This window comes from Paramisgurnus dabryanus, chromosome 7 (assembly GCF_030506205.2).
Source record: "Paramisgurnus dabryanus chromosome 7, PD_genome_1.1, whole genome shotgun sequence".
Classification (NCBI taxonomy): Eukaryota; Metazoa; Chordata; class Actinopteri; order Cypriniformes; family Cobitidae; genus Paramisgurnus; species Paramisgurnus dabryanus.
The window spans coordinates 6,165,648-6,309,826 of NC_133343.1; the positions used below are offsets into that span (position 1 = coordinate 6,165,648).

Genomic DNA, 144,179 nt, shown 5'->3' on the forward strand with positions numbered 1-144,179 from the left:
CCAATCAAAACCAAGCATTCTATAGATCTGTTGAATAGTTTTAATAATAAAGACCTACGTCCAACCTACCTTCTGACATTGTTGTCCAGACTGGGGTCCTTGTCGTCTCTACATAGACAAACGCACAAAGTTAATATTGAGAACATTTGAACAACGGAAATCTTGTAAAAGTAGTTTAGACATGGATTAGGATGATTTAAAGGATTATTACTATAACTATTTCAGGTCATGTTTTGCACACATAGAAACCAACACAAAGGTCACAAGACGTTACGCACTTTCAAAGCCTATTATCTTTATTTATGCTTCAACAGACCACAAAGGAGAGTCCTCTCCAGGTACAACAAAAGCAGCGGTGACGTGGGACTAGTCAAGTGTAACCTGTTCTGCAAAAAGATGTTCGCTGAACTGTTTGGTGTGACTGCCATACATATAAAAGGTGTCTTGGAAACGCTAAGAAAATCTGGTATTCAGTTGAGGTCATATCATCTCCAAGCATTTAAAAAATGTGCCAATTATCATATTTCAGTAAATATTTGAACTATATCTGTTACTGCAGCTAGTAGATACAGTACTCAGATGCAAAACCCTCTAAGTGCATCTGACATGTTTTCTTGTAAATTAGCATTTTTTATCCGACTCTTAATGGATTATGCCAACAAACCGGCATTTCCGGATGGCCTGAGGATGTGGATTTGAAGCGAAAGTTTTAATGAATGTATAATTCGTGTATATAATATCATCATCTCATTTTTGATGGAGGTGGCGTTAAGCTGCTTTTGCATCTGAGCTCTTCATATATATATGTGATATCCTTCAATTCTTATAAAACAGAACTTTAACATCGGTCTGTTTTTTATACAAATATTTAGATTATCTGTTATCTACATCAAACATAAATTGCATCCTTTTAGAAGGGAACATTTTCGTTTATACTAAACATTATGATCTTAGTCTAATGTCTATGAGTGCTCACCTTTGAAACAGGAGCTCTATGAGAGCATCTGTGGATGTAAAGGCTCTGTACGTGGAAAGAAAGATGTGTATGTAGTCTGGGTCGGGGCACTCTGGGTTCACCAGTTCTGTCACCAGTCGTTCCAGAGCGCCCGCTTTAAGCCTGCGGACTTTGAGCGTGCGGTACTGCATAAATCCACTGGCACAGTCAATCTCGGTCGCGTCCGGCACAGGCTGAATGGGTTCTCTGTGAAGAGTGATCCCATAAACGGCCCCATCCTCTACCTCCTCTCCCCACTCCTGGACCGGGTCCTGGGAAAATAGTTAAACAGACAGAAAATCACTCTCGGGCACCTTTACTTTGGCTGTTGCCCACTTGGGGGGAAGGATCTAGCTATCTCAACCCAAGCATCTTTATTATCAACACTTGACTAATAATAGCAATACTAGGAATTCCTACCTTATATTTATTTATATATACTAAAAAACAAACAAAATAAATGCTATATACACTATGCTAGACTTCACTTATATTCTCATTTGTAAAGCACTCATTATAGTTCTGCGTAGGTCCTACGGCCATCGTCCGCGTCGATGTGCAATTACACATGCAGGGCACTAGCAGGCAGTATCCACGTGTAACCCACAGCAGCAGTGCAACAGCCAAAGAAGCAGCAGCTTGACCAGTAAACCCACAAAAGAAGCAGCTTGTTGTGTATGATTTAAGAAGACCTATGGCCATAGCCTATGGCATAGCCTAGGGCAGTGGTTCTCAAACTTTTTCAGCATGCGGCCCCCCTTGTGTACTGTGCATTCTTTCGCGGTCCCCCAAAATAAAATGTATGACAAAAAACAGTTCTAAAACTTAACATTTTAATTAAACAAAACATTAAATTATACAAAGTAGTGCTTTTGGTTAGTAGCCTTATTTTTTAGGTTTAATTACACAGAATTCATGGTAAATTACTAATGTATTTTATAAAATGTCATAAAACTGGGGCCCCCCTGGCACCATCTCGCGGCCCCCCCGGGGGCCCCATTTGTCATCCTTTTAGTCATGAAAATTCATTTTTCCAGTTCAACAAAAATGCTGATACTGCAGTGCACTAGATTCAGTCAAATGCACTGAAATGACAATGTTCCCTGACTGACCAACATAGCACCCGCGCAGGCCGAGATATACAAAACAGGTATCTTTGGGAAAATGCAGGCAAATGGTTAACCAAATTGCAACGCAGTAAGCACGCTTTATTTTTACAGGCTTGGGAAGACTGAGATTTTACATTAGCATTTTTGGACTTATACAAAGTGTACAAACCATGTAATGGACAAATATAGCTTAAAATTTTTTCATAATAATATTTGCCAGTTTAAGGAAGTGGAAAAGGCTTTATTTTACAGTAAAAGATTTAGTTTGAGATTTGACACTAAAAAAAGACTCGGCAACTTCCTTCTAAAAATCTCCCTCTTTTTTGTGATAAAATAAGACCTGGATTATTTGTATAGGAAATAACGCATCCCTCGGGGAATACCAGTTGTGGTGAATAAAAACCTGACGAGTTAAACAAAGACAAAGACAGACTGTGACACTTTGATGTAAATAATGTTCAGTGTTTTGTCTCACAAAGCAAACAAGTGTTGTTTTTCAGCTGGTTGACTGATTTAAATGTGACCAGCATTAGATGACCTCATACCAGCTGGCGTGAGAACGATACTGGGCTAGCACATCGGTGCCATCTCTCACTGATACTTGTCAATACTAACGAATACAAACATATCAACTTGTCATAAAGAACTAGGATTACCAACCTTTGTTTTTACACAAATGTATATTTATTTTTAAATATGCATGTGCATATTGAAAACAATTGTAAAACAAATGTATCCCTATTGCTTTGAAAACAAATTTGTACCCAAAGAGTTTATACAGTACTAGTATCTCAAGGTACATAATGTAACAGATGTATCCATATTTGTATTAAATGGTGCACACTTATCCTAAATAATTACATAATATAAAATAAATGTAAAAAATATTTACACAGCTTAATTATTCATTTCTGTATCTAAACTACATAATAAAAGCATACAAGATGTAAGTGCATGCTTTATAGAAACTCCAGAAAACTTGATCAAAATGATAAAATGAAAAATAAGAGAAAAAAAAAAAAATCACACACACAAAACATGATGGGGGAGCGCGAGAGGTGATACTATAATGGGTCACATGTGAAACAGGACACATAAAGCTGTATGTAAATGGCTTTTATCTACAGGTGGGTTTGCCAACAAAATCAAGACTGTGACTCCCAAGGGAACCCTGTACTGAACACCCACTTAATTTAGTTTACAGAAAGCCAACATCAAATCCAATCCCAATGGAAAAAATACTGTTATACTTATAAGTATACTAAGTATATTAAAAAGTACATTTACTATAGTAAACTGTAGTAACATTCTTAGATACTATAGTTTTTTCCCAAAGTAAATATGAGAGTATACTCTATTTAGTACAGTTTATCAGTTCACTATTGTTAGTACTATAGAATAATATAGTATACATTAACAAAGAGTAGTAATTACTATAATATACTAACAGTATACTACAGTTTACTAAACTAGACAACAGTAAATTAATTTATATGGGACAGTTTTTGTAAATGACACAATACAATGTGACATCATAGCAATACTTTGAGACCTGGAAATTGGGTCACCCATAAACCAAAGGATATTTTGCATTTCCATGGCACGAGAACCAGTGTTAACACAGTGCGCCTGCGCGAAACTTGCTAACAATACAAACATTATCAAGCCATTACATGTAATATCGTCAATATAAAAACTATAGCCTAACGTTACTATACTTCAGAAAGTGACTTACCATTGTGAACTCCCATTTGCCCATTTTGCCGCTTTCTCCTCAGCCGTATTCAATCCGTTTAAAAGTTCAATCTTTCCATTAGCGCAACAAAAATTTTGTCAATCAAAATCCTCCGTCGGTTGGTGTCAAGCCGGACTGTCATTCCAAGACACGAGCTGGAAATGAATGACTTGGCGAAGCGCTATTTATTCAGGATTTTTTTTTAAAACTATTTTTATTTTGTATTATTTATTATTTTTGATGGTTTAGCAGGATGTTTTCTCGGTCTTCGAGTTGTCTACACTGCAGCCAAAGCACCTGTCAAACAGCTTTAAACGGCCGGTGGGCGGGTCTTCCTACGTTTCTAAAACGAGGACGTGCCTCATGAATATTAATTACATTACGTAATGTTGGTTAAATCATAGCCTGACTCATTAATAAACATCTGTAGGTCTGCATAAATATTCATCACCTAAGCTGCACGGTTGTAAGACAAAAAAATCCTGCCAAACATTAGTCTGAGCCTAAATTGAAAAAATATAATTATTTAAAAATGAATTGAAATGATTATAAGGTAAAAATATTATTGTGATGGCTACTATTAATCTAGATTAATCTCATACAAAATAAAAGTAATTTTTTGCATAATATATGAGTTTGTGCTGTGTGTAAACATTATGTATATTTAAACACACACACATACATATATATACACATTTAAGAAATGTTTTATTTATATATCGTTTTTTAATTTATATATAATATAGAATATATAAAAATCTAAATAAATATATATACACATGTAAATGTTTCTTAAATACATATATGAATGTGTGTGTGTGTATTTATATATACATAATAATTACACACAGCACAAACTCATATGTTATGCAAAAAAATATATTTTATTTTGTATGAGATTAATCTAGATTAATCTATGCCCAGCACTAATTAATGTATATGTAACAAATATTTTTTTCAGTATGTTTATTCCCTGGGTTTGAACCATGACCTTTTGCACTTATAAATTTGAACTAAATGAACATAGTGCTGCTGATACACTAGTCTATTCACAAATGCAGCTGCAGCCCATTATATCCATGCAAAGTTTCATGCAAGGTACAAATGAGTCAGAAGCAGTTATACTGAACTGTGAATAAACAAAGATGATAACTAAACACAAAAATATAACAAACAGCAGATTGTTGGTTTCTGCATATTAAGTGAGTTCATTAAAAGCTCTCTGTTTTCTCTGACGTAGATCTGCAAATGTGCAATGGGATCCAAGAAACCCATCCCACGCTCATGAAGCCACAAAAAGCAACAATGGGTGCTGCACATAACCGAACTGTCTATTGACAGACCACAGTCATTATCATGAATTTACGCACATTCGCTAACAATACCACTTATTTCTGACAGAGGTCACATGCTGGCTGATGTGTCCGCACACGCAAACACTCACACTCCATTCAGCTGGGACTAAGTCACAACATTGTCACTTAATAAATAATGAATAAGAAATAATAAAAAATGTTTGCTGGTGTTTCACCACCAGTACTCACTTCACAATATTCCTCAAGATCCAGCAGATGGAAGCTCATGAGCCAAACACCGGGCTCCTCATCTGTCTGCACATCCACATGATGCCCAGCGTGGCATAACTGATGCCTCATCCTTCCCAGTCGTGCCCGCAGACCTCTCTCTCCTCCAGATAGCACCAAAGTGGATCTCATCTTACACATGTATCGGCAAAGTCCTCCAAGAGCAACACATACACTTCAGTTAATGACAAAATAAAAAATCATTTGAATGTTTTCTCACTTTTTTAATAATAAAAAAACTCAAAATAAACTATTACAGGGCTATTATTCTGATAAAGCATTAACTCAATGAAAACACAAGGGTGAGATACTTACTGTGAATGATGCTCCTTATCAAGTGTCTGTATTATGGACAGGTTATGTTAGCTCCTAATAATCCATGTGTGCACTCTTCTAAAATTTTGGAGAGGGGTGGACATCACATTCCAGGAAGATCCTTTATGATCTGATGCAGATTTCATTCTGAGTAAGTAATATAAACTGTAGTAACCTTGCACTTCCCATCCATCTATTCATCATTATACTGTACGTGCTGACTAACAGGCACATTTTGTACACATACTGTCACAATAAACTGATTGTCTACACAAGTTAACGAGCTGTCATTTTGGTTTATTCCACTCACTGCATCCTTTCAATCTGTCCTGTTTCTCACATTGCTTTGATGTGCATTTTAAATAGCGGTAAAAATACAGTTCAATGAGCTCGTGTTTATTTATCCGCACTACACGTGACATTGTGAAGTAAATAAAACGCTAAAAAAATATGAAACACTGCATCGATCACAGAAACGACAAGAGCTTACAAACATTGATTATGGCATTTTTATTTTTTTAATTCAAGACTGCTTTAATCGCCAATACATTAATTTATATAATATAACATCTACACATTTAGCAGGATTCATACTGATCTGGATTTAAAATATGCGAATCTTACCTTTCTTCAGTTTCTAAACTTCCGAAAATCTGAATTTCTCAGATTTACATCCCATGTCGACACAGTTTAGCATATATTAAACCACAGATGCGCGGAATAGGCACCATTATAATTATTGTTTTGTGGGGAGGAAAACATTTAAAGGCCTTGACACTGCAGCCACGTGCACAGGTACGTTAACAGCGTTTAACTGAAGCAATGCGGTTTTGTTTTAATGCAATATATTTTTCTTATGAAAAATTTTTGATGAGAACTTATTTTATTACATAAGTTAACGTTATATATTTTTATAAATAACATTCGAGTTACACCAACGACTTAATCACTAGATCACATAATGCAAAAGTGAATAAACTAGCGCATGCGCAAAAAAGGACCTGTAGTTTGACTTCATACGGCACTGCGCCGAGTGATAAGATGATGACGTCAAAGTACCGCGAGAACGATTCGAAAATAAAAGCTTCTCGCGAAACTATGACGTCATTTACCAATTGTTCTGCGCAGGCCCCTAAGCTAACGCTAGAAAAATAACGAAAGTCGATTATTGGACGCACTTGCGTTTAAAATTAAGTTACAAAGCGGAAAATTAACCATGTTTTTTGTGGTAATGGTTTACCTACAGTAACCATGTTTTTTTAACTGTAGTAATTAGTAAGGGAAAATCTTATTCAACATACATAGGCAACATACCACAGCCAATGCATGCAGAGGCGGACACTACCTGAGTATTTTAAGTACATTTTCCAAGCATCTGTGCTTTATCAGAGTGTTTGTCTTGGGAAAAATTTACTTTACTTTACTAAAAAATGTTCACTACATTCTAAAGCATAGAATCATATGTGTATTCCTTTTATTTTGCTTATTAAAATTGATTTAATACCTATAACATAAAAAATTGTGTACTTTTGTGTACTAGTTCAAAAGTACTTTTTTCTTAAGTAAAAGTAAAAAATACTAGATGTTAAATGTACTTAAATATTAAATATAAACCAAAAACTTCAAATTATGAAATGTAGTGGAGTAAAAATATGGCTTTGGAATGTATGTTATCCAAAGAAAAACGCTGATAAAATATGAATACTTAAAAATGTACTTTTATGTAGAAAATAAAGCTTCAATGCCTGTTATATAACAAGGACAAAGTATATAATCAGAATACCTGTACATGGAAATGCCATTATACATAATAAGCTTGAGAAAAATGAATAATAAGAACCACATTCGATGTAATTTAGCCTATATATGGGATGTTTTGTTATGAAACAATTCTAAGGGAACTCATAAAACGAGAAAAGTATTATGTCAATAAAGATTATTCAAATATGTTATGACAAAACATTTAAGATCTGAGAATTAAAGGAAGGCGCATCTTTTTCATTCGGGGAACCCAGGCCAGTAGTTTTCCACTATGCAGTAAAGAATGCAAGGATTCGCTGCAGGACATTTTTCAAATTGTTCGCTGAGATGTTATCTCTTGTCTTATCGTAAGTACAGTTGTCACCTGAGGAATAAGGTCTTCAACAGGTGTCACGTTAGAATCGCGCCGTGTCTTTTGTCACGTACGTTAAACCAGGCCTTGTAAGTGTCTCCCTGGACAGGGAGGCAGTCGGGAATTTTGGGTTGGCAGCCATACCACTAAATGTAAAATATAATCATACATGCTGTTGCATCAACCATGCTCAAATATCACAACATAGGACAATGCTTTAAATTATCTCTTAATGGGAACATTATAGAAGCATTTAAATTGATATGCATGACAAATTCGTCAAAAGGTTGCACCAGACAAAAGCACTGCATGCACGAGTGTGTGTTGCAATTCTAAAGATAAATTACACTGCTTTGTTCATAACACAGCAAATGTTATATTATAACATCGTTTTTCCTTACGATGACCTTGCGGAGTGAAAGCTCCTCATGAATGGAAAATCGGTAGATTTTTTTGCGTATCAAGTTTTTCTCAACACCGGCCAAAAAAATTGCACGCGATGCGCAGCTGTTAGAATACTGTATATTAACCATCTTATGTCATTTATAACTACTATATATCATGCTACAACCAAACTGAATATTCTAATTTTAATAAACTATGTCAAAAACAAACATATTAAAAGCTGCTGGAGACCTGGAAAATAATGAGGTGAAAATAATTATATTTAAAATAAATATAATATGTGTTATTACTAGAGCTGGGCATGGATTAATCTAGATTAATCACATACAAAATAAAAGTAATTTTTGCATAACATATGAGTTTGTGTTGTGTGTAATTATTTTCTATATATAAATACACACACATTCATGTATGTATTTAAGAAACTATTACATTTATTTTATTTTTATACATTATATTTATTTATATTTTAATATATTCTAAATTATATATAAATTGAAAAAACGATATTTAATAAAACATTTCTTAAATGTATATATATGTATGTGTGTGTGTTTAAATATACATAATATTTACACACATCACAAACTCATATATTATGCAAAAAATTACTTTTATTTTGTATGAGATTAATCTAGATTAATCTATGCCCAGCCCTAGTTATTACGTTTATGTTATAGTAAAATATTTTTTTTTCTGATATATTTTAAAGAAGAGTTTTCTGTAAAGGGAACATGAAAATCGGACTTTTTCCATTTTAAGGTGCTATACTGCAAAAAATTATTTTCAGGAAAATAATTTCTTTATATTTCTGTCTTGTTTTCAGTAAAAATATCTAAAAATTCTTAAATTAAGATGCTTTTTCTTTATGAGCAAAACGACCCAAGAAAATAAGTCTAGTTTTTAGACCAAAAATATCAAATTTAAGTGATTTTGTGCATAAAACAAGCAACAAGATCTGCCAATGGGGTAAGCAAAAAATCTTGAAATTTTTTCTTAAACACTAAATTCAAGAGGAATTATCCCATTGGCAGATTTTATGTTTTTTGCTTGTTTTATGCACAAAATCACTTAAATTTGATATTTTTGGTCTAAAACTAGACTTACCGGTATTTTCTTGGGTCGTTTTTCTCATCAAGAAAAAGCATCTAAATTTAAGAATTTTTAGATATTTTTACTGAAAACAAGACAAAAATACTAAGAATTTTTTTTCTTAAAAAAATCATTTTTTTTTGCACTGCAGTACTTCTATCAACCTAGTAATTGTGAAAAAGATCAACACAGTAAATTATTTTCTGCAAGCATGTGAAAAAACATCTAATTGGAATTTGACTCCTCTTGTGATGTCAGAAGGGGATAATACCTAGCCTGGCTCCACCCTCCTACGTGCTTCCGCTTAATTTTCATTTCGCTTCAGTACTAACAGTGGGACTGCTGTGTAGAGTTTCGCTTTCTCCTGCAAAAATCTGCAGGTCCAATCAGCGAACAGAGGGGGGTGGCTTAGAACGATGACGTTGAGGTTGTGCGTCAGTTTGAGTTATAGTTCAGTAATGGCAGTGTAGAAAGACGTGAGAAAAGCTATTCGGTCCGTTGTTTCAAAACAGCCGAATATACAGAAGTTAAAGCCGGAGCAAGAACCAGGTTTGCTAAGTTTTGTTGGTCTGTTATTCATACTTGCTGTTTCCGGCTGGTTTCGGTGCATGATATACGTCACGACCACACGTTAGCGATTAGCTATGGCAGATCCTGAGTGACTCTGGGCAGATCCAATAGTTTTAAACTTCAACAGAGGACCCTCCTTAACGGAAGTAACGCTTTGCAATGGAGCGTGGCCAGACTCTCTGTACAAATGAAATGAATGTACGAGAGTCTGGTTGGACCAGGCTAGATAATACCACCCTTTAATCTGAATTATACAACCACGGCACTGCAATTTAGTGCGGAGATCAACTCATTTGCATTTAAAAGGACACACCCAAAAAAAATCAGATCTACAAAGTGGCCATTTTAACATGTTATAATAAATTACCTGTATGATATTTTGAGCTAAAACTTCACATACGTACTCTGTGGACACCAAATATTTATTTGACATGTTAAGAAGGTCTTGTGAAATATCCCCTTTAAGTAACCCTCATAGAGAATAATAACCTACTTTTCTGTGAATTAAATATTGCTGAAGAGAGCTCTGAGCTTTAGATAACCAGACAATAGATAACCCAACAAGGGACACTATTTGTGTAAAGAGACACTCTTTTTTATGGTTGGCTTGACATTTTTCAGGGGGCAGAGGGAAATTCTGGGGGGAGGGGTGCCCCCCTAGACCCCGTAGACTGGGCCTTGGTAAGAACTCATGTGGGCTGTGTTCAACCATATGATACTTTTATTGAACTCAATCGATATTCATATCAGATTACTTTAATAACAGAGATGAAACTTCCAAGACCCGTGTCTGGATCTATCAGAATTTGCCTTTTCTCTTTTTGACGCGAGGCTTTCTCTTGGTCTTTGCGTCGATGATCAGCTGCGATTGCTGCTTCAAGGTGGCACGGGTGATGACATCACCCTCATCATCATCATCGCTTTCATCGTCATCTGCTAAAAGAAAAGATACGAAGGTGCATTAAAAAAACCCATTATTAATCAACTATCAGTGTTTCGCAGTGTTTGCAGGTAACAGTACACCAGGCTCTTGTTACACAATCACACAAAAAAATGTGCTATGAGACTTTTAGGCCCCTGAGACTTTTAGATCTTGAGTGCAACACGTGCATCAGAGAGCACACGTTTTTTTTGTCCTCCTTGAAAAGAGGGAACATTTGTACTGTTTGTAGTAAAGAAGTGAACAAGAACATCTTCAGTTCCAAATTCATGATCCAGTGGTCACTGGACAAGATGTAAGTGCAGGTATGGAATTGAGGAAATTCCTCAAACCTTCAATTTGGATTGAAAAACGGGCCCAGTTTATGTGTAATGCTGACCCGTGATTTTGTTTGAATGAGCACGTGGCTGTGAACAGGTGTGGTCGTATAAACTGCTAGCGTACCATCAAAGGGGTCCAGTTTCTGGGCCTCAGGCAACTGAACGCGCGTGTTGTGCTGGGGAAGTTTCCCTTCGATACTGGCTTGGAACTGCAGGAGATCATGGAAAAATACAAACATTGTCAACAGTTTCGTATAAACAATTTTACAAATGAGACACTGATGTTAAGAAGGTTCTGAACTGAAAACATATCTAAATAAAGGTAACAATGCATTTCATTGGTCAAAAAGAATTATCAACATAATCTTAGGTTTTTTTCACCCATACGCTCCTCACCTCATCTTCTTTCATTTCTTTAATGGCGGTTGCCAGATCTTTTCCCTGCAGTTCCTCCTTTAGCAGCATTAGTTTCTGCTCGGCCTCAGATAGCAGCTGCAGCACATATTCATCGGAGTCTGGGGGCAGCTGGGGTCCCGGACCCTCCACCTGTCAAAGCATAAAAACAAAGAAATATTAAATACATGTATGTCAGATTGTAGCCGAACTCGCACCACAGGTTTTTTAGCCTGAATTTAGCCCGATTTCAGAGTTCGACTCATCGATTATCATTTTATGTGTGATGTTTAGGTTAAATCCAAAACCATCTGATGTAATTACAAGCAAATTGGGGCTGCCCTAATCAAATCAAACTTAATATTTTTATTTAAAGGATTAGTCAATTTTTTTAAAAACAATCCAGATAATTTACTCCACCATGTCATCCAAAATGTTGATGTCTTTCTTTGTTCAGTCGAGAAGAAATTATGTTTTTTGATGAAAACTTTCAAGGATTTTTCTCATTTTAATGGACTTTAATAGACCCCAACACTTAACAGTTTTAATGCAGTTTAAAATTGCAGTTTTAACGGACTCTAAACGATCCCAAATGAGGTATAAGGGTCTTATCTAGCGAAACGATTGTCATTTTTGGCAAGAAAAAAAGCACTTTTAAACCACAACTTCTCGTCTTCCTGCGGTCCTGAGACCCACCAGCACGGCCTCAGGTAATACGTCAACACGTCAAGAGGTCACGGATGACGAATGCGAAACTACTCCCCAGTGTTTAAGAGTGTGGAGAAAGAAGACCCTTCCGACATTGTTGTATGTCGAATGATACTAATTAATGTTTTTGTTTCAGTTTATTGTTTAAAATGTTCCACAAATGTGCGTTTCATATATGTAACACGTGACCTTTCGACGTCATTACGCAATTACACGAGGTCGCGCTTGCTCGTCACACAAACGGAGGAAGACGAGAAGTTGTGGTTTAAAAGTGCATATTTTTTATTTTTCTTGCCAAAAATGACAATTGTTTCGCTAGATAAGTCCTATGAAGCTGCGTTGAAACTGCAATTTTAAACTGCATTAAAACTGTTAAGTGTTGGGGTCCATTAAAGTCCATTAAAATGAGAAAAATCCTGGAATGTTTTCCTCAAAAAACATAATTTCTTCTCGACTGAACAAAGAAAGACATCAACATCTTGGATGACATGATGGTGGGTAAATTATCTGATTTTTTTAAGAAAATGGACTAATCCTTTTTTTTTAATTATTGGAATGATTGCACCAATACTTTCACAATACCCAATAAGAGACTGTGAAGCAAGCTGCAGTGTCACAGAAATGCCTTGTAGTGTGAAAACATGTTAGAAATGTATTGCTAAAACACATCACAAAGTCTGTGAACTATGTAGTATTAAAGTGAAAGTGACAAGCTTGTCAAGTAAGCAACGCATACTCTGTGACCTCTGCATTTAACCCTACCCAGTGAGTAGGGAACACACGCACAGCAAGTCACGAACACACACACACCCGGAGGAGTGGGCAGCTATCCCATCACCCGGGGAGCAATTAGGTTAAGGTACCTTGCTCAAGGGCACCACAATTGCAACCCTTTCGGTCCGTGAGCCTCAAACCATCAACCACTAGGATACAACTGCCCCTAGAAGAACAGTCCTCACGAGGGGTTCAAACCCATGAACTCATCTTGACACATGTGGTTTATTAAGTTGCCCTAATTAGATGACAAAATTTTGTTGTTAAATCATTTAACAGTTTTTCTCAATTTCTGAGTTCAGGATTTTTTGGCATGGCTTGATGACGCACTGAAATCACTGAGCATGGCCATGCCCTAACACAATCACGAGCATCCATTCATCCTATTCTTACGTTTAAAACCGTCCTGTCGTACAAAACTTGCCAAACTTGACAAAACAGCATTGTTTGCCCACAATAATTTTCTGTTTCTACATTATGAAACCTTCTGGTGGAAGAACACCTTATGAACATTTACATAAAATGATTGGAATCTATCTAGAGAATATGTAGGTGATGTAAACTTAGATTAGTTAACATATTTATAAATGAGTGAAACAGGGCCATGTACTATAGGCATAAAATAAATAGGTTTAAACATTTGATTTGTGAAGCATATGTATTGTCCACAAAATTATGTATTGTATGTACCAGAGGTATATGTAGCAGTTTGTCAGCGAGCTGCTGCACTCCTGCTTTGACGGAGACGAGTGTACGTGCGAGCCGGTCCAGACGATCTTTAGCTGTATCAAGCCGCTGTTGCTCCTCCTGTAGGCTGTGCTCACATTCTTGTAACACCTGCTGCTCACTAAACCGTAAAACAGGTACATAAGTGCATGCATGAGCATATTGTGGGTAATCACCAAACAGCATGATTGTATGCAATGACACATATGAATCTCACCTTGAGAGTTTGGTTTCTCCCGAGTATTTCATCTCCTGAAACTGATTCTGTAGCTCATTTTTCTCTGCCTTTAGCTGAAGGAGAGTTTTCTCATTTTTTGCCTTCATCTTCTCCAGATGTTTCTGAGTTTCTTCCTGAGAGATGAACCTGTCCACTATTTCCTATTGTTTAAATTGTGTATAAGGAATACATAGTTTTATAAACAACAAATTCACATTTTTGACAATTCAGGTGTAAGAATTGCAATTCAGTATAAAAAAACGAAATATTAGCTGTCCCAACCCTTGTCTCAGTGACCCCGGTGGCATCTTTGATTCGCTGGAAAGCTTCTTCGAATGCAGAGATGGATTCCTCTTCCTCTCCGACTCCAATAGCACTGTGCTGGGCCTCACTGCTCATCTCATCGGTGTGCACAGGTGCTCGCTGGGGCTGAATGTACACAGATTGACAGTGTTGGGGAAAGTTATTTTTAAAAGTAATGCATTACAACAGGGGCGTCAGTTTGTGTTGAAAAGTGGTGGGGACAAAAGTTTAGATGAAAAAACATTACAGCAGGACTGGAAAAAATATTGAATAATGGCGAATCAAAAATGGGCATAGTTTAGGCCGGTCAACAACACACAAATACTCAGCATAAAACCCTCAACAATGTCGACTGCACATGTAACAGTCCCTGCAACACCAGCTCAACCGAACAGTGCCAAAGCACCATACTGTAGAAAACAGCAGCACGTTAAGTCAATGATTACAATGAAATTCATTACATATGTAAAAGAAAACACACCATAAGCATACAACACAACATATGTGACCCTGTACCACAAAACCAGTCATACACTGCAAAAAAATGATTTTCAAGAAAAAAATTTCTTTGTATTTTAGTCTTGTTTTCAGTAAAATATCTAAAAATTCTTAAATGAAGATGCTTTTTCTTGATGGGCAAAATGACCTAAGAAAATAAGTCTAGTTTATAGACCGAAAATACCAAATGTAAGTGATTTTGTGCATAAAACAAGCAAAAAAATCTGCCAATGGGGTAAGCAAAAAATCTTGAACATTTTTCTTAAACACTAAATTCAAGAGAAATTCTAGAAAAAATAGTTTAGCCCATTGGCAGATTTTTTTGCTTGTTTTATGCACAAAATCACTTAAATTTGATATTTTTGGTCTAAAAACTAGATTTTTGCTCATCAAGAAAATACATCTTGATTTAAAGCGTAACTAAACCCCTGGTCAGAGCCCGACTCCACCCACTGCAATATTTGAAAAATGCAAGAAAAGTGGGCAGATCCCAACGGAGATAGAGGGGATGAACTAAGCTCGTACCAAGTGTGTGGTGAGATCGTAACAAGGGCGGGGTGAGCTTGAACCTGCTTACGTCACTAGTTATTTCTTGTCAATAGGAAAATTCAACTGCAGTAGCCACCGTTCAACCTGAAGAGGGCAGCACTCAGACGTTTTTACACCATATATTGCAGTATTGAAACACTTTATATCCAAATGTCAAAAAGCTTACTAAAATCAATGAACAGCACTAATAAAGCACCATTCTTACAGATCATTAACTAAAAAAAGTTGGTTTAGGGTTTAGTTACTCTTTAAGAAATTTTAGATATTTCAATACAAAACAACGTAAGAAAATAAGTCTAGTTTTTAGACAAAAAATATACAAATTAAGTGAGTTTGTGCTTAGCAAGCACAAACAAGCAAGCATATCTTCCGATGGTGTGAGAAATTAAGTGTTTAAGAAAAAAGAAATATTATTTTTAGATTTTTTTTCTCACCCCATTGGCAGATATTTTTGCTTGTTTTGAGGACAATTTCACTTAAATTGTATATTATTTGTCTTAAAACTAGACTTATTTACTTAGGTCATTTTGCTCATCAAGAAAAAGCATCTTAATTTAAGAATTTTTAGATATTTCTACTGAAAACAAGACAAAAATACTAAGTAAGAAAGTCATTTTTTGCAGTGTGGGAACAGTTTGAGTCAGAAACTGAGATGGCAGGCCAGAGCTCAACATTTTTGTGATGAAATATGCAATGTCTGAATGCAGAACTTTTCAGTCATAAAAACACCTGCAAGGCCTGAAAGAGATCAAGCCTCAGCCAAGAAAAAGTAACGCAAAAGTAACGTAAGCATTAATTTCCATGAAAAGTAACTAAGTAACGCAATTAGTTACTTTTTTTGGGAGTAACTTAATATTGTAATGCATTACTTTTTAAAAGTAACTTTCCCTAACACTGGTAATAACTAACTTCCGGGAACAATGCCATCTTTCTACTACAACCCTAGTGAGTGTTGGTTTCCATAGGTACGTTGCGAGTCAAAGATGTTGTTACCAGAAACTAGTTACTATAGTTTATAAAGTTTGAAAAAATTATATATTTTTTTACAAAATTGCATTGATTACTACCAGAAAACATTTATTAACCCTTTGGAGACATCGGTTTAAAGTCTAGGACATTTACTAAAATGACTCCAAATGTGTTCGTCTGAAAAATTACGGACATGTGTATAACAGATGGCTTGACGGTAAGTAATTCATGTGTTAATTTCTGGATTATTGCTTTAATGATGTATTTGATTCCAGCAGGTGTGATGGATGATGCTCACTTTTCTCTCCATTCTCTCTGCCTGAGCCTTCCTCTCCTCCGCCTGCTTCTTGTAGCGATAAAGGATTTTCTCTCTCTCTCTCCGTTCTCTGAACACCTGCTCTTCCTGAAGCTGAAGCTCAGCCTGCAACACAGACACACACACATTACTCTAAGCCAGGGATGTCCAAACTCAGTCCTGGAGGGCCGGTGTCCTGCAGAGTTTAACTTAAACTTCCCACAACACACCTGACTGAAAGTTGAATCTGCCTAGAAAGAAGCTGATTAGCTGGATCAGATGTGTTTGATAAGGGTTGGAGCAAAACTCTGCAGAGACACCAGCCCCCCAGGAGCAGGATTGGACACCCATGCTCTTGGCATTTGAATTCAACGAGGCTGTGTCCGAAAAAGCCCCTATATCCTTAAATAATGCACTCATCCATTTTTAGTGGTGTCCGAAATTATAGTGGACATTACTGAGTGCACTCATTCAACCCCACAATGCACCACAATAATGAGTGTACAACTGATGCACACTCGCAGCTAGCCGCCACTTGTCCACTTGAGGATAGATGGCATCTCGATGGAAGTTGGCGACAAATTCTGTGATTTCGCCATCTGAATTCACTCATTTAAGTAATTAATCGGGGGCTATTTTGGACACAGGCTGAGTGTTTGAATATTTGGCATCTTTTGACATCTTTACCTTGGCACCCACAGTTTTTGCTTTATTATTGCTTTATCATCTTGTTAAAGTCATTAAATGTTCATTATGCTGTTTTACCTTAGCAGAGTCTTTGGAGAGGTTAGCATCACTGTTCATGATCTGCAGGTCTTTGAGCTCTTGTGTCTGTCTGTGGATTTCAGCTTCTAGTTCGTCCAGCTGAAAATGAAATGTAAGACTCTCCTCCTGTAGAAACACAGTTAAACATAGGTTAAGTTGCTGGCCAATATTGATTTGGTTAAAAGCAACCTGGCATCTGCATAGTATTGCTTCAGAAACACCTTAGCAATGACTTTTAAAACTGCTTTGTAACAATCATCGCTGCCCTAGCAACCATCCTAGCAACTGCCCGGATGACCATTTTGAGAGCATAGCTACAACCTACTAGCAACATCTTAGCTTTTGCCTAGCAAACCCTTAGCAACTGCCTAGTATTCACCAGGAACACCCTGGCAATGACTTTAGAGACTCTTGAAATTGCTTAGCAACAATCATCACCGCCCTAGCAACCATCCAGAAAACTCAAGGAACTGCTTAGCAACACTCTAGGAGAACCCAGCCCATCTCAGAAACAATTTTGAGAGCGTAGCTTCAATCTACTGTAGCAACCACCCACAACATCTTAGTTACTGCCTAGCAAACACTTAGCAACTGCCTAGCATTAACCAGGAACACCCTAGCAATGACTTTTAAAACCTTTGAAACTGCTTAGCAACAATCAGCACTGCCCTAGCAACCATCCAGAAAACTCAAGGAACTGCTTTGCAACACCCTAGGAGAACCCAAACCATCCTACCAACCACCCAGATGACCATTTTGAGAGCATAGCTACCTACAACCTACTGTAGCAAGTGCCTAGCAACCACCTACAATACCTTAGACACTGCCTAGCATTCATCAGGAACATCCTAGCAATTACTTTTAAAACCTTTGAAACTGTTTAGCAACAATTAGCACTGCCCTAGCAACCATCCAGAAAACTCTAGAAACTGTATAGCAACACCCTAGCATGAACCCAGACCATCTCAGCAACCATTTTGAGAGCATAGCTACAACATACTGTAGCAAGTGCCTAGCAACCACCCACAACATCCTAGCCAATGCCTAGCAAACACTTAGCAACTGCCTAGCATTCACCAGAAACACCCTAGCAATCACTTTTGAAACTCTTAAGGTGCTTTGTAACAATCATTGCTGCCCTAGCAGCCATCCTAGCAACCGCCCTGATGACCATTTTGAGAGCATAGCTACAACCTACTGTAGCAACTGCCAAGCAACTACCCACAACATCTTAGCTACTGCCTAGCAAACACTTAGCAACTGCCTACTATTCACCAGGAACACTATAGCAATGACTTTAGAAACTCTTGAAACTGCTTAATAGCAACAATCATCACTGCCCTAGCAACCATCCAGAAAACTCTAGGAACGGCTTAGCATTCATCAGGAACACCCTAGAAATGGCTTTTGAAACTGTCGAAACTGCTTAGCAACAATCAATACTGCCCTAGCAACCATCCAGAAAACTCAAGGAACTGCTAAGCAACACCCGAACCAAGACCATCTCAGAAACTATTTAAAAAAAATAACTTCAACCTACTGTAGCAACCAACCACAACATCTTAGTTACTGCCAAGCAAACACTTAGCAACTGCCTAGCATTAACCAGTAACACCCAAAACTCAAGGAACAGCTTAGAAACACCCTAGGAGAACCCAGACCATCTCAGAAACTATTTTGAGAGCATAGCTTCAACCTACTGTAGCAACCACCCACAACATCTTATTAACTGCCTAGCAAACACTTAGCAACTGCCTAGCATTAACCAGGAACACCCTAGCAATGACTTTTAAAACCTATGAAACTGCTTAGCAACAATCATCACTGCCCTAGCAACCATCCAGAAAACTCTAGGAACTGTATAGCAACACCCTAGCAGAACCAAGACCATCTCAGCAAGCAACCATTTTGAGAGCATAGCTACAACCTACTGTAACAAGTGCCTAGCAACCACCCCCAATATGTCTTAGTCATTGGCTACAGTAGCATTGACCAGGAACACCCTAGCAATGCCTTTTGAAATTACCCCGCTTAGCAACAATCATCACTGCCCTAGCAACCATCTAGAAAACTTTAGGAACTGCTTAGCAACACCCTAGCAGAAGTCAGGCCATCCTAGGAACCATTTTTAGAGAATAGCTACAACCTACTGTAGCAAGTGCCTAGAATTTACCAGGAGCACCCTAGTAACTTGGCCTTATTGATTTAAGGCAGTGTATCGGGGCTCTTGGTGAAACACCGCTTTGACATCCAGCAGCTGAATTCATCCACATGTATGTTGTGTTACCTGCAGGTGCTCTTTCAGTTTGAGGTATCCCCGCATGATGTGCTCCGCTTCATGGCATTTCAGCTGAGCTTTCTCCAGACGGTTTTCCAGCATTCGTAATTTCTGCACATTGAGCACACATATAAAATCATTCATTTTTTTGTACTGTGCTAACACATTTTTTTCTTCTTAACAGTACAAGGTGTGAACAACTGGTTAATAATAACATAGAAGAAGAGGAAGGGGTTGGGAAGCGGGGTTCAGAATGGGAAAGAATGACCTTTTGGGGAAGTTGATCTGCGGGGTCCCCGTCTTTCTGTGAATGAGGGCAACATGACAGTTACCATCATTCTACAAGATATAACTCAACTATTGTGTGTGTGTGATTTGCACACAACTATGCAAAAAAGCATTTTGGTATGAATCAACATTCACATACAGAAGATACAAGCATTTAAAGCGAACAGTTTAGCATGTGTGCTCAAAAAGTCTAGAATTTTTATGATATTATCCTACACTACACAGGGAATAATATGGATTTTTTTCCAGAAAACTTATTGCATAAAATAGATTCAAGCACTTTCAATGACCTGTATCTATGGATGTATATTTTCAAAAACGTCCCAGGGCCTTGAATTATTTCCCCCAAGATAAACAAACTTTCAAGGATTTAAAGGACCTGTGGGAACCCTGACATTTACTTGTTGTGGATGTCACTGTTGTTTCAGTTGTCACACATTATTTAAAAGTACATCCTAAAAATGTCTAAACCACAAGAGAGGGAACACTTACAAAAATTGGCAGACATTGGTGGTTCAAAAGACATGAGAAAATAATGATACATTTTAAATTTTTTGGTAAACAAATATAATATATTATAATATAATTTGCGATAATTGAATATAATCATGAAATATATCTGAGGGGGTATTAGGGTGGAAATATGTGTTATATTGTAATACAGAAAAAAGGTACAGTGCAAAAAATAATAGTCTCAATATGAGACTTTTTTTTTTTTTAAATTATAAGCAGACAAATAACCTGGATCTGTTTCTTGTGAGATTTAACCATGATTACCTATTTTTTTTTCACTTTTCCTACTAATCAATTTACCTTTTTATCCTCTTCTCGTTTCTGGGCGTCAGGCTGAGGGCCTTTGCTTACAGGCTTGAAGGTTTGATACTGGAGCTTCAGGTCCTCTAAACGGCGCCTGTGTGTCTGAGTGTTGTGTTTCAGAGCGTTAAGCTTCTTCATTTTATCGCACACCTTCTGATCCAGCACCGTCCGAGCAGCCTGCACAGCAAAGATTTTCATTGAGGCAGGTCTCTGGATATATCCTGCGGATTCTGCAACTATTCGAGTTATAGTTCTGGTACTTTCCAATATGCATATTCTTTTCATTAATTGTAAAAAACTAAATACAGTGGCTAAATAATGATAACCATTATGCCCCCTTCCCTTTTGTTACATTCACAAATCAATTATGGAGCTAAAAATATTCCACATTGCTTTACATTAAAGGAAAACACCACAGTTTACCAATATTTTACCATGTTCTTACGTCAACATAGAGGAATTAATACATGCCTATCTTTTTTTAATGAATACACTTATTTTTTTTTACAGCGCGTCGTGAATGTGTTAGCATTTAGCCTAGCCCCATTCATTCCTTAGGATCCAAACAGCGATGAATTTCCAGTTTAAAAAATAATGTTTTATTTTATGCCACCATACTTACTCGTGTAACTACTCATGTAACAGTCTTTAAATAGGGAAAACATGGAAGTGTTTGGTGGCTTCTAAATTCATCCCTGTTTGGATCCTAAGGAATGAATGGGGCTAGGCAAAATGCTAACACAGTCACGACGCGCTGTACAAAGTTTAAGTGCGCGCATTGAAAAAGATGGGTATGTATTAATTCGTCTAAGTTGAAGTAAGAACATAGTAAAATATTGAAAAACTGTGGTGTTTTCCTTTAATGAAAATGATTCCTGGTTTTAAAACTTTAATTTGACTTTAACTTTATTTCTTTGTCATTACTACAATTACTACAGGTTAAAGTCAAAATGTTACCTTTCCAGACATGTTTCCAAATGCTGCTCTCTCCACGCCATGGTTCTGAAAGGCCTCTTTGATAATTTGTTCATCTCCCTGGACATCATGACCAAATATTGCATCACTGCTTGTGCTATATGTTACATTATATGGTTATATTTAAAGATTGCCTGTGTGTGTGTGAGTTTATAGCATTTAACATACTGCAAGGGACCTCGCCAGTTTCTTGTGCAGATCTTTATTATCCTGTCTGAGCTGTATGATCGTTTCTCTGTTCTTCTTGATGGCAGATTGAGAGATTTCAAAATACGCGTTTCTGTCTCCCTCTATCGGACAGTACAAAAAGTGACATTACAATAAAACGTAAATTACAAGTTTTTTTTAAAACATTACAAAAATGTCGTGCAATAAAAATTCCTGTCGACCTTTTAATCGAGCTCTTTGTTCAATGAATCCAACATACATATAAAACCACACATGAAAAATACTGTAGTGTTACCATAGTAAACATCCTAGATAACGTTACCTTTGTTTTTTTCTATAGGAAATACTAAATAAATTGTTAATATTCTATATTGTACTACAATTGGAATATAAGGTAACTTAAGGTATTGAATGTTTCAGCCACTCTGGGTTTTAGTCAGAACATCAGACAGAAAGGCAAGCATTGTAATACGCCACAAATGTGAGCAATGCACGATAGTAAAATGATTAAAACGTAAAATAATAAGACATAAGAAATATTAATTATTCTCTTACTTCTCATTCAACAGGTTATTTTTTACTCAGGTAAACTGTTTATTGCTTAACCGACTAGCGGATAAAATTAAACCTTACCTAGAAGTTGAATTTTTCGTTGTAGCTCAGATATTTGATCATGTACAGGGGGCTTGATCGCCTCTGTGAAAAAAACACTCGACATTTTGACGAAAATGTATTATTTAAACTTTATATTTGGCTTTCGGTCTCCACCATCTATCTTACTGCGGGTTTGCCTGTTTCTGTAACTAGTCGCCTAGCAACTCAACGCTGTATTTGGTTTCGACCTTTTGAAGCGCTGCGCAGACCGATCGGCGTATGACGCCAAAGTACCGCGAGTACCGCAGGGATGACGTGTTTTTGTAGGCTAACCCCGGAAGTAAATTTTCATACTTTATTATCGCAAAAATAACCGCTGAGTTTAACAAAAGTTTATGACACTTACGCTTTTTGTCCAACATGTTAGTCTTTACAGATCAAATAACTTTTATTAATTTGAAGTAAAAAAAAAAATCGGCTTTTTATATTTCTAATAAACGCATTTACACTTCAATATTCATAACATTTTTATTCATCTGTGAAGACTATCTAGTTGGACAAAACGTGTATCTATCATAAACGTTTGTTAAACACAGAGCTTATTTTTGCGATAATCAAAAAGCCTACGGGGAAAATTAATGGGCTTTCTGGCGAAGGAACCCACGTCCGCTAACTTCCGGGGTTAGCCTACAAAAATACGTCATCCCTGCGGCACTTTGACTGCTCATTAAAAGGCTTTTTATGTATTACATATGTAGTGTAATGTTATTAATTATCATGAACTTGGCAACTAGATAACATTATTACCTTGGACAAAAAAAGTTTAAAAAGTAAAAAAAAAACATTAACTAACATTGAAGAATTTTATTATCATATTAAAATGAATGGCTTCCATTATATTTTTGAAGACTTTAAACGTCAACATTGTGAAATATATAAACCTTGTTGCGATATCACAGTGTAAAACGACAAAATTACAATAAGAAAAATGAATTAATAGTAATTCAATTACACATGATGTAGACATTCAAAAGCATCATTTAGATCTTACTAAACTTCAAGCTAAATAAAAGCGTCATATATACAAACTACATTGCATAATACAAAAAAATTTGCTATAGCATGTAATACTTTTGGCATTAATTATGCAGAATGCATAGCAATATTTACATAAGTTTATCACTGAAGCCTGAACTACAAAGTGATCAGTGCACATAGATCAACATTTTTCCTTTTCAGCTCCTCAAGTTATTTTTCCAACAATCTTTTTCCCTTTACTCTACTGTTTTTGGCCCTTGATTGGACTTCTTGAGGATGGACAGCAGGCTCTCTGGCATGAAGTATGGTCTTTCTGCTGTGCCATCATTGCGCTCTAGATCCTCCACTGTTGGAATGACATTCATGAGGTAAAAATGCAATGAGATCATTAAAGAAGAGAGTTCAATTTATTAAAGCACTGTATAAGATCACATTAACAACATGCAAAGACCGGGAAAAGTGAAGAACAGAGGTAGAAAAGAGGCAACAGAGAGGCATAGCGACAAATATCAGGCATTAAAAATGTTGCGACTCTCAATACAATAAATAGTCACAGCAGACCAAAATATAACAGCAATACATTTCTTTCTTTGATTGTTTTTTAAGCCGGAACTGTTTTGGTGCCACTTGGTTTGTTTATTTTTTGTTCATCTCCATAATAAAATGATCACATTAGGCAATTATCACAATTTTCAAATACACTTACAAAATAGCGTTGTTTGGTCTTGGCTGGTATCACTGTAAACAGGGCGTCTCGTTTGTTGTTGCTGTAAACATAGCGATACTGCGAAATCTTTTTGCATTCTTCAATACGATTAAGACATTGATCAGTAACGATAATTAGGCACGAGTCGAGCACCTACACTTTAACATGTCCTTACGTTAAAACTTTCTACGTAAAACACAAATACAGTAACGTTCTACAAGTGCTATGTAGGCATATCTAATAAGGTCCACGTTATCAATTTTCTCACAATCGAACATAATTCTGCTTACTTTTTAAGATGAGTGTTGACTTTTTAATTAATTGATAGTCAAGACCAATTGTTTGAGTAAACGTTACGACTTTTAAATCGGAGTACACTAGTTCCCTAAGTACTGAAATCAAGGCTCCTTCACAACATCTATTCCTGAGGGGTGAGCAGAGTCTCACTCTCCTGAGGTCCGTTTTCCTGAGGCTTCGGTTCCTCCGGCTCTTGTAGGTTCTCCGGCTGTGTGGGTACCGGTTCCACCGGTTCCTCCTTGTCATCAGCGTCCACCTCTTGGGGTCCATTTTGGTGCGCAGTGATTTGAGGTGGTTCGGCCTCTTGCGTAGTAACTTCTTCAGGTTTCTCCTCCTCAGCTGCCGGTACCTGTGCAGGTTGCGTGTCCCGAGGAGGTTCTTCAACGTGGGTCTCCTGGTTTAGTGGGGTCTCCTCTTCATGTTCTTGCTTAAGCATGCCTTGTTGTTTGAGCTGAACCTCTCCGTTCTCCTGCAACGGGACTTCCTCTTCAGCTTGAACATGTACGACGGGAATCTCAGCGTGGTCCGCCTCATCTGCGCTCGGTTCGAGAGATAAAATCTTATGCAGCTCGGGGGACATGAAAAACGGTTTGTCGGAAGAACCGTCATTTCTTTCCAGGTCTTCGCCTTGAGTTTACGTATGTACGGGATTGTTTTTTGTTGTTGTTAGTGATTTCAAGTGCGTGCAGCAGAGTGCAGTGCAAGGACACATGATTGGTTGAAATCATGTCGAAATGAGAGAAAAAGAGAGAAAGAAGGAAAATAGTTAAGACATAAAGCAAGCCAAAAGCCTCTGTAAGGATTTAAAGTGCAGATCGCAACAGATATCATCCCATTCATTTTCTTTATAGAGAAATAATCGTTATTCGATTTGTCTAGAATGACATCAACCGATACCGATAAATACTAATAGTTTAGCTTTTTACTTCTTTTACTTTTTTACTTGCGACTGTGAACTGCTTTTAGTAGATTGTGATGGTTGTTATGGAAATCAGCTGTTGTGCCTGTGCTTTTTAATAAATAACACACCGATATTACTATTCCCATCTGCGCTACTTTGCCCTGTAATTTGGCCCTGATTTTAATAACGTGCCATTAATGCAATGCACAATTTCCATTTAACCCTTGGCCTAGCCATTGTTAGATAAAGCCTTAGACAGTAAATAATTATCAAACATCTAAAATTCTCTTTATTTGTCATTTTCTGAGAGGTGTACCATCCTAAATGCTTAACTAATTCAAAGGATCCTTGTCCATCCACATACGCCTCTGTGATTTTGGTTTCGATTTTAATACATGCAGGAATTTGAAAATAAAGTGCAGGACTTGCATGATGTTTAAATAGTTATTAAAAGCGACAAGACTCAAAAACGATCTTCCTGACTGACAAATCTGAAGCATGCACACAGGTGTGCAACCCCGATATATGCACACATAAGACAGAATTAAAGTTTTAAAAATATCTGTTTTGACAAGAAATCACACAGATTGATTTTGTCTTAAGTAAATGTTTGATTAACTCTTTCACCGCCAATGACGAGATTTTCCGTCTTTCTGCAATTCGCTATTATCCACCAGGTGGCGCACCACTTCCGCAACTTATACAACCCGGAAGTAGCGTCTCACGTGAAAGAGAACTCCGTGTATGTTTTAAAGATCGCTCTGCATCTGATCTCTATGAAAAGTCCTTCGCAAAAATTGAATTATCTCAGCTTTTTGCTCAAAATTGGGTGTTTTTGAAGAAACCTACACATGTTTGAGAGGTGATTACAAGAGAACTAATGAAGGTAGGTTGAAACTGTTTTTTTTTTTTAAAGCAGAGGGTCTGTTCTTTCATCTGATATATTGTTTGTTTATATATTTAAAGAAGAACATTTTCTGGAAGGCATTCAACTTTTGTGAAAATCATGAAAAAGCTGGCGCTGGCTGGCAACTTTTTTTTAAAAATGCTGGCGGGAAAAGAGTTAACTGCTGGGGAAAAATATCTGAGGTTTAACTTTATATTAGATCCCTGCATTACAGTAGATCTTAAAATTGTTTGTGTCTCAATGTCAACCAAACAATAAAAGAAAGAAAATGTTTAACATATATTAATATTGTTTTTTAATATTGATATTGTTTTTGTTCACGTCCGTGTTGATTAGAGTATTAAAATTTGAAAAATGTTAAATTAAGGTAAATATAGAACAAATAAAAATGTGCGATTAAAGATACAATGTGTAGAATCCTCCGCTAGAGGGCGCACGATCAAAACAATAACACTGACGTAGAGTAATGACGCTATGAAGCAGCCTGGAATGACGGGATTTGTTTTCTTAAACTGAATCACTGGTGGCCAACAATCAGACAGAAACGAGAAATCATGTTGATGGATGAGGTAAAGTAGTCAATTTTTATAAATATTGTTTTATTTCAATATGTAAGGTTTTATGTAATAACGAAATTGTTAGTCATAGATGTTATAGTATTAATCCAATTTGATGGTGTGTTAACAAAATTAAGTGTTCAGATCAACAAACTTTAAGGATTAGTCAATTTTCTTAAAAAAATCCAGATAATTTACTCACCACCATGTCATCCAAAATGTTGATGTATTTCTTTGTTCAGTCGAGAAGAAATAATGTTTTTTGAGCAAAACATTCCAGGATTTTTCTCATTTTAATGGACTTTAATGGACCCGCAACACTTAACCGTTTTAATGCAGTTTAAAATTGCAGGACTCTAAACGATCTCAAACAAGGCATAAGGGTCTTATCTAGCGAAACGATTGTCATTTTTGGCAAGAAAAATGACAATCGTGACGAGCCAGCGCGACCTCACGTAATTTTGTAATGACGTGGCAAAGGTCACGTGTTACATATATGAAACGCACATTTGCAGACCATTTTAAATAATAAACTGAGACAAAGACATGAATGAGTATCATTCCACATACAACAACGTCGGAACGGTCCTCTTTCTCCACACTTGTAAACACATTGGGGCGTAGTTTTACATTCGTCATCCGTGACCTCTTGATGTGATGACGTATTGCGTGTGGTCACGCTGGAGAAAGACGAGAAGCTGTGGTTGAAAAGTGCATATTTTGTATTTTTCTTGTAAAAAATGACAATCGTTTCGCTAGATAAGACCCTTATGCCTTGTTTGGGATCATTTAGAGTCCTTTGAAAATCCGCTGAAGCTGCAATTTTAAACTGCACTAAAACTGTTAGGTGTTGGGGTCCATTGAAGTCCATTAAAATGAGAAAAACCTGGAATGTTTTCCTCAAAAAACATTATTTCTTCTTGACTGAACAAAGAAAGACATCAACATTTTGGATGACATGGTGGTGAGTAAATTAACTGGATTTTTTTAAGAAAATTAATTTTTCCTTTAACATAAACAAGCGAATATAGCCCGACAGATCCATACTTCCGCATTTGTCCACGACACTGTTGTCATGTGGTTTCTATGTTAATAAAGGCGGTAACAAAGGGTAATGTGTATATTAACGTCATTGACAGGTGACTGAACTGCCCTGTGTCACTGTTTAGAATGGCAATTTCTTACGATTTACAAGTAGTTGAAAACATTAGAGATATTGTTAGAAATTAGCTGGACAAAATATATAACACTGGCCTAGTTGGTTTTTGGATATTTTACTGCAAATGTCTTACAAATTGTTACTTTAAGTTGCGATTAATCTCAATTTAACTCATGACAATCATGCGATTAATATAGATTAAAAAATCTATATTAAAATAAATATATTAAAATGTTTCAACAGAGAAGTAGTTAAGATAAGTTCATCTCTCAGTTCCACATTTTTCAATATTTCTTATCTCAAATTAACTAGTTAATTTGGTTAATGTCTTTTATTTGTTTTTTTTTAGAAATTATCTGAGAATTTTAGGAATCGAGAAAATGAGTGGGATTGCTTCTATAACAATGACCGCTAAAATCACTATTGCGGTGTATGGCATTAGAGGAAAGCACATGTTGAAAGACAGAAATAGGCCAGTTTGAGCCTCGGAAATATATCAGCTGTTGACACCAGTAAAAAATAAACATCTCTGAAAAACAGCAATAAAAATACTCGAAAAACACTTGTTACTCCTTGAAAACTTTGTTCTCTGCAGGCAAAAATAACTTATTTATCATGTGAAATAAATAGTTTTCTTCGCACTTACAGAAACAGAGGAAAAGTGTGTCCACACACATGGCGTAAACGCTGAAGAAGCCGTGTGCGATGAGATAGGAGCCAAACACCACAGTCTGCAAATGAGGGACACAGAATTAAAGGGCAACATATTACCCCTAGTTTTACAGGTTGCAATAAATGTCTCAGGTGTCTTTGAAGTTTCAGCTCAAAATACCCCACAGAACATTTATATATGCCCCTATGGGAGCAAAAAAGCCTTTAAATGCAAATGAGCTACAGCCCCTCACTTCCTTACCAGACTTTCAGTTAAAAATAGATCTGATTCATGTGAATACACTCTTGAGACAACAGTATCTTTAACTGCATTAGCACTACAATGTGCTAACAAAAAGCTTTTGGGTTAAGTTAATCAGTCAGTCATTAGCTGTGGGTGGGGCTTTAACAGTGTGACATCACATTAACAAGAGAATCAAAAATGCTTTGGTTTTATAGGGATTTAAAAAGAAGGGTGGAATTTTTTTATTGTAGCACACACTGCCAACACACATTTATGTCCAAATATTAATGTTGCACAATATTTGCCCATGGAAAATGTGGTGTTTCTGGACAATTTACATTTATGCATTATCCGAAGTGACCTACAGTGCATTCAAGCTATGCATTTTTTGTCAGTTTCTCTGTATGTATGTTCCCTGAAAATCAAACCAAAACCTGTTGCACTGCTCATGCAATGAGCTGTAGGAACACCAATTCACTTTACTCACCAATATAGGCACCCAGTAGTAGTTAAGAGACGGAGCTGCTTCCTCCACTAGCTTAATCTTGCCCGTAAAAAAGAAGAATGAACAAATTCCTAAAAATACAACAGAAAGTAAACGCAAGGGCAGAGTGTAGTCAGATCCATCAAAATAGCCTGTATTCATGTGACGTCTGTGTCAGTCTGTGAGGAAATCACTCACCCACAATTCCCACAATAAGAAGTTTGCCCAAAAATAAAAGGAAGTCGGTCACCTTGTCCAGAACTGCCACACTTTTGATGAAAAAAAAAAATGGCATGAAAAACTGAGATATGCAACACAACAGTCACTAAAAGGTTTAGATTCAGTCAGGACGTACCGTACAATATTTCTCATCAAGAGGAAGAACGCATCTTTGGCAGATGTGCAGAAATTTTTACCGTATATTGCCACCTGAAAAGACAGCACGATACGGTTGAAGCAGATCTGAGCATCAGCACTTTGAAACGAGGACTAATGATGGCATTAAATCTTACCATGATATAGGCATTTCTGTTCAGGAATTTGATGAACTTCTCCAGGCACCAGAAACAGCACTTTAAACAGCTAAGCAGGAATTTGGCGAACCTATTTTGGGCACCTGAGGGCAGTAAATGACACAATCAGATCTGAAAGCTTAAAATAAAATGAATGCATAATTCATGCTGCCTTCATGCTGTACTTCACTTTTCCCACACAATGGATTTTTTTGACTTTCAGTCACCATATAATATTGGCACAACAATGCTGTTAAGTTAGACTTCAGTCGACTTCAAGATGCATCTCATTTAAAATCTAAAGAAATACGTGGCTGACCTAAGAAAAGATATACTGTACATTTCTGCCATTTTATTCAGTATTCTTAAAGGGAGGGGAAGTTGTTTCATGCATTCTGACTTTTTAACACTGTGTAGCCTCTTATGGAACGGCTGAAATTCCACAATGGGGCGTATTTGTTCATCAGACGTTGTACAATAAACTTGACATCCGAATATATCATTATCGTGAATGAAAAGTGAGATTCGAACGAATGTCCGGTAGTGAACGATTTGTATAAAGTATTTATATTGTAATTCAGTCAGAAACGTCAAGATTGTGAGGCGAACAAATCTTTTTGAATTAAAAGGCTTGGATATTCCATTTCCTTGGACTTTTGGGAATTTATGAACAATTTGTTTTGGAAAATTTCACCAAAGCGTATAAAGGGAAGATTTTGAAGGTAAGTAAATATCCTAAATCGGCACCGCCCGATTCAACTAGATTACAGTTTTATGACTGCTATAAATCTTATTATGCTTTGTGCATGCAATTAAACTTGCATTTTGAAGTTTTATTTAATGTGCACTTCCGGTTTATGATACCTCCGACTCGGCGCGGCCCTGAGCCGCGCGTCCGGTGTGCGACCCCCTTAAGCTTTCAAATGATGTGCCGCATGACCGTATATTTTGAAGATTTAATGCTTCAAAGTTACAAGGACGTTTATGCAGCCTCACGTGCAAGGAAGGGGGTGTGCCGTGTACGGCACAGTGATCCTTATCAGGTTAAGAGTGTTAATTCCTCATGCTATACATAGGCAAAGTGTCATAAAAGCAGTTGGACATGTGACAAAGTGTTTCTGCCAAATGCACTTGGTCAGGGTTCGTACAAATTTCGGAAAGTTTTTTTTTTAACATGAGAGATTCTTACGTAACAATCTTGTTTATTTCTTTAATGGGAAATTTCGGTGCGAGAAGTCCTTAAATGGGCACTTTACCCGGAATAGAGCACGCACACACAAACCAAGACCTTACACGAAATCTTTTTCAGCTTTTCTGCATGAACATAGTGAATCATAAGTTATCCAGAGATAGTGGGATAATGTTTTGTGTGTGTAACTCGCTCCCCCGTGGTAAGCCTCCATTGGTTTTTTTTGGGGGGGGGATCGGTACAGCTGATCTGTCTTTTATAAATCTGATAAAACTAAACACTCTTTAGATATATGAAGGATGTAATACTACTCTATAGGTAGTCAGGATTAACGTGAGATTCGCAGTAACACTGTGTGTAATGTAACATTTGTGTTTTGAAGAAAATGTTTTTCCCAAAACCAAAATTCTGCCATCATTTATGAATCTTTTTTTTAATCTGAGCTGCTTTTTCCACAAAACAAAAGCATATGGTGAGCCATTTCATGTCAAAAACCACAGCTCATGCACTGTATTCAGTCTTTGATGTTTGTGATGTATGGAAAACAGCACTGTCAACATCCAGCAACGTCTTTTGTGTTCCCCAAGGACAGGAAATTACATGGTTTTCAATCAACACACTGAACAGTAAGAGTGATGTTTTACTCATTACGCAGACATTGTGAGAAAGTGAATTGTCGGAATAGTTGCTGAAGAAACATAGATAAGGAAAAACTCTGGAACCTTTCAGCTTCTGATCCAGATACTCCAGAATGACCCTGATGATCTGAACGATTGCGAGAATGAGCGAACCGAACGCCAGAGAACCAGTATGGTACCTGAAAGACAAGAGCATTTAATCTATTATAAGAAAAAATTGATCATAAACATCAATTTGTTAATATTGATTCACATTTTGGCATCAGTAATGAATCAGTAAGATTTGGCGTCATTGATGTCTGGACTACGAATACCCTTTGCTACGGGACTACGGATGAAAATTTGCCAATACTTGCTAAATCTGGCGCATTTAACATTTACCGTATATGTATTATTATTGTGCACTGTCCCTGATTAAAATAAAGAAATAAAAATATTAATAATCATATCTATTATATATACGATATTATTATTATATATATATATATATATATATATATATATATATATATGAAGAGTTTGGTTCCAAAACGCGATAAACGCCATTAAAAAAATTGAACCCACAAAAAATCAGTTTTGAATTTGGTCATTATTAAAAAGTAAATTCTTCATTTTACGCAAAATCCGATATTTTTTTCTCACTTTTTTCCCAAAACGCAATAAACACCAGTCCTCTTCTCTGCAGAATGCAATAAATCTGCTCAACAAATCACAGCGCACCATTCCACGCATTGTAAACAATAATGGCGGCGCTGTGAATTCACACAGAATCCTTGCCTTATCTACTATATACTTCATGATCAACAAACAAATAAAAACAAAATAATAATTGATAAACCTGTGGTGGTTTTCTGCTGCGGGGAAGAAACGAAAGCCATCAAAATCGAAAATATTTACGTGAGAGGCACTCGGGCGAAGAAAAAATGCCAGCTGTTGCTTGTTCTCCCGACAGCATCAAGCTTCTGTCATGCTAACACATTGACCCCAGCGGATTTAATTGAAAACTTTTCATTATTTTATTCAAAGTCAATGAAAATCGAGCAGGACCAAAACATTTTACAGCTGATCGCTGTCAATAAAGTTCAGTGACGACGTGCCAAGAATGACAGCAGTAATGACAGTGTTTTTAATATGACAAAGTGTTTTGATTAATGCCATTAATGTTTATTTTTTAATCAGTATATACCACTAGTCAACTAAATGAATATAACATGGCAAAGATGAATGCACATTTATATATTGATTCAATAGATTTAGAACATTTTGTAAAAAAACAATTTGTCATGGATTTATTACATTTTGCAGAAAAATAATCAGTTTTTATAATAAATCTTTAAAAATAAAATTATGAATTAGAATTTTAAATGTTACTATAACCTTAAGATGCTATGTGAAAGTTTGAAACAGAAAATTGTGTTTTTCATCTTGTCACTTTCTTGGAATAGAAAACACATTTTTACCCCATTTAGTCAAATTGGATTTATTGCGTTTTGGAACCAAACTCTTTATATAAATAAAAATGAATTTATTACAAGAATTAATCTATCATAAGAATAAATTCAAAGACAATAAAAAAAAGAGAAAGTCAAAGATAATACGTTATAGGAAAAACAGAGATTGCACACCTGAGGGCCCGTCCCAGAGAGCTGAACACAGGGAATGCTGGCATATCATCTGGTTTTTTAAAGGCCCAGTAATAGGAGGCAAACGCCCCGGCCAGGGTGACCTGACCCAGCGCCGTCACGAAGTTGACACACCAGAAGAAGAGGAATAAATTGTAGAACTGGAACAGAATCAGGTACTTGTGATATAGTGTCTCTCCTCCGTAAAAAGCGAACATACACTCGGCATCAGGACATTCAGCGGTGATGTTCGATGTGTTGAACGTCTGGAGAGAATACCGTAAATAAAGTTTATAAAGCTTTGCTCTGAAAAACATGCTAAATATAACAAATAGGACATCCACAGACTCATTAATTAGATCAGGCCAACAAACTGTAACAGAATCAGGCTAATATAAAAAAAATTATTAGTAACCTCAGGGTTGCAGGTATCTCTGAAATACGGACACGCTGTAGTATTGAAAACCTTATACACCGGTTCATTGGATGTTGACAAAAATCTACATAAAAGAGTTAAGGATATTATGTAGAAATAAAATTGACCTCTAACATTTATATTTCCCAATATTTTTACTTAAGTGTTTAAAAAACATTGTGTAGATCTCTTTAGGTAAATATATTATATCACATAATTGTGTCATGTAACATCAATAATGTGATATCCATTTCCTGTAGGATACACAGCTGTGATGGCCCAGTATGCGATGACCAGAGACAACAAGGCAAACGTCAGAAGAGGGTAGAACAGTGATGACATCACATGACCAATGGCTCTGAAAAACAGATGTGACTGTTAAGACCAAACCTATTGGATATAACAAGATTAAGCACTGCTATTACTATAAATAGAGGGGACAATGCAATGCTAAATGTGGCCGAAAGAACCAATAATCAATCGATAAGATTAACGATTCACATGACACGCTTGCCAACCTGCGTAGATGGGACTTTAGTCTTGCATGACTGAAATAACTGCCTGGAGGCTTTGCAAACATGGCAGTCTAGTGGCTTGACTTCCCTTAAAGGACTTTGTTCAGACTTGTACTGAGATGATTACTTCAAAACTCCAGTCCAATAATCCTTTGAAAGTGCTGCTGTTTGATGCAATGCTATCTATGATAAGTACTCAAGTAGGCAATGATAAAAGCACAGAATGTCCTGAAAAACAGGATGATGGACTGACCTGCTGGCCTCTTTGATGAGAGCGATAGCGATCAAAAGTCTTTTTCTGAGGAAGATGAGGAGCAGTATGATCACCACTTCCACGATACACAGGATGATCACTGTAACAAAAGTAAGGGTCACATTGGAATTATTTTTGTTTAAATTATAACACTTTACCATAAGGTTGGTTGTTAACATTAGTTAAAACACTAGTTGAACTAACATCATAGATATTAAATACATCAAGTCTGAGCACTGCTGTTACTATGAATAGGGGACAATACAATGTACAATTTGGCCGCTATGGTAACAAAAGTCCTGCCTTCAAGTTTAAAGAACCAATCATCAATCGATGAAGACTGATATTCTATACCTGTGCGTATGCACAGTCGCTGAAACAACCTTAAAAAATAAGTTCTTAGTCCAATTAAGCTTAAGAAACACAATTTATAGTACACTTGATGTTAGGTTTAATTGTTGGTCAGAAATGTGTTGCTTAATTGGGATTTTAGACCTGATTTTAAAGATATCTGTCTTTCCGCATTTAAGTAGATAGGTCTTACAAGACTGAAATAACTGCCCGAAGGCGTTGCTAACAGTGGCGGACGGTGACTTCATTTTTTCGAGGGCGCTCGATGCAAAGTTCATGTGTGGTTTGTCATTTCAAAATATGTGTTCTGCGCGCAGAGTGATCCTGTGTGGATCACGTGTCTTGCTGCAGATGCGTCTAAAGGGTTTATGATAAAAGAGACGCTCGCGTTTGCCAGATACTCGATAATCTTATGCGTAATCAGAGTTTATTGTTAAAGAAGTTTCTTGTGTGTATTTTGGGAACGCGAGCGTCTCTTTTATCATAAACACTTTTGACGTGTGTGCAGCAGCAGCAGGCACTTATTTTGACAAAACACGTGATGCACATGGTTCACATGACGCAACAAACACATATTTTGAAAACACAAGCAACACACATAACACTCCGAACACTTATTTTCAATTAGCGCCGCTTGTATGAGCAGTCACGAGCCGCCACTGGTTGCTAACATGGCCGCCTACTGGCTAGAGATGCGCGGTTGGCGGTTACAGCCGCGGACTCCGCGGATAAACCGCGGATCGGGCGGATGACGTGACGAAAAATAATATTTTAATTAGATTCGGGCGGGTGGCGGATCGACTGCTTGTTAGCTGTGTCCTTCTAAGCATGCAACCTTAAAAGGTGAGCACTCTGTCTTTCAGGGTGGCAGCCTCAGAAGTTCTCAAAGAGAACTGAAATGAGACGGTCTAGCCTTCTGAGGACCCATAATTTGCGTCACCTGTTGCACGCGCCCCCAGTAGCCCCCACCGCGCCTGTCAGCAGAAAACAGCGGAGACATTTCTGACTTATTAAAATAAATATGTAATCAAAAATATTAATTTATTTTAGAAAATATGACACATTGATGTAGATTAAACTGTTCAACAGTATATCAAATAATCAACCTTATGTTGCAAATATACGCAACATAAACAGAATAATATTAACACAAAACATAACTTATAATACTAAAACAGTGACAAGAAAAAGTTTTCTAATACACTTTTATTTAATAAAGGTTTTAATTGTTTGGGATAGCCTCGGCATGTTAAGAATCCATTCGTTCTATCATTAACAGCGCAGAGAAATGAGGACGGATTTTGACATAGCTCTTATCAACGCCTCAAAAAATGAGAATTAAAAACAAAGGAAATAGAAGGTCAGAAAAGGTTTGCCTGGAATAAGTTTTACAAAGTGGTAAATCAGGATGACACCAGTGCAGACTATGTAATTTGTGCGTTTAATTTAGGCATTACTGATTAATTTATTTATTTTTGTCCCGTGTGCGCCGATCGGAGACTGAGTTCACTGCTGATATTCTAGAGCTTTCTAGTCTCGCGGCTGTCATCACATCGCCCAGTCAGCGGATGGCGGGCGGGTGCGGTTTTGAAAACTGGTCAGAAACGTTGGTGCGGATGGATGGCGGACGGATGATGAGTTTTGTGATGCGGTTGCGGATGAAATAATAGCCCATCCGCGCATCTCTACTACTGGCATGACTTCCCTAAAGAGACTTTGCAAACAATTAATGATATCTGTGCAACATCTATTAATCTAATTTCATGTAATTTCAGCATTTATCCGTCCTGCCACAATTTCATGACTTGTTTTATTTTTGTAATGAAAATGACTGATTTTATGGTGGTAATTTCCAGAAATGTGCAGGGAAAAAAAAAGGATACCAACGCTTAGAAAATATTAAATTAATAATAATAAGTTCTCAAGTAATTAAATAATTAAGTAAACAGTCGGTGATAAAATAAGAACAGAGAAACAAACTGAAACTATTACAAATAAATACAACTTTAAGATACACAAACACTGTTTTTTTTCTTATTAACAGTGGTTTTAAAAACTGCATCGAATGATGATTTATAGAAAATGTTATTAAAATAGTTACCGTTTCAGCCGCATAAAAGTTGTTTGATATTTGTTAGAAAAACAATACATCAATTCTGATCGCCAACACTAAGAGAGCTGCGTCGCGACTTGCGTAATCTTGTTTTTTTAAGGTCGATCATTAAAACATTTGAAAACGACTGACCTGTAGTTATGCACAATTGCCACAAGTCCAAAACTATATTTTTTTACTAAACTGTGTTTACTTGTTATGTTTTTAATATGCTTGTATGTGAAGCACACATGTTTGCTAACGCTGAGATGAGATGATAGTGGACACATTCCTTTCTTTTGTGTCCCAAGTTTCCAAAAACTTATTATAAGGACTTCAAAGCAGTATATTGTAATGCATTATACTATTGCTTCACCCTTTTTTAGCATTTATGCGCACCACACAGGCTTCACACAGATGTTTCACGTATGTATCCTCATTAAAATAATGAATTATACTAGCTTACAATTAAAAACTTTAGAATTAAAGAAGAGATAATGTAGTGATATGTGCTTGGGAGATTGTGATTGATTGTTAATTGTGAGGCGCAGGGTTGCTGGTAGTGGCGTGCAGCGTGCTGAAGAGAGAGATTGTTTATGTGCGTTAGTAAAACAAAGCCAGAAATGTTCACCAATTTGTCTACTCTGTATCATGGCAGAATTTTATATAATTGTATAATTATATTGCGATGAAATAACAAATTATGCAGTGTCTGGTATGTGTTTGATAATGGTGAAATATTCTTTAACAAGAAGACACTCACTAAAGGCAAGCCAGGTCTGTTGAATCTGCAGGTATACGGAGAAATCTGTCTGTAAACCCAAATCTTTGATTGTGACATCAGAACCGGCCTGGCCTTTCAGACTTGCATACTGCATGTAACAATGAAAAATACCTGCAGAGAACCAGAAGAAAAAAGTCATGCATAAAACGATTACAAAGTGAATCACACGAAACCTGTTGAAAAAAATCAAAAGAGGAAAATAAGACAGATATTCTCCTTAAAGAAAATGTATCATTAAAGTGAATCCAACACAGAAATGACTTAGACTGCAATTCATCGACTGGCCGATAGAGGCAGGCTCCAAAGGGGACTCAATCCTATAGACCCCATTTGAAACTTTACAAAAAGTGTTTCCTGTCTATATAGCTCATTTTGCCCTTTATGACAAATGTGAGGGGGTGAATTTTTTGTTACCCATTCTTTTGAATAACAATAAGCCTTAAAGTTCTGCATAATTAAGGGTGTGGCAACATGAGTGACAGGTGGATTGCCGCTGCTGTCACTACCGTCAAGCTAGGCGGGCTTGGTTTCAGCAACCAGGCACTTCAGCTCCACCCACATTCTGCCTCTTTGCCAATTTTAGTTATCCTGGAGAGCCAAAATGGCGGCCGGCTCCGCCCACTTTGGTCTTCAATAATGCTCTTCAAAAACCTACGGGTGATGTCACAGACACTACGCCCATCTATTATACAGTCTATGACCCCAACACATACAAATCTCATGGACTCTTACCGTATCCAATCACAAGAATGACCAGGACGATCATAACCCACACCATGACTCCAGCAAGACAGCGCAAGAGGAAGATAAAGATCAGACTGACCAACATGGCGATCACCAATCCACTGCAATAATCCACACAATAACCAATATTTGACATTAGGAAAAATATCAGGACATAAATCACAAAAAATGCTATGTAAGCATGAAGACATATTGAGTACAGTCGGCTACATGAACCTAACATACGTACAGAAGTATCCAGTGCCAGGATTGAGTATAGTCCTCAAATATTCTCATGGCTACCGCCCGCGCCTCCACGACTACATTGGATTTCCTGTCAAAATGAATGAGAGTTATAAACAACACAATTCGGATTTTCTATGACTTTGAAGAATAATGCCATGATAAATATAACTTGTATTTAATTCTGTTGACATGATTTTGTACAATGATGCTCTTACAAACTGAAGTCAACAGGAAGTAGTGTGATAATCTCATACCAGCCTGATCTCACAATAAAATGTGACTATTTTGTGTGAATTTAATTGGTGTGTGAATCATACAAAAACATGATTTTAGGAATAAGCCCCACCTATAAGCCCAATGTCATTGCGGTGAAAGCTGCATTCAAATCTTAATTTTAAATACAAAGGAAAGTTATATTGTTTAAAAATTACGACAGACTTAAAGGGATACTTTGCCGTATGACAAGCAGATCTGGGGCACCATTGCCTTATATAGTGGAAAAAAAGAATACTATGGAAATGGATGGTGCCCAAGATCTGCTTGGTTACAAGCATTCTTCAAAATATTTTGTGTTCAGCAAAACAAAGAAATGTATACAGGTTTGGACGAGTAATGACAGTAATTTTTTTTTGGTTTAAATTTAAATACAATTAAACACAGTCCTAGTTCACTACACATTACTAACTTTGAGGCTTCGAGAAGATCTGTCACATTTCTATCGTGTCCTTCACCATCATCGAATGTGGTTTTATTGCCAATCACAACCACACCACCCTTCAATGTCTCGAGAGCAGGCAAACACCTTCGCGTGACTGAAAAAACAGTAAGAAAGAAATGACCATGGATCTGTTTTTACATATAAACAACTTACCGTAAATTAAATAAAAGTAGTTCAACCACTTAAGAGCTTTTCACAGTTTGCTTAACCCTGGGTTATCTTCATTCTAAACCCCGCTTTTAACCCTAGGTTAAGGATCGTTTCACACTTGTAATTTAGAAGCGTGGTTATTCCTAAAATTCACCCAGGGTTATGAAACCCTGCACAAAAGCTGGGTAACTGTGCGTTCACACCAGACGCGGAAGAGGTGGCAAAAACACGCTATTGGCGCGTAGTTGGACGCTTGAACATTTTGAGTTTACTCGTTATCTTGTTACCATTTGCTGTGTTCAGTCCAGCCTTGGTAGAGGCGTCAAGCGCGAGTGATTTCAATGTTAAGTCAATGTGAAGACATGTTGACGCGCGACTGGAGGTCTCATGGCACGAATGAGGCAATTAGCGCGGTAGACACGATTTCGCCTCATTGATTGTCTAATTCGCGCGAATTAAGCGGTGTCACGCGAGTTGAAAAATTTGAAAAAACGCATTGCGTCAACCAATCAGAAGCTTGCTCTAGAAGTGACGTGATTACAGGAAGTAAATGTCTCAATGACTAGAATTTCACACGTGGCTTTCACGTGCGTAAACTCAAAATGTTCAAGCGGCAAACTAGACGCGGTAGGCACGAATTTGATGCCTCAAATGTGGCTGGTGTGAACCCACAGTTTTATAAGGATGCTTCCGAGTTTTGGGGTTGGGTAAGTTGGGTGGCGGATAATAGCGGAAATACATATTTCTGTAAAAACTCATCATTGGTGGACAAAGAGTTAAAATCAGCTGAAGAAAGGTGTATAGGTTTGCTTGATAACTGAGGCGTCAAGCGCAAGTGATTTCAATGTTAAGTCATGTGAAGACATGTTGACGCGCGTCTGGAGGTCTCATGGCGCGAATGAGGCGATTAGCACGGTAGACGCGATTTCGCCTCATTGATCGTCTAATTCGCGCGAATTGAGCGGTGTCACGCGAGTTGAAAAATTTGAAAAAACGCATTGCGTCAACCAATCAGAAGCTTGCTCTAGAAGTGACGTGATTACAGGAAGCGAGCGGAGTGCCAGAAGCCCCTCCCATGAGGCGAATTTCCACGTGAATGTCTCGATGACTAGAATTTCACACGTGGCTTTCACGCGCGTAAACTCAAAATGTTCAAGCGGAAAACTAGACGCGGTAGACGCAAATTTGACGACTCAAACGCGGGCTGGTGTGAACACACAGTTTTATAAGGATGCTTCCGAGTTTTGAGGTTGGGTAAGTTGGGTGGCGGATAATAGCAGAAATACGGATTTCTGTAAAAACTCATCATTGGTGGAGAAAGAGTTCAAATCAGCTGAAGAAAGGTGTATAGGTTTGCTTGATAACTGAGGCGTCAAGCGCAAGTGATTTCAATGTTAAGTCATGTGAAGACATGTTGACGCGCGTCTGGAGGTCTCATGGCGCGAATGAGGCGATTAGCACGGTAGACGCGATTTCGCCTCATTGATCGTCTAATTCGCGCGAATTGAGCGGTGTCACGCGAGTTGAAACATTTGAAAAAACGCATTGCGTCAACCAATCAGAAGCTTGCTCTAGAAGTGACATGATTACAGGAAGCGAGCGGAGTGCCAGAAGCCCCTCCCATGAGGCGAATTTCCACGTGAATGTCTCGATGACTAGAATTTCACACGTGGCTTTCACGCGCGTAAACTCAAAATGTTCAAGCGGAAAACTAGACGCGGTAGACGCAAATTTGACGACTCAAACGCGGGCTGGTGTGAATACACAGTTTTATAAGGATGCTTCCGAGTTTTGAGGTTGGGTAAGTTGGGTGGCGGATAATAGCAGAAATACATATTTCTGTAAAAACTCATCATTGGTGGAGAAAGAGTTAAAATCAGCTGAAGAAAGGTGTATAGGTTTGCTTGATAACTGAGGCGTCAAGCGCAAGTGATTTCAATGTTAAGTCATGTGAAGACATGTTGACGCGCGTCTGGAGGTCTCATGGCGCGAATGAGGTGATTAGCACGGTAGACGCGATTTCACCTCATTGATCGTCTAATTCGCGCGAATTGAGCGGTGTCACGCGAGTTGAAAAATTTGAAAAAACGCATTGCGTCAACCAATCAGAAGCTTGCTCTAGAAGTGACATGATTACAGGAAGCGAGCGGAGTGCCAAAAGCCCCTCCCATGAGGCGAATTTCCACGTGAATGTCTCGATGACTAGAATTTCACACATGGCTTTCACGCGCGTAAACTCAAAATGTTCAAGCGGAAAACTAGACGCAGTAGACGCAAATTTGACGACTCAAACGCGGGCTGGTGTGAACACACAGTTTTATAAGGATGCTTCCGAGTTTTGAGGTTGGGTAAGTTGGGTGGCGGATAATAGCAGAAATACGGATTTCTGTAAAAAATCATCATTGGTGGAGAAAGAGTTAAAATCAGCTAAAGAAAGGTGTACAGGGTTGCTGAATAACTATAGGCAGGTGTGAAGGAGCAGCGTTGGAGACACCTGACCCAGGATTAAGGAATGCACAGTGTGAAACCTCAGATTATGAATACCCAGGGTTATCTCTTAACCTCTGGTTAAGTATGAACGGAGTGAAAAGCCCTTTTAAGTATTATACAACAGAAGTGATCATTAAGATTAAGTAGCTTACAAGCCTTGCTAGGTGTGATTATTGAAGGACACAAGCCTGCCTTCAGGATTTGAGGCGCTGTCTGGAAAAAAACAAGTTTCAATTTTACAATTAAAGATAAACGCTGTTGTCTAAAATGTGTTTCAACCAAGTTGTAATGACTGTTTTTGAATACCCTAAAGGGGGTCGCACACCGGACGCGCAGCTCAAGTCGAAAAACTCGGAGGTATCGTAAACCGGAAGTGCATATTAAATGGCGCAATCTTCCTCAGATAGCGTCTACTTCAAAATGCAAAATATACGTTAGCAGCCAATGTTAATCATTAATGATTTGGGACAAATATGATGTTATTTAATGTTAAACCAGCGTGCGTAATATCATAGAAAGCAATGTGTTCGATTTTTTTAGAACGGCGCTGCGCGTCCAGTGTGCGACCCCCTTAATACTTTAGAGCTTAAATGATTATTATAATTATTATATTATATTGAAAATTACAAGGTTTATAATAAGGGTCCATGAATCATAATGAACTAATACCTAAATTAATTCTTACTTCAATATGAACTAATGCTGAGTTAAAGGAACAGTATGTAGGATTGTGGCCAAAACTGGTATTGCAATCACAAAACTTGTGGCTAAAACTGGTACTGCAATCACACAACTGGTGGCCAATACACAAAATGACAACATAAACATCAGTTGAGGGCTGCAACTCCACTTTTTAAATGACAATATCCTGGCCATACCACTGTTTTAAATGTTATAAGTATTTGAAATGAAAATGATTTCTAAATGTCTAGTGACATATCAGGGCCATTTTATGATTAATTGATATACATTTCTTACATACTGTTCCTTTAAGGCATGTACTAATGATAAACTTATGAAGAGTCATCATTAACTACAACATGACTCATTTTTTGTAATTAATATATAAACTAACAAATAAATAAACATATAGGGGTGGTTTCCTGGACAAAGATTAGCTTAAACCAGGACTAGAACTTAGTTTAATTAGAAAATATAAGTAGTTTTAACAAACATGCCTTCTTAAAAACATTTGAGTCAAAACAAAGGGCACTGATGTATTTTAAGATATGTCATTGTAAGTTGTTTTCAGTTTGGAATATGCTGTATGTACATTTATTTTAGTCTAGGACTTGTCTAATCCCTGTCCGGGAAACCGCCCCGTAATGTTGTACTTTATGATGACTCTTCATTTGTTTATGATCAGTACATGCCCCATCTCAGCATTAGTTCATGCTGAAGTAAAAATAAATGTGTGTCTTAGTTCATTATGATTCATGGACCCTTTTTATAAAGTGTAACTAAAATGTCTATATTTGTATTTTCTTCCTGTCCACAACTTACCATGCTGGTGAAGTTTGTTCCTTCCTTACAGAACTTTTTGTAGTATTCTTTATCTTCATTATTATTTTTTCCTAAGGTCTTCACCAAAGTCATGAATTTAGTGGGACAGCTCTCCACGCAAACCTGTCAAAATAAACACGCTTTGCCATCAGCAGACAAACATTATAGTCGCATGGTTCTGTGAAAAGTCATTCACTAAAACAGTGCCAAACCTGTGTAGTAGGACACTGAAGCTCCAGCAGGACCAGAGGACTGGCACACTTCATAATGTTGAAGTAGAACAACAGGGGCTTCTTCCTGATAATTCACAAAACAGGCACGTCATAATATAAATGCAATTAAACGTCTGTGGTTACAAAGCTATAACTTGACTTACTCAAGAGGGGTGCCGGCCTGTCCACAAAACTGACCCCTACTGTCAGTTGGGTATATCACTTTTCGTGGGTCACCCTGAGACCAAGCTGCAGAATAATTTAAGATGTGTAAACCAAGTACACCAAGACAACTCACAAAATCAAAATACAAACTCTGCACATTTACGAGAACAAGTTACTCAAATCACATCAAAATGCACACATCTGCACACAGTGGCATTATAAAAATATGAAGGATGAAACTTACCCAAAATTCCGACCGCAAAGTATCCCAGCAAGGCCAAGATGAACAGGATACAACAAAGGATGTCTGTGCAGCTCCTGTTCACCAAAAAAAGCAGATTTAGCCTTAGATCACAAGTTTTGGCTTAGATGTTTATATGAAGTGTGATAATTTGGTCATAAATAAAGTTACAATAATGCTTTTTTTTATTATACGGCTTGTTGGAATGCTTGATTCTGACTGGCCAGCCACAACATTTGCAGGTTTGTTATTTCTAGATAACTACAATTTTAAACTAACAACACACGGTAACCCGGATGCTGCAAATCATTTTGACAGGTACAGTTTAATATAACACAAAAATTTTATATAAATGTGTCTCCTAATAACATATGTGACATTATATTTACAAATGATTAAACCAAAAAGCGTATTCTTTTATAAATCCGAAAGTAAACGCCTATTCCTCGCATAAGGTCTACATTAGTTAAAAATAAGCAAATAAAATATTTTAAATTAATATTTAATGTTCCTTACCTTACTTATGAGGTAAATAGCTGTGCAATAAGTGGGATAATGTACAGACGGCCGGTTGTTATCGCAAATAGGCCCCTTCAGTGTAATACAAAATCCTGATAAGGGCTCATTAAAAACCGTCTGCCCATACATTATCCCTTACATATGTACCATAAAATGTCGTAAGTGTCGTTTATAGAGAGGAAATACACTCTTAATAATGATGGGTTGGGTCACTAAGGAATGAACCCAGACAAATAATTTTATATTTGACCTAACAATGGGGTAAAACAACCCAGCATAGGTTAAATTAAAATCCAATTTTGGCCCAACACTGGGGTTAAAAATAACCCCAAATTTTTAGTGTACAATTTTTTTGTATTTTCCATGTAAATGTTGTCTTACCTGTTATAAATTGGGCCTTTAAATGTGGGGTCGAATTTCCTTGCCTCACCTGTAAAGACAGTACAGATTTTAAAGTATATTTTCTTCCAAAAGACAAAAGTTATTTGTGTACATTTTCAAAAACACACATTATGTTTTATTACTTTAGTTTGTGTGTGTGTGTATTTACATTTACTTTATTAATAAAGCAGATGCTTTTATCCAAATAATTTTATATTTTGTTTTTATAGCTAATGTGAATGTCTGTGTTGCAATATTCTGCCTACATCTTTAATGTGTCGCTTTCTTATTTAAGGTGAATGGATTACTGTGCATTACTGTTGGCAGGTCTGTTCCTGCAGCTCATACGGTAGAGCAAATGTATAGAATGAATGCATTGTAATTCGCTTTGGATAAATGTATCTGCCCAACACGTAAATGTATTTGCAAGGCACTGTTTTTATAAGGAGGTGGTCCCATCATGTAATTCAAGTGGCATATGACCACTAATGGATCCATTCTATTGAAGGATAAAAGGCTAACTTAGTTTAAAAAACAGCTAGCGTGTAATGTTGTATAGCCCTGGTTCTGCTTATTTTATAACAAAATTTGTCAGACTCAGCGAAAATGTGTTTTACTGTGCCTGAATTTACTGCAAGTCTGATCAATGTATTCATGTAAATAACAAGTTTTAATAAATAAATCATTCTGTGTAAAAAAAAACACAACACATCAATGCAAGTTGAACATCATAATCACATCTTCCGCTTTAATTCAGTGAACAAAAAACCTGTCAACTATTAATGTATTGCAAAGAGGCTGTTATAGAAAGATGGTTTAAGTTAAAGGTATAGTTCAGCGCAGAATGAAAATTAGCCCATATTTTACTCATCCTCAAAACCATCCTAGGAATATATGACTCAAGGAATATACAATTATCAATTAGTACTGATAGGGGGCAGGGTTTCTCTCTCAATACTGACAGATTTCAGGTGATCTCCTGGCTTTCTATGCAATGTTTCATTCATGTGTCTAATACTTATTCCCCGTGTCATTTCACTTTATTTATTATGACTCAACTTGTATACTTAAATGTTCTGATTTCTTTGTATGAATTCAATATTTGGCTTGATGGCTACATCTGGTAGAAATGTTGTGTCAATTGCCCACTTAGAAATCCCCTTACTGATAAAATGATGTGTCAAATACTTATTTTCCCCGCTGTATGTCTCTTTCAGCTTAACTCAAATAAAGTTATATTAAATAATATCAGATCTTTGCAGCTTTATAATGACATTGGATAGTGCCCCATTTTAATGCTCCAAAAAGTGCATCCATTCATCTAAAACTAATCCATACAGTTAATAAATGTCTTCTGAAGTGAAGCAATGGGTTTGTGTAAGGTTGGTTCAGAGGTCAGTCTTTAATCCGACATCTACTCTCTCATGAATAACTGTGCTGGCATTACCAAACATTAACAAAGATTAATAAATGATGAAAAACTATTACTTATTGTTACTTCATCTTAGCTAATGCATTTGCTAAAGATAACAAATACAACGTTATTGTAAGTGCTCCCAAGCAAACAAAATTTAGCTAGCTAGTGAATCGGTCAGCCTCCACCTAAGCTCCGCCCACAAAAATGTCACAATGTTTACTAACAGAAAAGGCTACATTTTAAGAATATTCTTTCTCCAAAACCTTTCAATTTGTCAGACAAACACACCCAATATATGTTAACATGACGTGTGATGGCTGGTGTTGCAAAATAAGCATTTTTAGATTGACGTCGTGGAAGATTCAACTGATGAGTGCAAACATTTGGAAAGTGTGAGTGTTGTCATCAGTTATGTGTGCAATGCCTCACTTACATTAAACACAGCCAAGAGTGGATTTGGCAAAGCTACGGTGTCTATTTAGGGAAGCAGGATGGGCAGGGGGAGGACATCCTTACTGTATGATTGATCCAATTTTTTTTCTCATATATTGCACAAATCGTATATGACCCAGGAACTTGTTAGCAAGACAAAAGCGCATACACCTTGTTCACAAGACAGATTTTTCTACATATCCAAGTTAAATCCGATCATATTTAGAACATGTGAATGGCAAAAAGCATTTTTACAAATCCAACTCAAGCTACATTCCTATGTGGTTCTAATTAAAATCACATTTCTGGAAATCTGTTTTAGTTCTGAACACTGATAGCATTTGGCATTATAGCTTTTTTACTTATTTCACGTTGTCACACTGTTAAAATGTGTGCAGGTATGAAGTTGTATTCATTGCTATAAAAACCAATAGCTATAACGGAAAACAAAAAAAGGGCTACAGCACACACAAAGTTGTGATACACAGTGTGGACAGTCAGTCATTCAAATTGAATATATAAAGTGACAGTTTGAACATAATAATAGATCCGATATTCTCAGATGGGTTTCGGGCCTCATTTATATGTGGAAATAAATAAAATATGAATCAGATACATGCATTTGTGTTTGCTACGTAAGCGGATAAATCGGATATTCATTGTTCCAGTAGAGTTATTCGAAGTTTCATATCTTACAGAAATAAAGCGGCATAATCTTGTATTTAAATATTCTATAATCATTTCGTTTGTGTCCCACTTAACGTTTTTTTTCAACGGAGTTTCAATTATTAATTAATTATAATTAATTATAATTCAAACGAGACATAAGGGTCCTCTCTAGTGAAACGATTGTCATTTTTGACAAGAAAAATAAAAAATTAGCACTTTTAAACCACAACTTCTCTTATATCTCCGGTCCTGTGATGCGCCAGCACAACCTTACGCAATACGTCATCACGTCAAGACAAGTGTGGATAAAGAGGACCGTTCAGACGTTGTTGTATGTGGAATGATACTAATTAATGTCTTTGTGTCAGTTTATTGTTTAAAATGGTCCGCAAATGTGCGTTTCATATATGTAACACGTGACCTTTCAACGTCACTACGCAATTCGCTGGAGCATCAAAGGACCGGAGATAGATGAGAAGTTGTTGTTAAAAAGTGCATATTTTTTATTTTTCTTGTCAAAAATGACAATCGTTTCGCTAGATAAGACCCTTATGCCTTGTTTGGGATCGTTTAGAGTCCTTTGAAACTCTGTTTGAAAACTGTTAAGTGTTGGGGTCCATTAAGGTCCATTAAAATGAGAAAAATCCTGAAATGTTTTCCTTAAAAAAATTATTTCTTCTCGACTGAACAAAGAAAGACATCAACATTTTGGATGACATGGTGGTGAGTAAATTATCTAGATTTTTTTTTAAGAAAATTGACTAATCCTCTAATTTGAATAACACCCTGCACTGACATAACATATTTTTACAGTACCAATGTTTTGTCCCAAGATTAACTTTAAAAGTGCATTTTTTAATTTTTCTTGTCAAAAATGACAATCGTTTTGCTAGATAAGACCTGCCTCGTTTGGGATTGTTTAGAGTTCTTTGTAACTCCGTTGAAAAAAAAACTAACAAGTGTTTAGTTAAGTGTTAAGTGTTGGGGTCCATTAAAATGAGAAAAATCCTGAAATGTTTTCCTTAAAAAAATAATTTCTTCTCGACTGAACAAAGAAAGACACGGTGGTGAGTAAATAATCTGGATTTTTTTTTTAAGAAAATTGACTAATCCTTTAAATATGCATTTTAGGATAAGCGCTGTCCAGGAAACCGCCCCATGGTCTTTTGATCTGGTCAAGGTATTTTATCGTAGTACATCACATTATGTGGTTTCATGTCAATTAAATTCAACATTTTTCCTGTTATTTATTTTTTTTGATTGATTTATGGTTCAAAAACATGCTTTGATCTTTTTCTATGTAGCCTTATGTGTATGGCTGGGTTTAAATGTACTGTATTAGTTTGGGTTCTCACTTTCAAAACACAGAAAATATGTGACCCTGGACCAAAACAACAGCCAAAACAAGGGTCTATTTGTGGCAATAGCCAACTATACATTGTATGGGTCACAATTATCAATTTTTTATGCCAAAAATCGTTTTGTAAAGATCATGTTTCATGAAGATATTTGGTAATATCCTACTGTAAATATATAAAAAAATTAATTAATAATTAGAATACGTGTTGCTAAGGACTTCTCAATATTTTGATTCCATAAATTCAAATAATTGGCCAAATATTTCCCTATTCTAACAAACCACACATTAAAGAGATAGTTCAGCCAAAAATGATATTAAACCCATGATTTACTCACCCCCAAGCTGTCCGAGTTGCATATGTCCATCGTTTTTCAGACAAACACATTTTCGGATATTTTAGAAAATATTTTAGATCTTTTAGTTGATTAAATGTAATGTTACGGGGTCCATGACCTTCAAGTCCAAAAAAAGTGCTTCCATCCTTCACAAAATAAATCCAAACGGCTCCAGGATGATAAACAAAGGTCTTCTGAGGGTAATCCGTGCGGTGTTGTTGTAGAAATATCCATATTTAAAACTTTATTAATGTAAATAACTACCTTCCGGTAGCGCCGCCATCTTAGACTCCTCTGTATTCAGGACAGAGTATTAGCGTAGTGTACGCACTTTTCTTAGTGACGTATGACAAATTCGGAGGGTGGGGGCACAGAGCAGCAGCAGAGTAGCCTCCGTAGGCTGCGTAAGCTCTCATCCTGAATGCGGACGCGACTAAAATGGCGGCGCTACAGGAAGGTAGTTATTTACTTTAATAAAGTTTTAAATATGGATATTTCTACAACACCACCGTGTGGATTACCCTCAGAAGACCTTTGTTTATCATCCTGGAGCCGTTTGGATTTATTTTGCGAAGGATGGACGCACTTTTTTTGGACTTGAAAGTCGTGGACCCCGTAACATTACATTTAATCAACTGAAAGATCTAAAACATTTTCTAAAATATCAGAAAATGTGTTTGTCTGAAAAACGATGGACATATGCAACTCGGACAGCTTGGGTTCAATATCATTTTTGGCCGAACTATCCCTTTAATGGCATATTCATTCAGCCTGTAGATGATGCACAAATCTCAATTTCAAAAAATGTACCCTTATACCTGGTTTTGTTGTCCAGGGTCAGATATATACCTAACAGTGGTACTTTTGACAGTAAGTGTTGATTTGCGACCTTGCCTGGGAAAACCCAGCTTACTTATTTTTTACTCTTTTCTACATAAAATCATCCAACATAATATAAAGAACATTCAGTGAAAATATAACCTTGATATCTTCAATATTGACTGAGTAAGGCCTAAAATTGAAATCAATGTAAAAGTCATGCCATCCAAAGTCATCGAATGCATTGCACTACACTTTACAGTACTACACTATCTAGTAAACATAGATCTTAATTTGTAATGTACAGTGTGAGTGTCTATATGTATCCTTTGACAGTTTATTTTATTGAGCTGTCATCCATTTAGAGCAAATCATTAGTGAAGCACTTAGCCATCCACAAACAGCCCCCCGATGACCGTAGCTTTTAAAAGCTCTCCAAACAGCCAAAGTCTCACTGTCCAGCATCTTTTAATGATAATAAGGATGCTAAACTGACACATACAGTACTATACTGCTTTAACATGTATTAAATAACTGCATTCAAAGATAGAAAGAAAACTAAATGTTATATAAATAGCAACAGACAGGTCTAGACTTCTCCAAAATAGTCTGTATTCAATAATGCAACATAATCATTTATATAATAAAATCCTAATATTCTTAAAAAACTGAATTATCAAACCTTGTTTTCCATAATGTGAACCCCTTCCCATCTCTGCTTATGACTTTCTCGCCGTTTTTTAAATCTTTATCTGTTTACACTTTACTCGTCAATAGTCGTCAACTTGCCACATCCGGCATCTGCGTCAAACAGGATACCGTGTCACGCTATGTCTGCACTCTTCTATTCGAGAACGTACTTCCTTGAAATGAAATAATTGATGTCTTTCCTGTGTCTGCATTGAAAAAGGAAGTTACAGTGGAGCAGTTTTAAGAGCACGTGACTTTTGTATTCGTCATGGCCATGGGCTTGAGTCGACCTTTGCTGTAAGAAGTAGGTGGAGTGAAATTTTTAATTCTAGAAACCATTTGATGAAAGAACTGAGCCAACTATTAGTAATACTTTTAATAAAACTTAAACAGAAAATCATTCCTTTTAATTTTCAGCGTGTATGTAAATCTGCTAAAAGTATTTTGGGTGAACATTTGGGAGTATAGCATATTATAGATGACGTCAGAGTTTACAAATATGCTACAAAACTACTGTTACTAGAAAAAAAAACAGTAAAACAGTGAATCTATCACATACAAATTTCCACAAATTTTACTTATCGATCACTAAATAAGATATAATGGCTGTTTTATTTGTTTTTATTGGACAGCTCGTTGGAATGCTTGATTCTGATTGGCCAGTCGTGACATTTGCCGGTTTGTTATTCCCAAATAGCTCAAACTAATGACACACCAGGGCTGTAGACTGCCACCATATGGTGGCATTTTTCCACCAAAATTTGAGAGTGTGCCACTGAATTTTACATAAATTTGACCTTTTTTTTGTGATGTGACACTGAATTTGAAACAGCACATTGTACTTTCTGCATCTATCATCAAAGTATTTATTAGTAATACAGTGGAATTTTGTAAAAATGTAATTATTTGATTAGCATGTTGATTTACAGTGTGTGCCTCTAAATTTTTTGGTTGCGCACCTAACATTTTCAGTTTGCCACTGTGCTCCTAGTGAAAAAAGTTAGTCTGGAGCCCTGCACACGGTTACCCGAATGTGCAAATAATTTTGACAGCTACAGTTTAATATTACACAAAAATTTAATATACATTTTATAGATTTTCTCCCTTAGGACAATCCTAGGTCAAATCCTGATCCTGTTTGTGGTTGAACCGATTATCGTATCAGATTTTCCGGCGGTGCGCAATGTGTTAAGGGCGTCTGAATCGGCTCGAAAGCATGTCGGAGACGCTATGATCGCAAATCGGAAATATTCAACATTTACGAGCAGAAATCCTTAGGACAAACGCACGTTGTAGATTGTCGCGTGAAACAAAATGATACCCAATCAGAAAGCGAGGTGATGAAAGATGAAACCATAACAACCGCAGTCATGGTGCAGCAGGCACAGACGTCAGAAGTGAGATGCACATCGGAGATGTAAATAGATGTTCACAGTATTAATTAAATTTCTTTATCCCGTCGTCCGTCGTGTTTGTTTACTGTGTCACTTTTGACTACGAGAGACATCGCGAGATTTTCTGTGTTCTCTGTCCTGTGTTTTTGTTATTTGTGAAGATTCACCCGAAATGTCAAATATGCTGCACTTTCTCCCACCAGTGCACCAGGGTATAGGAAAAAATGACAATTCATGCGACTAGACTGGCATGATTATAAACGTCAACAAGACCGAGCTATTTATTTGGCAATCTGAATTACCCATCTGTTGTTTATGTGTAAATATTTCTGTGTTTTCACACGATTTTCAAGCTTTCAATCTGATGCTTTGATCAAACACATGACCTGACAGCAACCTACGGCTTGATTCTAATCACACACTTTGGCCCCTGTTTCAAACTGACCTTTTCCAAACCCACGTGATCTCCTGACACAATACAGGCTGCTGATATTTGAGATGCCTTCGTAGTTATAAGAGGTTTGCTACGATGTAAGATTGCTAGGCAACTGGAGAAAAATGTTTCATTGTCATTCATGGGCCAGCCCTATAAGTTTTTACACAGACATCATTTTTATGGTCCTCATCATCAGAGATTTACTTTACTGACCTCTGGTGTGACATTAAATTAAAGACTAAATCATAATGCAAACCACAGGAAGTGAATAGGAGTTGTTTGAGTGTAGCCTACAGCCCAAGTATGGTGCGCTGTACTGAAAATCACGTTACAACTTGTCTTAACTAACACCGAAAATGTGCACTGACGTGACCGAATATCCTTTAAAATTCTTTATCCAAAATCTACCTCAAGAATGCATCGAAATGTCTATAAAGTCAATAAAATGATGAAGGAGGTCTTGATAGTTATCATTTTTACTTCTTCTTCAGACATGTTTGTTAAGGCTGATCCCAACAATCGGCAAAATTCGCTACACATTTCCAAGTTGCTTGTATAGTTTAGATTAAGAGAAGCAACTATGTTTTCTGCAAACTGACTACTATTTGTATTACAACAGATTACTAACAAATCATGGTTAAAGCATGGAAGTATAGTACATTTGTGTGTGCTTTGGTTTTACTACAAAGCTATAGTTACTAAGGTAAACCATGGTTAAAATGTGTAAGGTAACGGGTTTAGGTTACTGCTGCTTGTAATCAACTCCATAGTTTGCCTTATGAGACCACACTGATGTAACCATGGTAATGAGGAGGAGTCATTCACTGTTTTACCTCAGGTAACTATGGCCTTATTACAAATACCACAAATAACATTTTCCTTCTTTGAAGTCTTATCAAATTTTGTTTGTAGTAAACTTCCACAAGTGAAACATGCTTTATTTCATAACATAATTAAGTACTTCTGTAATAAAAAAAAAAATTGAACTGTTTATGGTTAACATTTATTGTAAAATTGCATTAAAATGGGCGTGTGCTAGTAACGGACTATAAAGGATCTTTTACATAACATTTACACACAAAGTATCTAATTCCCAGTGGTTATTGACCTGAGAGTAATTACAGCAGCCATGTGTTACAACATACGCCCATTGTTTTCTTTCGCACACACGCCCTATTGTTTTATCTCACAGACTGCTCAAATTTAAACCCTAAATTCACGCGCATGTTTATCTGATCGAGTGCGAGGCGGATCACGTGCAATTCTGCATTACATTTCTTCATCAAAATCCGAGAGACCCACGCCCAACGCATTAACGGTAGTCGTTTCCATCAGAAGACCATCCCTACCACCACTTCCAGGAGAAGGACCACATCCTTTACAAAATATAAACGCCTTACCATATTTGGAATCTGGATTTTTCTCCTCCGGCTCCATTGCAAAGAGATGCGCACTTGTGGTAGTGACTTAAATCTCAAACGGATGTCAAAAGGTTGCTTAAGATTGTAAGGAATTGGCCATCAGTGTAATTCCGCTGCTCGGCTACGGTAGGAGTGTGTATGGCATACAGCCGTGCATAACAGTACACGCATGATGATGTATTTCGCTTTTCCTACGGGAGAGCGTGTGGGCTGGGTCCACCAATGAGAACGCGGGAAATGTGAAAGACAGTCGTATCAGCCAATGAAACCTAAACACTCCTTTGATTAAATTTACAGATTCATTAATAGCATAAAAAACAACCTACTTTTAAAAATTGTGTTAACGAAACAAACCTAAGTGTAATTGTAAAAAACTACGACTAACAGTTAAATCATATAATACTTTAATTATTAATAAGTAGTCGCCACTAACTCTTTTTAAAACAAAGTTTAAATAGAGTAGAGTTTCGATCGATAAGAAATAAAAAAATAGTACACATTTTGTATAATAGTACAACTTTCTTGTTCTTGGCACAGCCTTTGACGCAAATGAGAAATAAAGCAGCCCGAGTAAAATTCATGGAAAACAGTTTTTAGAAGTGCCAGAGGAACGTTTAAAACTACTTACCGCATCTGACACTCTTCTAATTATCATTAATAATGTAATGAACAGTATTACGTTTCTTTTCTTTGTTAGACTTTTACGAGACACACCCAAACCCTATCCAACAATTAATTAAAAAAATAAAACATTTTCTGTAACGACAGAAAACAAAGCACACTGAAGGAACACATATAAATGTACCAAAGACAGCTAAGTGGATATTTTTCTCTCTCAGAAAAGATATTTTAATACATTCAAATCATTCGTTTTTTTTTTTATAAAAATTCAAAAGCATGTAAATACTTTTACAAGTACTAAATTAGTGATTTGCCTACAATTTGTTAAAATTATTAAATTATTATATGAATATAATAAAATGTTGCATAGTACCTTTACTTATACAATTGTAAGTGCGGTTCACTTTTTAATATGTGTTTATAAGTATTTATTCACGTATTATTGATTGTCCTAACGAAATATATATTTTCATAATAGTAACATTCACGACACCGACTGATCAGCCAGAGTAATGCACTTAAAATAATGCTGCGTTCCAGGCAGGTTTTTGAACCCGTGAATCACGACTTACGACTCTGAACTGGGAGTATGCGTTACAGGCAGTCTGTGACCCGTGTTTTACAACCTTCTACCTGTGAAAGTGCCCTGGAACGGGAGTCAAACCCGTGACTTCCCACCCGTGAACTCGTATTAGATCGATGTACTCCCTGTTCAGAGTCGTGAGTCGCGGTTTTGAAGTCGTGATTTACGGGTTACAGGCTGCCTGGAACGCAGCAGTTTTAAACGCCTCTCATAATAATCCAATCAGAGCGCGCGGTGCCCAGCAACGCCTTCGACATTCCAAAGGGTTGCGGCTTTTCTTTGTAGCCATATTGAGTGTGGCACAGTAGACATTTATATATTAAAATGCCTTTTTAGATATTCTTTCTTTTTTTTAGTCATATAAACAGTAATATATGTAATTATTTAGTCTAACATAACCATTAAATATACCGTATGTTTGTGAGAATATGTTATGATGCCATTGACAATGACACACACAACATGGCGGACGCGTTGATCTAATGTGTGCCTAGGCCACGCGCAGCAGCTCTGAATATAGTGTGTTGAGTTTGACAGCGAAATCTCCTGATCGAAGGGGTGAAGGTACGATGTTTCGATGTTTATTATATTAGTTTCAGTATGACTGCATGCCAGGCCACTTAAGAGTTGTAATAACAACCAGGAACACTTTAAACTGTTAGTCTTAAATGCACATTATATAGGCTGGTTGTGTAAACACGATACGTTTTGTAACTGACATTGTGTAACCACGCACCTAACAATATATATTTTACTGTTAAAAGTTTGGTATTTAAGACAATTACTCACTTTTTGAAAGCAAATACTACATATAAAGCTTGTAGTCGTAAAGGTAACTTACTCGTGCACTTTTAACATAATTTACATGATCAAGACTATTAAATTTGTATTTAATTTGTATCATGAACCACGCATGTAGTCATTTGTAAGTTTACAAAACGCAAAAAAATTCAAGACAGGTTCCTAATTCAGGTCAGACTTTCTTAAAATATTAACGTAAAAGAGATTGTTAAATAAGCTTTTTTTATATGTACATTTTATATTATGTGCGTTTGATATTACATATTATGTAATATTAATAAAGGGGTCATATCATGAAAATCTGACTTTTTCCATGTTTAAGTGCTATAATTGGTTTCCCAGTGCTTCTATCAACACAGTAACTTTTTGGTAACCATTCTCTGCAAGCATGCGAAAAAATAGGTCATTGACATTTGTCTCCCCTTGTGATGTCAGAAGGGGATAAAATCACCCCTTAATCTGTACTCTCTAATCAGCTCATTTGCATTTTAAAGGACACGCCCAATGGGACACCAAAGATTTATTATATCTTAAAAAAGTTTTGTGAAATGTACCCTTTAAGGGTTGTTATATGGGTGATTCTCACGAAAACTTGGTTTTAAAAATGTCAAGCATGAAAATGTAAAAATTGCTTAAATTTACTATTTTTTTTCCACCAGACATTGAAAAACAAAGTCTGGAGTAAATGGGAACATTAATTTAAACACTTTTACTTATCATTTAACACTTTTTGTAACATAATTTAAAAAATTAGTCCTAAAACCTCTCATTACCGCAACAGTCAGAAAACATCAACACTGACATATTTTCAAAATGACATGACAAACCTGAAAGAACATAATTTGGAGATTCTGCACATGCCTTTAAAATCAAAGTATTATGCTTCTATTAATTAAATTAACATTTAATAAGCATCTGTTGCGGTAATGATAATCAAAATGTCGTGTAAGCATTCTGACAAGACAATATTTCAAATTAACTGTAAAAAAAATGATCTTACCTGGTAGCCATCTTGAAGTAACTGGTCCATGTGCTTGGTCACTCAAAATCAAACTTTATTAAAATTCTGTATGTGTGCTTAAACTGTTCTCAAAAAGTGTTGCGGAGGATGAGAACATCAGGCATGGACACATCATTTTCCTAATTTTTCTTCATTATTATTATACATGAATATTCAGTAAATATTTTTTCTGTCATCTAAAGTAGTCTAGCAAAACATCCATTTATTTTTTTTCTAAATATTTTTGTGTTAATTTGATTAAATTACAACATAACGCATGTTCAAACACAGCCGGACACATTGCGGTAATGAGAATTTCAGCAGAAAATGAGATAAAATTGACAAATTATAAATTCTTATGTTGAAATCACACATTGTGCAAGGTAGAACACAGTATTGTGTTAATTCTTATGCTTTTTAATATTACTATATTACACATTTTATAGCTTAAATCATTAGTGCCGTGGTGTTTCAATGGTTTCGTGAGAATCACCCATATAGTACAGTACTGGTGTATGCTAATTCTTGCCACACTGTAATAATCTTCAGTTGTTTCATCAATGTGACAGGTAAGTGTGTGTTTAAAATGGTTATTGTCTTCTTTCAGGTTTGGTAAGACGATGGCTTTAAGAAGAGCTTTCTCACGCTTGCTAGTGAACTCACAGAGATGTTGTCTGGTCTCTGCGTCACGGGCACAAGGCACTTCAGCATCGGCAAAACATGGTAAGAATAGCATTACTATATATTTAAATTAAAAGTAGAAAAATTTTATGACACGTTTATGGTAATTGCTTTCCTGAACTTATATTCAAATCTCAAATTGTCTTATTTCTTAGAGGCAGAGGAGCCAAAAAAATCAACAAAGACACGTAAATATGTTTTATGTTCTATGAAATTAACATCATGTACATTGCTTTTGCTATGAATATTAATCTTTTTTACTTTTAGCAAAGGTTACTTTTGACTGGCGTGATGCGTTGGATCTGGAGGGCCAGCTCACAGAAGACGAGGTCATGATAAGAGACACTTTCCGCACCTACTGCCAGGAGAAACTCATGCCCCGAATCCTTATGGCTAATAGAAATGAACGTAAGTGGAAGGGCTAGTTATATGTTTAGTAAACAACACAAGATTGGCTGATTGATCAGATATTCATCTTTGGCTCTGGATTTCCAGTTTTCCATCGGGAGATTGTGAACGAGATGGGAGAACTTGGTGTCCTTGGGCCTACCATTCAAGGTACAGTTCAAGATTGAGCCCCATTAAGACTGATTAAAAGTTGGTAACTACATTTAGTAAATAGGAGATTCTAACAAAATTTTTGTTTTGAAGTTGTTTTTAAACCTTTTACTGACAAATGAACACTATTTTGAAATTGTATTATTTTAAAAAAAGCCTTAAAAAAATCTCATCATTTGAAACTGTCAATACCATAGCATGTTTTGCTCAAATAAAGAGTAGCAATGATGCCCAAGCAAGTTTTTATTAATCATGCATAATTAGACATTAATAAAGTATATTTGAATAGAAATTGTACATGTAACATTTTTTTAAACAAGGAAAACTACCTGTATCGATAATGAGAATAAAAGAATATTATGCTTTTTAACTAGAAAATATAAAGTTATCTATTAATCTGGTAGCCATTTGAAAGGTGCTGGCAGATGTGTTTTAACTTTCCAGCTGGCACACAACCAACCTTCAATGTTGAAATTTGGTTGAAATAATGTCAGTTGTTTGTTTAATGTTCATACAACAATTGCAAAAGATTACTAAATTGCGTTAAAATTAGGGCTGGGATTTTTCGATTAATCGTTTTTTAAAACGTGGTCGATTAAAAATCGATTCTCAAAGAGCAGAATCTATTTTTTTCCCCCATATTTATTTCCGCAAACATTGAACGGAGGAATGGAAGCATTTTACATTTCGCAAGCAAGACTTGTGGCTTTTAATTTCTTTTTATTAATTACCCACTTGTAACCTGCTGTTCACTGTTCTTTTTTATTAATATAGTATTTGTATTAAATCTATATTCATTGAGTTGAATCGAGAATCGAGTATAAAAACCTACCTGAGAACCGGAATCGAAAATGTAATCGAGAATCGGAATCGAATCGATCTGGAACATCTGAATCGATACCCAGCCCTAGTTAAAATCAACGTTGAAATTTGGTTGAAATAATGTCAGTTGTTTGTTCAACGTTGACACATTAACTTGCCATTAATGCAAATACCTTAATTCACCAATGTTAAAAGTAAGACGTTGAAACAACGTTGCAATATTTTCAAAAGGTAATTCAACGTTGATTCAACCTTGTCCTTGACGTTGATTCAACCTTGTCCTTGACGTTGATTCAACAGTGAATCAATGTTAAAATGCCGGCTGTGTGTGTGTGTGTGTGTGTGTCTGTGTGTGTGTGTGTGTGTGTGTGTGTGTGTGTGTGTGTCTGTGTGTGTGTGTAAACAGTCCTTTAAAAATCTTACGGAGGATGAGAACATCAGTCATGGAAACTTATTTTTCCCACTATTTCCTTATTTTATTATGCGTGAATATTCTGTCAATCATTTTTTGGTCATTTGAATATCTAGAACAACATCCAATGTTTTTTTTTTCAGAATATTTTAACTTTTTAAATTACAACTATAATGCACATAGTGTGGTGCATTACGGTAATGAGATTTTAGGCAGATAAAATACAAAAAAATGTTTCCATGTTTAAATTATTATTTGGTAGGTAGATAACACAATTATGTTACTTTTTTGTTACCTAATTATATGTGTCTAAATCTTTACTGCCGTGATATTTCAGTGGTTACACGAAACTGACCCAGTATACAATTTAAAGGAACAGTATGTAAGAAATTAATATCAATTAACTCTTTCACCGCCATTGACGAGATATCTCGTCAATTAAGAGAAAACGCTTCCCCGCCAATGACGAGATTTTCCGTCTTTCTGCAATACCACTATTATCCACCAGGTGGCACACTTCCGCAACTTATACAACCCGGAAGTGCTGCCTCACGTGAAAGAGAAAGAACTCCGTGTATGTTTTAAAGATCGCTCTGCATCTGATCTCTATGAAAAGTCCTTTGCAAAAATGGAATTATCTCTGCTTTTTGCTCAAAATTGGGTGTTTTTGAAGAAACCTACCCATGTTTGAGAGGTGATTACAAGAGAACTAATGAAGGTAGGATGAAACGGGTTTTTTTAGTTTGAAAGCAGAGGGTCAGTTCTTTCATCTGATATATTGTTTGTTTATATAATTAAAGAAGAACATTTTCTGGAAGGCATTAAACTTTTGTGAAAATCATGAAAAATGCTGGCGCTGGCTGGCAACTTTTTTAAAAAATCCTGGCGGGGAAAGAGCTAATCATAAAATGGCCCTGATATGTCACTGGACATTAAGAAATCATTTTGGTTTGAAATACTTATATCACTGATAACAGTGGTCTGGCCAGGATATTGTCATTTAAAAAGTGGAGTTGCAGCCCTCAACTGATGTTTATGTTTTCATGTTGTGTATTGGGCACCAGTTTTGTGATTGCAGTACAATTTTTGCCACAAGTTTTGTGATTGCAGTACCAGTTTTGGCCACAATCTTACATACTGTTCCTTTAACTGTTTTTAAAATCGCACTTAATATTCGCCTCACCCCAAATTAAAAGGCCTGTATATTATGTGTTTTATATACAATACTATGTTAATTTTGTTGTGTATGATACTCTGTATATTCTTCACAGTGTCTGTGGATTCTTTGTGTTGTAGGGTATGGCTGTGCAGGTACCAGTTATGTGGCCTACGGTCTGATCGCCAGGGAGGTGGAGAAAGTGGACAGTGGATACCGGTCTGTTATGAGTGTTCAGTCCTCATTGGTCATGCATCCGATCAATGCCTATGGAACAGAAGCGCAGAAACAGAAGTACCTGCCTAAACTGGGTTAGTTGTGGATTGGTCAAATTGGCATCAAAATGTATAGGAAAAGGCTTAAATTCGATTTCATTTTGCACAGCTCGCGGAGAGATTCTGGGTTGTTTCGGACTAACAGAACCAAACCATGGAAGTGACCCTGGCGGCATGGAGACCAAAGCCAAATTCAACCCTTCCAGTGGTACCTATACCATCAGTGGGGCAAAAACGTGGTAAGTGCAACTTAATATTTTGTGTGGTTCGGTTTAGTAAAGAGTCTTGTCTAATCCATATTGTCATAAAGGATTTCTGACTATTAGAGAAGACTGTACCTCAGTTAAAGGGTATTGCAATCAATTTGGCAATTCAATACAAATTTTTTTTTGTGTGTATATGATTTTGGTTAAATTCGATTTGGTTAGATTTTGATTTTGATGTAATTTAGATTTTCAAATTCAGATATGTATTTCACTTGGAATAACTCCCAACAATGAATCCGTCACAATAAATGGATGAACATAATATATTATGAAAGTATATGGGGTCAATTTTGTTTGAAATGTCAAAATTTATTCTGTACACCTAATGGTCAGAATCCAGTGAAGTTGCACAACATGACCTATGAAGCGTCACAGCTTCGAATGGTTTCTTATGTAAGACCTCGTCCATATTTAGATTTTGTAACTTCACCTCTACATGGTATTTGTCCCATCCCATGCTGCTAGAAGCACACGGAAATCTGTTGACCATCTGTTGACTTTAAACATCATCAAGTCTAATTGGAAATCACAATAGAGGGAAGGGTGATGTCAAATTTAAAGGTCTTATCATATATACAGATCAAAAGTCAGTGGTGTGTTTAGGATGAACAATGTGCACGCAGCTTACTCTGGAACTGATCCAAGACAAATACAAAACTGACCTCAGGTCAGCTCTAAGAGATACAAATGAACACTCAAATAAGCAATTTTTTTTAACCAGGATCACCAACTCGCCGCATGCTGATATCTGTGTGGTATGGGCCAAATGTGATGATGGCAAAGTGAGGGGCTTTATTCTCGAGCGGGGAATGAAGGGACTGAGCACCCCCAAAATTGAGGGCAAGTTCTCCCTCAGGGCATCATCCACTGGGATGATCCTAATGGATGATGTTGAAGTGCCGGAGGACAACTTACTACCCCATGTGTCTGGCCTTGCTGTAAGTATATATGTTAATGTTGTTATGGGGATGGATCACTATTACTAGTTCTAATGCTTAAGGTTGGTAACAATACAGAACCCTTTTGAAGACCCCAACTCCAGGAAGAACACCTTAATGAAAATAAACTGTTTATACATTTTAATTTTCCGAACTTTTTTCAGTATACATTTTAAGGGTTTAAATGTATAAATGTATTACATCTATAGGGTCCCTTTGGCTGCCTGAATAATGCACGATATGGCATCGCATGGGGGGCATTGGGTGCAGCAGAATATTGCTTTCATGCTGCCCGTCAGTATACCTTGGACAGGTGAGCAAATGTTGGTAACCATTGTTTGTTTATCTTAGATGGTATATATATATATATACCCCAAATGCACTGTAATGTGAATAAAAACATCTGCAAAATGCATAAATGTAAAATGCATATGCATGTTTTTAACTACTTAGAATACAGTTTGGAGTTCCTCTGGCCAGAAACCAACTCATGCAGAAAAAAATGGCCGACATGCTGACCGAGATTACGATTGGACTCCAGTCCTGTTTACAGCTGGGCAGACTCATTGATCAAAAGAAGTAAGTCATTAAGAAAGTACGTGCATATCCTGTTTTCCCTGGTTTGCACCAGGCATATTTGCTTAAATGTATTGTAGGTCATTTTAAAGGGACACTCCACTCCTCTAAAGTTATTGCGCCTCCTGCAGCCACGTTACGGCAGAAAAGTCCTTGATTATTACGCTGGAATGAGAGCATAGTTCCGAGTCATATCACCAACTTTTAATTTTTCTGACGGTCTTAGTACACAATGTAACTACAGAAGAGTCAAATTTTAAATAGGAAAAATATCAAAACTCTTTGGTTATTTTTGAGTGTGATGCTAATGGTCTAATCAGATGCAATGGATTATGCTAAGCTATGCTAAAAGTGGTACCGCCAGACCCGGAGATCGGCTGAATGGATTCCAAAACAGTAAAAATCTAATGTTTAACTCTAGGGGAGCTGGAAAATTTGAATAATTTCAAAAGAAGTGGAGTGTCGCTTAAAAAAAAAGAAAAACTACACCACAGTGCCTGTTTCGTAACTCACAGAATTTTCGTACACGTCTTTCTAACAGATACGCACCAGAGATGATCTCCATGCTGAAACGCAACTCCTGCGGTAAGGCCCTAGACATCGCCAGGCAGGCCAGAGACATGCTGGGTGGAAACGGCATATCGGATGAGTATCACATCATACGCCACGTCATGAACCTGGAGGCTGTTAACACGTATGAAGGTAAGATCTGAAATAATGAAAGTAGAGCAAGGTAAATGGAAGTAGAGGCTTCTTTTAAATGCATGCATGTAAATGTACACATGTGACCAGCAGAGGTCAGTGTAAGCTTTACTGTGCACATTAAGTCTTGCATATCAGGTGGAAAATCTAATAGTTTTGTCCTTTTGACCCGCAGGCACTCATGATATCCATGCCTTAATCTTGGGCAGAGCAATCACTGGACTTCAGTCATTCACCGTTGGGAAATAAATCTCTCTCAAAATGAGGCTGTAATGGACTTTTAGACTCTCTCTTTGTACTGTATATACAGCGAGACTTTGTGCTGTAGATTTTGTACAGCATTATCCATGTGTCAACATATACAGTCTCCTATGGTTTGAGTATCTAATTGGAGTCTTTGCACGTTTAGTAAATGGGTCCAAAATGACATCAGCTGTGTTCATGTTACAAAAAAAAATCATAGTGAAACAGTTACTGTCTTTTTGGAAAAATTACTGTCTAATCGGATGTTCGTTTTTTTATGTAATTCAGTGGTGGGTGGATCAAGTAATGTAATGATCATACTTAGTAATGATGTTTATAGAAGTTTTAAAATAATTTTGAAAGTTTGTCATGTATAGGCTGCACAACATCCTGCTTGCATTTTAGAAATGCAGTCTGACCCATTGGTTATTTTCAGTAATTGCTGGGCTCATGCAAATGTTGTATTTATGGAGTTGGCTTAAAAACAAACTGATGATACTGTGCTTTTATTCCAAATAAAAGTTATGCACTTAGCAAATAGCATGGAGATCGGAGTTTGTATTTCACCTGAAATGATCCGTTCACGCGCACTGATGAGATAGTCATGACGCGTATTATTGAATCCACCAATCACCGCGCTGTCCGAGAAAACAAGTCCTCGCGCATCCGACACTTGCATCACTGTCTATCTGTTCATCAAACAGAACAGATGTTTTAAAATCTGAAATATATTTTTTTAGTATTTGTATGTTATTATATATTTTACTTTATATTACAGACGTCTTAAATAGAACATTTTATTTTAAAAAAAAATTATGAACAAATTTCTATGCGCGAAGAACTGAGGAACTATGAAACGCATTCATTTTTCTCGATACGACGCAAGATTAGATAAAATGCGGTTACTTTGGACAAACTACTTTTGAGGAACAGAAAACACATTTGGACCACAAAAACTTCAGGGTGAACATTCACGGGTCGAGAATGAACCCGGTTAATTTCAGTAAGTTTAACAGATCCATCTCTGGAAACGCTGTGTATCCGTTTGCGCTGTACGAGTCGCCTCTGTATAAGGATTATAAACCTCCAGCCAGAGATCTCATACAGATCCCCAGAACCGCGCTTTACCTCATGATGGCGTGCGTGGTGGTGATCGCCGTCGCTTATGCCATTGTGGGACATTTAATCAAAGACCTCGCTCACGACATCTTGGGTAAATCTTCTGAGTTTTTAATTGTATGTAATTCTATACTCAACTTCATCATGAGAGGCTGCGCAGACTCATCAAAGTACCGCGATACCCATTCGAAAGCTCAGCTTTCGAGTTGCTCTCGCGGTACTTTGATGTCATACGCCGATAGGTCTGCGCAGCTAATATGTGTTTATTAATTAAAACATTTAATTATTTTTCTAGAGGAAAAATCTCGCAAAACCCGCCTAAGAGCATATCTAGGTCATATTTGATTCAAAGATAAAAAGAAGGAAAATTTAAAAATATTTTAAAACAAGTAGTTTTAAACCCTTAAGTTTTTTACTGTAACTCTCATTACAATATCTATTTGGCAATGCCAAATAATTTAATTCTCATTACTGTAACAATTATGCTATTAAATATGCTATACTATAATATACCATATCTATATTAGACTAATACCATGATGTATGAATAACTAAATAATGTCGTAATTTATGCAGATTAAAACACATTTCTGCAGATGAATGTATAAACACCACAATTAAAAAAAAAACTTGTTGTGGATTCTTGGCAAAATATTGCAAATGCACAATATGATTTCTTATATTTCTTGTATTTCTCACCTGTCTCTCTTGACCATAAGCCAATGATCTGTAGGTGTATGTTTAGATGTCTGAAATTATTTTTGTAGACAAAAATACAAATTTGCAAACATGAGTTTCTTTCATTACAACACTAAAATTGTATTTAACAAAAATGTTAAAATACATGATTTGTACTGAATAATGAAGATAAAGAAGTCAATAAGGTGGTAACACCATGTTGATGCTAAATTATAATAATAGTATATTTTGGTCTTGATTTACCTGAAACATTTGAACGGTGCTGTATTTTCAAATATTTTCTGTGTGTCTTTAGATTGGGCTTTAGGTCCAGATGAGGAGAGCATAAAGGCCAGCAGTGAGGCAGGTGAGGACACCTCCACTCACACGCCATCGGGTCTTACACGCTCCAACGCCTTTCACGTGTGGGACCAGGATGACGTTGTTATACCCCTCCATCCGGAGCACAGTCCCCAGACCAGCCCTCTTCTGGGTGTCATTCCCTTTATACCACATTTCTTCCCATCACCCACGTCTCACAGCGTGATCAACAGCCCGGCACCCAACCTCGAAACCAAGAGCCCCAACAAGACATCGCAAGAGGCCTACGTCTTTCCCTCCCCTAAAATCACAGGACAACACTGTACTGTCTCAAATGTGTCATTCCCTGACAGGAAAGATGGAAGTGATAAAGTCTGACTCTTTCAACTGTTACTTAAATTGATGTCATATCACACAAGTTGGCCCACCAAATGTGAGGGACACAAAAGAGTATTTTCATGCAGTTCTTTTCCATACAGTGATGATGCATCATAATGAACATGTTTGGAAATATTGAAACAGGACAAAATAACATGAAATTGACTATATTTTGACAAAATGTGTCACCAGCTCTCTTTGAATGTACAAACGCTGGGCCACTTCCTATATAGCATGTGAGAATAAATGACAAAACCTCATAATACGTTCTGACCCAACATGACCTCAATAAGTAGAGAGATCATGTCAGTTCAAGCCTCATTACCTGGGCGTGTTTGCCAGGGAATATAGGGACAGGATGAGAGACCGCATGATCACGGCTGTAGGATTGTGCCAAACCAGGTGCTTTCAAGTTCTTTTTTTAAAGCCAAAATATCATCAGAATATCTCTGATCAGTCTTTCTTGCTGGATTTTTTTGAAGAACCAAAAATGGTTCTTCTATGGCATCACTGTGAAGAACTTTTACTTTTCCTCTGATGCATATATTTTTGTGCATTTAAACTGTGTGATATATTTAGCATGCTTGCATACTTCACTCTTTATCTGCATGTTGCGCCCCCGTATTGCTTAAGGTCTACTGTATGTGATACTAAGTATTGCCATCATTAAAGGATGAGCTTACTGTAAGTCGACCAGCTGGTCAGGTGCAGGTGTTAAAGTGTTAAGTAAGGATATCATTAGATTAAATGTCTCTTCATGCCCTGTGACTGAGGACAAATTTAAACCGGAGGGGGAAGTATAGTATTATTGTACAGTTTATACAGTTTATATATGTGACCCAATCATTTTTTTTATTGCTGTTTTCTATCTAAAATCATCCTAATGAACATTCTGTTATAATATAACCTTGATATCTTGAATATTGACTGAAATCAATGATTCAAAAAATCAAACTTAGATGCTCCCAATTTCATCATTACATTATAGACTTTAGCCTGGATTTCACAGATAGACTTACATTTAGTGCTTTTTGTATCTGTGGTATAGGATACGTTCTAGTAGTGTTAAAAGGAATAGTTTATCCAAAAAATGAATTTTTGGTGTCAGTTTACTCACCCTCAGGCCTTTTTTGCTGAAAGTGTCACCATTTGTTGAATAGAGCGTATAGAGAGTAAAATAACAGCAAATGCCCCTTCAAAGTCTGTGAAAAGTGATATCAGAGAATTGTTTCTAAAAACATTATATATTTTAGAAATGTACCTTTTTTACATTTCTGTGTTTAGGGTTATTTTGGCGGGGCAAAAACGGTGGCTTGATAATGCATTGAAGCCAGCGATCATGGCCCCGCCCCTAACACGATCGCAAGCATCCATTCAGGTTGTAGCGGACGTTTTTTTTATTGAACATTTAAAATTCAGACTTATACAAAAGGACAAGTCCACATATCGTCACATATTTTCACAGACTGTACATAAATTAAAAGGCATCACAAACGTATATTAAATTCATATAAGGTTGTAGCGGAAGTTGATAGCTTTCCCGCGAGTGGGCGTGGTTTAGGCGACGACAGCGGACACGCCCCCAGCGCTGTTTTTTCAAGATTTTGAACTTGTTATTTGTCATTTTTTTTATTACATAACTCCATTTATCAGTTTTTTGTTTAAATTATCATTATAACAAAATGATTTATTTATTTTATTCAAAATAAAATTCATTTTTGCACTATGCTATTATAATATTCTCTGTGTTTTTGTATTTGGTAATGGCTCTCCTGATTTTGCCAAGTGCTTTATGTCCTCAGGGCAACATTATATTGACCCTGGGACAAAATCAGATTTCAGAAATAAGTTTATAGTTTGTTTCAAGTTTAAGCTACAACCAGGATTAGCTGCTTCTGGACCATTATTTTTTTACTTATGATTTCCCTCTGATTTTAGGGTTAATTTATGGTTTAGGTTTTATTTACAAAATTGTTGTCCTTGTGTTAACACAATACGTTACCATGAAGACATCTGTCACTTGACAAAATCAGACAGAGCATTTGGTAATCTTAATCTAGGGAGTGATAAGGATTGTTTTTTAAAATATGGAGATATTTATCTACAGTACACTTAAAAAATGCTGTTTTTTTAAGACAGCAATGGGTCAAAAACTGACAAGCCCAACCCACCATGATGTAATTTAACCTACTGTATATGCTGCATTGTTTTAACCCGTCGTTGGGCCAAGTATAAAGTTTTTCTGGGTTAATTTATCTCAACGGCTGGGTTTGTCCCTTTATGACCCAAGGCTGGGTTAAAAATAACCCAGCTCATTATTAGTACAGGACGGAGATGATTACAACACTTACTATAATTAACCGGATCCTGTTAATAGAACAACTAAACCGATTAGATACCGGTAGTAGTTTACACTGCAGGTGGGTATGACAAATTGATCTGGACGCTCTCAACACATAGCCTTAATACAACAGATTGACATGCTTAAAATGATTTTGAAAAAATAAAAGAGAGTATCAGAAAGGTTTTATGGTGATTTTAAAGTTTCCTGAATGCTTAAGACAGATATTTCATTAGAAATAATGGTAACATTTAACATTAAAGTTGTATTTTTAACATTACTATATGCATTATATAATATAAACTAACAATGAGCAATATAGTTTTTTTTTTAGCATTTATCCGTCTTTGTTAGTGTTAGTTAATGCCAAGACAATTGTTCATGTTAACATTTATTATTTTAAAAATGTATTAGTAAATACCGAAATTAACATGAACTAAAAAAAAATAATGCTATAGAAGTATTGCTTATTATTAGTTTATGCATTAACCAATGTTAACAAATAAAACCTTATTGTAAAGTGTTACCAAAATAATTTTGGTTAGTGTTCTTTCTTGACCTGGATATCTTAACCTTGTGTGCCCTATCAATTCTTCAAATAATAGTGAAGCATTAATGAAGTCAAAAGGGGCTGCATGTAAAAAGGCTGGATTTGCTAACGGTTAAATCAAGATTTAGAGAATAGATTAGATCACATACTGAATCGAGGCACAGCATGTGCACAAAGGATTAAGGCCTCATCCAGAATGCCAAGGATATATGGCGATATCTGGGATTGGTACGATTAGATCATGAGGCTTACATTCACAATGCTTTTTTTCACGTAAACCAATGGTCCAAATGACACAACATCTGTTATAGACAAACTGCAGTTTTCATCTTCACATAACATTTCAAATTTTTAAACAATACTGATGAAATGTTTAAAGCAAAACACTTTGAGGGAAACACTCCCCCCATTAATAGCAACCAAATATGCACCTATAGAGTAGTATTACATCCTTCATATATCCACAGAGTCCTTAGTTTTATTAGATTTATAAAAGATAGATCAGCTTTACCGTTTTTTCCCAAAAAAATCCGGGCAGAGTGAGTCACAACCAAGCAACACACAAAACATTATCCCACTTTCCCCGGATAACTTATAATTCACTACACGTTCGTGTCATTTACGAGACTTTATTGATGCAGTTTTACTTGCCGCCTTTACTCATGACCCGGTTTGGAACCCCCCATTTCAACAAAATTCACTGTTAAACACACACGCACAACTCCGCTGTTACCCCGGATAAACAAACTATATCGTTTCCATAATACTGGGTTCTTTGGGAGACTGAACAATCTTAAATGTCCCTCGCAAACAATTAAACCCTTTTTTGGTGACGTTGATTTCATTTCAGGTCTTGGTATGCGTGTACGTTATTCTGGCTAAAACGACCATATAAGGACTTCCACTGTACTTCCTGCACTAAAATTGAAAAAGATAGTTAGGTATGAATCTTTCACGGTCAAAAAAAAAATACTCCGAAACTTGTACGAACACTGGCAAACTGCTTAAACAATAGCTGGGTTTTCATCACTCTGATTTAATGCACATTTTGAAATATTGCATTAGAAACGAGATGGAAACTACAAATTATAAAAATCCCTTAATTCGCAAACAGTTTTACGCTTGGTTGGTTTTTTACTTATGTGAAGGTAATTTCCAATAATGGAATATAGAAAAACACATTTGCAGAAAAAATTGACTTAGAAAACAAACCCATGTGACTGATCGTCTAAATGTATCGGCTGACATTGTCTCTCCCATATATGGGGCTCAATGCTGTGGTAACGCCTTTGCTGCTAGTGCCTGCATAACATTTTTTTTGCATTTGTCTGTGCACAGCATTCAGTTTGGCAATAAGCTGCACTGCTAGTAAATGAATAACTTCCCCAATCGTAACCAAATGTAGTCTGGTCTTAATTTTCTAAGCGCACCTTGTTTCATTGTTGGTTACAAAAAGCACCAGCTGTTGGTGGAAACACATCAAACTTCTCTTTTTTGCTTATTTTGAAGAGTCGCTTCACGTTTGGATGGAAACCCCATTAATGTTAATAAGGCAGAACGCATGAAATAGCTTTAAAGCCCTCCCTTCATCCCTAGAATTAGAAACTTGAATGCTATGTTAACTTTAACCCCAGTAATTACTTAACTTGTGTTGCAAATTTTGTTGCGTCCTTCTGAGCCCTTGTAACAGGCATCATTAAAATTAAATTGCAAAACACTTTACAGCCATCAGTTCAATGCTTATAAAGTCTAAACACACAGACTTGGACAAGCAAACGTAAATGAACAGAGTTATTTAATAGTTTTTAAAACAATTACAGAGTCTCAAAACAAACCCACACATTTATTCACCAAACGCTAAAAATCTATAAATAGTTAAAGATTTACAATAAATGCATTTTTCAATTAAGATCCCATTAAGCATCACGCTAAAAGACCTGGGTCAATAAAATCCCAGTCACATTAAAATCTTGATTAATCTTCGTCATCCTCTTCAAAAACATCATCGCGCTTCTTAAGAACAGCCTGGTAGAGAGAAGTCCCCCTGGCCTGGATGAACGTAACAGTCATCTGTTTCTTGTTGACCTCCACATGGGCAAAACCACCCAAGGTGCCAGCATCACCGTTGAAGAACTTGAGGTAGCCTCGAGGAACCTGGCCACGGTGCCGCACGTCAGGATCCATGAAGTTGCCAGCTCCGCTAACCACATAACCGATCCCAGACTCCTTGAGGTACTGAAACACAATTTTAGAAATTCCACGTAAATAAAAAGTCAACGCCCAACCTCAACAAACTGGATGAAATACCTACCTGTAGGTTGTGATCATGGCCACACAGATACGCAGTGGCTTTGTACTTCTTCAGCAGCGGCCTCAACTTCTTCAGCAAGCAGTCGGTCGGTCCGTGCTCAGAGATGGACCACACCGGGTAATGGCCGGCCACCAGAAGATAATCGGCCTTTGATCTCGCCAGGCGTTCCTGAAGCCAGATCAGCTGTCTGTTGGCCTGAACGCCACTTCGAGGAGCTTTGGGCTGCTGATCTAGGAAGTCATCGGAGTTTCCGCACAGCAGTATGGTGTCCAGCATGATGATGGTCAGAGTGGTGTCCGTTTTAGGAATGCGGAAGTTCATCTCATAGTAGTAGTAGGGAAAATTCCTTTTAGGGACATTAAAGGGCACATGTGCAAAATCCACTTTTACAAGGTGTTGGGACATAAATGTGCTGGCAGTGTGTGAACAACCCTTCAATTTTATGTTATCAAAAAAGGGACTGAGCATAATAGTGTATGTGGATGAAGAACGAGACTCACCATCTTTTGGACTTTTGGCTGTACTCAATTTGAGCAAGGACGTTTCCTGCATGGTCGTGATTGCCAGCAACGACGTACCATGGAATGTTAAGAGAATCTTGAGTATAGACGTTTTCAAAAGTGACCTTCAAGAAGAGGATAAAGTTCAAAAATTGACGTTTAGTAACCGAGGGTAAGGTCTAAGGTTTCTACATCAAATGCTGCATTTACACAAGATAGAGAAGTGGCAGTGTTGGGCAAGTTACTTAAACTAGCTGACAAGACTAACCTGAAACCTGGGGTCATTAACGTCACTGACACCCTTGTAGTAGAAGTTATCACCGAGAGCTAGAACGAAGTCCGACCCCATCTGAGAAGCGGTTTTGGCCATCATACGCGCAGTGGACGTTTCTATAGGGGTGACATAGGGTGGATATGGTAGACCACCCCAGTCCCCCAAAACTAGAAACTTGATGGAGGAGCGGTTACCTGAAGATTAACAAAAGTCAGATTTTTAAAAACAAAACCACAGAAGGCACAGAAATAAAAGATGGAGCATCAACTCACTTCCTTGAGCCTCCAGGTCAATGAAGGAGGAATGGTAGCAGAGGACCACAGGGAGAGCAGTTAAAAAAACCAGCATTGGTGACGCCATCTGCACAAAACGACAGAAAAGTGTGTTAAAAAAATAAAAACACTACCAATAACTTGTTTTGATCCACAGTGGTCCTCTCTCTACACCTCATAACCCACTGCAGTGGTTCCTTGACATTTAAACCATTTCTGATCATCACCAAGCCCCGCCCTGATTTTAATCACATCTGTTTTCTGTTACCCAATCATCGAACTGACCAATGCCGTTATAGACAAGCTGATAAGTCCCGGCCTATCAGACCTTCAGATGTTGACATTTCATCTTACATCATCAGAAAAAAACAGCATTGTAAGAGAAGTAGCTTTGATTTGAAACCAAAAGGCATGTGTTCAATATAAGGCATCTCTAATTTAATGTTTGGTGTTATGGTTACACAATCATGTGATACACAATCTTCCTGATTTAGACAGTTTTGAACCACGATTTCCCCGTGATAGTGAAATAAGGAAGCAGCTGTTTATTCGTGTATCAATGCTATAATTCAAACACAGATAAACAGTATGGTTTAAATATGCGCTGTTATTAATAAAAAATGAGAAAGTACACAATGATTATTAAACATTTTTTTATCAATTTGAAATTACAATTAATTTAAACTTTTTTGACTAGTGAGGAGTTGCTTTAAAGTTGATTTAACTTAAAAATTTAAGTGCAACAAATAATTTTTAAGTGTGGATGAAATCTGTAACCTATTGATTATCCAGAGCATTAAAATAACTCACAATGTGTGGCCCGGTTCTTGAAGTTTTCTTGTGTCAGCGATCCCACAACTGTTTTCAGTTTCTGCTTATTCGCTATATATTTGACTCCTTCATAGGGCTGACAATGGGCGTGACTAAGCCATACCGTCGAATCACATTCCCACTGACTCAGAGACCCCAGACACATGTGACAAGTGCATTTGTTATAAACATCCCCAGCAAGACTCCAACTTTTCCATCCCGTCTCCATACAAACGTGTGTGAATCAGCCACAAACTAAATGCTGTTTGCATCAAACAAATACTATTATGACTGCTTAAAGGGATGGTCTAACCCCAAATTGAGTCTTTCATCACCTTTATGACTTTCTTGCCCAGATCACAAAAAATGATTTTGAAGAACACCGATAACTAAACACCACCGGCCCCCTTGACTTCCATTGTATGGACAAAAACCACAGACGACATCTTAAAATATTGTCTTGTGTGGTTCACAAAAGAGTCATATGGGTGATAATATAAATTTGTTTTGCGGCTAATAATTTTTTCATTATTTTAATAATTTGTTACTCCTTGTCATGGATCACAAGATGTTACAGGTCACAACAACAATATATTTTCTGTAAAAAGTGTCTTGTATAGCCGAAAATCATGATTTCCTGTTGTCCGAATTGGTGTCAACACTGTTACTGTCAAACTCTGTTACCAAGGTAGAGTAACAGTAGCCTGGCTCCGCCCTCCTACGTGCTTCTGCTTAATTTTCATTTCGCTTCAGCAGTACGTCTGGGATGGCTCTGTAGAGTTTCGTTTTCTCCTGCAAAAATCTGCAGGACCAATCAGCGAACAGATGGGGGTGGCTAAGAACGATGACGTTGAGGTCGTGCGTCAGTTTGAGTTGTAGTTCAGTAATGTCAGCGGAGAAAGACGTGAGAAAAGCTACTCGGTCCGTTGTTGCAAAACTGCCGAATATACACAAGTTAAAGCCGGAGCAAGAACCAGGTTTGCTAACTTTTGTTTGTCTGATTATTCTGACTTGTTGTTTCGGGCCGGTTTCGGCACATGATATACGTCACGACCACACGTTAGCGATTGGCTTTGGCAGATCCTGAGTGACTCTGGGCAGATCCAATAGTTTTAAACTTCAACAGAGGACCCTCCTTAACGGAAGTAACGCTTTGCAATGGAGCGTGGCCAGACTCTCTGTACAAATGAAATGAATGTACGAGAGTCTGGTTGGACCAGGCTAGAGTAACAGTGTTGATAGTATAAAACAAAATTTGCAGTCATACACTGACACACACACACGACTGTCAACGCTGTTACAGAGTTTGACAGTAACGGAGTTGACACCGGCTAATACGGAGATGGAAAATCATAATTCTCAGCTATACAAGGGACGTTTTACTAAATATCTTAAACTGTTATGACCTGTAACATCTTGTGTTTCATAACAATGTGTACCAAATTAAATAACAAATTTTTAAAAAAAAAGGGGTGAACTATCCCTTTAAAGACCCCGTGAAATCAAATGGATGGTTTCCAGGACAAGGATTATCTTAAGCCACAACTAGGCCTAAGGTAAATTATGATTTATTAGATATTTAAAGCAGCACTATGTAGTTTCCATGTAAAAATGACTTACAGCTCCCCCATGTGGTTGAAAAGCACAACAGTGCCTGGTATCAGACACTCTTCTGCAGGCAGGGGGGGGGCGGAGCTGTGTGCTCTACCCTCCACCGCCACTTTCAGAGTGTGCTTGTAGCAGCTAGGAGGCGGCTCAGGTTGCAGCAACAGTACAATTTGTCCAGTTAAAAGTTGTTCGATCACTGAAATCATTTTAGAAACATTATTTAAAGGTAAAAAAAACTACACAGTGTTGCTTTAAGTAATTTTTAAAAGCATAATTTCTTTTTCTTTCTTTCTTTCTATCTTCACGCCATACCAGCTTCAAAGGCTAAAAGCATAATTTATAAATAAACACTATTGGTGTGCATCTTAAGACACAACACTCTCAATGATATATTTTGAAGGGACATTACACTTTATTTGAAAATATTTTTATTTTCCAGCTCCCCTAGAGTTAAACATTTGAATCTTACTGTTTTGGAATCCATTAAACTGATCTCCGGGTCTGGCGCTACCACTTTTAGCATAGTTTAGCATAATCCAATAAATCTGATTATACCATTAGCATCGCGCAAAAAAAATAACCAAATAGTTTGGATTTTTTTTTTTTTAAACTTGACTCTTCTGTAGTTACATCATCTACTAAGACTGACAGAAAATTAAAAGTTGCGAATTTCTATGCCGAAATGGCTAGGAACTATACTCTCGCAGGAGGCACAATGATATTACGCAGCAGTGGAAAATAGTCCCCTTAGTATCTTTTAACAGCAGGGGACTAAATTCGCGCACTGCGTAATATTATTGCGCCACCTGCAGCCATGTTACGGCAGCAAAGTCATTGATTATTACGCCAGAATGAGAGTATAGTTCTAGCCATAAAAATCGCAACTTTTAATTTTCCGATGGTCTTAGTACACGATGTATCTACAGAAGAGTCAAGTTTTAAATAGGAAAAATATTGAAACTTTTTGATTCTTTTTGAGTGTGATGCTAACGGTCTAATCAGATTCAATGGATTATGCTAAGCTATGCTAAAAGTGCTAACGCCAGACCCAGAGATCAGCTGAATGGATTCCAAAATGGTTACAATCAAACGTTTAACTCTAGGGGAGCTGGAAAATGAGCATATTTTCAAAAATGTAGTGTCCCTTTAAGATATGTCAGAGCAAGTTGTTTTCGATCAAGACAACACTAACATTTAAATTAGTCTGGGACTAGGCTTAAGCCCTGTCTGGGACACCGCCCCAAAGAGTTTTGTGGCTTCTAGTCGACGTCCATTCGCTGAAACAGCTCTTTGATAACTTAAACACTGATTTGTTTCAGTACACAAAAAAATGGTCGCTTATGTTCAACCCAGCGTTGGGTCAAAAAGAGAAAAACCCACACGTTGGGGTGGTGATGGCGCAGTGGATAAGACATTCGACTTTGTGTGAGAGACCAGGGTTCGAATCCACTGTGACACACCATTGTGTCCCTGAGCAAGACACTTAACCCCTAGTTGCTCCAGAGGCGTGCGACCTCTGGCATGTACAGCAATTGTAAGTCGCTTTGGATAAAAGCGTCAGCTAAATGAATAAGTAAGAATAAGTAAATTAACCCATATTTGTCCCTGTTTGACCCAACGCATAAACATGGACTTGCACGATGTACTGATGAGCTTCCTTCGGGTTTTGCAATGAAAACGAATGATTAAAAATGGAAAACAAAAGTTTATTTCTGCACCGGTCACAGATAGCATACAACATCCATCTGACCCTAGAACACAAACATTTACGCAAGTGATCAAACATCGATAAATGCAAATCAAACATATTAAAAGTCCAAATTGAGGAACGTCCTACACGGTGGTTTTAGATAAGTAATCATCCGTGTCTGTATTAGTACACACATTCACATTCGAAACGAAAACCTGTTAAAATACAGAGGAACAAAAAGAGGGTGCTGATAAATATACCTTGGGTGGAAAACGTATTGTCGCAGTAAAGTCACTATTAAGAAATTCCACTTGAGTCACATCAACCATTTAGGCACAGACAAAAAAATCAACTTCCACCCTCCTGAATGATGAATCAAAATCAGTGTAGTTCAAATAGGAAAATTAGCACACAAACACAGTATAAAATCCTAAAAGGTACAGGGAGTGAATGTTTAAGCTGTAGTGACGCTATAGAACTGCAGAAACGTCCTGAATGATGAACCCCGGCATGTTTATCTGTAGGCAAAGTCTGTGCTATTGGTTCCGCTGCTGTAGCCACCCAGGTTGGGGTAAGCGCTTTGGGTGTAGCCATAGGCAGGAGGAGTGGTACCCGGTGGCCCGAACGTCGCTGTACCGGGTGGTCCGCTGAAAGCTAAAGACAAAACAGAGTAAGTTCAGGTATACCTCAAATGAACAAACTGACCGCCCTGTTGTCATTTAGACCCTTACCTGCGTAATTATAATCTGTCGGTCCTGGCATACCCACGCCTGGAGGACCCTGATATCCGTAACCATAGTCTGGTCCTACGAGAGGCGCCTGGGCGGGGGTTTTGTTCTGATTCGGAGTCTGGCCCTGGTTTGGTGGTTTCTTGAACTGTGAATAGGACTGGCTGTATTGATTAAAATAGCCGGTCGCAGGTGGAGGGACGGCCTGGTAGGTGGCGGCGTTTGCGCTGGAAATCGCAGAACCATCCCCCATGGGGGTGGTGCCGGCACTGGTAACGGTTGGGGTCGGTGCGACTCCAGCATTAGCAGTGGACACTGGTGAAATAGAAACAGATGGCATTTAAAGATTTAGGATGTACAGACATTTTTTAATAACATGTTAGAGGAATATTCCATTTTCTTAAAAGAAAAATCCAGATAATTTACTCACCACCATGTCATCCAAAATGTTGATGTCTTTCTTTGTTCAGTCGAGAAGAAATTATGTTTTTTGAGGAAAACATTGCAGGATTTTTCTCATTTTAATGGACTTTAATAGACACCAACAATTAACACTCAACACGTAACAGTTTTTTTTTACGGAGTTTCAAATAAACGATCCCAAACGAGGCATAAGGGTCTTATCTAGCAAAACGATTGTCATTTTTGACAAGAAAAATAAAAAATATACACTTTTAAAGCACAACTTCTCGTCTAGATCCGGTCCAGCGCGACCTCACGTAAATGCGTAGTGACGTAGGGAGATCACGTGTTACATATATAAAACGCACATTTGCGGACCATTGTAAACAATAAACTGACACAAAGACATTAATTGGTATCAGTTGACATACAACAATGTAGGAACGGTCCTCTTTCTAGAGACTTGTAAACACTGGGGCGGAGTTTCGCGTTCGTCCTCTGTGACCTCTTGACGTCATGACGTATTGCGTGGGGTCAGCTGACGCATCACGACCGGATCTACATGACGAGAAGTTGTGCTTTAAAAGTGTATATTTTTAATTTTTCTTGTCAAAAATGACAATCGTTTCACTAGATAAGACCCTTATGCCTCATTTGGGATCGTTTATAGTCCTTTGAAACTCTGTTGAAAAAAACTGTTTAAGTGTTGAGTTAAGTATTAAATGTTGGGCTCTATTAAAGTCTATTAAAATGAGAAAAATCCTGCAATGTTTTCCTCAAAAAACATAATTTCTTCTCGACTGAACAAAGAAAGACATCAACATTTTGGATGACATGGTGGTGAGTAAATTATCTGGATTTTTTCTTTTAAGAAAATGGAATATTCCTTTAAGGCTTAGCCTAGGTTGATTTTTTTCATGAATTTTCCAGAAAAATATATCAAGTTTCAAGTGTAGTTTTCAGAGGTTAACATAACTAGAAAAACGTTCATGACAGAATTTAATAAAACTGCAATACTGCCTAGTCCTTACGGAACAAGCACCATGTTTGTGTAAGCATCAGCATCCTATTTGCATGCTTAGGCATGTTTACACATAACCAGAATGCAGTTCACGTGACAAACAACAAAAAATATCAGACTTCTTTCATGATGTTAACATTGTACCTGGAAACTTTGAGCCAGTGTTGTTCAGTCCTCTTCCTCTCCCACGGCCTCTTCCTCTACCTCGACCGCCTGCATTGTAATATACACCAGCCATGCCATAACCCTAGGGGACAAACATGTTTTACCATGACTGTAAAATGGTAAACACCACCGCTGAAAAAGCCAAAAGAACATTTTAGCACATACCATTGGGGGTCGCTTCTTCTTGAGGGGGTCCGCAGGTGAACCTTCAGGAAAGAGCTGCTCTAATGCCGCTAGTGCTGCGTTGGCTTTAGCCAATTTCTTATTTGACCCAGAGCCCTGGAACTTTTGTCCATCAACGTCCACCTGAAAACAGGAAATAGGCAAAACGTACACAAATGACTTGGATGTCACATTGTATCTTCGCAAGTATTCAAAGTGGGATGGCACTGACCTGAATCGTGAAAGTTTTGTCGTTGAAACGGCCCTTGACGGAGATGAGCTCGTATTTGAGGCTTCTGCGTTTCTCGTTGAGTTCCATGACGGGATTTTTGCCGTGTTTGGTAAGGATGGGGCCGCCCTGCGGTAACGTAACCGATTGGGTCAAACTCTATCATTGAAGCCCACAGCGTTTTAATCACTTTCTATGGACACTGACCTCTGAGCTATCTTCCGATCCAGCTGTCATGGTTTCATCTGAACTCGTCGCAGAGTTAGGAGCTGCAGGCACAACGGCAGTCTTAATCACAATGGGAGGCTTGACCTCTGGCACCACGGGTACACCTAATGCCTGCAGAACCTGTGTGGCATGAAGCATAAATTTAATCTACATCCAAAAGCTTTGTTTTTATGCTAACTGCCGGAAGTGGCATCTCCTGCCACGCATATGTATCATAACAAATCATTGAATGACTTTATTATCCGACTCACTTTCTGGGCGACGTGCAGCTTGGCACTGCGTTTGGAGGGCCCTGTCGCTACATACGTGACCCCGTCCACCTCCACAGACATGGTGAACTGAGGTTCATGTTCGGGCCCGGTTTGTGATGCCAGTTTGTAGATAGTCCCAGGACGCAGCTGGTTCAGCTTCATGAGCGCATTTGCTGGCTCAATCCTATCTGTAAAAAAAAGAGAGGAAATTATTTCTTAAAACAATACTGAATTAATTATGTGACATGCTTTAAGACTATTCACAGTGCACCTATTTCATTCAACGTTATTCTGTGTATTTGGTATAATCCAATGTGTTCGCATGGTTTATGGTTCAAAAAACTAATTTTCCACATACCATAGCTCCTCTTTTCCTGAAACGCACTGATTTTGTACAAAACTCATCGATTTGAAAAGCTCAGTGTCCCTGATTGGCAAGCTAAAATCTGTATGTTGTGATTGGCCTGAATAACTCTGACGTCAGCTGGAAATGTGACGCTCCTTACCATGTTTGAAAGATTCACTCACAATGCAATGCTGACAGGAGTTACTTACAGGTTGTGAATCCAAATCATGAGGAATTATGATAATGTCGGTCTTGTCCACGTCAACAGTAAACTATTGCCTACAATCCGTGTGTTTGTTGTAGTCCAAGAAAAGAGATTTACGTTGGAGACGATAAATTGCATCATTGTATACTTTGTACCATTTGCATATTATTAATAGCAGTCGACCGATATGGGTTTTTTTTAGTTTATGGCTGATGGCGATATTAAGAAAGCTATATGGCCGATATACCTCAAATGTTGCTACAGTAAATAAGGGACGAACAGAAAACTGGTGAAAGTAAATATACATTTGTTATGCAAAACATTAATAAATATACCCTTTAAAGTCATTAAAACATATTCACAAGACATAATTAATCAGTACTTCCAAAAAGTTTCAGTTCCAGAGTTTTTTATGATTGTTGCGTTAAAAATCCTTGATCTTCCGGCACTTTTTCTTAAAAAAATGCGATGGAATATGTGGGACATTTATGCAATTTTATGCAATGAACTGCAAAAAATTAGCAAAAACTGTTTTCAGCTTTTCAATGATGTTCACGTCATAGATATGTATAAAGGCTAGATGTCTCACCCTCGCCGCTGGCCAATTGAGTGGAACGTCCGCATTTTGGCGGCCATCTTACCACAGGGCGCTCGCTCACTCGTAGCATTAAGTTTTAATGATGCAGGTACTTTTAAATGACTTGCTTAATTTTTTACCGATTTTCAAACGGTTTGGTTTTAAAAAAAAAACGTTATTAACGTGGCTATAATTCCGGATGCTTAAACGTTAATAACGTTTTTTTTAAAAACCAAACCGTTTGAAAATCGGTAGAAAATTTAGCAAGTTATGGTCATTTAAAGCCTAACTAAACCTCTGGTTAGAGCCTGACTCCACCCACTGGCAATATTTGAAAAATGCAAGAAAAGTGTGGTGAGATCGTAACAAGGGCGTGGTGATCTTGAACCTGCTTACGTCACGAGTCATTTTTTGGACCCACCATCCAATAGGAAAATTAAAAACTGTAGTAGCCACCGTTCAACCTGAAGAGGGGAGCACTCAGACGTTTTTACACCATATATTGTAGTATTGAAACACTTTACATCCAAATGTCAAAAAACTTACTAAAATTAATTAACAGCACTAATAAAGCCCCATTCTTACAGATCATTAAAGGGATACTTCACCGATTTAGCATTCAGCTTTGTATCTGTAGAAACCCGGCAGTATTACTGAATGACCATGTTTCCCTCCCTCATTTCCCCCTGAGAGGAGAGATATCTGCATTTTGGTTCTGCAAAAAAGTCCTCCGATGATGTAATATGACGATTTTTGCATCATCGGAGGACTTTTTGGCAGAACCAAAATGCAGATATCTCTCCTCTCAGGGGGAAATGATGGAGGGAAACATGGTCATTCAGTAATACTGCCGGGTTTCTACAGATACAAAGCTGAATGCTAAATCGGTGAAGTATCCCTTTAACTAAAAAAAGTTGGTTTAGGGTTTAGTTACGCTTTAAAAGTACCTGCACCATTAAACTCAATGCTACGAGTGAGCGAGCTGTCTGAGGTAAGATGGCCGCCAGGTGATGCCGTTAGAGACTCGGCCTTAAGACACCTAGCCTTTATACATATCTATGGTTCACGTCACTTCATAAAGTTCCCATGGCAACAGGGGACATGGCTGCGCTTGTGTAAGGTAAATGCAACATTTTTCAACTTTATGGTAAGAGATTTGATTTTTGCAGTGAAAATGCTGGGATTACGAAAGTGTGGCGTATTTGAAAAAATGCGTCCCCCGCATAAAATTGTGGACTTTGGCTGATAATGCGTTAAATCATGCGATCGCATAATCACGTTTTTCTGGAGGGACTCATTAATTTGACATCTCACGGTACTGTTTGAATAAGTGTGTTGAACTAGTGTGGTGTTGTGACGGAAAATAACATCATGTTAAAAAATGAATAATGATCGGTCATTTTACAGTCTGCCAGACTTTGGCTTTACATTGAGTAACACTGACTTTCTATTTATTACAAACATTACTGGTTGATTGAAAAAAATTTATCGGCCGAAAAGGTCGATATATCAATATAGTGTCCTATCAATAACCGTTAACATGTACTAATACACACTTACACACCAAAGGAAATGTAAAATCACGAATCGAAGGATAGGTGCTCTTTAAATGTTGTTTTATGGTATGGAAATTAGGTACCTTTTGCATATTCTTTCTATTTAGGGTAGACAAAGATAGTCTAATCTGCAATCTTGTCCCCAAGTACACTTATCACATTATCTTAATTAAAGTAATACTCTAAGATTAAATCATACTCACACAAGACTGGCAGAAGACTTCCCCCATGGATATTTTCTCTGAGCTAAATTAAAGTTTAAGCACACAGACCTCTTCTTGTTTAGTAATTAATTTATTAACAAGATTTGGTTTTTTGCGGTTACATTTTTCCGAATTGAATAAAAAAAGAAACAAAAATACAGAATTGAATAAAAAAAGAAACACAAATACAGAGTCTACATCCAAGTCTAATGTTTTAAAAAGCAAACAAGTTTCAGGCTGTCAGACAACGGAGATGCTGACGGTGTCCAGATCTGACTAAGCTCTCCAGCTGCATCAATTTATAGACAAGGTCTCAAGTCCAACTTCTTTGATCATATCCAGGGGCCCTTGATGAACGCCTTTGATGCTTTGAGCTTACATTTACCGGGGGAACGTCCCTAATATCATCTTATACATCTTTGTTCTTCGTCTCCGAGCTCTTCAGCGTTTTCTTCTCTGACGACAAGTCTGCAAATCATGCATTAAATTGTAATGTATCTCTTATACTTTATTTCTATCTAATACATGTATCATTCTCTCTACTCTAACTCTTAATAAACTAGTTACTACAAAACCATATGCAAATATTTTGTTGAAGAGCTGTCATGCATATATTCCCAACTCAGTGATTATAATACTTTACATTAAAGCAACACGCGAAGTAAAAGAGAACATAACACAGGTTTCAAATGTTCTTGAGGATTGCATATAAAATTGGTTAAAACACTTGGTTTGTAAAGGTTGGATAATTTGCGTCTTGCACAACAAGGTCCAATGTGTAGATTTTTAGCGGTATCAATTTGCCAATTGGCAATTCATACTGCTCATCAACGTTTTGCAGCATTTCTTTAAATGTCGTTTTCCATTGTATTAAATGGCTTTGCAATGTATAGCGTTACATTGTCAGTCAAAGAGCACCATCTGATACTGTCCCGTTTATACAGGCGCTGCAGCTCCCCCTTGTGTTTTAAGAGAGATATGTAATCATTGCGGTGATCTGAAATCATCGCGATGAGACGATTATTTAATAATTGTGACAGCCCTAGTCAACGTCTGAGACAACGTAGTGACAAAACACGCTCTATAGAGCAGTTTGTCCATTTAGGGCTACTGTAGAAAAATGGTGGCGCAAACGGCGACTTCCAAGTAAGGGGACGTGTGGTGTATGTAAAAACGGCTTATTTTAAGGTAATAAAAACAATATAGTTCAATTTGTAAGATCTTTATACACCACTGACCATATAATTAATTTAGTTATGTATAATACATAGCATTTCTGTCATAAAAATTTACACAATGCACCTTTAAAGGGCAGGTCAAACGGTATTTCATGCATTCTGACATATTAACACAGTTAAAGAGATTGATTCCTCATGCTAAACATTGGCAAGGGTTAAAAAAAGCAGTTGGATGTGTAAAGGAGTATTTCCTAGCCAAACACTTCTCCTCTTACCTACAAGTTTTGGAAAGTTTTTTCAACTTCTGAAAACCCTAGTGCAGAAATGTCAAACTCAAGCCCCACAGGGCAAATCCTTCCCGCCCCCTCATTTTATCTGTTTATATGTTTATCTGGCCGTTTTTCAATCCTAACTCTGGGTCCACACCAGACGCGAGTTCAACGATTTGAGCAGATTACATACAAAGTCAATGCAAACACGTAATCAGACATGTCCTCACGTGGGCCAATGCGAATGACGCAATATAAGTGGCGCGCTTGTCGCGAAAACACACATTATTCGCCTCAAACGCTTCTTCGCCCAAGTTGAAAATATTCAACTTGAGCGAAAAATTTGCATGCACGAAGTTAAATCCTGCGAGTAATCTAGAGCGAGTAACACGATGCCACGCGTTTGGTGTGTACGTAGCATAAGGCTGCAGCATATGAACAAGTAAAGCTCAGTTATCTTAAATAAACCAGGCTTGATGAAGTAGCCTGCATATATGCCGCTTTTGCAGGCTGCAGTCTTTGGATTGAGAAACGGCCAGTATCTGGTTTGTCTCTATCTCCCACACACGTGCGTATTCATCAAAACAGGTACAGAATGGTAAAAGGTCAGAAGACCAAATCCTATCCAACCGTTTTCCATCTCGTTACTGCCCTAATGCATCCAATGGAAAAAAAAAACGTATACAAAATCCTAAACTGAAATATGCTATGCTTAAATATACCCACCCCTATTTATTGTAGTCCACCTATATTATTTACTAGGGCTGCACGATAAATCGCATGTGTTTGTCACGCGCATCACGTCAGTAATGCCGGTTCCTTGAGTAGCAGTAAATCGCCATCAGCTGTTTTCAGATGGAGCAGCTTTAACTAAACAGAGCCGTAGTTCACTGACAATCGGGGTAATTTCGCATTAATTATCGCGGACGTATCGCCTGCGATATGACCCAGCTTGTCAGGGAACTACGGGTCTGTGCAGTTAATGTCACGCCATCTGAAAACAGCTGTTGGCGATTTAATATTAATCAAGGAACCAGCATTACTGACGTGATGCGCGTGGTATTGCATGCGATTTATCGTGCAGCCCTATTCTTTACTATGAAAAAATTAATTAGAACCAAAGAGACCAAGCGTACCTTTCCTTGGAAACTTTGGCCTTAAATCAGGATCTCCTGTATCATAAGCTTCCCTTGGTCTTTTTGCTGATGAGTCGGCCACTACAACAAAACAAAACAAAACAAAACAGTAAACATAAGCAAGAATTATAAACGTGACAATTAGTTACTGTTAAATTTCTTAAAAGATGCATTTAAGAAACAAAATGATACCACAATTGTTCATAATACTAAGCAGACACATTTTAATATGCAAATGCACCCTATTCCAAGTGCATCTAGAACATTAAATGTAAACAAAAAATAAAAAAATAAAAAATGGGTCATTCAGTTACCACGATTCGATTCAAAATCATGAAGAAATACAGATCTGACTGCCCACATCAACTCCTATTCAGTAGCCACAAGAATATAGCATATTAAAAGGTGAATGCCAGTTTTTTTTATATGCGAAAAAGTAATTAACATATCGAGGGGTGAGAACCAGAGGGGCGAAAGTAAAATTTTGGGTAAAATGGGTTAAAGTGACACTTTGTAGTTTTTCAACCTTCATAATATATTTTCAAGACCCTTGTGATGGTACATCGACTTAAAATAAGTTGAATGACACGTCTACCATAGCCTGACAGGGTCTTTATCAATTTTACTCGTACTTTTAAACTTGGGATTTTGGGTAGTAACCAGAGCACAAAAAAGAACAAAAAAATTTTGCTTTACGGCATACGTCACTTCCTCCACCTCCTCAAATTCAGACGTGAGTGCGCAACTATTTATTTTCCTGATTTTTTTTCATGGCCAAAATAGCAACTAAGAAAAAGAAACCCAAGGTTTTGTCGAAGGAGACCAGAAAAAGAAAACGGGAGAGTGACAGAATAAAATGAAGGACGCGGATCAATATTGGGCCAGTGTTCGCTCGCTGGCGTGAACTAAAGGAGGAGGAAGGCTTTCTGACCGATACTGTACTGGACTAGTAAGTAATGTTATATTGCTTGCATATATAAATCCCAACTGGGATTTTTTTTACGTGAATTTTACTGGAGGCTACTTGGAGAGTTTAGAGAGAGACTTATATCACGTGACATTATGGCGCCGTGGTGGCGTCACGGACCTAAGACACGGGCGATCCCGGTTCGATTCCCCTTTAAGGCAATTTTTTTATATAAACTTTAACCAAGCGACCACCATTGAAACTGGCTTGTAAACGTGAGCTACGTGATCTTTAAAAAAATAAAACCCATGAAATAATTTTCATATAAAATGCTGGAAGGCACACTTTGTGACCTAAAGAGTGGTCTTCTTTTCCTTTGCGACAGTGCTGCGGCGCTTGTGGCCTCTAGGGGCGCTAGAGGTGAAAAATACATGTCTAGCACCCACTAGTGGCCAAAAAGTTCTGCGGTGTGCCTTTTATATATATATATATATATATATATATATATATATTTAACCAAGCGACCACCATTGAAAGCTCTTATTGAGCTCTTTCTGCCAATATGAAAAGTGAATTCTTGATCAACTTGGAGTTTTAAAAAGATTGAAATCAGTACACAAAGTGTTTTGTTCTGGTTCTCATGTAAGATTGGTGAATGTCACTTATGCCCTTTTGGTTTTTACCCCTCAATATGTTTGCATGTTGTGTGTGAAACACACAGACACGAGTTTAGTTGTTACCTAAGACCTGTTGGTTGATCATTCTATATTTTGAAGTAAGACGGTCCATTCCAAGCACTTTGTACATCTGCCCGAATGCTGACAGTCTTAAGGCAAACTAAAGGTGAGAGACAAGCAAACAAAATGAGTTTTGTCCATAATGTCGTTCTGTTTGGACATGGACACCAAAAATCGCAAAGAGATTATGTGTTTAAATTTAAGGTTGCAGTGTACCTGTGCACTCTGGGTAATGTCCTCCCGCTGTTGCCGGGTGAGATAGGCACCAGCGTCAGTATTCTCTCGTTCACAAGGGTCAGAGATGCCCGGACCATCTGTAGAGAAAAATCATACGGTAGATCAAAAAAAAAATACCACACCCCAAAAAAAAAACAAAAAAACACATAGTGTGTTGGGTCTTTACCATCCAGAAGTATCCCTGACGCAACACATTCAAGAACTCTCCTCACTGATTCTCCCGGTCCTAGCGGTCTCTCACTGGTTGAAATGGCTTTATGGCATAGCAGTTCGATAATCTGAATACAAAAATATTGCCAATTATTAAACTATTCTTCAACTAAGCCAATATATCTATACATCTATAGCTCAATGGTAGAGCATTGCGTTAGCAGCTCAAAAGGTCATATGTTCAAACCCAGGAAACGCGCATACTGATAAAAATGTGTGTGCCAAATACATAAATGTAAATATCATGGGTTTTTTTTTGCATCTGACTCACCCAGTCTTTAAGCGGAGTCCAAGTTGAAACGCGGGCACACAGGTCCCGGAAGATCCGAATCACGACCATACACGACTGGAGCTCGGCAACTTTAGCCTGTCGAGCCAACAAACAACAATCCTGTTAACACGACTGCACGCGCACCATCAGAGAACTTCTAGAAGCTTTTAAAAGACGTACTACTTTTTAATAAATCTGGCCAAATTATAGCATCTGACCAACACGAATAAATTGCAACCTGGGTAAGATACACCTGCGACTAAGCGGAAACAATTCATACGCAGGTCTGCATAAATGTACGTTTCTATGATCAAACATAGTTAAAAGCATGTTTTTAGAATAAGGTTAAATATATGTATTTTCCCCAGGTCAAAGGTCAGATTAAGTTACAAGTCGACTTTTAGACAAATAAAGACGGGATGCAAACCTGGAACCACTTGGCCTGGCGGAGAGACGCCAGTGAAGCCAGGCATTTCTGCCTGTCCAGAGCGTCCTGCGGAGAGCTTTCCGCACACGGTTCTAGTGACGAATGGAGTAAGAAGACAAGGTACAGTTTGACCAAGGGGGGTTCTGTCATCCGGCCAGGGGGAGAAGCAGTGTTCCCTTGCCCACAGGCGAGAGGAAAAGGAGGAAGTAATATATACACACCATCTATACCGCGTTAGTTGGTTAAAGACTAAGTACATATGTGACCCTGGACCACAAAACCAGTCATAAGTACCATGGGTATATTTGTAGAAATGGCCATTGTATAAGTCAAAATTAAAGTTTTTTATATAAATATCACATTCCAAGAAGACTTTTTGTACATTTCTTACTATAAATATCTCAAAACTTATTTTTGTAAGTGGGTGCAGTGGTGAGGTCAGTAACCTGAGGTCAGACACGAGACCCGATTGGGTTCGAGTCTAAAAGTCTCACATGCGCCTCAGACACAAGTCGGGTACGATAATAACGGCATCGGGTCTCGGGTAATTTAAAATGAATGCGTTTTTGCAGAGCGGACCAGATCTCTCTTGCGTGTGCGCGTCAATGTCCTTTTCAAACCTCTCATCTGTTTGCCAAGAGCGCTTGCGACATTGTGTGGCTGGCGATAGGTTCGTTTTCATTCAGACAGACATGTCAGTCAATTTTAAATGTACATTTTGGCGGTAACCTTGGTGTCGTAGACAGATAACAAAGTAAAACAAATGTAGCAGCTCGCCAAATTAGTTGCGAGGTCACCGGAGTTTCTTTCTGTCTGACTGCTGCGTGCAAGTAGTTTGGGTCGGACTCGGGTCTAATTTTCTCAGGTTTGTCTCAGGTCGGTCTTTCTTTAAAAAAAAATTCTTATTTATGCACGTCGGGTTCGGGTATAAAGTGATTCGGGTCATTTTAAAAAAGCAATTTTCTCAGTATTTAGATTTTTGCACCCTGAGAATCCCGATTTTCCTAACAAATCAGATATCCTAACAAGCAGTACATCAATGGAAAGCTTATTTGTTCAGCTCTTAAAAAATCTTAAGATTGGTTTTGTGGTCAGGTGAGTTATTTGTCTGAACTTGAATGCATTGTGATTCTTTCCCCCTTTTCCTCTTTGGGCCAACTGCGTCCCGCCCCCCTCCCGAGACAGAGTGTTTCCAGTTGGTCAAAAGTCCAGCACCCCTAAAAATTGACAAACTAGAAGATTTGGTTGAGAAACTTAATTTGCAACAGGCAACAATAGCAATACTTAGATTTCAATAAACTTATTTGTGCACAGGGTAAATACTGCAGCAAAATACATGTGGCATCTGCTCGAGTTATGAACAGATTACTCAGAATTAAATGCAAAAAAAAAAAAAAAAATGCAATCCACCAAAGCGTCTACAACTAAAGCCAAACAGCTGTTACATAAACCTGATCTGTGTAGATATAGATTTCACATTGTAGTGCATGAAATATAATATACATTATAAAAAAGCCCCAAAAAACTATGGGTCTATTGGCAATTTTTTGCTGCAATGCAAACCCTACGTATCGCTTTAGAGTTGAACACGTTCGGAGGTTTCCAAGGAAAACAGCGAGAACAGAAACACTTGAAAAGCACTGAAGGCACCAAAGGTTTAGGTGGCATCAACATCCACGGTGCAGCACGACTGTAAAGCGTCACTCCTCTGATGATACTGAAGGTCTTTTTGCTCCAGAAAAGAGACAGGATGATTTCATACCTCCAGCTGCCTCTTTCTCAACCTGCTCCCTGACAGTGGGTGACGTCAGACGGATGTTTAGTTTCAGGAGAGGCTCCTTCGTGTTCGTCACGATAATGGCGGCTTCTTGGATAGACGGGGTGATGACGTATTTCTCCTCGGTAACATCCTGTCAGGAAGGACATAAGGGAAGCAATCTATAAAGTGTATTAGATATAGATAGATTTTTTTACTAGTCTGTGATAACTACATTTGAAAACAATTCTAGAGACTGCACTAACTGAGACCAATATATAGCCCAAAAATTTTTGGTAGAGCTGAGCATAACGTCAGTGACTTCTTAAAGGGGTGGTTCAATGGTATTTCATCCATTCGGATGCATTTCTGTGCCAAATGCACTTCGCCAGGGTTATTACAAGTTTCGGAAAGTTTTTTCATGGAAAGTGACTCTTTTTTTCAAAGTACTGCTTTAGGCACCGGAACAGTTTTAAAAGTATCGATTTGGCACCGGTATCGAAAAAACCCCAACAATACCCATCCCTAATTTCCACTATTATCTACCAGGTGGTGCGCTCACCCAACTTATACAACCTGTAAGTATTCCCTTAGGGCAAACAGTTCAAACTCAGTATGTTTTGATCATCGCTCTGAATCTGATCTCTATCAAAAGCAAATTATCACAGCTTTTTTCTCAAAAATAGGTATTTTTTTAAGAAACCGACCCATATTTGAGAGGGGAGAACAAATGAAGGTAGGATGAAATTTTTTGTTTAACTCTTTCCCCGCCATTGATGAGATATCTCGTCAATCAAGAGAAAACGCTTCCCCGCCAATGACGAGATTTTCCGTCTTTCCGCAATACCGCTATTATCCACCAGCTTTTTAAACCCGGAAGTATTGCCCTATGGCAAGCGGCTGCATGTCCGTGTCTGTTTTAAAGATCGCTCTGAATGGGATCTCTATGAAAAGTCCGTCACAAAAATTGAATTATCTCTGCTTTTTGCTTAAAATGTGGTGCTTTTGCAGAAACCTACCCATATTCAAAAGCTGATTGCAAAAGAACCACTGAAGGTAGGATGAAACGGGTTTTTCTTGTTTGAAAGCAGAGGGTCTGTTCTTTCATTTGGTATATTGTATGTTTATATATTTAAAGAAGAACATTTTCTGGAAGGAATTAAACTTTGGTGAAAATCATGAAAAACGCTGGTGCTGGCTGGCAACTTTTTTTAAAAAACGCTGGCGGTGAAAGAGTTAAAAGCAGAGGGTTTGTTCTTTCATTTGTTATATTGCACGTTTATATATTTAAAGAAGAACATTTTCTGGAAGGCATTAAACTTTTGTGAAAATCATAAAAAATGCTGCTCCTGACTGGCAACTTAAAAAAAAAACACAGGCAGGGAAAGAATTAACATGATTCACATCCATGACTTTCCAAGATTTTTTTTAAAATTTCCTGATAGTTCCAGGTTTTCCTATATCTAATGACTGACACATCTATTTTTATAAAAATCCAAAAACATAGAAACAAAAAAGGCCAAGACATACACTACCTTTATGAGCTCAGACAGCTTTCCCGAGATGAGCCTGAGCAGAGAACTGGTGGGTGCGTCTCTGGAAAGAAGCACCAATTCCAGATCCAAATTGTCCTTCAGCAGGAGTCCTTTCGCCACTAGACCTACTCTCAAAACCCCACGGAGTTTATTTTTCGCCGAATCACTGGAAGGAGGAAATTATGAATCTTACTATATTTCTATCTGAGGTATAAAGTAGGTTATATTTGCCAAAGACAATGCAGATAAATCTTGCATAAATTTCCTGTGAAATACACACATACCTTTCAGTAGTACCAGTAGCTTCACATTCTTTTTTATTCAGAAAATCAGAGACCGCCTTCAGGCCACATTCCATGTGAGACACCATGCTCTGCACCGCCTCAAGCTGCTCGGCTGTTGGGTATATGGTGGCATGTTTGGCTTTCACGTAGCGATCCTCATTTATAAATGTGCGCTGGGGTGGGGGACCCATTGGCGGCTGTGGATCAATAACAGAGAATAACACTGATTACAAAGCAAATGTTGCATGCAACTATGCATGCTATTTACATATGCGTAATATTTGACTGATATTGATATTTTAAATAAATAAGATGCTGGATATGGCAATAACAGCGATATACCTCGCCTGGGTGGAAATGTTGATCTTCCCACTTCTGGTACTCGACGACGTATTCATTGTACTGCCTGAGGTCTTCCTCATAACACAAGCAGTCATACCAATAACGCAACTCATCATATCTGCAAAAGAAAATGTGTAGTTTACATTTATGCATTTGGGACACCCTTCGATCCAAAGTGACTTACACTGAATTCAACATACAGTACTGTGCAAATGTCTTAGGCCACCATGCCACCATTAGGGGGCATGTACACCAATGCTAATAGATAATACACAGACATATGGCCGATAGTGGGCTTTCATGATGATATTTATTATCATCATAGTTTCACATTAAAGTGCACTTATTTCATAGCTAAAAAACAACGACCCTTGTAACACGTGCTTCTTTTTTGGTCCACCAATCAAGTGACGTGTTATAAATGAGTAACCATTGGCCCCCCAACACTATCGTGTATTGCAATCTCACAGGCTGACTATAGGACGATCTCAAAATGGGTCTCGTCAACGTCGTTCAGTCTGAACTGTCCAATCACAGTGGAGAAGAGGTGGGACAACTATAACAACAACAAATTGGCGCATCGTTCAAAGACTGATAAACAAAACAGAAGTATCATATTTAAGTATCAATTTCTTCCTGCATATCATCCGCCATGCTTATTCTGAAGTCTCGCAAGATTTTGCAATGCTGATGTGTACACCAAAACAATTAAATGCATCTGGCAATTTCAGATGCATTTAATTGTTTTGGTGTACACATCAGGCCTAGTTCAATTGTTTCCAATGGAAGTGCAGCGCTTTTGAAAAAAGCCATCAGCTGGCAGCACTGAGCGCAGAGAGTTGAAATATATTCAACTTTGGGTGAAAAGCTCAGCTCGTCACTGTCACTCTGCCTTTAAATCACAGTGGAGGAGGGGCGGGACAAATCACAACAACCAACCGCCACATCGTTCAACGACTGATACTACTGCTTTGTTTTTCAAAGCAACCAAAGCACTCAACTAAAAACAGCTGGCATCCACCTGCCTTTTCAGCCGTGTTTAAAAACTTTGGTGTGCACACTCCTTTAATCCCATGAATTGTTGGGTTTAGGCTTATGTTTGGGGGGGGGTAGAATTCAGATAAAAACAGTGCTCATTTGGCAAGATTTCACATGATTTTGGTGGTTGCTGTTTACCCCATCTCTTCTTAGACAATCATCGTTGAAAATGACTCTCTCTTTCATGAGTTAATGTTCTTGCCACAGCACGTAAACCAAAGTAAGCCAGGGTTTCCTGCAGCGCTTTGCAGTTCGGGCGGCCTGCCTAAGCTGGGAAACCCTACTGCCTTAAGTCAAAAAAAAAATCAGCTGAACAAAAGGCCGCCAAGTGCATCTCTGAGAATAGCGCGGACGCACGCGCCACACGGTCGAAATGGTCCGTCAACTGTCTGAAGGATAGCCAGTTGATAAAACGCGTGTCCGTGAGAACTGTAAGTGGATGTTTTGGGTTTATTTAAGCATGTTATTGTATTAGTCTATAGTTCTTGCAAATTTAAATAAGTTGGCTGGTGATTTTGTTGTTTGAGCAACCTGCTAGGGTTTCACATGCCTGTTGATTAGATATAATTGTTGAGGGCTCTTGCTTATGTTATTTATGTGCATTATTTACATGCTTCAGTAGTTACACTCCTTTAAGATTATGTAATTAATAGGGATGCACCGATAGGATTTTTTTGGGCCGATACCGATTTAAACAGACAACTTCTGGCCGATACCGATATTAAACACTTGTATACAATACTATACAGTTGGGCCCAATCCCATTTCTCTGTCTTATTAATAGCAATTACTAGTGGGACATGATCAGTTTTTACAATCTTCGCGCGATCTATCATCATTCGCCAGACGTTCTACAACATCTGCTTCAGTTTGTGTTTATTAACCCTTTAGTTTCACTTCATCACGCAGCTATTCCCGTTAGAGGTATCTGTTAAAAACATTTAATTCAATAATAATCTAGAATGTGTTCATTTTCTGTCAGTTTCTTCAAAATTAAGTTTTATTTGAGTGTTTTTAATAAAAATATTTTTATTTTCATCATGACACGTACACCCCGCCCCTTTGATTGCAGCTGATCTGATTGCACACTGATATAGACCCTGGCAGGAGTTTTCATAAAGGTCCCATGTGGACAAACTGCATAGAAAAAGGTATGGTTTTAAAAATAACCGTGTACGTGTGAACAGGTACAGTAAGCATATATAACTATTTATCAGTGTAGAGTATTTTAATACAACCAGAATATACAGGAAATATATATGCAGTATTTAAAGGCGGGGTGCATGATTTTTGAAAAACACTTTGGAAAAGCGAGTTGGGCCGACTACCGCAACACACTTGTAACCTATTAGCAGTAAGGGGCGTGTCTAATAACCATCATCGTTGCCTGGGTTGCCTATGTGTGGGGCGGGTCTATCAAAATAAGGTCCAGATTCTATTGGGGTAGGGGAGTGTTGGTTTAGGGGATTTTTTTTCAAATGTCAACATTGGCTTTCAGAGATCATGCACCCTGCCTTTAAAAAAATATTTTAATTGTTTTGTACTTAATGTAACCTCTTTTGAGAGTTCGAGACATGGTAAGTTGTAAAAATGTACAATAGTAAGTTAGGTGTCGTACCGTTCGAGGTCTTGAGGGTGAAGATGGACACCTTCCTGAATAAGATTATCCCAGTAAAACAGCTCCTCGTAGGCCTTGTGTTCGTCCCAGCACGGTGGTGGTGGTCGAGGTGGAAGAGGTCCTGCCCTCCTCCTCCTCGGAAAATTCTTCATATGTTGAGCCATAACTCTCACAGCAACCTGCTCACAATGTTTACAGTCAATAATCCATTCAAACGCACTATCCGCCTCGTATTACTGAATCAGTTATGTAAATACAATCAAATAAAAATTCGAATGATTAGATTTCTAGCTTATATTTCTTATGATAAAAACGTTGTTTCGACATGCAATAACAAAATTTTCACATAAACACTTCGAGTATTATTCACTGAACAGCGTTAGCATGCACGAGGACGAGCCGCTTGTTAAACGCCTGCTGCTGATTCTTCGGTGAAATCTACTTGCACGATGGCTAGTATTAGCAAACACCAACCAGTTATATACATCAACCAAATTGTGTATTTGCATGTGCAAATATGAATTTATATATACGGCTAAACATGTTATTTTACTCACCGTCCGCTTGGTTTAGTTAAGGAAAGCACAAACGATCCACTTCCGGGGGAACCCTCACAGCGCATGCGCACTCATGTTTCACAGCACCCACCGTATTCATGTGGAACTACATGATAATTCATCTGATGTGGTGATTATTTTAATTCATTTTAACATATTAAACATACGTTTTTTTTTAATACACTTAAGTAATTTAGATATTTAATGTGTAAAAAATGTAAATACTGTCTAAATTGCTATTCTTAAGAATTTTTCCAGGTTTTGTGGTGGTATTACTAGGTTTGTTTCACTCTAAAATTAAATTTAGTTTGATTAAAAAATATAGAATTTAAAAAAATAAATAGTAGTTACAATACATTATTAACTTTCCATCCTGTTAGGAATCTTGATCATTTTTATTCGAATTCTGTATCGATTGTAGTTAATTAAAAAAATTAAAATAAAATACAAGTGTCTTGGTTTAAGCAGAACATCTTTACTTAAACTTTACTTAAATAAAGAAATATTTATTTTTAAAAGCCATAGAAACCAAAATGTACTGTTCAACATGAATGGCATAACTGCTTATTGATGTTTATACCAATAATCACTGATAATGCCTTTCATGGGTTTTCAAAAGCTGAGAATCCATTCTGGTTTAAAGGCGGGGTGCATGATTTTTGAAAAAAACACTTTGGAAAAGAAAGTCGGTCTGAGTACCAAAACACACTTGTAGCCAATCAGCAGTAAGAGGCATGTCTACTAACCGACATGCGTATGTGTGGGGCGGATCTATCAAAAGAAGGTCCAGATTCTATTGGGGTAGGGGTGTGTTTGTTTAGGTGATTTCAAATATCAACATTGGCTTTCAGAGATCATGCACCCCGCCTTTAAATTTGATTCCACGTTTATGTAGAAATAAATGAATGAATAAAAACAAGTTATTGATAACATTCTAAATTGCGTTCACATAATAACGTTTTTGTTTTATTATGTGTAATCCTTTTCAATGTAAAATAACACAAATAGCCTCCAGAAAATTGAAGGGGTACACAATCAATAAATTACAATAATAGTAATTGTTTACATCCACAATAACAAATCCCAGATCAACATGGGAAAACTTAATCTTCTACAAAGAAAAATAATGTTCATCACATAAAATTACAAGCTTATATTTGATGTAAAGCTGTACAAAGTTTTACAATCATTAAAGGGTTAGTGTACTTTTCCCTCCACTCTCCCTGCCATATATGTTCTTGTAGAGCAGTTACTGTACATATTTCAAATGGCCTAGAGATTTAACACTGGATGAGTAAGATAAGGTTATATTGTCCATTATAGGAGTTATAGGAATGAGTAAAGGAGCTTGCTAAAGAACAATAGGAATGTCCATCTCTGTGCAAATCTGCTTCAATAAATACGCTTTTAATATTGATAGTGCATCACGGTAATTGCAAAGGAAGCAAATCATCATATTCAGGTACACCCATTAGGCATCCACTATAAGTCACAGTAAGCAAAATTTAGCCTTTCCTGCTGATAAGACCTGTTTATTGATTCATTTAAAGGGATAGTTCACCCAATAATGAAAATGCTGTTATATTTTTTTCATTCTCATGTTGTTACAAACCTGTATACATTTAGGAAGATATTTTGAGGAATGTTTATAATCAAACCAATCATGGGCACCATTCACTTTCATAGTAGGGAAAATAATTCTATGGAAGTGAATGGGGCTTATGAACGATTTGGTAACAAACATTCCTCAAAATATAACAAAACAAAAAAATGTATACAGGTTTGTAACAACATGAGGGGAGTAAATGATAACAGAACTTTCATTTTTGGGTGAACTATCCCTTTAATTGTGGTTGAAATTAGAACTTGAAAACACAGATTATTTTCTGAATAGCTTTCAGCGTCTTTTTGTAGAAGCTCTTTTCACCTAAACTTTACTGACATTATTTTTCTCAGAACTGGGAAAGGAATGGATCTCCCAGCATCGCAAAGTGTTTTGTTTGAAATCTGTTTGACGTTTGGTGATATAGTAAATCTTTCGGAGGATGGCTCGGCGAAGAAGAATGTAGACCCACGGGTCCAGGATTTGGTTCCATGAAGCTATCCGCACCCCCATTATCATCAGGGTCTTATAGGTGGGAAGGTCGTCTCCTATGGAGCCCTCGTACGAGTGTGTTACTGTAATCAGGCCAACAATCTATGGAAAGGAAAAAAAACAGAGCATCACAACAAATGTTATTGTCAGAAAATATCCAGGCCTTAATTGTTGTTTTTCATAGGCAGAAATTGAAAAGTCATTGAATTTCAGTGATTCACTACGCACAAAATTTTACCTTTTAAGGTAAAACTGCAGGGGTGGTACCCTAAGGGTATAGTTTTAGTACTTTTATAACTAGAAGTTTAACCATGGCTTTTTATTACTATAACCCACCAGACGATACAATAAACACAGCATTAATTGTTTGCATTACTCATACTCACCAAAAGAGGGCTCCAGCAGATACAAGACGTGACCATTATGCCCACAAGTTGCACCACCATCTCGATGTCATGTGACCTAGCTGACCGGCGGTTGCAAGGTTGCCTGCGTATCCTGGCCAACACCAACGTCAGTCCACTTATGGTGTTACAGACCAAAGCGACAGTCAGGGATGTCATCCCCAGCCCTGAGAAGAGCATAACAAAAGCAACGTCTGCTTCTTCGATATCCTCCAGAACTTTAATGAAACACCAGGTTCCAGGGTACTGGTAGGTATATGAGCCCAGCTTGAAGCAGGGTAGGAGGGCAACGCAAAGAGCCACCAACCAGATAAGAGCAAGAGAAAATTTAGTCCTTGTTGTTGTAACCAGCGAAGCGTGCAGCAGTGGCTTTGTGACCCCCAAACACCTCTCGGCCGCCATAGCGCAACCGAGAAAGAGCGGGCACAGGCCGAAAAACACCAGGCTGCCCCCTAGGAACTGGCATAGTGTATCCGACCTGTTGTATTCTGCAGACGGTACACCTCCAGAAAGGTAAAGTCTCATTACTATTGAACCAGGTATCACATGTCCCACAAAATCAGTGGCCACTAGAGAGCTTGCGAATAGGAGGAATGCTTTGGATCGCCGACGCAGGCGGACGTATGCGTTCGCCAGGATCAGTAAAGCCAATATGTTAGACAGGATGCCCAGGATCATTGACAGCATGGCAGCTATAGGGCCGCTCAGGATTGGCCGGTCTGAGGTGACATTTTCGGGATTGCCGAGTGTTGGAAAGGTCACCTGACCCTCCCACTGACTGTGATTGGTGAAGGGGTTGAGCGGCGCAAGGCCAGATGAATTGCAGTGGTGCATGTCTACCTAGTTGGTCGCATCTTTACACAGAGCTGCTGATTGGGTGGAGAGACACGCTGGAGCCCAAAAGTCCAACACGACATTGAGAATCAGGATTTTTTTCATTTAAACCTAGAAATAAATAGAAAGTTTAAGGATTCGTGGAAAAGCTAAAACAGAAAACTGATTATCCAGCTCTCCAAATCAGAATTTGGCAAATTTTTGTTGATGTCCATGTTAGGTACGTTAAAACATTTTCAGCAGCACACTTTAAAAAAAAAGGTTTTTGTTGAGCTGTATGTTGTCATAAGCACAATAGTGTTTAAATTCTATTGTTTATCCGTTATTTTTTTATTTGTGTTTTTGTTTATATTGTACAGTATATTGTAAACTGTACATATTAATATTGTAAATAGTTTTATTCTAGTGTAGTCTAGTCAGAATTTTTAACATCCAGAGAACCTTTTTGTTGCACAAGAGGCAAGACTATTATAAGGTAAGAAGGAAACGCTTATGCTATTTAAAGAACCTTTGGCTTAAAGGGACACTTCACCTTTTAAAAAAATTTGCTCATTTCCCAGCTCCTCTGTAGTTAAACATTTGCGCTGAGAGTTAAAGTGGCGCTACCACTTTTAGCATAGCTTAGCACAATTAATTGAATCTGAGTAGACCATTTAGCATCACGCTAAAAAATAACCAGAGTTTAGCTGGTTTAGCTGGTGGTCACCAGCATACCAGCACCAAAACACAACATATGCTGGTCTTGCTGGTATGACCAGCATATGGGAAGCTGGAGCTAGTGCTGGTTTAGCTGGTGCTGGTTTGGTGCTAGTTTAGCTGGTGTTCACTGGCAAACACAACATATGCTGGTATGACCAGCATGGTATGCTTGTGCTAATGCTGGTTAAGCTGGTGCTAATGCTGGTTTAGCTGGTGTTCACTAGCAAACCAGCACCAAAGCACAACATATGCTGGTCTTGCTGGTATGCTGGTTTTTTCAGCAGGGAGACCTGGTGTGTCCACATACGTGGACATCAAATTTTTTGATGTTTGCAGTTGCACCATAATACTTAATTCCGTGTAACTGGAACCTGTTGTACACATGTGGACAATTACACTGCTTAATATTTCCTTCTATAAAAGGGAAGCATCTGGTAAAACATAAAAAACCATTCAATGCCACATTAAAGCTAAAAGAGGACAGAAACAGACAAGTTCTGACAGTGGCTACTGACAGCAACAACATTCCTCAACCATCATTTGTCTGAATATGTCAATGGTAGGTTATTGTTTTGGCCCTGGAGTCAACACATCTCTAGATAAGAGCTAAACAGTGAGTCATTTACACTGTCTGAACACAAAAATGCTCATTGCACAAATTGACTGATCAAACACTTTCTAAAAAGTCTATAAATAAAAATTGCAACAAAGTTCCTCCGGGTGTCTATGACACAGCATATGCACGGTATATACGCAATGAAAACCGATATAAGCTACTAACTACTTACCTTCAAATGTTATGAATTTCCATTTAAGTGAAGAAATATGATTTCATAGATCGCAAAATGTCCGCGTGAGATTAAAAATAAACTTTCAAACGACCAGAACACCAGCAATTTATAAACAAATAAACAAATATATTTTACATAAAATGTCAATGCAAATCCAAGTATCTTTCTTAGAAATATTATTTAAAATATCAATATTATATTAATAACTATAAAAAATCCGTTAATTGCGGTTCATCTACGGATCCATATATTCCAAGCGTGATCCAGGTCGTTTTCAAATCAGTAACAGAAGAAAGTAATGCAATAGATCCTCTTACACATGTAAAAATTAGTTATAAAGTTTTAAATATATCATCCATGCCGTTTCAAATGACGCAAAACAGACGGATACAAGTCCTACTGCAAACGCATGCAACTGAGCCGCTTGAGAGAGAGAGAGAGAGAGAGAGAGAGAGAGAGAGAGAGAGAGAGAGAGAGAGAGAGAGAGAGAGAGAGAGAGAGAGAGAGAGAGAGAGAATACGAGCCTACAGACCCCTCCCTAAAACCTGACACATTCATTCCAAACCTGACTTCATTTTAAATCCTTTCCACCTTTCTTTTAACAACATCTGTAATGGCGAAATTGTCTTAAGCATTTACTAGCCTGCAGTAAACTGTAGCCTACTAGTAAAATTCACCTTACCATATAGTAAATATATTTTTTTTCAATCCACTACTGTAATAATATAAAGAATAACATATAGGCCATACATCAACAAAAGTGTAGAACCTATCGCTGTAAAAATTATATCAAATCAACAGGCCTATATTTTTATTTTACTTTAAACAATTAAGTTAAACAATTTCTACTTGTTTTATAAGTTATGCCAACTTATAACGAGGCAAAACTAGTAAAAAGTAGGTTGAATTGACGTTGCAAGTTGTTGCATTTTTTTTTACAGTGCAGTAGGGCAATTAATCAAAAACTTATCAAGATCAGAATTACAGGTAAAACAATTATATAATTGATAATTGCCAAAAGCTTTAATTACAGTTGTCCATTTGTGCTCATTTCTGTGTGTTTGGGCAGTTGGGCACCAAATACAATTTTAAAATGGATGTCTAAGTTTTTTCAGCCATTAGTTTTGGATTTTTTTTACGAACAAAATAACTCCTAATTATTTGATATTATTTGATATTTACTTTGATATTTTTTAGTTTTGTTTGTTTATAATTTACAATGCAGCTGCTTCTATGTAAATAATCACAGTAAATGAGTAAATACAAAATTATACTGCAATACCTGTGAGTGGCCAAAGCATCAAAATATATGGAGTTGAGGAGAAACAATTATAAGCAGTATGATACAAAATGGAAAAGACTTGTTTAAGGTTTTTATCTAACAAAATTATTTGTCAAAAAGGCGAACGGTTCACAGGTACTAATGCACAAAAGTGACTACATTTGTCTTTTACCAATCTCCGTTTCAGTGAATAGAGGCGAAGCTTAATGTTATCATGCATTAAATAATTGAATAATAATTATAAGTAATGATTAAGACAGACCCCTGTAAGCAACTCTCGTTCTCTCTCTTTATTTTGGACTAACCTTAAACATACTTTTAAACGTTCCACTAAACCAGATTTCCATTCATTGAAGACAGGTGTCTTTATTTGCTTTTTCTGGCAAACTAGAATGGCTTCACACTTGTGGTTTGAAATCTGACTAAAGCAACATTTCTTCATGACCTGGAATTTTTATAAAGGGAAAAGGAACTGTGATGTGGACCATGCACAGAAGTGACAAATTATCACTTACAGCTTATTTGTTTAAATATTGTCCTTTAACACTGAAAAACCTTAATACACACATATTTGTTCACATGTTTAAAGGTAATAAATGAATGAACAATTATAAAAGCATGATAAAGTTATTTATTTATACATATATTCATGCACTTTATCCAAGATGCATTATGTTTGGGATCAAATCCATGATCTTTGCACTGCTAAAGCAATGCTTTTCTTATATATGAATAATACTTTTTTTTAATGAAAAATCATATTTAAAGGTATGTTTGTAAAGTCATAGCCTATATGCGTGGTTTAGAATAATAATTGTTCAATATTTTGGTTAAAAAAAATTATTTGCCAACTTTTGATGAGATGAAAAATAAAAATAACAAAGTAAATGTAACTGAATTAATGCAGATACTGATACATCATATGATTAAACTTCGAAAGTCTAAAATTTAAGTGTAGGATGTGAAGGAAATGTATTTTTAATGTGTAAAGGAGTTTGGGCACAAGCAAGCACTTGATCATGAATTGATGCATGCAGGTCAAAGCAGAATCCGATCATAATAGCCACATCAATGAAATAAAGTGGAAACCACCCAAGTCTCTATCATTATGTCATTATGTCAAACAGGACTTTTGCTTGTGAAAAACCTGTTATTAGATTATTAACACTGGAACTTAAGTGAACAGAAAAAGTCTTTATACACTCACCTAAAGGATTATTTGGAACACCTGTTCAATTTCTCATTAATGCAATTATTTAATCAACCAATCACATGGCATTTGCTTGCTTCAATGCATTTAGGGGTGTGGTCCTGGTCAAGACAATCTCCTGAACTCCAAACTGAATGTTAGAATGGGAAAGAAAAGTGATTTAAGCGTGGCATAGTTGATGGTGCCAGATGGGCCCATCTGAGAATTTCACAATCTGCTCAGTTACTGGGATTTTCACGCACAACCATTTCCAGAGTTTACAAAGAATTGTGTAAAAAGGGAAAAACATCCAGTATGCGGCAGTCCTGTGGGTGAAAATGCCTTGTTGATGCTAGAGGTCAGAGGAGAATGGACTGATTCAAGCTGATAGAAGAGAAACTTTGACTGAAATAACCACTCGTTACAACCGAGGTATGCAGCAAAGCATTTGTAAAGCCACAACACATGCAACCTTGAGGCGGATGGGCTACGACAGCAGAAAACCCCATTGGGTACCACTAATCAAAAAGAGGCTACAATTTGCAAGAGCTCACCAAAATTGGACAGTTGAAGACTGGAAAATGTTGCCTGTTCTGATGAGTCTCGATTTCTGTTGAGACATTCAGATGGTAGAGTCAGAATTTGACGTAAACAGAATGAGAACATGGATCAATCATGCCTTGTTACCACTGTGTTGGCTGGTGGTGTAATGGTGTGGGTGATGTTTTCTTAGCACACTTTAGGCCCCTTAGTGCCAACTGGGCATCATTTAAATGCCACTGCCTACCTGAGCATTGTTTCTGACTATGTCAATCCCTTTATGACCACCATGTACCCATCCTCTGATGGCTACTTCCAGCAGGATAATGCACCATGTCACAAAGCTCGAAACATTTCAAATTGGTTTTTGAAAATGACAATGAATTCACTGTACTAAAATGGCCCCCACAGTCACCAGATCTCAACCCAAAAGAGCATCTTTGGGATGTGGTGGAACGGGAGCTTCGTGCCTTGGATGTGCATCCCACAAATCTCCATCAACTGCAAGATGCTATCCTATCAATATGGGCCAACATTTCTAAAGAATGCTTTCAGCACCTTGTTGAATCAATGCCACGTAGAATTAAGGCAGTTGTGAAGGTGACAGCGGTCAAACACAGTATTAGTATGGTGTTCCTAATAATCCTTTAGGTGAGTGTAGAGCTGTACATTATGCATTGTTAGATGCATTTTTTATTAGTATGTGTGTTTCCTAGGCTTAAACCGAAGACCTTTTGACTTGCTACACTATACTATAACAATGAGATATATACAGTATAGCTTAATATTTAAGGCTTGGACTTTTGAAAGATTTTCCATGTAGTTGACTGAAAAATCTGTTGAATAGCCATTTGGGTTCTGTTTGATTTTGGTCTCCAAAAGTCTGAAAGCTTTGAATCGCTGACAGTGACCACAGGTTTTTTTTCTTCACATCAAACTGCAGAAGATGAAAACTACAAATTGAGAGCAGAATATGCCTCAAAAACATGCTCAGCCTGTTAAGAATTTAAAAAATGGACTCGACTGTAGGCCAATTGGTATAAGGTTAGATTTAAAAAATGAAAACAACTTAATCGTAGGCCAAAATTAAAATGTGTGTCGGAGTGGACCAGGACCTTGATTTTGATCCCTGGAATGTCCGCAACCGCTAGACACAAGTGGCACAAGTTACAAAAACAGTGTAGTTTTTCACAGAACATTGTTTTTTATTGCCAGACATTACAAATTAACTCAGATGCATGTTTCTCCCCTCTGGCAGTAATGAAAACAGGTATTTTTCCTGGCATGCCCACAGACGTTCTGGTCCAGAGATGGATCTCTGTGGATTGGAATGTTGGTTTTGATGATCGGTAGGCAGTTATCCTCAAGAAGTAGTTAATCTTTATGTCTGCTTTGTATTAAAGCCATTTTATGACCATTTTGTAACACTAAGCGTATAAATGTTTACTCACGGGTCATTTGTTTGCTTTAGATCATGGAGTTTTAGAGATGGTTTTGACTATAAAACCAATGATGAATACCAGGTCATGTTGTGCAGTTCGGCATCCCATCGACGTTGACACAAGGACGAGCCTCTTTGCAGTCACGGACACGTTGGAAGATGTGCTGTTTATTTTTCAGGTCTAAAGAAGACTTATTTGAATGAGGTCATTACGTGTCTCAGTAATAAGATTTGTAAAAGGGCAGAGTCGTCCACCAATTTGTCTTTAGTGACAATTGCAGCAGGGAAAACAAGTAAAGCTATTTCCTCAACCAATTAGCAAACCGTTGGCAGATTCTAATGTGTCTTGACTACAAAGCAGATGTGTAAGAAACCAAGGTGCCAAATGGAAAAAAGAGAGGGATTCCTGGAATCTTGTAGACAGAATTGACAAATCCAGATGTTGGCACACATGCACATAAGTACAGTTTACATTCTGTGCTTAAAACGGTAAAGTTCAATTTTAGTGTGATTGTGAATTTCTATATTTTATTTTTTATTAATACGGACAAGAATTTCTATAATAAAAGATTCAGTTGATGGTTGAGTCAAATATGGACAAATCTAAGCACTGGGTTTACATTTACCTATATGCTGGGTACTTTTTAAAACAAAATTTTAAACCAAAAGTTGAGTTTTCATTTTGCAATATTTAATATTAAAATATTTAGGCATATTTTACCCAACCATGGGTTGAAACAACCCAGTATTTTTATGGCCCTGATGATGTGCATTGTGGGTCATTGTTGGGTCAAAAACCAAACCCACTGGGTTTTAATTTAAACTAATGGCCTGCTGGGATGTTTCAACCCATTGTTGGGTCAAATATAAAAATTTGTGGGTTAATTTAATCCATCGGCTTGGTTTCTTTTTGGGTTGAAAATAAACAGCATTCTTTAGAGTTAAATAAAAAAGAATACATAAATAAATGGATTTAAATATAATAATTTCTTGAATTTGAGATGAAAATGTTTATTTTGATATTCATTGCATGTACACTGTAAAAAAATCAGTAAAGAACTGTAAAATAAGGGACACACTAAATTACAGAAATTTTTCGTAATACAAAAATACAGTTTTTATCAGTAATTTTACAGTTTTTTAGAATTTATTTTTATTTATTTATGTTTTGTTTTGAGCAATATATAAAGACACATAAAAAAGGTAATAAGGAAGAATTTAAGGTGTCCCAGGATGTCTTTCGATAAAGAGTAGGGGTGTAGGCCAAACCATGGCCTACTAATCATCTCCACATACTAATTGGCTATATCGCTCTGTCTCCTCTCCACTAATAAGCTGTGTGGTGGGCGTTCTGGTACAATATGGCTGCCGTCACATCATCCAGGTGGATGCTGCACATTGGTGAGGAGAATCCCCTATGTAAAAGCGCTTTAAGTGCTGCAGAAAAGCTATTTAAATGTAACAAATTATTATTATTATTATTATTTAGATTACTCTATACAACCAGTTGATTCATCATACTTTTACATTAATTCAGCATAAAAGGTTGCATATAGTTTCAATTTCAGGAAGCTTTTTAGAAATAACTTCTGCTGTTAACTTTCTTCTTCAAATAGTCACAGGCTAAATGTGACAACAGGCTAAGTCGAAGGCAAGAGACATACAAAACCCACCACTCATTCTCTGGCCCAAAACTTGTCTTTCCACCATCCATGAATCTTTCACACTTCAAGTGTGGTTCACTGCATTTACATAAAAATGTCAAGCTCAGAATGCCAATGTAGAGCCTTGTGGAGGGTTGCAGAAGCATGAGGTGTGACAGCAGATCCCTATGGACTAGTAGGTCAATAACTGGTCATTTGCTCTAAAACTTAAATGCAGTTTCAGTTTTGATGAACACATTTAAAAAGATGGGTTGTTTCAACCCATAATTGGGTCAAATATGGACCTTTCTAGCTTCATTTAAATTAGGGATGCACCGATAGGATTTTTTTGGGCCGATACCGATTTAAACATACAACTTCTGGCCGATACCGATGCCGATACCGATATTAAACACTTGTGTACAATACTATACAGTTGGTTTATTAGCTAGTTTATTTCTACATCAAATTATTTTTACTGAACATGGATTGGATCTAATTAATATTCAACTGACTAACATAATAAGAGAGGCACAAATTAAGCTAAAACAAATATAATAAGACAACATGACAACCTTCAAAGGTGGTTTTTGCTATTCAGCATTTCTTTTATTAACAACATTAACTTATTTTTTACATATAATGGATTTTTTTATGCAGTTAATTAATAAACAATCGGTATCGGCCTTTCTCGTGCTATTGCCGATATGCCGATGGTTTCAAATTCATCAAAAATTGGCCGATAAATATCGGCGGCCGATACATCGGTGCATCACTAATTTAAATCAATGGTTGGGATTGTCCATATTTTACCCAACCAATGTGAACTCTTTAGGTGCAAAGGTGTACTTTTTGAAAGGGTAACACTCCAGTGACAGCTAGGAACAATTTTTTGACCATTTTTTTCTGACAATGTACACTCCAAATGTTGGGTTGTTTCATTTTTGTTGTTTCAACTTCTTTTTAATGTAAATTAACCTTAAAGGTGCATGCACTGAAATAATATGTTAAATTGTATAAATATGTTAAATATGTATATAATATGTTTAATATTAAGGGCAAAAATTATACAGAAACGTTTTTCCATGTCCATTTACAACCGATTTGCCTTTATAATGAAATGGTCTTTTATAACCTTATTTGAAAGGGTCATGAATAATAATGTAGAGCAGCTCTGTGTATGTTAACAGACCTTGGGCCCTATTTTAACGATCTGAAACGCAAGTGCGAGACTGTGGCATTACAGTCATTTTGAATTTTTTTTTATCTGTTTTTATAATAAATCTTTGAAGATCTAATTGTGGGTCTGAATTTTTTATGTTATTATAACCTTAAGATGCTATGTGAAAGTTTGTAACAGAAAATAGTGGTTTTCATCTTGTCACTTTCTCGGTATAGAAAACATGTTTTTACTGAAATGAGTCAAAATGGATTTATTGGGTTTTGGAACCCAACTCCCCAAATGTTTTGGTTTTCTAAAGATGAGGAGAGATGGCGATCATGGATCACCGCTATGTGAAGTGAGGTTTGGCAGTCGATCTGTAGTCAACATTGTATACATTATATAGTGCACATTTGTAACGTTAGCTCAGTAGTTTTTGATACGCTTTAGCTATGATTTTAACTACTTGTTGTTTATTTAGCTTGTTATCATAAATAAACTCTAAAAGGACGCTATTGTTATTGATTCTTTGTGAAAGTTTACTTGAGGTTACATTTGTTCCACGAAAGCCGTCTTATGAAGGAGAACTAAATAGGCATGTTAGACATAAAAACGTCTCTTTGTATAACTAAAGAAAAGATACATGACATATAACTTTTTTTGGTTAACCGGAAGCCACAAGAGGTGCACCAAGTTCAGCACAGAGCGTCTCCTTTCGAACTTCAGATGAATTATTGCTTAAAGATCACAGACAGACAGATAAATACAGAAATATTCTTCCCATTCTGCACGCCGCTGAATGTCAGGGTCTGAATATTGAACGCTCATCCGAGCATTCTGGTCTGCATTATCTCTCTGTACTTTCTATCTTCATCAGCCTCAGGGCAGTGGTCAGTATTACAAACATCTGTGTACAAACGCCTTGCTTGAACCCACATGAGAGCACTTAAACGTTTGATCTTATCAACGCCAAATCCATTGAAATCAAATTCTGCCTTTAACGTGTCGAAACCATAGTGAACAAAACAAGGTAGACTGGAGACTAAACTAACCCTGGCAGACAGCCCAAACAACTATAATAACGCAATCTAATGGAAATTCTTACGAGGTGGCTAATTTCTATTAATTTCTATTAACCACATTCGTAAGTTTTTTTTATAGGCTACGATAGGCGTTCACCCCTGTGTCAATGTTCAAATAATCCTTATATTTCATTTCACCCTAAAACTAAAACTTTTTCCAAGACAAACCTTTATTATAAACAACGGCTCTGCACACTTGCTTTATTGATTCAGTATTGAGCGGTTTACAGTTTGCCAAATGTTATAGTTGCTACTTGCTAGAGATCAATTAATGGACTCTTTTTAGCCATTATATTCACTATTCCCTATAAAAGGCTCTGAGGGCAAAATATTTTTTATTCTATGTTTGGACCTGTTTCATTTTCATATTCTTCACGAGGCTCTTACAGATAATGTATGTTGAAAGCAAATTTGCATTGTGGAAAATGTGATGACGTTATTGCTGGCTCCATTATACACTTAGAAAAATGGCCCTTAGCTCTTACTGGAGCGGTACCCTTTTAGAAAGTACACTTTGTATTCATATTAGTAAAAAACATGTTAATATACTAGTATTAAAGAGTAGTACCTTAATGGTACTACTGTAGGCTACTGTAGATTGGGTAATATTTTTCTGACAGTGTAGCTGGTCTGTTTTTTAAGCTTGCTTTGGAAAATGTCAGCGGTGATTAATTACATTAATAAAAAAGCTGAGGTGTAATATTTTCAGCAGTAGATGATAAATAAGTGGTAATAACATCTGTGGGTCAATTACACTGTAGTTTGTTCTCTTGGGTTGACATTTTTATATAATGCTGGTGGGTGGTGATTGGGGCGAAGACCATAATTACATTTGCAGCCATGTATAGGAGATCCATAATAGGACAAATGACTCCAACATACCTGCATTTCCTCCTAAATGACAGAATAGACTCTCTAATTGTATAAGCACAAATTGTCTCTCTCCCTATCTCTCTCTTATAAATTAATGATGTTTAAAATGCTACGTTGCAGTATATTGCTGTGCTTATCTGCTCAGGACTAAGCACTAAGTAGGATAATGTATGTTGTACAAAACAAAGTAAGCACCTCGTAAGGTTACTTTGCTGAAGAACAAAACAAATGTTGTGGTGAAACTAAAATAGAAAATAACGAAAGTCTTTTTTATTCCTCTGTGATATTGGTCTTGTGACTTTTTTGCGATTAGTTATCAGGTGATCATAGTACTGTTTCGGAGTTGTGAACTTGGTATAAGCACTTATTGTATTATTGACTCCCTATGACAAATCGCTTTAGTGTAAATGATTAGCGTGAAAGAAATACAAGTATATGTGACGTATGCCTACTTTTATAATCGCCCTCGCTATACTATGATGTCATACGCTGAGTTGAATGAACAGCGCCGCATGAAGTCAAACATAGGGGAGAGCGGGGCACAAGCTAATGCTTTTTGGTATTGGATCAATCATTAAAAAATATTTGAGTTTGATTAATTTTTTTTTACACAAGCAACACACACATCTCTGCTACGAATGAACATTTGAAGTTTTTTTTCTAGTACTACTTACCATTCTTAGCAATTACACCAAACGTGACAGAAGTGCAAACGTTTACAACTTACCCCATAGGTGGGGTTCATTGTAACAGACAGGGGGTTAGTTGTAACACTTGCTAAAAATTAAGTTTGCAGGCAAATTTTTCAGTACTATTTTGTCTATATATTTGAAGTGGATATTTTTTATATAACTGTCTATAATAGTGTAATAAATGTATAATAAATGTATCCAGCCCTTTTCTAACAATAGTTCAAATGGATGCAAATGTCTAAAAATGTGAGAATTTTTTTTATATGTGATCCAGTCTGTAATAACCATACTACAGTTTTAAAATCAAATTCTGAGATAATGAGCATCAAAGTCTGATTTTAGCCATTCATTTCATTATGATTTCAATCTTTGACGTGAAGATATGAATACAAAGTTTTAATAAGACAGGCACATTTATTTCGTTGGCAGCCAGCAATCATTCGTGTGGAGCCTATTTAAAACAAAGACAAGAATTACGCTTACGTTAGCAGTTTTCATATTGTAAGTGCTGAGGGGTTAATTGTAACACAGCGTTACAATTAACCCCCCTGGGTCAAAATATTTTCAAGCCCACCAAAAAAGTTGCTAAGAGCTGCAGACATATTTCAAAACGATGCTGTAAAAATACTTTGCTGCCTACATTTTTTTTGTTAATTTACAAGTCATGTCAACAGAGATGAGTTGTCACAACTTATAAAATATAGTTGAGAAAAGTCAACTTAATTTTATAAGTTATAACAACTCACCTGTAGTTATAACAACTCATCTCTAGTCAAGATAAATAATAGTAAGTTGAAATGACTTGTAAATCTGAGTGGATTCAACAAAAATGTTTAAGGCAGCAAATATTTTTTACAGTGCATCTTTAATATTTTTGGTCATTCGCCCAAAACTGTCTAATCCGGCCCTGCTAGTGAGGAATTTCTGTAAATTATAAAAATAAAGTTTTATTAACTTTAAGTTATTTCAACTTTACTTTTATAAGTTATAGCAACTCAAGAAAGTTGAAATTCATTTTAAATTGATTAAACTTGTAAATTTTAAGTACGCAAATGAAAAAAAAAATATAATAATGTGTGCATGTTTTTTGTTGTATATATTTGAATGCAAAATTGTATATATTGTGCCTTTAAGTGTTTTTTAAAAGATTAAAGATTTTGCATCGATATAAAACGAATAAAAGGTTGTTGTTTTGGGCTGGAACCTCTTACTGGGTTTCCAGCTGTATTGAATTTTCCATGTATGGCAGCAGATGTGTGTGAAAATGTGTTTACTGAGAAGTCTGTGAAAAGAACTTTTGGAGCTCCCTGTGGTGTTACATAATTAATATACATGAATCGAAAGACTGTCACTCTAAACAGTGATTACAAATGCATGCATGCTAAAGGCTGACACGACCTATCCTCCAACATTTACATTGACATGTAATCATTTAACAGACGCTTGTATCCCAAATGAACATTGACTCCAATGTGCAGATTTCCCAAATATATCTTGTTTTTGTGCTCCATGTTCCTCATTTTTCTGTGCTGAGACCAGAATATTAAATTACAGTTGGAAACAATCCAGACTTTGCTTTGATTTCAGTAATTTGGGAAATCAACTGCCTGAATAAATATTACAGGACCTCCAGTGTTACCATTTAATATATACTCAGTCTTCAGTATATGGATGCGTTTTGCATCACTCAAATTTCCCAGATGAGTCTGAGATGCATGGAAAAAATCTGAGTCATCTAATAAAACTAACGAGGCAGATTTTTCAGAACAAGATTTTTCACAAACTTGTTATGTTTTTGTACGTTTGGTGTTTTATGACACAGTCACAGACACAGACACGACCCCTCACTGATCTCTTTCATTAAATTTAGATGTGAGACCTGAGGGGTTAGTGGTGCAGGCTGCCATTGCCTGGATTGTTTTTCTTCCCGTCTGACCTGTTGAATTCCATCTCCAATCTTCTCTTCCAAAATTAGGATCTACATTCACATGGATTACATATCCACACAGTCGGCCGACTCTTAGCTCCTCTCTCTTTCTTTCTGCCAAGTTTAACACACACACTCTCTCTCTCTCTCTCTCTCTCTCTCTCTCTCTCTCTCCTTTGAACTGTGCTTCCAATGGTGTGAGCCTGTAAATGACAGAAAGATTTAATCCAGAAGACTAAACTATTTAGTACAAACAGCACAGAAACCTGTCACGGGTGGACGTACTTCTCTAAAGTGGCTTTAAAAAAAAAAGAGACTATCATAGCTCACCTGAACTCAGCAGAGACTGAGTTTATCATTGGTCAAACAAAGTGATCTTGGAAGGGTTTGCAGTCGTCGCCAAACTGTGTTGTTTACACAAATGATTTTGTTTCCTTTGAGACTGAGGTTTATTGAAATTATACATCAGGACGGGAGGTTGATTCATCTGGCACGGGTGCGAGGAATAACGCATTTAAAATGCTGTGCCGATAAAGGGATGGAGTTTGAGAAAGAAGGAATTGGAGAAATTGAGAGAAAATAAGAGAAAAATAATAGCCTCCAGACACTCGTGTAATTGCACCAGAGAGATTCATACTCTTTCTTTGCGTCCCTATATATTTAGTATTCAGTGCATCACAGCCGCACACAGGAATCCAGTTTTTGAAAACCTTAGTTAACGCTCTGAGTCACGATTTTATGTCCAACATAAAAGAGCTTCGGAAGAAAATATGGAATTGGTTGTGATGGTTTTATTGTCAGTCTTCTAGTGAATCAAGATGTGTTCCTGGGTCATTGGTTTGAACTCAGGAAACACACATCCTGAATTTTATTTTTACCTTGTTATGCACTGTAAATTACTTTGGATAAAAGCATCTACCAGATGTGAATGTAAGTGCATTTTGTAAATAGCTAAATGTTTTCACCATTTAATCACGCATGCAACACACATTCTTAAAAATAAACACAATCCCAGACTGAAAGAAAATTCAGTTTTAACTTGTAAATAGTTGACATAACTTAAAAAATTAAGTTAAACAATTTCAACTTGTTTTATAAGTTAAATAGCATAAAAATATATGAAGAGTTTGGTTCCAAAATGCAATAAACACCATTTTTGAAAAAAAAAATGAGTTACTGCCAGAATCAGTATTATATCAGGTCAGTATTTAAAAGTAAATTCTTAATTTTACGCAAAATCCAATATCCGCTGTGTTATTCTGTCATCTTTTCTCCCTTTTTTCCCAAAACGCGATAAACGCCACTCCTCCTTTTCTACAGAATGCAATAAATCCGCTCCACAAATTACAGCGCACCATTCCACGCAATGTAAACAAACAATTGCGGCACGTTGAGTTCACAGAATCTTAGTTTTCCTCATCTACTTAGTACTTCAACAAACAAACAAAAACAAAATATTACTTTAATGGCATACGTAAGCCATCAACATCTAATAATTTACGCGAGAGGCACTCGGGAGACGGAAAAATGCCGGCTGTTGCTTGTTCTCACACGACAGCATCAAGCTCTCTCATGCTAACACATTGACCCCAGGGGATCTTATGAAAAACTTTCCATTATTTTACTCAAAGTCAACGAAAATCGAGCAGGACCAAAACATTTTACAGCTGATCGCTGTAAAAAATTTTAAGCGAAGACGTCAAGTATAACCGCAGCAATGACAGAGTTATTAATACGACAAAGTAAGTGTTTTAGCGTTGCAGTTTGTTTTTCAATTTGCACAATTAAAATGAAAAATTGGTTTCAAACTTTCATTTTTCAATTTAAGGCTATTGATTCAATAAATTTATAGCATTTTGAAAAAAACTTGTCATGGATTTATTGCATTTTGTGGAAAAAATTATCAGTTTTTATAATAAATCTTTGAAATTCAAGTTATTGATTTGAATTTTACGTTTTTATAACCTAAAGATGCTATGTGAAAGTTTGTAACAGAAAATAGTGGTTTTCATCTTGTCACTTTCTTGGTATAGAAAAAATGTTTTTACCGAAATTTGTCAAAATGGATTTATTGCGTTTTCGAACCAAACTCTTCATATGTTGATTTGACCAAAATGCTGCACTTTTTCTTACAATGCAGTGAAGAACGATTTTTGGAAGTTTCCTCACATCGGGGAAGCAGGTTGGAGCATGTAAACACGTAATATATCTTCAAAAACTACCAACGATTCACCTATGCACACTGACATGTTTTGCATGTGATTTTTGGATATGTACATTTGCAGTATTTTTCTGTAATTTTACCATTTTTAACTGTATTTCAAAAATTTGGAATTTCATAAAATTAAATTTTTTGCCTACATTAATAATAACTATTATAAGCTTCTATCTATTTTAACCGAAAGTTAAACATTTTTCTCCACAACTAGAAATTTTGGTTCCTTGCCGCAGTCGCCATGTTGTCTTGCTGACTGGGAGACTGATGGGAAGCACTTAATGATGTTGATACATGATTGCTGTCTATGCTTTTCTGTCTAGTTTAATATATTGCCTGTTCTGTTTCACATTAATTGACTGAGGGCTGGTTTCCCGGACAGGGATTAGCTTAAGCCAGGACTAGGCTTTAGTTTAATTAGTAAATATGACTAGTTTTAACAAACACACCTTACTAAAAACATTACTTGTGTGCATTTTGAGACAAAACAAATGGCACTGATGTATTTTAAGATATGTCAGGGCCAGTGGCGTAGCAAGTCAGTCCCGGACCCTATATGCAAAAAAAAATTATGGGCCCCCTTAAGCCAAAGCCCCCCCCAACCTTGCTCGTTGGCACTGTTAACTGTGGCGTGCAGGTCTGCTAACAACATATACTTTTAATAAGGTAGTCAAATTTGTTTACTTTACTTTTGTACTTTAAAGGGTAGATTTAAATAAAGAAAAATGAAATGTTTTTGACTTGTGACTAACTTTTCTCTTTAAGGCCCCACTTTTATGTTTATATTGGTCCATCCTTAATGTTCATGTAGATTACCGCTATATTAACCTCTCACACTGTGTTTTTCACTGTGTTCTTTTTCTTTGGCGCGGCGATGCGTCATGTAAAAAAAATGATGGCGTAGTAGTCTAGTGCAAAAGAAATAATAAACACAAACAAGAAATGACAGAGAAATTAGACATTATGAGAAATAAGAAATCACTACACATGATATGCATACAAAAATATATTTATTGCAGCCACAAATAAAAATTAAATAGAAAAAAAATTTTTTTATTAAAAGCTGGGGCGGGCCCCCTATTGGCCCGGGACTATTTGCACGTGCATACCCTGCATGCCCAGACGCTACACAGACAGCTCTTACATTTATTTTAGTCTAGGACTAGTCTAATCCCTGTCTGGTAAACAACCCCTAAATGTTTGATATTCAATTAAACAGTATATTTCATTAGATTATAATCTACACTGTAAAAAAAATCCATAGAAATTGCAGCTGGGTTGCCGGTAATTTACCGTAGATTTAAATTTATGTTATTTACTTGCAAAATTTTGTTCAAAGTTGAATGAACATTTAACATTGACAAGTCTTTGTCTTTACAGAGTAAAACTAAACAAACAGCATCAAGCAAAACATTCTGGGAAACAAAATCTGAAGCAAAAAACAGAAAAAGGTTGATGATGATTTCTGGTTCCCCGAATGCTTTGCATAAGGCTGTTATTGTATAGTTTTATTCTGTAAAGATAAAGACTTGTTAATGTTTAAAATTTATTTAACTTTGAACAAACTCTTGCCAGTAAATAACATAAATTTAAATCTACGGTAAATTACCGGCAACCCAGCTGCAATAACATTGTAATTTCTACGGATTTTTTTTACAGTGTATTTATGAGGAAATAACATTTGCAATAGTACCATATAATGTATTATATATTTTATAATTTTCCTATTTTTACTAATTTTACTTTGTCTTGCTTGTAAAGCTGCTTTGAAGCAATTAATCATTATGGGGTGATTTCCCGGACCGGGCTTATCCTAGTCCCAGACTAAAATGCAGGTTTGAGCTGCTATAATTTAAAAACACCTTGTCCTGTTTAATTTTAACATATTTCGTTGACATTGTTCTGTCTTAAGATGCACACCTGTAGTGTTTATTATGTTTGTAAAAACTTCTTAAATGACCTAACATTAATAAGGCCTAGTCCTGGATTAACCTACATGTAAACCCTGTCCGGGAAACCACCCCTTAGTGCTATATAAATAAATGTGACTTGACTCTAATATTATTGCACAGCAAAGAGGTAGTTTCCTTACTGTCCACCTAAATGAAGTGTTGGGACCCTTAGCTTGGATTTCTGCTTTAAAAATAGCCCATGTGTAAATCAATGCTATGACAGAACCATCAGAGCGGCCAAATATCGCAAGAAAATTTATTTCACAGTTGCTGTCCATGATTAATAATCGGCCATCACGCCGTTGAGTGTGCTCATGTGAATTATGTGCAGATGATATATGCAGAATCATTTTGAAATGACAGTTTCGTATTGTTATTACACAGAACAGCTCTGATCATCTTTCATGAAAGTTTAAACTTTTGAAACGATTACTTTTCCATAACATTTTATTTCATTCATCAATGTTCACATCGACGACTATGAAAACCATTCGATTCATTCTATTTATATTTAGTTAACTTTACTTTTAGTTAATAGTAAAATAGTTTTAAAGAGACTGTCCTAAACAGATAGGAGATTAGGTTGGTATTTTTTTTAAAGACATTGATTTTGCATCCATCCATATATAGATGCATGAAAAACGACTGCATGCACCTTTAACAACATGTATAAATCAAAAAAAGTTCCAGGGGTTTTCTTTAACAACCCCTCATTAAAAATGAGTGTTAATGGTTCTGTAACGGCTTCAGGTCCAGTCTCATTGGTTTGAATCCGTAAGCTGTCTGTGTGTCACCGGCAAGAATAACTGATACAGAATGATTTATTTCACATTGATTGTGATGTTTACTTCAAGCATTTGTTTTTGTTATCATTTTCCACTGCGTCAGTAGTTAAATCTGAACATTTTGGCTCCTGGTGTCTGTCTTCAGAGAATTTCCCAATTTATTTCTTTTTGTGGCCAATGTATGTGCAGCTTTGCCAGAATTTATTAACTTTAATAAATCATGTCGCACCAAATAATCGGCACTGCTTTTGCGTCATCCTAATTTGTCACTGCATCTGTCTAAGATAATGAGAATGTAATAAATTTCCTTATTGATTTTCTTTTTACTTTGGCCTTTACTAGTAAAGGTCAGTTAGTCATTATACATAGATTACATATATGGTCATTATAGGCCATCATATATGTTTATCCCAACGCAAGGTTAAAAGTTATTCCGTAAATACACTGTAAGATATTTCGTATAAAAGTGTTTCCCAACACACACAAACGTGACATGCAGGATTATATTGGAGTTAATTTTGTGTGGCTAACCTGCATGTTACGTGAGACCAGATCAATCCAGGCTGTTATTTCCTGCTGTCATTTATTTCCAGGGTCTCCTGGGTTTTGTCTGGTGCCATTCGGTTTCACAGCAACAACATCAGAGTCTCAGAGTGTCTTTAGTTGATGCGGAGTTCATGTTTATATATTTATAATCCAATAAGGCACAACGCACTAAAATACAAGTAAAAAATGATTTAATAATTATCAAATGATTAATTGTCATTTCTGCTTCAGTGGTGGGTGTTGTTAAATCTTTTTAATTTTATAATTTCATACAAACACGAAAGTAACGTTAAAGGCACAATATGTTATTTTCCAAAAACGTGGAGGGACACACTGTTTAATATTGCAAATTTCTCTAGAATTAAGCATCGGTGGAAATGTTAAGGATAATGTAGGTACACAAATAAACAAAACACTGTGTGATTTTAATTTAATTTTAATGCAGAAATCTTAAAGTAAATGATTTTGACTGTACTTAAAAATACTATAATTTATTCACAAATATTTAGAAAACATTCTGCCAATTTTCTATGAAAATTTACTTTTTGGAATAAATTTTTTTTTGGAATGTCTGTTTTTGTTTTATTTGTGTAATCCTGCCCACTGCCAATTTACCCAATAGTGTATTTCGACAGCTAAGTTAGTTATGAGACGGCAATGGCCCATAGATGCAATCTCCGCCGAAATATGTGCCGCAGATTGAGTTATAAAACTCCACACATGCAATTTTGTAATTTGCAGAAAAAAACATTGCAAATGTAAAAATAAGCAGACAAACTTGTCTTCCATTGTGAGTTGTGCTCCTGTATGTGTCTGGCAGTGTCCTAAGAGTGGGGTCTCCATTATTTTTAATTTCGACTGCGGAATCAAGTCAACCACTAGAAGTCATTAGTCCCTTTCACACATACAGTTTTACTGGTAAATTGCAGTTAAGAGGTCATGTGTGAACAAAACCTTTCTGGCAAATCAGTGCTGCCAATTTACCAGTAAGAGAGGTTGAAAGATTACCATTAATCTTAACATTAACTTACCGGTAAGCGCTATGTATGAACACAAAATATAGATTACGGGCATTTAGAACAGACAACGTTAGACCACGCTGACAGTTTTGGGTCAATCATAATGTTTTGATACAGACGATGCGTTTACCCTCGCACTGTTTACGGACATTGAAAAAAGCTCATTTTCTAGCTCCCCTAGAGTTAAACATTTGATTCTTACCGTTTTGAAATCTATTGAGCTGATCGTCGTGTCTGGCGCTAGCACTTTTAGCATAGCTTAGCACAATCCATTGAATCTGATTAGACCATTAGCATCGTGCTAAAAAATAACCAAAGAGTTTCGATATTTTTCCTATTTAAAACTTGACTCTACTGTAGTTACATCGTATACTAAGACCGACAGAAAATTTAAATTTGTGATTTTCTAGACTGATATGGCTAGGAACTATACTCTCATTCTGGCGTAATAATCAAGGACTTTGCTGATGTAACATGGCTGCAGCAGGCGTAGTGATATTTCGCACTGCCTGAAAATAGTCCCCTTGGTTATATTTTCAATAGCAGGGGACTATTTTCGGGAACTGCTGGAGGGGGCGGAGTTAACGGATGCTCCGCCCAAATCTGAGAATGTTTGCCACAAGAGGGCGGAAGTACATTTTCAGATTTTGATTGAAGTTTATGAGGACACATAAATAAATAAAAAATTACTTTAAACTAGGGATCGTTCGATATAGATTTTTCAGTGCCGATGCTGATACCGTTTTTTGTTTAATCAGCCTTAGCCGATGACCAATACAGGCTGCCGATTTTCTTGAGCCGATATTCTTAATGTTACAAGTCTCAATTTAAAAAAAGTAACATTTACAGAACTTAAAAAAAATATATTTAAAAAATAGTTAAAACAGGTGAGGGTGCTATGGAACCATCTTTTGATGTTGTCATGGAAAGGTTGGTTGTTTTTAGTCACATGACCTGCACTCTGTCTGTAAATAATGCCGGAAAACAACGGCGAACACGGCAGCCACATATCGGCCGATGTTGATTCATATAAAACTCGCAAATATCGGCCGGCCGATATATCGATCTATAACTACTTTAAACAATGTAAACACTGCAATATTACATAAAAAATACGTTTTAGGCCATTCCAAAGAAATGCTTTTTTTATAGTAAAGAATGTATTAAAATAAAAATTGAAAATCAATGTTGGCCCAATTATTACCCCTTAATAAAATGTAGTGTGAATAAAACAATAATTGGCGATACTGATTCTGAGACACTGAGTGTGCAATGTGACAGTGATAAAATATAAACATTAAGGGGTGGTTTCCCAGACAGGGAATATCTTAATCCAGGACTAGGCCTTAGTTTCATTCGGAAATATAAGTAGTTTTAACAAACATGCCTTACTAAAAACATCACTTGTGTGCATTCTGAGGCTAAACAAATGCCACTTATGTGTTTTAAGTATGTCAGTGCAAGTTGTTTTCAGTTTGGACAGCTCTTACATTTATTTTAATCTAGGACTTGTCTAATTCCTGTCCGGGAAACCGCCCCTAAGAAGTCATTTGGCACATTCGGCTTTAACACAACAAGGGAAAATATTCTTCAGAAACATAATTGTTTAGGGTCAAATGATTTAAGAATAATACATTCAAAATTGTATAAAAGAACATGATGTCTCAAATGCATAATACATTAATCGTGTACTGTAATGCAGAGCAATTCAGATGCAAGTCATCAATCTTTAGAAGTTTGAGATTGTGTTACCTGATTTTTGGCAGTACTATATTGCTCTGAAAAATGATAGACGTGATCTGGTCCATCGGGTCATATTGCAGTCCAGTCACTATATCATCAAGAAATAAGAGATGCAGACAGCAGCCCATGCAGCAAAACATTTTGTTCCCAACAACAACATAACGTACTGTAGTGTAAACTCTTCTACTTTAAAGATTTATGCAAGTATATTTGTCTACTTTTTAAATAAGCATCCATATACAATACACAGGAGTTTGATCATTAAGATCTATCTACAGCTTGTTTATTTCATGCAGTATATAATTTGTATATACATATCCAGATTATGATTTTAAAGGTAAAGGTCATTGTCCGGTTTCTATACTGTAAAAATGCAGCTTGAACCAGATACCCACAGCTATGGATCTGCAAAACGGACCACACAATAACCATTAACTGCCATAGTATTTGTTTTTTCTACTATGGAAGACAATAGGTACCATCAACCATTATTTATCGACATATCTTTTTTGTGTTCAACAGAATTAAGAAACTCCATACAGATTTAAAACAACATGATGGTGAGAAAATGAAGACAGCATTTTCATTTTTAGGAGATTTATCATTGGTCTTGTAGGGGCTGTAATATGTGTTCTCTTTAAAAAATATATATATACAAAAAAAGCCCATAAGAAAAAATTATGTTTTACAAAACAAGCTCTTCATTATATATTATTGTTCCATTATAGAAATCTATTAATGAGATTTTCATTTTTCATTTTCTCTAACTAATTCACATTATTCCAGTTTGAGTTTTGTGTAGCCTGCGAAAGCTGATAAAAGTATTCATTAAAGTTTCATTTGGATCTTTCATTATCTCTCCAGAAATCAGCTATTAAAGCACACGCAAATTAAATCCTAAATGCCTTAAGCACATTGTGAGGCAGGTAGGAATACAAACAGTGGCGTGTCCACTATGAGTTTATTGGTCCCTCACATTTTTTCAGGGCTCTGACTATAAACAAAGCTACGATTCGTGAGAAACTTTTCTCAGCCGCCAAACCTTGAGGCTTATAAATTAAAGATTAGAGGCCTTGTTTCAATCGAGGAGGTTTGGAAATCTTTAGTGTAACCCAATATTGTTATGTTCAGATTGAACCTTTCTTCCAGACCTCACAGACTTTAATTCTCTGGTGTACATTTAACACACAGTCTTTACATCATTAAAAGAAAAAGCAAATCACCAGAAATAAACTGACCAGGTATTGTCAGACAGCAACTGTATTTAGACTTCTTTAGAAGAAATTGAAGTGTGTTCACAGGTTAGATAATTTAATTTACACTGGAGATGCACAGGTACAACACCGATTTTTTCACCGATACCAATTATACAGACCGATATCTGCCGATATTGATAGTTTGGTGGTTGTATTAACTTGCATTAACTAAATTCTGAGAATTCAATGTTCTGAATGTTATTCATTCATGTAATGACCATTAATATTGAACATTACACTGGTGATATTTGTTTGACATTTTTTATAGCTCAAATTCATTGCACTTTCCTGTTCTCTTTTGATTGACAGGTTATATCGGCTGTTTCTAAACTATCGTCCGATAGCATGAAAATTTACTTTTATCGACCGATACCAGTTATTGGCTGATATATCGGCGCATCTCTAATTTATGCTTCTTATAGGTTTTCATCACAGCAAAGAACAATTTTTTAAATAAAGGTTCCTAAAATGGTCTTCAAAAGAACATTCATCAGCCACAAAACATTTCAGTTAGAGAAAACTTAAGGTTAGAAAGTATTGGTTAATTTAACAAACTTTCTCTGAAAGGTACTTTGGGGAACAAAAAATGGTTCTTCTAATTCACAGATTAAAAACACAGTAAATCCTTTAAATAAAAGCATCTGACAAACGCTTAAATGTAACCTGCAGAAATAGGAGAGATGTTTTTATCCAGTAATATGGTGTTAGCAGACTTCAATGGTGAAACGCAGCCAAGAAAAAGTGAAATGAGAGAGTAGCTCTGGGAATATCAGAAGCTTGTTTGGTCTCCAAAAGCAAGCGGTGACGAATGGTTTATGTTGAGGATTCATAACTATCATCAGTAGCACAGTGTTTCTAAAAAGTATATTAAGAATATTGTCAGGAACAGGAGACGAATCCAGGCGCAGACAGTTTAACAGAAACTTATTAAAACAAAAACAAGAAAACAAAACCCACGAGGAGGCAAAACACACTAGGCAAACAAAACAATAAACAAACTTGACTTAACACTTGACTTTACAAAAGAAGGGAAAGTGTATGGCGATAATTTCTTAATAAAACTCATGTACACCATCTTTAACTTTTATGAAAGGTAAATAACACAGATTTTACTGACCTTATAACTTGATTAGTGCTGAACTTACTGACTGAATACAATTTTACTGCTATAGACTAGTAGAGATGCACAGAACCCTCTTATAATAAATTATCCACCTGACACCCAGGCACGCAAACTTTTGATTTCCTCTCATTTATATAATAATAATAATAATAATAATATAGATCATGTATAATAATATATAATAGAGAAAATATTATATAAAATTTAATAATGTAAATTTTATATTTATACGTTTATATAATTTGATATTATTGCATATGAGTGGTTTTAGGTTTGCATATATTTAGAAGAAATTTTGATTCAAAAGTTTTTGTTGAATCACAATTTGTTCATATAACTATCCGTACGCACATGCTTAATCAATGAGACCCATTGTGTCTGTTGCACACATAAAGCATGTCAGATAAGTAAATTATTACATCCCAGATACAAACGCGTTTATATTTCAAATAATTTAAATCCTTAACGCATACACACACAGCGTTTGTGCCATAAAGGCAGTTTGCCGCGTCAAAAAGCGCCAAAAACAAGTCAAACACATTTTACTTCAAACTGCTTTGCCCAACAGGGGTTACATACTTTATATATCACAATGTACAAGCCAGAAATTAAGCTCAGTTTTTGCACAGGGCTACTAAAGGGTTAATGGTGCCACATGGTGATCAATAAAAAAAAAATTACAAATTTTACTTCTTTGCAAAAGGAAAAAATACCAACAATCAAGAATGATTGTATGATTTCATGGCTTTGCAAATTAAAAACTGCCGTTATAATGGAAGTCATTGGGACAACGCGGATGCGAACAGTGAGGGAGAACATTTTCAAATCTGATGCTGCAAAAAAACTAAAAATGCATCAAAGCCAAAGTTTTTACTGATCTTTGACATGCCCAAGATTGTAAAAAAGGGAGAAAAAAGATTGTAAAAAAGGTAAAAAAAAATCCAGTCCACAATCACTTTTTGAAAATCTGTCATTGGGCTCTATCTTACACCCGCGACGCAATGCAGCGCATTGCGCGACACAAGTGTCTTTTGCTAGTTTCCACCCTGCGCAATGATCATTTTCACGTTAAGCACCACGTTGTTTAAAGAGCAAATACATTTGCGCCCCCTTTTGCGCCCATGATGGGCGTTCTGGTCTGAAAACGAGGTGTGTTCAGGCGCATTGTTGGCACGTTGCTATTTTGAGGCAACTAAAATAGACTACGCCATTGACCAACAAAAACCTGGTCTAAAGTCTAAAGTCTACACTCTAAAAAACAAACGGTGCTATATAGCACCAAAACAGTTGCTTTGGATCGTAACGATAGAAGAACCATTTTTAGTGCCATATAGCACCGGTGAAGCACCAGTGAAGCACCTGTGTAGAACCATATAGTGCTATGTAGAACCATATGTGGTGCTATAGTGGTGCTATATGGCCCCTATACAGTATGGTTCTACACTGGTGCTTCACTGGTGCTTCACTGGTGCTTCACCGGTGCTATATGGCACTAAAATGGTTCTTCTATCGTTACGATCCAAAGCAACTGTTTTGGTGCTATATAGCACCATTTGTTTTTTTAGAGTGTATGGCGCAATATGTTTTTTTGTAATTTAAAGAGCGGATTAGTAATATGCGCCTATAAACGGGACGACAACACGGGTTTGCTTATCACATACATGAATGCGCAGCAGCACAAAAACGCTTTTAAATATGAAAGATTAAAGGATTGAATGTAAAAGATTATTATTGAGTCTCTCGGACATAAAGGAGGACTAATTATGAGACGTAAGAAGGCACAAAGAGCTGCTTCACCTGTAGCCTGGTAAGTAAATAAATGCTTTGCTTTAAACAAATGCATCTGTTTTTAAATGTTTTTTTTTAAATGCTACCTCACGGATTTATTGTATATGATGACTCTGTACCTGTGGATATGATGAGATGAGAAACATTTTTAAGTAATGGTTAAAAAAACTCATGATGCTGTCTTAGTGCTGAAACAGCACTTTGCACGATTGTAAATTCTTTAATGCCTGTTTTAAAGGTTTAAAAAAAAAAATAACAATTTCAATACAAGTGAAAAACAACACAATTATTTAACATTAATCTAAAACTGGGGATCTTCTTCCTCCGCTTAGTTTTTCAATTTACAAAGTCTGTCATCTAAATAGGGAATAGACATAGCACCAGCGCAACTGGCTTTTAAAGGGGATGAGAGCTGAGACTCTCATTGGTTTATTGCACGTTACGCCCAAAATACTCCATTACTTATAAAAAAATAGGACCAACCCTTTTCGACCATGTGCTCGGCGCACAAACCATTTTTCCCGTCGTTAAATTAGCAAAAGTGGATTCGGACACGCCCTTTAGACAATGCGCTTAGATCGTTAAAATATGGCCCATTGTGTGTGTGTGTTTCCCCAAATCGGTGACGTCACTTATGAACCTGGCAATTAAAGCATTAAAATCATGGAATTTTTGTAAACATTTGGTATTTCTGATCAGTACTGAGATTGATTAACAGATTTATGCAAAACTATTTGAAAAAAATATTCATCAATTCATTTTTACAGCAGTTTAATTTAGTGGATGCTTTCATCCACCAACAACACGAAAATTAGCAAATTACCCACGGTGTATTGTTGGGTTTTTGAAAAATGTCAAAGGATTTTCTCCAAAATATGCATCAATATAAGATTTGTCACCAAACATCCATTTGCTAAAACAGAGAAAGTTGTGGCCAAATTTAGAAATAAAAAAAACAGTGGATGAAACGTCCCCAACAACACATAAGGCTTAAATTTATCCAACTTTATATGGAAAAAAGCAAATCATACAAAATGTTTAGCTGAGTTTTCACGGGCAGGTTCACAAATATGCTCTTGTCAAGTTCAGCCATTTAACCTTTTAAATTTTTATAATTTTTAGATTACAGAAATTGATAATAATCAATTATAAGACAAAGCAGAGAATGCCTCAAAACATCAATGAATTCATAAAAAACCTTGAAATCCTTATGATATTTGTGCTGTTGTTTGGCTTCACAACAATGATAATTAATCCCTAAAAGAGATGATGTCATTAAAAACATGGATGTAACGTTAAAGAGAAAAGTTATACTTGAAGTTAAAACAAAATTAAAGGGTATATAATACAATATAACATGATGTTTTATCAACTAGCTGCTTGAGGTATCACCATGGCATGACTTTCCATCTAGACTCTAATTAAGTTATCTAATAAATCAAAATATTAATTTTGTAAGAAAAAAGTCAATTTGTTAGCACAGTAATAGTTTAGTCTAAACTAAAACTAAATTCAAGCCTTCAAATCAGAAGGTTTTTGATATAGTAAGAAACATTTAAAGTTTCGATCGTAGTGCTAATTGTCTTATTTAAAACTTTGGCATAAGACAAAGGAATTTGTTGAAGAAATTCTAATATATTACACAAAATCAACCACAAATAACATGATCATGATGTAAAATTTAGTAGATATTGTAAAGATAAACGATACACGTGTCGTTGAACTGTAATTTAATACAACAATCAATGGCTTGTAAAAATCCTGAAACTACTTTTATTAATGCACACACATGAAAATCTGTAATCCATCTTGTTTGACATTGTAAAACCCCTGTAACAAACGAAATTTCAATGACTAAATGTTCTATACGTTTCATTGTGCTCATAAAACAATAAAACCTTGTTTAAAACTAAACTACTATGCAAACTTTCCAAAAGTATTGTTATAAAACAACAGGTCTGAAATCTTGTAAACCAAGAAAGGTAAGAGCTAAAATGTTATAACACATTATAAAGAGCATACTGCAAATACAAAGAGTAAAGTACATTCAAGACATCACAGTAAATCTCTCTAAAGGTCGAAAAAAGCTGCGGTCATAGTCTTTAAAATTTTATGAAATTTTCAAATAAAAAGGTCCAGGTAATAAAGACATTTTTGCAATAAAGTCAGTGTAGTGTAACTTATGGTAAGAAAGAGCACGCCAGAAAGGTCATCTATACAGCCTGAGGGCCAATAAGAAGTGGTGCTTCTGTACGATTTAAAGAAGGCTCTACAGTGTCCCGCCTTCGACTCGACTGAGGTGATGAGGTTGAATCCTTTTTCAGCTTGAGGATATGTTGCTGTAGATGCATAACCCAGTCCTCCTGTATGGACAGAGGTCCATGAAAAACCTCCTCACAGAACCTATGCCAAAAATATAAATGTATTTTAATAATGTCGATATAAAACAGAGTTCACAACACAATTAGCTTGATATGCTCTTTAATTGTGAATGACACAGGACACCCCGAACACATATTTTGAATTTGCGCTTCTCGGAAGAGAAGTCACCGGCGGCCACTTTTAGCAATAATATTTATGTCTAAATGAAGAGTTTGCTTCCAAAACAAGATAACTCACTTATTACATTTTTTGGCAAAACATGTTTATTACCATGTTTTCATTATGTTTTATTGTGCTACTTAGCTGTATTTTATTAGTTATGAAGGCTTAAATCAAAATGAATGCACAATCAAATAATGAAAATTATGTCATTATCTACTTATCCTCATGTTTTTACACACCTGTATTATATTCTTTATTCTGCGGCACATAAAGGAAGTTATAACTAGGGATGCACCGAATATTCGGCCGCCGAAAATTTTCGGCCGAAAATGGCCCAAAAGAGCATTTTCGGCTTTCTGCCGAAAGACTTTTATCACCAAAACAATACGGCCGAAATGTTGTGATGACGCAAACAGAAACCGCGACCTGCACGTGATTGTCTGCAGCAACATGTATGCGGCGTGGATGTATTTAACAGCAAAAAGGCGCTAAAGTACGCACAGAGGCACATGCGGTTGTGTCCGGTCCAGACGTGATCATCACAGTGAGTACGCTCTTCAAAGATCAGAACTCTTGATGTGTAAACTTTAGACAGAGTCGCGCAAATGTGTCTCATACTGTATAGTCCATTAACTCTTCCCCCAGCCATTGACGAGATATCTTGTCAATTAAGAGAAAACGCTTCCCCGCCAATGACGAGATTTTCCATCTTTCCGTAATACCGCTATTATCCACCAGGTGGCGCCCTTCCGCAACTTTTTAAACCCGGAAGTATTGCCCTATGGCAAGCGGCTGCATGTCCGTGTCTGTTTTAAAGATCGCTCTGAATGGGATCTCAATGAAAAGTCCGTCACAAAAATGGAATTATCTCTGCTTTTTGCTCAAAATGTGGTGTTTTTGCAGAAACCTACCCATATTCAAAAGCTGATTACAAAAGAACCACTGAAGGTAGGATGAAACGTTTTTTTTTGTTTGTTTGAAAGCAGAGGGTCTGTTCTTTCATTTGGTATATTGTATGTTTATATATTTAAAGAAGAACATTTTCTGGAAGGCATTAAACTTGAAAATCATGAAAAACGCTGGCGCTGGCTGGCAACTTTTAAAGCAACACTATGTAGTTTCGATGTAAAAATGACTTACAGCTCCCCCATGTGGTTGAAAAGCGCAAGAGTGCCTGGTATCAGACACTCTTTTGCAGGCAGGGGGAGGGGCGGGGCTGTGTTTCCTACCCTCCACCGCCACTTTCAGAGTGTGCTTGTAGCAGCTAGGAGGCTGCTCGGGTTGCAGCAACAGTAAAATTTGTCCAGTTAAAAGTTGTTTTATCACTGACATAATTTTGAAGACATTAATTAAAGGTAAAAAAACTACATAGTGTTGCTTTAAAAAAATTTCTGGCGGTGAAAGAGCAATGAAAAACAACGTAACATTTTTATGCTGCGCTGTTTGGGATTCGCCTTCGTTATCTGTGTGCGCGCGCGTTTAAGTGCCCTCAATAGTGCACACACGAGTGAGACGCAAACAAGCGAACGTAAAATCTTTCTGTTATTGACAGGGCACATATAAACAAAATTATCTCCAAAGTATTCTTTTTCTAATAAAAACATTTGTTTATGTCTTAAGTGTATGTATAGATTACAGTCATAAACCAGTCTCTGCTTATTTAAAGAGACAGTAACCTCAATTAACCTACTTAAGTCTAACAAAGAGACAAATAGCTCTAAAAATAATAATATATTTAATTTATACAATAAAGACAGTGTTATGACTCATTTAATTCGATTTCTGTACCTAATGCTAATGTTAGCCCTTATTAATGTGCAGCTTTGTTCTTTTTTATAAATGTTTGTAATAGGGATGCGCCGAAACCACTTTTTTGGAATACGAGTACGAGTACTTGCATTTCAGTACTTGCCGATACCGATACTGAGTACTTAATAAAAAACATGATTCAAATTTACAGGTAACAGCTTTAGTCATATAATTTAACAAAAAAACAAGTGACTAGTTTTCCAGTTTGTTGTAAACTCTGCCTCTTTGGACAACACAAGAGGCATTAACCCCTTACACGCCACTCAAACATAGACATTTCTCAGACCGTGGTATCGATCCCTGGTATCGGGGGACTTTTAACGGGTACGAGTACTTTAAAAAAATGTGGTATCGAGGCCGATACCCGATACCAGTATCGGTATCGATGCATCCCTAGTTTGTAATTTCTTTATTTGTTATTAGATTTTCCCCACCCCCTTTTTGCTGATCTGAAAAATAATCAGATCCGTGCCTCAAAAACTGTAATGTGATCTGAACCGTGAGTTTTGTGATCTGTCACACACCCCTAGTAAAGTAAGTACACAGTGATAGCCATAAATGCAATTGTACTAATAATTGGCATAATAATTTATTTCGGTGTTTCGGTTTTTCGGCCTTGGTTTCCTCATTTTCGGTTTCGGCCAAGAATTTTCATTTCGGCGCATCCCTAGTTATAACCAAACCATTTTTGGGCACCATTGCCTTTCCTAGTAGTATTTAATTTATAAAAACAAGTTGAAATTGGTTAATTTAACTTGTTAAGTTGTCAACTTTTTTTTAACAGTGTATGGAAGTCAATGGTGCTTCTGTTTCCCGCTTCATTACAAATATCTTCCTTTGTGTTCAGCACAACAAAGATCTTTATACAGGTTTGTAACAACATGAGGGTAAGTAACAGTGATGCGTGGGTTGATCCAAAATGTGCGGGTGCCTGCGGTCAAGAGTCATCCAAAAATATTTTAAATGATATTCGGGTCATGGCCGGTCAGGTCGTTTCAAATAAAGGTGCCAATTAACTTTTTTTTTTAATGCGAGCCAGAATGCGGGTCGGGTACAATATATGTTTTTTTTCGGTCCGAGTTGCGGGTGGGTTAGTTGAAAACGTTGGTCTGGTGTGGGTTGTTTATACATTGACCCGCGCATCACTGGTAAGTAAATGGTGACAGAATTTTCATTTTTGTGTTAAGTACCCCTTCAATTGCCTACCGCATGCAAACTGTTACCGTAACAAAAATTAACCATGGTTACTCTTACTGGTCACAACAAAATAACCATGGTTTTGGTAATCAATATGGCAAAATTTATGGTGACTACATGTTTTTATAATAAAACAATGGTTAAATTTTGTAAGGGTAACGTCTTGAGAACTGTTCCAATGGTAGATGTACTCCCCTTTATCACTGAATAAGCATGAAAACATTATTTAAGCTAGCTACGACTAAATCGACTGTTGTTTAAACTGAAGTTTTGTAACCAACTAGTTCACTAATTAAAGAAAAAAAAGAAAAAAAGTTATGATTTTTAACAGTCAAATCCTATAATTCGTGCCACTTAAGGTTATAAATATGTGGTGAGCTTGCCTTGTGTTATTATTAGTATCTGTCATGGTATTGTGTATTTCTATCATCTCTGTAATAAGCTAAGTAGGTTTTTGGATGAGGATGAAACAGAGGGGCGGCCAGTTGAAGCAAATGGGCATAAGAGTTTTCAGCTACTTAACAGACTGCTGACTATGGTTAGGCATGGCTCCAGATGAATTGATTTATAACAGGTTGACATGAATGCTTACAAAAAAATGTATAGATGCATTTCGGCATCGACTGATATTACGAAAATGTACATTAGAGATTTTTCCTGCTCATGATGAACTTTAAAGAGTAACTAAACCCTAAACCAACTTTTTTTAGTTAATGATCTGTAAGAATGGGACTTTATTAGGGCTGTTCATTGATTTTAGTACGTTTTTTGACATTTGAATGTAAAGTGTTTCAATACTACAATATATGGTGTAAAAACGTCTGAGTGCTGCCCTCTTCAGGTTGAACGGTGGCTACTACAGTTTAATTTTCCTATTGGATGGTGGGTCCAAAAAATGACTCGTGACGTAAGCAGGTTCAAGATCACCACGCCCTTGTTACGATCTCACCACACACTTAGTTCATCCTCTCTATCTCCTTGGGATCTGCCCACTTTTATCTTCCACATTTTTCAAATATTGCCAGTGGGTGGAGTCAGGCTCTGACCAGGGGTTTAGTTACGCTTTAATGAGTTTTTCCAAACCATCAACTTTAATGTATTATTTTTAAAATGTTATTAAATGTAATGTTGCAATTATAGTAAATGAAGAGTTTCGTTGCAAAACGAGATAACTCGGATTCCTTGGCAGGACTGGTCTTTCCAAGTCACTTCCTTCAGAGGTTAGGCGAGGCTCCTCTTTAGCATTCGGAGAACACGTAAATGGCTAGCAAGTGCACGTCATTTCACCATTACGTCAGTTAAACGGTGTGCTTTCAGCGCTGCACGCATAGGATTGTGGGTGATTTGAGAGCGTGAAGGATACACATATGCATCCTTTCCTGTATATTACATTCTGCTGTAAGCTTACAAAGACGAACATATACTTTGCTTTGAAATAACAAGCAGTTAAGAATTGTTCACAATAAAACCGTTGGTTAAGTTTCTTGTTCAAGGGCCCAATGGTGAACGATGGGTCATCCCTTGTGGGTTTTTAAACTATAATCTTACAGTTAATAGCCAAGATTCTGCAAAAACACTCCCAGATGGCTACCTCTGGCTTGCGCTCACCTGCATTTGAGAGAGTACATCTTCCCTACCAGCGTTACTAGTCTGGTCTCTGGTGGTCTGGGAACCAAGGATGGAATGTTTCCAGCCCGTGAGGGTTTCGAAGGTTCCGTCTCCTCTGATATCTTCTCCGCGTGGGAAAAATGCTTTGAAGGACGCCGTTCAAACCCTGAGACACAGTTAAAGTCGTCATTCAGGCTGTAAACTGGCCTTGATTTTACACAGACTTACTTATTTAGCTAACATTTTCCTGACTTGACCAAGGTTCGAACTGATGACTAGCTGTGAGGCAATAGTGCCAATCAATTCACTCCAAAAATACAAAAACAAATACTTTAAAAATCTGTGTTTAAGATATGAAGAACAAAGCCATTCCAAGAACAGTTTTGAGGTTGAGTAAAAAAAAGAAAATATATTTTTTATTTTTGGCTGAAATACTTTTTTAATAATAAAGTGCATATCATCTACCTCTAGGCGAACGAACGTTTAGTCCACTGTGGGCCGCAGGGCTCTGGGTCAGGCTGGACAGTGGAGGTTCACCCGATAAGGGACGTTTCCGTTGTGAGAATGAGGAGTGGCTCATTCCTGTTTTAATCTCTCTATCTGCTTCTGGTACCAAAGCTGCTTTGGTAGGTGGAGATACCTGAGGCTGACCTGCTGAGACTCGAGCACATGATGAAGCTTTGGGAGAACCCACACGGACAGACTCCGAATCTGATGAATGATTTGCAGATGGGGGTTTTCTGGGGCCCTACAACAGAAACAGGAATTTAGTCATTTTTACGTCATCTTGTTCCAAACCTTTATGCTTTAGACTATTTCTCTATAGCAAGTTGTATGCGCTACTTGTATGCTTGCTTTTTGTCCTTTCTGGACAAAATTACATTTAACATTGACTCACCTTTTTAACCAATGGCAGATCACCCCTTGAGTAGCGTTTGTGAAGTTCTGCCACCTTTTTTGGTTCGTTTTTCATCCAAGCTGCCAGGGTCTCGATAGGAGAACCGATGACCTTCCAATCCACACCCACGTACCTGAGGTGGGCTCTGGCATGGCTGGCCAGGGCCTTTCGATTTTCAAAATCAAAACCACACAGTTCACATGTGGCATCAGAAAAGCCTGTAAATAAAAGGTACAAGAGTGAAAAACAAAATGTATGACAAAAACTAATCTATAATGTCTGAATGCAGGCTATGTTTTAAAGAGGACTTTTTTAGTATGTCAAATTACCGTATTTTCCGGACTATAAGTCGCACTTTTTTTCATAGTTTGGTTGGTGCTGCGACTTAAAATCAGGTGCGACTTATATGTCAAAATTAATTCATACTGACTAACATGAACCAAAGGAAAACATTACTGTCTACAGCCATGAGAGGGCGCTGTATGTTGCTGCTCCTGTAGCATACCCCTGAAAAAAACTGTTAACTGAAACATTAACTTAAAAACAGACTTAACAAACAAAATGTCCCCCCAAAAATAATAATTTTCGAAATAAATGCGACTTATAGTCCGGTGCGACTTATATATGTTTTTTCCTCTTCATGATGCATTTTTTGACTGATGCGACTTATACTCCGGAGCAACTTATAGTCCGGAAAATACAGTAATCTTTGGTGTCCCCAGAGTACATAATAGGGGTGTCCTCGACTAAGGATTTACATATTCGAATCAGAATTGTCGAATCTTTCCATAGTCGACCGATAGTCGAATCATCTATGTTTGTGTGCATGGGTTGGGAGGGGGCCAGACCAGGTACAAATTGGTAACTTTTATTTTCTTTCACAAGCAGCACACATAAACAACTTTCTGATAAAGTGACCAAAACTGTCTTTCAAGTAATAAACGAAGACAAAACTGACGATGCATTTATATATATATTTTTAAGGTAAAATGTAAGGCAACATTTGTTTAATTATTCCTCATAACACTTTAAAGCCACAATCTACAGAACATCACACAAAAATACATTTTGATAACTAAACCTAAAAAAAATAACAAAGGTGATCCTGCCTTGGAAAGTGTTTTTATTTAATTTGGAGATAGCGCGTCAAAGCAGTCATGACCAAAAAAACCCGACAAATGAGAAATGACAAATAATTTGTGATTGTGACTGTAAATGATAAAAACTAATCTTTATATACAATTCATTAAACGTTAATTTATAACAAGAAAAACACTGAAATTAATGATTTTATAGACACTACGCGTTATTATTTAGCACAGAAATACCTGCTTGCTTGCTTTGACTTTGATCATCTCTGTATTAACTTTAGATACAGAAAGACCGGATGATATTATCATTTTCAGGAATCTCTTTGCTATCATTTGAAAGTGAACACCGACTGACCATAATATTAAAATCACAAGAAAGACAATCGTGTCAGGCAGAAATAGGTTCGGTGTACTAGTTTCCGTTTCGTTACCGAAATAAAAAAAAACCGCCTTACCTCTTTTGTAGTTTAACTTTTGACAAACCACTCTGTTTTAAATACATTTTAAAAACTTATACTCGTCGAAAAAAATCCGTTTTTTAATGTTTAGTTTGATGAACTCCTAAATATGAGACGCAGAGCACCTAGCACGTTCGTCTAAATTACATGCGCAAGCATGGCCAGCACGCAATAGCGCAACATCGATACAACGAAAAGCTATCCAAAATTTACATACTTAAATTAGATCAGAATTTACGTTTATAATAAATAATTTTTTTTAAATAAAATAAGGTCAGAAGTAACAAAGTGCAGAACAAATATGCAAAATGCCTCAAGTGCACGGAAACAAAACACAAGCCAAATAGTTAAATCAGATAACCCAAAGTGATTTATAAATAAAATAAAATATAGAAATTATTAAAAGAACGAAAGGCATAATATAATTTGCCAGCTTTGTCTTTTAAATGTAGAAACAAAGAGGCAAGGCTTTATTAACATAGAGACCTCTTATGGACGTGTAGCCCGGTCACAGGGGTTGTTGGATTTATTAACGCATTTTAAAACTATTTATTGAAAGCTGCTACTTCACATATTATTTGCAGCATTATCATAATATGCAGTATATTAATATATTGTGAGAAAGCTGTTATATATGAAATCAGATAATGTGTGCACCCATATACGGCCAAAATTTAAAGAGTAACTAAACCCTAAACCAAATTTTTTTAGTTAATGATCTGTAAGAATGATGCTTTATTAGTGCCGTTCATTGATTTTAGTAAGTTTTTTGACATTTGGATATAAAGTGTTTCAATACTACAATATATGGTGTAAAAACGTCTGAGTGCTGCCCTCTTCAGGTTGAACGGTGGTTACTGCAGTTGAATTTTCCTATTGGATGTTGGGTCCAAGAAATAACTTGTGACGTAAGCAGGTTCAAGATCACCACGCCCTCGTTACGATCTCACCACACACTTAGTTCGTCCCCTCTATCTCTGTTGGGATCTGCCCACTTTTCTTGCATTTTTCAAATATTGCAGTGGGTGGAGTCAGGCTCTGACCAGGGGTTTAGTTACTCTTTAATGATTCTCATTTCATAACACATCTGCGACGATTTGACTGTGAGATTGGTAGTCGAATCAGGCTTCTCCTATCGATGCATCGAATCTTCGACTATTCGGGGTCCCCCCTAGTACATAATATGCGAAGTTTCAGCTCAAAATATCATATAGATAATTTATTATATGTTCAAAATGCCACTTTGTAGGTGAGCAAAAATATGCTGTTTAGGGTGTATCCTTTAAAATGCAAATGAGCTGAGACTTAAAAAGACTTAAAAACTCCATAGTGTGGATGCCAGGCATATTCATAGCAAAAGTAATGCGTTTTAAAATGAAAATGCACTAATATTAACGTAGCAGCAGTTTTCCAGTTCACTGGAACAGAAATAGAAGCAGAGTAAATAAAATTTTTGGATACAGCTTTCCACATTGTGTGCATTGAAGTTGTCCAGGTATTGCATACAGACAATTTGCATATTTTGCAGAAAGTATAGAATAGATCCTGCATACTATTTTTAACAAACATCAATTAGTATGCAAATCTGGTAGTGTAACGTATCATTAGGATTAAATGTTTTCTGTGTACAAGCAGAGGTGATAATGATGGAGGGCTGATAAGGTCTTGCAAAGCATTGTTTATGGGACTTGTACGTATACGCAGATGTTCAAAGCATTTGCATTGTGATAAAATGCAATGCATCTCCTGGGCTCCATACTACATTCTCCTGTATGCTTGCTTGTGTGAACCTATGTGTACAAATACGTGCAAAAATTTGGGCAGTGCATGTACAGTGCGCAAATACTATTCTGATGACAAAATTTCAGGGGTGCAAGCAAATAAGGTGACTATAAATTGTAAAACATACACCCTCCATTTTCAAAAACTCACCAGATCTAGACAAATCACATGAATGACCTATTTTGGATCCAAAACGTTTGCACCCCTGAAAATTGCGCCGCGCGCACTGTACGCGGACTATATTTCTCTCTTAAAATGAAGAAAAGGTTCTTGGTTCAACGAACCTGGAGTTGTGATTTCTGGGGCAGCTTTGTCTTTCGTGAAGTCCACAGGTGACGGAGTAACCGTGCGGGGTGAGGAGGCTGTTTTTTTCCACTGCACTGCCGCCCCGGTGTAGGATTCCGGTTTGACGTCGGATGCCCGATCGTTGCCCTCCCTCTGCATGAGCTCACGCAGGGCGTCGATGGCCGAGACTTTGTCTGAGAACTTCACGCCCATCTGTCGTAAGTGAGCACGTGCGTGACAGGAGAGGGCTTTACGAGTTTCAAACATCGCACCGCAGTAGTCACAGAACACAAACTGTGAGAGGTCCTGCTTCTCAAGTTTGGGGGCTAGGGAAACCAGAAAAAAATTATCAAAAAATGGTGGTTCACGATAAATATGTTCATAATTAATATTAACTGAAATTACTTAAAAAAAAATAACTAAGCTCAATTTAGGAGAAAATAAGAACGTATGTTACATACGTGTTACAGGGCTTTTAACAGTGGTGGGAGCAGACATCTTCTGAGGTGATAATGGAGATGTGGGTTCACTCTGTGGCTTTGGAGACCGTACGATAGAGATATCGACTTCCAATGGCTCATTCTTTGGTTTGGGAACCACAGTCCTAGAGCCTTTCCTGGCCTTTGGAACTTTGTGACGCACAGGAAGAGACGAAGACTGGGTAATGACTTTAGGGGATGAGGGGAGAAGGGGTACAGTGGGCGGCCCAGAGGGTGACGTAGGCGTAGAAGGCGCGAGGGGCTCCGGGGCTTTAAGCGAACCAGAAGAAGCACCACGCTGTGCCATCACCATGCGCAAGGTTGCCATGGGAGACCCGTGGACAGTCCACTCAGTGATGCCCAGTTGACGCAGGTGACCGCGGGCATGGCTGGCCAGGCTTTGATTCTTCTTAAACTTCTCGTGGCAGAACTCACAGGAGATGCTTTTAGATGTTTCTCCTGGAGAGTGAAACATTGCCCTTTACATTAAGTAGACTGAAAAAAGTAACTTTAGGCAATGTCACATATATTTAGGCATTCAAACAAATCAAGTGATCTCACCTTGAGATGGTGATTTCAAATCAGTTTTTCCACCGAGGATCAAGCTTCCGGCTCTATCAATTTTCAGCTTTTTGGATGGCGGAGGTGTCACACACATTGAAACCAGTTTTTTAGGTGAAAGAGAAGGATTTTTGGGGATGGATGATGAACTGATAGGGGTTGATGTACAGTTCTCAAGAACGGAGCTCTCCTCCTGTTGCTCGGCGCCTAACTTTTCCTGGAATTCCTCAGTCTGAATGATGTTATGGAGAAGCTCTATGGGACCACATTTGGGGTCCAATGCCATGCCGAACTGCCGCAAGTGGGCCCGGGCGTGACTGGAAAGACCTTTGCGGGTTTCGTACCATGCTCCGCACAATTCACACACATGAACGTCATCCCTTGGTGTGGAATTTATCATGGTTGCTGGTAAAATTGCAAAACATATTGAATTTGAGTTTTGGATGCAATAATTGTAAACAAAAAACTAGATTAAAAATGCTTTACGTTTACTCACTTAAATTAAGTGGAGCATCTGTTTCCTGAGGTGCCCAGAGGGGTTTGGGTGAGGCCAATGGGAGAGAGGTAGACGAACCGCCCTCATCATCAAGCCGGGACTTCACCGCCACATTGCCGGACTTGGATTTGGATACTTTTGACCCTGCAGTCACCTTCAAAGAGGCTTTACCAGGCTTCATTGGAGCGAAAGGAAAACGACCAGACTTGGCAGATTTTTTGACAGCGGTGGTTGAAGAGGAAGAAAGAGCATATTTTTTCTTAACAAGGTTGGATATTTTAATCTTTATTTTAGGCCTGTTGTGCTTCTTGAGTTTGGGGAACTGGGCTTTGGGTTTTTTAACAGTGCTGGCCTGATTTTGGGGCTTGGGTAGAGTTCCACCTCTTTCTTTCATTAGCTGGTACAGGAGGTCTATAGGAGCTCCACTGCTATATACCCCAAGCTGCCTGAGATGAGATCGGGCATGACTGGAGAGACCTTTCCTCGTCTCAAAGCTTGTCCCACACACCTCACAAATATGGACACCTACTTCAAGAATGAGAGGAAGAGATAATGATAGTATAATGAAACTTACATGGAGCTGGGCGATTATGTAATTGGAGGTATATTTGCTGTCTGATTTTTTTAGATGGGTTTTTTATTATTTGGACTCACAGTCACAAGATGTTATAGGACATAACACTTTATTTTATTTTCTGTGAAAAGTGTCTTAGCTCAAAATCATGATTTCTAGGGCTGCCTAATAATAAGTCAAGACTATTCATTGCAGAATAAAAGTTTTTGTTTAAATAATTATCATACACAGTACATCAACAAATATTATGTGTATATAAATACAAACACGTGTATCTATAAATTTAAGGAAAAATATATTGATATAATAAATAAATATATATATATATATATATATATATATATATATATATATATATATATATATATATATATATATATATAAATACATATATATATAAATATATATAAAAATATATAAATATATATAAAAATATATAAATATATATAAATATATATGTAAATATAGAAATGTTTATACACATGCAGATATTTCTTAAATATACACATGCATGTGTGTGCATTTATATATACATAATAATTATACATTATTATTACACACAACAATTAATATGTAAACAAAAACTTTTATTCTGCAAACTAGTCACGACTAATTGTTAGGCAGCTCTAATGAAGTTTCAGCTATATAAGACAATTTCACATAAAAACATATTGTTATGGCCTGTAACATCTTGGATGGAATTATAAGTACTTTTATTAATATAATAAAAATATAAACTTTTTAAAAAGCAGAATGTACCTGCAATTATATAATAACCCAGCTGTGTACTTGCTTAAAGAACTTAGTACTTCAAATAAACCAGTCCTGTTAGAAGAGATACTTACAACCGGATTCATCAAAGGGTTTATCTGGGTCAGTCTTCAGACACTCTTTGGAAAAGGTGGCACTACTTTTCTTAGCCATCTCTGGTGTTGGTATCTCCATGGCTAAGATCTCCTTTCAAGCAGAAAGACAGAGAAAATCCCTCTTAATAATACTATGTCTATTTAAAGACAAGCCAATAATAAAAGTTAATAATACTTTTCACATAACAACAACATAACGGATCCATAAACACTTAAAAAAGTAAACGACAAAAATAAAAAAATATTTAATAAACAGATAATAAAACTCATTTCAAAACCCAAATTTGCAATTGATGTCACAAATAAATCGTAATTAATAAAAATGACAATAATAATAATAATTTATATTTAAGATATTTAAAATATACTGTATTAATTCATTAATATGATTTTTTTCCCATTACTATGATATCTTTGGCGGGAACTATGGTTACCATGGTGAATGTTTGGTAAGGAAATGTTTACATCATACTATCAAACTTAAAAGTCAAAACCACCGATCATTTCTCACGCCAGTTAAAAACAAATCAATATCTCAATTCAAATACAATGGACGCGCGTATGCAGCTAGCACAAGCTAACTCAATTGTTTATGAAACGCTGTGATACTACTAAACGGGTTTGTCAGCAGCTGATCATCTGGTTTGTAATGTTGAATGTAAATCAGTACGTTAATCAGAAAATATGAGAAGTAATTGATGTTCAAAATTACCTTAAAGTGGTAAAAATCCCCTTGCAATCCTAGCACTACGGTTTACTGGAGGGAAGGCAGGCACCTTAATCAAACCAGCACAACGGAGCATCGGCATCAGGAGGCAAAATCAATCGATCCCTCAAAAAAGCACGAGACGACGATTGATGTGCTGTACCGACAGCAGTCATGAAGATTGATTTAAAGGAAAAAGATCAGATAAAGAGGTAAAGTGGCTTAACGAATGAAAGTACTAAGTATAACATAAAGACAGTCAGATGTGTTGTGGGCATATCAGGCAAAAGTCATAAAAAATATAGGCTAATATAAATGGAAAATATGAATGAGTGATAATATAGTATGTGTGTCAATGACGTATTAATTTTTGTCATTGGCACATTTTTTCATATTGTGTGTGGTTCTATTCATCTTATATACATAGAACATCAATTAATATTTCAATCAGTGAGTTTGTTTGGGGGCGGGGCTTAAAGTAAACTAAAAAAAATTAACAAGTCTCATTTTTGTTATAAAACAAAAAGCTCTAAAATACTGCCTTCTGAGGCAGCATTCCAAAGCAGGAAGTCATCAAGGTATGTCCTAATCCAATGTTTTAGGCCTACTTAAATTTCTATCTCCTGAGATACATTCTTCTTCTTGTCCCACAATTCTATAGATGGGCGTGTGCAGGAATGTGATTGGTCAAGCCTGGTCTAGTTTGAAAAAATAAAATGGTGACCTAGAAAGCGGCTGTAGCACAAATTTAGTATAAATAAAGTTTTATTTTCACTTTTTACACCTTTGTGATAACGCTTATTATAATAAAAGCGCGTTCTGTTGATATTTCAAACAGAATTCCATTACGCTGCCTATGAAGGCTGTCCGAATGCGTTTCCCAGAGCTGGCTCCATGCCACCGAAGTCATTGCCTCATGAGGCAGCGAGGCAACAAGTCAGCTGCCTAAGCTTTCGGACGCAGCACATGTATGTTTGTCTGTCAGGAGCAGTGTTGGGTAAGTTACTCAAAAAAAGTAATCCACTACAAATTACTAATTACTACTTTTAAATTGTAATTTGATTACATTACTGATTACTACATGCAAAAAGTAATCTAATTACTAATTACTTTACTTTTAAGTTACTTTGACAACATCAAATGTAAAAAACTACAAAGTGAAACTGTCAGAAACAAGGACAGATAAACCCAAACGCAGTGTTAATGTGAAAATGTTTCTTGTAACATTTGAAAACAGTAATGATTACAGTGCATATTTGAATGCTTAAAGCTATTTTTGGTGTGATTTTGCCCCCTCCTAATATTACTGGTCATATAGTGATCCAGAAATATTTGTAGCTTTTATAATAAGTTACAGATGTTTAACATTTCTCATTAAACATTCTGCATTCATTAACATCTATCTATCTATCTATCTATCTATCTATCTATCTATCTATCTATCTATCTATCTATCTATCTATCTATCTATCTATCTATCTATCTATCTATCTATCTATTGTAGCAGTGTTTAAAATGATGTTCTTGGATGTTTATTACAACTCTGTTCTGTAAGGGTTAACGCTGAGTTTCTGTTCTCTTTGCCATGTATTCCCTGAAATGTGATTGGTTAGTGCAACGAGGGGAGGGTTTTTTTGTTTTTGTTTTGGGCTATGATGTTGTGCACGCTCTGGCGCGGGCGCGCGACTGGATGTGCGTGAGCATCGTCCTACGGGTGCTCTGTTAAAATAAAGCCAGCAGTTTAGTTAAACGAGTGTATGTGCATTTCTCTTGAATGCTACACTATCTACATTCATTCGCGGTCGCGGAGACAGAAACTATAGTTTTAACACGTCGTCGCATTCGCGAGGGCTTTTTGGTCAAGTTAAAGAATGTTAATATTCATGTTAGTTCGTTAAATATAACAATTAAAAGTTGTTTTGGTAATTGTTTAAATAAACATATGATTACTTAATGCAGTGCATGCATTGAGCTCATGATAAAATAACATAGTTAAATAATGTTAACAAATAAAACCTTATTGTACATTAGTGATTTAAAAACACACCTGTACGACCGCTTCTAGCAGACCAGATGTCATCGCGCAAAGCCCACTCTGAAATGCCAAGGTTTTGGACATGTGTCTGTATTCCACTTGAAGGATCAACCACCGCTCACATAGCATCCATTTGCTACTGCGGTCAAGCCAGCCGCCACTCCGAAAATGACGGTCAAACTAGCCCCCCGTTTTTTTTCTGTGTGCACATAAATGAGACATTACGGTAAACGCACGAGAGGAATGATTTCAAAATAAAAGTTTCTCACTTAATCTGCTGATATTTCTGTTGAATTATGTGTCTCTTTTAAGTCATTGCTAGGGTATTATGGGTGGTTGCTAGGCTGTTTCTCTTGCATTCTGTGTGGTTGCTAGGGTTCTATAAATGGTTGCTAGGCTGTTTTTGTTGCATTATGTGTCTGTTTTAAGTCATTGCTAGGGTATTATGGGTGGTTGCTAGGCTGTTTCTCTTGCATTCTGTGTGGTTGCTAGGGTTCTATAAATGGTTGCTAGGGTTCTATAAATGGTTGCTAGGCTGTTTTTGTGGCATTATGTGTCTGTTTAAAGTCATTGCTAGGGTATTATGGGTGGTTGCTAGGCTGTTTCTCTTGCATTCTGTGTGGTTGCTAGGGTTCTATAAATGGTTGCTAGGCTGTTTTTGTTGCATTATGTGTCTGTTTTAAGTAATTGCTAGGGTATTATGGGTGGTTGCCAGGCTGTTTCTCTTGCATTCTGTGTGGTTGCTAGGGTTCTATAAATGGTTGCTAGGCTGTTTTTGTTGCATTATGTGTCTGTTTTAAGTAATTGCTAGGGTATTATGGGTGGTTGCTAGGCTGTTACTAGGGTTTTATGCGTGGTTGCTAGGTTGTTAATGTTGCATTCTGGTTGATGCTGTGCTATTGTTAGGGCTTTTTAAGTGGTTGCTAGGGTATAGCTTTGGTTTTCTATGCGATTGCTAGACTGTTGCTAGGGTATTATGGGTGGTTGCTAGGCTGTTTCTATTGCATTCTGTGTGGTTGCTAGGGTTCTATAAGTGGTTGCTAGGCTGTTTCTGTTGCATTATGTGTCTGTTTTAAGTCATTGCCAGGGTATTATGGGTGGTTGCTAGGCAGTTTCTCTTGCATTCTATGTGGTTGCTAGGGTTCTATAAGTGGTTGCTAGGCTGTTTCTGTAGCATTCTGTTTGGTTGCTAGGCTTTTTCTGTTGCATTCTGTGTCTGTTTTAAGTCATTGCTAGGGTATTATGGGTGGTTGCTAGGCGGTCTCTCTTGCAATCTGTGTGGTTGCTAGGCTGTTGCTAGGGTTCTTTAAATTGTTGCTAGGGTATTATGGGTGGTTGCTAGGTTGTTTCTCTTGCATTCTGTGTTGTTGCTAGGCTGTTACTAGGGTTTTATGCGTGGTTGCTAGGTTGTTTTTGTTGCATTCTGGTTGATGCTGTGCTATTGTTAGGGCTTTTTAAGTGGTTGCTAGGGTATAGCTTTGGTTTTCTATATGATTGCTAGACTGTTGCTAGGGTATATGGGTGGTTGCTAGTCTGTTTCTGTTGCATTATGTGTCTGTTTAAGTCATTGCTAGGGTATTATTGGTGGCTGCTAGGCTGTTTCTATTGCATTCTGTGTCTGTTAAAAGTCATTGCTAGGGTATTATGGGTGGTTGCAGGGCTTTATCTGTTGCATTTTGCATGGTTGCTAGGCTGTTTCTATTGCATTCTGGGTCTGTTTTAATTCATTGCTAGGGTATTATGGGTGGTTGCTAGGCTATTCTGTTGCATTATGTGTCTGTTTAAGCCGTTGCTAGGGTATTATGGGTGGTTGCTATGATGTTTCTGTTACATTCTGTGTCTGTTTTAAATCATTGCTAGGCTATTTCTATTGCATTCTAAGTCGTTGCTAGGGTATTGTGGGTGGTTGCTAGGCTGTTTCTATTGCATTCTGTGTCAGTTTAAAGTCATTGCTAGGGTATTATAGGTGGTTGCTAGGCTGTTTCTATTGCATTCTGTGTCTGTTTTAAATCGTAGCTAGGGATTTATGGGTGGTTGCTAGGCTGTTTCTGTTGCATTCTGTGTCTCTTTTAAATCATTGCTAGGGTATTGTGGTTGTTTGCTAGGCTATTTCTATTGCATTATGTGTGGTTGCTAGGCTGTTACTAAGGTTTTTTTAAATGGTTTTCTCTGTGATTGCTAGACTGTTGTTAGGCTATATGGGTGGTTGCTAGGCTGCTGTTCTGGCATTCTTTCTGGTTTCTAGGTTGTTGTTGTGGAATTCTGGTTGGTTGCTATGCTATTGCTCTTGTTTTCTGGGTGATTGCTAGACTGTTGATAGGGTTTTATTGGTTATTGCTAGGCTGTTGTTGAGATATTATGGTGGATTACTATAAAGTTGCTAGCATATTAAGGGTGGTTGTTAGGCTGTTGCTGTGACATTCTATGTGATTGCAGGGCTGTTGCTAGGCTACGGTATTTAAATTGGTTGCTAGGATATTATGTTTTCTTGGTGATTGCGACGTTGAGGCTGTGTCTTTC

At 37.0% G+C, this 144,179-nt stretch overlaps 9 protein-coding genes across 16 annotated transcripts in view; 2 read left to right on the forward strand and 7 right to left on the reverse strand.

Moving 5' to 3' along the window:
* The window catches only part of rgl3a (ral guanine nucleotide dissociation stimulator-like 3a), a 15,817-nt gene extending 11,688 nt beyond the window's left edge, over positions 1 to 4,129 (reverse strand). Inside the window, exons 1-3 of the mRNA XM_065260168.2 lie at positions 3,839 to 4,129; positions 977 to 1,266; positions 70 to 108 (exon numbers count right to left, since the gene is read on the reverse strand). Coding sequence (XP_065116240.2) covers positions 70 to 108; positions 977 to 1,266; positions 3,839 to 3,862 — 353 coding nt within the window. The 5' untranslated portion in view covers positions 3,863 to 4,129. The remainder of the gene's footprint in view (positions 1 to 69; positions 109 to 976; positions 1,267 to 3,838) is intronic.
* Positions 4,130 to 10,607: 6,478 nt separating this feature from the next.
* On the reverse strand, positions 10,608 to 22,883 carry odad3 (outer dynein arm docking complex subunit 3). 4 transcript variants are annotated; one of them, XM_065294005.2, is made up of 14 exons: positions 22,532 to 22,882; positions 21,899 to 22,020; positions 21,713 to 21,790; positions 20,753 to 20,932; positions 19,920 to 19,955; positions 19,661 to 19,762; positions 17,374 to 17,499; positions 16,612 to 16,734; positions 14,277 to 14,423; positions 13,995 to 14,155; positions 13,742 to 13,898; positions 11,573 to 11,722; positions 11,301 to 11,385; positions 10,608 to 10,849 (listed from the first exon to the last, which is right to left on the reverse strand). In XM_065294005.2, the coding sequence occupies exons 1-14, from the start codon at positions 22,614 to 22,616 to the stop codon at positions 10,716 to 10,718; spliced, it is 1,686 nt and encodes a 561-aa protein (XP_065150077.1). In that variant the 5' UTR covers positions 22,617 to 22,882; the 3' UTR covers positions 10,608 to 10,715. The 4 variants fall into 4 exon arrangements, with proteins under 4 accessions (XP_065150077.1, XP_065150076.1, XP_065150080.1 ...); XM_065294004.2 differs by having other exon boundaries at positions 10,608 to 10,852; positions 22,532 to 22,881; XM_065294008.2 differs by lacking the exon at positions 19,920 to 19,955 and having other exon boundaries at positions 22,532 to 22,883.
* Positions 22,884 to 23,341: 458 nt separating this feature from the next.
* Positions 23,342 to 54,315, reverse strand: slc44a2 (solute carrier family 44 member 2 (CTL2 blood group)). Of its 3 annotated transcripts, none has more exons than XM_065293709.2 (22): positions 54,108 to 54,313; positions 45,156 to 45,204; positions 44,259 to 44,332; positions 44,014 to 44,098; positions 43,850 to 43,934; positions 43,638 to 43,760; positions 42,287 to 42,347; positions 39,462 to 39,588; positions 38,781 to 38,864; positions 38,540 to 38,652; positions 37,787 to 37,918; positions 34,581 to 34,680; positions 34,078 to 34,170; positions 33,813 to 33,897; positions 33,401 to 33,663; positions 31,860 to 31,954; positions 29,949 to 30,052; positions 29,792 to 29,865; positions 29,635 to 29,705; positions 29,440 to 29,528; positions 28,704 to 28,788; positions 23,342 to 23,876 (listed from the first exon to the last, which is right to left on the reverse strand). In XM_065293709.2, the coding sequence occupies exons 1-22, from the start codon at positions 54,142 to 54,144 to the stop codon at positions 23,767 to 23,769; spliced, it is 2,139 nt and encodes a 712-aa protein (XP_065149781.1). In that variant the 5' UTR covers positions 54,145 to 54,313; the 3' UTR covers positions 23,342 to 23,766. The 3 variants fall into 3 exon arrangements, with proteins under 3 accessions (XP_065149781.1, XP_065149778.1, XP_065149779.1); XM_065293706.2 differs by lacking the exon at positions 23,342 to 23,876 and adding an exon at positions 23,919 to 25,160 and having other exon boundaries at positions 54,108 to 54,315; XM_065293707.2 differs by lacking the exons at positions 23,342 to 23,876; positions 54,108 to 54,313 and adding exons at positions 23,919 to 25,160; positions 50,870 to 51,007.
* A 1,424-nt stretch (positions 54,316 to 55,739) lies between these two features.
* Positions 55,740 to 64,302, forward strand: gcdha (glutaryl-CoA dehydrogenase a). The gene is made up of 12 exons (XM_065293704.2): positions 55,740 to 55,896; positions 57,741 to 57,856; positions 57,970 to 58,002; positions 58,082 to 58,222; positions 58,310 to 58,372; positions 60,903 to 61,073; positions 61,147 to 61,276; positions 62,025 to 62,241; positions 62,451 to 62,554; positions 62,695 to 62,820; positions 63,359 to 63,519; positions 63,695 to 64,302. The coding sequence occupies exons 2-12, from the start codon at positions 57,754 to 57,756 to the stop codon at positions 63,766 to 63,768; spliced, it is 1,323 nt and encodes a 440-aa protein (XP_065149776.1). The 5' UTR covers positions 55,740 to 55,896; positions 57,741 to 57,753; the 3' UTR covers positions 63,769 to 64,302.
* Positions 64,303 to 64,437: 135 nt separating this feature from the next.
* Positions 64,438 to 67,893, forward strand: LOC135783129 (uncharacterized). Its single transcript, XM_065293705.2, has 2 exons — positions 64,438 to 64,975; positions 65,876 to 67,893. Exons 1-2 carry the CDS (start codon positions 64,747 to 64,749, stop codon positions 66,256 to 66,258), a joined length of 612 nt encoding a protein of 203 aa, XP_065149777.1. The 5' UTR covers positions 64,438 to 64,746; the 3' UTR covers positions 66,259 to 67,893.
* Positions 67,894 to 70,973: 3,080 nt separating this feature from the next.
* Positions 70,974 to 73,389, reverse strand: acp5a (acid phosphatase 5a, tartrate resistant). 2 transcript variants are annotated; one of them, XM_065260294.2, is made up of 6 exons: positions 73,317 to 73,389; positions 72,507 to 72,594; positions 72,229 to 72,428; positions 71,961 to 72,085; positions 71,461 to 71,806; positions 70,974 to 71,384 (listed from the first exon to the last, which is right to left on the reverse strand). In XM_065260294.2, exons 2-6 carry the CDS (start codon positions 72,592 to 72,594, stop codon positions 71,124 to 71,126), a joined length of 1,020 nt encoding a protein of 339 aa, XP_065116366.2. In that variant the 5' UTR covers positions 73,317 to 73,389; the 3' UTR covers positions 70,974 to 71,123. The 2 variants fall into 2 exon arrangements, with proteins under 2 accessions (XP_065116366.2, XP_065116367.2); XM_065260295.2 differs by lacking the exon at positions 73,317 to 73,389 and having other exon boundaries at positions 72,507 to 72,713.
* A 3,220-nt stretch (positions 73,390 to 76,609) lies between these two features.
* ilf3a (interleukin enhancer binding factor 3a) lies at positions 76,610 to 95,271 on the reverse strand. Its single transcript, XM_065260176.2, has 19 exons — positions 95,190 to 95,271; positions 94,633 to 94,811; positions 91,977 to 92,094; positions 91,635 to 91,831; positions 91,351 to 91,516; positions 89,822 to 89,969; positions 88,060 to 88,151; positions 87,633 to 87,728; positions 87,318 to 87,429; positions 87,131 to 87,228; positions 86,918 to 87,014; positions 85,271 to 85,351; positions 79,801 to 79,988; positions 79,529 to 79,669; positions 79,325 to 79,450; positions 79,096 to 79,236; positions 78,910 to 79,012; positions 77,346 to 77,657; positions 76,610 to 77,268 (listed from the first exon to the last, which is right to left on the reverse strand). The coding sequence occupies exons 2-19, from the start codon at positions 94,794 to 94,796 to the stop codon at positions 77,129 to 77,131; spliced, it is 2,520 nt and encodes an 839-aa protein (XP_065116248.2). The 5' UTR covers positions 94,797 to 94,811; positions 95,190 to 95,271; the 3' UTR covers positions 76,610 to 77,128.
* An 845-nt stretch (positions 95,272 to 96,116) lies between these two features.
* ptger1a (prostaglandin E receptor 1a (subtype EP1)) lies at positions 96,117 to 100,417 on the reverse strand. The gene is made up of 3 exons (XM_065293702.2): positions 100,010 to 100,417; positions 97,671 to 98,633; positions 96,117 to 97,386 (listed from the first exon to the last, which is right to left on the reverse strand). The coding sequence occupies exons 2-3, from the start codon at positions 98,520 to 98,522 to the stop codon at positions 97,117 to 97,119; spliced, it is 1,122 nt and encodes a 373-aa protein (XP_065149774.1). The 5' UTR covers positions 98,523 to 98,633; positions 100,010 to 100,417; the 3' UTR covers positions 96,117 to 97,116.
* A 24,530-nt stretch (positions 100,418 to 124,947) lies between these two features.
* Positions 124,948 to 139,749, reverse strand: wiza (WIZ zinc finger a). Of its 2 annotated transcripts, none has more exons than XM_065293701.2 (10): positions 139,631 to 139,749; positions 138,898 to 139,009; positions 137,479 to 138,003; positions 136,983 to 137,387; positions 136,404 to 136,880; positions 135,942 to 136,268; positions 132,327 to 132,544; positions 131,894 to 132,176; positions 131,429 to 131,594; positions 124,948 to 126,673 (listed from the first exon to the last, which is right to left on the reverse strand). In XM_065293701.2, the coding sequence occupies exons 2-10, from the start codon at positions 138,995 to 138,997 to the stop codon at positions 126,484 to 126,486; spliced, it is 2,691 nt and encodes an 896-aa protein (XP_065149773.1). In that variant the 5' UTR covers positions 138,998 to 139,009; positions 139,631 to 139,749; the 3' UTR covers positions 124,948 to 126,483. The 2 variants fall into 2 exon arrangements, with proteins under 2 accessions (XP_065149773.1, XP_065149772.1); XM_065293700.2 differs by having other exon boundaries at positions 124,949 to 126,673; positions 137,479 to 138,006.
* Between the last annotated feature and the right edge of the window lie 4,430 nt (positions 139,750 to 144,179).

What these genes read in the sequence shown, in the direction of transcription:
- gcdha (XM_065293704.2), top strand. Translation starts at nt 57,754, where the DNA reads ATGGCTTTAAGAAGAGCTTTCTCACGCTTGCTAGTGAACTCACAGAGA. An exon ending in AAAAAAATCAACAAAGACAC is followed by an intron (nt 58,003 to 58,081) that starts GTAAATATGTTT and finishes TTTTACTTTTAG; the next exon opens with CAAAGGTTACTTTTGACTGG. An exon ending in TATGGCTAATAGAAATGAAC is followed by an intron (nt 58,223 to 58,309) that starts GTAAGTGGAAGG and finishes CTGGATTTCCAG; the next exon opens with TTTTCCATCGGGAGATTGTG.
- LOC135783129 (XM_065293705.2), top strand. Translation starts at nt 64,747, where the DNA reads ATGAACCCGGTTAATTTCAGTAAGTTTAACAGATCCATCTCTGGAAAC. An exon ending in CCTCGCTCACGACATCTTGG is followed by an intron (nt 64,976 to 65,875) that starts GTAAATCTTCTG and finishes GTGTGTCTTTAG; the next exon opens with ATTGGGCTTTAGGTCCAGAT.
- ilf3a (XM_065260176.2), bottom strand. Translation starts at nt 94,796, where the DNA reads ATGGCTCAACATATGAAGAATTTTCCGAGGAGGAGGAGGGCAGGACCT. An exon ending in GTCAGGGATACTTCTGGATG is followed by an intron (nt 87,229 to 87,317) that starts GTAAAGACCCAA and finishes TTTTCTCTACAG; the next exon opens with ATGGTCCGGGCATCTCTGAC. An exon ending in GCCAAAGTTTCCAAGGAAAG is followed by an intron (nt 79,989 to 85,270) that starts GTACGCTTGGTC and finishes TTTTTTTTACAG; the next exon opens with ATAGGATTGAGCCAGCAAAT.
- ptger1a (XM_065293702.2), bottom strand. Translation starts at nt 98,522, where the DNA reads ATGCACCACTGCAATTCATCTGGCCTTGCGCCGCTCAACCCCTTCACC. An exon ending in TCTGCTGGAGCCCTCTTTTG is followed by an intron (nt 97,387 to 97,670) that starts GTGAGTATGAGT and finishes TCCTTTCCATAG; the next exon opens with ATTGTTGGCCTGATTACAGT.
- wiza (XM_065293700.2), bottom strand. Translation starts at nt 138,997, where the DNA reads ATGGAGATACCAACACCAGAGATGGCTAAGAAAAGTAGTGCCACCTTT. An exon ending in AGATGCTCCACTTAATTTAA is followed by an intron (nt 137,388 to 137,478) that starts GTGAGTAAACGT and finishes CAATTTTACCAG; the next exon opens with CAACCATGATAAATTCCACA. An exon ending in AAACGTTCGTTCGCCTAGAG is followed by an intron (nt 131,595 to 131,893) that starts GTAGATGATATG and finishes ACTGTGTCTCAG; the next exon opens with GGTTTGAACGGCGTCCTTCA.
- acp5a (XM_065260294.2), bottom strand. Translation starts at nt 72,594, where the DNA reads ATGGCGTCACCAATGCTGGTTTTTTTAACTGCTCTCCCTGTGGTCCTC. An exon ending in AGCCAAAAGTCCAAAAGATG is followed by an intron (nt 71,807 to 71,960) that starts GTGAGTCTCGTT and finishes TGTCCCTAAAAG; the next exon opens with GAATTTTCCCTACTACTACT. An exon ending in GCCATGATCACAACCTACAG is followed by an intron (nt 71,385 to 71,460) that starts GTAGGTATTTCA and finishes ATTGTGTTTCAG; the next exon opens with TACCTCAAGGAGTCTGGGAT.
- odad3 (XM_065294004.2), bottom strand. Translation starts at nt 22,616, where the DNA reads ATGTCGAGTGTTTTTTTCACAGAGGCGATCAAGCCCCCTGTACATGAT. An exon ending in AACGAGAAGAGGATAAAAAG is followed by an intron (nt 19,956 to 20,752) that starts GTAAATTGATTA and finishes CCTCATTCACAG; the next exon opens with AAAGACGGGGACCCCGCAGA. An exon ending in AACTGAAAGAGCACCTGCAG is followed by an intron (nt 17,500 to 19,660) that starts GTAACACAACAT and finishes GTGTTTCTACAG; the next exon opens with GAGGAGAGTCTTACATTTCA.
- slc44a2 (XM_065293706.2), bottom strand. Translation starts at nt 54,144, where the DNA reads ATGGAGCCGGAGGAGAAAAATCCAGATTCCAAATATG. An exon ending in AAAGGCCCAATTTATAACAG is followed by an intron (nt 44,333 to 45,155) that starts GTAAGACAACAT and finishes TTTGGTGAACAG; the next exon opens with GAGCTGCACAGACATCCTTT. An exon ending in ACAGACCTGGCTTGCCTTTA is followed by an intron (nt 34,681 to 37,786) that starts GTGAGTGTCTTC and finishes CTTTTGTTACAG; the next exon opens with TGATCATCCTGTGTATCGTG.